The sequence below is a fragment of the Schistocerca nitens genome, chromosome 6 (genome assembly GCF_023898315.1).
Source record: "Schistocerca nitens isolate TAMUIC-IGC-003100 chromosome 6, iqSchNite1.1, whole genome shotgun sequence".
Lineage (NCBI taxonomy): Eukaryota > Metazoa > Arthropoda > Insecta > Orthoptera > Acrididae > Schistocerca > Schistocerca nitens.
The window spans coordinates 689,425,527-689,569,705 of NC_064619.1; the positions used below are offsets into that span (position 1 = coordinate 689,425,527).

Sequence of the window (144,179 nt, forward strand, 5' to 3'; positions counted from 1 at the left end):
TCGTTCAGTGGAATGTTACGGAGGGGAAATTTCCTGCAGTGCTAACATTTGCAGCTCAAGTCGATGGAAATGACACAAGCAAGTAACAAGGTTTCGTGAAAGTGCATTACAAACTATATTCATGTTCACATCTGGTACTTATTTGTAGCTATGAATGTGAAATGAAATTAAATTAATGCCACAGCTCAAGGTCAATGTAAATGCTAGTATAGTACAACTTAGTGTCAGCTTGTGTAGACTGACAACCAAGGTGGCAACCGTAACGAAAACTTTCGAATTGCATCGACGAATTCTGAACAGTACCAGAGGGTACTGCCTCAAGAAAAGTTGGACAAGCTACATAGTAGGGTAACATTATGCAAATGCAGTGTCCCCTAGAGTGCAGTGTAAGAAACTGCAATGTTACTTGACGCAAACATACATGTATGACGTGGGCCCATTGCTTGGTTCGCCGCTACAGGAGTCTGAAAGAAAAGGGAATGGTATGTTACACTACTGTCACTTAGATACGGAGGCAATTCGATAAAAAAAAAAAAAAAAACAGCTAGCAACATGTGGTCAGTAGTGAACAATCAGAATTTTTCGTACCCAAAAACTTCAAAATGGAGGTGTAAGTCATAGAAATATAACTCGTCACATTCCAATTACACTCTTCAGGCAAAGAAAAAATAATCTACTGAGTGCTATACTAACATCTGAAAAGTTAATAATGAAGTTATTGTAATGAATGAAAAATTGTGATGTGTTTTTTTTTTATCTTCTGGTGTATTATCACAGTCAGTCGGTGAAATTTTGAAATATTTCATTATATCTAATTTCTCATTTTTCAGATTATACATTAGAAAACCCATATTCTAGAAGTTCACCTTACTTACACTATTTTAAATATACGGTATTTATGATTATTTTAGCCATGTAATGCCACAAAATTTCAACAGCGAGCATTGCCTCCTTTTAGGAACTATCGTGGACCCAGTAACTCAAAAAAGACCTTCACAGCCATCAAATATATATTTTTTTCAAAGTAAAGTAGAAAACTGGAGTAACCCAATAAAGACTGAAAGAAAGTGGTGAAGATTTGTTAGGAATATAGGAAGCTGTATCTAGTTTCACTTCATGTTCTCGATCCAATGTAGCCCGTTTAGAAGATAGATGCGATTGTACTAACGTTTCTCCATTTCTAACACCAACTGTAAAAAAATGACATTCCTTTGTTTGTTGAAAGACGTATCTTTAGCCATGCTGGTGGATCTGCAATATTCAGCATTGTATGGGTAAGCATCGTGGGTAAGAACGCATTTGAAGTGGAGCCTTGCATAATCTGTAGTTTATAGGCGCTGAATGCTCGCGATTTACATCATCAAATTCTTCGCAATTTTTCTGTTACATTGCTTTCATTCAATTCTATCAGAATTTTAATAGATACAACTTGTGTTCCAATTCTAAATGTTGAAAAAGTTTATGAAGTTCAGCTGTTCATATTTTGGGATACTAATCTCTATGGCCATCTTTTAATTCAACAGAATTGACTATGAAAAATTGTCTGCGCCTCTGCTCATAATCTTACTTACATCGTTCAGAAATGGATTAAATGAAGAAACATAATGGGTTGACATTCCGTCTGCTGTAAACCACAACATTCTTCGACAGTGACATCGCCTGCCGTTAAATTCCGATATCTTGACGACTAGTGTGAACTGACCTTCAGACGTAATAGTACTGCGAAAGTACCCTGTGGTGTCCCGTCGTCAAGTAAATCACAAATGGAAATTTTAAGATCAATACAAATGGAAGTCATATTAGCCAAATGATACAAATATTAAACCGGCGATAGATGCCACTGTTTTAATTACCTGGGGAAAGGACAGAATGTGCTAGCTGCATGTCAAATAAAAAGGGGAAGAACAATTTTTTTTTTACATTTCTTCGAGGTTAGCCAAAGATATTGCTTTCTTTTTTGTTTGGTAAAAATAAATGTATGACTCTCAGTTTCCAGTTGTGTACGGTGTCGAGTCTGATAACTGTATTCAGTGAACATATAAGTCATTTATAGTTACAGAAGTAATCAGAAGAACGAGCTTGGTGTTTTATGATACGTTGCGGTTATATAGAGTTATCTTTGTGTTCTTTACTTCGTTGTGGCAGCAATGCTCGTGTAACTCAGTCATCTTTGATCCATTGTGTGGAAAGAGGGGATTGGTGATTGCGGGTGTACTGAAAGAAAAGGTTTCGTAAAGTCGTAACAGGAAACCGACACGAAATGGCTGACGGCAGAAAGTAAGATTGTTATATTTTGATTGTGGCAGCTTTATTTGAATTACTTCTTAATTGTTTTTGTGATTGTTTCCTTTAGTTTGTCTGTTTGGAGGAAGTTTCACAGTCAAAACTACGTTGTCATCATGTCGTGAGTCATTTGTTTTCTAAACTTCGACAATATTTGTAGATTTACTTGATTTGTCTCGGCTGATTGTTTTAATACGGGCACTGATCAGTTTTGATAATCATCCAGTAGTAGAAATTGAATTCAGTACGTCAATATTTGGTATAATGGAAGCTGTTGATGTAACGTCCACTTTAGCCATGAGAGTCACTTTTACTATTTTCGTTTATAATTGGGTCCGCTGCTGATGTAGGCTACTATCTGGTTTTTGTAATTATTTTCGCCGCAGATTTTTCTTTCAAAGGCCAATAACAGTTGGTATTTGCATACGGAGAAGATTTCACAATGGGTATTGATTTGCTACATCATTCGGACGTCATGTTAGCACCAGTTTCGTGTGGATGAAGAATGCACTAAATTTTTACTTCCACAAATAGTACTGTTGTGACAATTGAACAATATATGTTTTTTAAATTCTGGAGTAAAATCACGGTTGATGGAAAAAAAACAGCATGAATCATGGTTGCTTCGAAGAAGGCCTTTGATAATACTTTGATAGTCAGTGTTATTTAGCCTTCTATTTATTACATATGTTAAACGTAAAGAACGAATTAGAGACTGTTGTAAATGTTTTTTTACTGTTAGCAAAGGCTCAATTTTTCCCCTTAATGTTGTTCAGTGAAAATTAAAAAATAGGGCTTGGTTTGTGTGTGATATGGCGAGAACATAGTTTTCGCTTAGACTCTGTACCTTTTTTCTTTTGTTACCTTCATGTATTTTGGAGTTCTCACAGGGTTTGATAATGTGATTCTAGTGGTGTCATGGGGAAGTACGTAGTCAGCATTAATCATGGTGTTACCTCCGATGACCTGCTGCATCCAGCATAATTATACTTTGTGTTTTCTGGCAATTACTTATATTTATTAAGCTTTTTTTAATGTTGGCTTTGCATAGTCTTGGAAGTGGTTTTTAGTTGAACAAATTACAGTAGGGTGCTAGTTTGTAAAATGGTTTCATTTGTGCAGACGAGATGGTATACATTCTTGGGTCTTTCCTCCCCCCCCTCATATTAATGACCTTGACAGTGAAAAGGACATAGAGGACCTGAGCCATTAAACATTGTCACAAACTGAGATTTAAGGTTGTTTGCTGCTTTGGATAATTGGTGTTATTAAATAATTATTTCAGTTATTTTCTGCATGTTTGGGTTTGGCAAATTTCAACTGTTAAGTCGTTGTGGAGAGCAGATATATACATATTCACAACATTAACAGATTGTACGCTGCACTAACAAAGAACCAAACATAACACTCCATAAGCCCATTGGCAATTCAACATACTGTAAACCACACTAAATCATGCAGTAGCTATTAAGAGTAGGCATGTGTGCACTCACATTCATGGCATGGAGGTTTTGTGATGGTTATGTTTGTAGAGGTGCGCGTTGTTAAGGGTGCCCTCTGGTGGTGGATGTGGACATGATGAGTTTAACATGTGGTATTGGGTTTGTTTGAGTTTTGGTTGTAATTGTGCTAACATGGTTTTGAGTTTAGGTAGTTGGTGTGGTAATGTGGCTTTTGGAAATATTTTCCAGAGTTATTAACTTTTTTTTTTTTTTAAGGTAGGGTTAGTTTGGTGGCCACGGTTTGGAAATAAGTCTAATTTTTTATTGCTTTTTGTTAGGCATGGATGTGACAGTGAAGTTAAGTGTATCATTACATTCCCGGGGGGGGGGGGGGGGTGATTATATGATGTCTGACATACATTTTCTGCAGATGTTGTGAGTTATTGCTGAATGTTAGATGCATAGATGCAGCATTTGTGGCAACATGAGGTTGATGAGCGTTCTGGCAGCTCGGGCTGAGGACATGCATATGTGGCGTGTGTGCTTCTTGTTTGTGGAGGGAGGGGGTGGACAACCTAGGTGGTATTGTTGGAGGCATTTGTTGGTTAGCGGTTTTTGTTTTGGTTTTATTCTTGATACTCTGCTTGTTGTATTTTATGGTAGGTCTATTGTGCTTTAACTGATGTAGTGTATACGGGATATTTGTGTTTTTGAGTTGTCGAGGTTTTGGTTCCACTTTTTGGAGTTGTTGGTTCTGGTTTTGTGGTATAGATAGTTTCAGTTGGGCTATAAAGGTCAAAAGAAATATCATATTCAACTTTTCAGTTGTATAAGTTGGTTTTTTGGTATCAATATCTGCCGTGGTGATGGGTATAGCGGAATGTTGGGATTAATACTTTTATATTATTTGTTTTGCGATGGTGCGGTGTTTTTTATTATTGGGGCAATTCCATAGTTACGGGTGTTACATGTACACACCTTAAAATCAGGAAAAATAATGTAAGGAAAAATATTTATTGAATTTAATATTGAAAACTTTTAAGGCTTACATTATATTTCATATTAGAAATGTTGATACTGGAATTGTTTTATTGTTATTCTGGTTATTAATAAAAAAAGTAGTGTTACGGGTGTTGCCAAAAGTAGACCTGGCCCCTGTTAGGAGTTACGGAATTCTCTAATTTCTGCAAACTTGATGAAACTTTTATTCTTGTAGAACAACTGTTAATAGGTATTGCCCCAAATTTTATTTTGAAATATAATTTTTTTTTTTTTTTTTTTTTTTTTTTTACATCATAACTGAGTATATATATATTTTTTTTGCTGTTACGGGTGTTACATTAAATGTTACGGGTGTTACATAGATGCATCAGATTTGATTCTTGAAGGAATAAATCTACCTCTTACAATTGCATAAAAAGAAAAGAGGTATTGTAGTTTATTTGGAATAAAAGTATGAACTTAAGAAAACATATTTGAAGGATAAAGCTATTTATTACACAAAAAATTTTGTTACAATTTTATAGTACAACTAGGCCAAGGTGTCATTACTTACATTTACCTCATTTTGTAGGCCTAATACATTTATGACAAAAATGTTTTCTTATTATTGATAGGTTTAAAAACTTCATTTAATAATCTTTTTTCAGCAACATCCAACTCAAAATTGAACTCATAGTACAAACAGTTACCTTGTTGTTTGATTTCGGGTATTGTTACCTTAGATAGTACTTGACTGAATTTCACAAAACAAACATCAGTTTCATCTAGTTTAAAAAAAGTGTTTTACTTTTTCCTACTGACTTCAGAAACGTTATTTTCACATCTTCCTCTTTGTCAACCTCACCCTCGCAGATGTCCGCCCCCGGTAGCTGAGTGGTCAGCGCGACAGACTGTCAATCCAAAGGGCCCGGGTTCGATTCCCGGCTGGGTCGGAGATTTTCTCCACTCAGGGACTGGATGTTGTGTTGTCGTAATCATCATCATTTCATCCCCATCGACGCGCAAGTCGCCGAAGTGGCGTCAAATCGAAAGACTTGCACCACGCGAACGGTCTACGGGAGGCCCTCGTCACACGACATTTCATTTCATACCCTGGCAGATTCCCAAGTAACAGTATTGAATTTTGGATAGGGTTGGCTTCTTTTTGTCACTTGGAATGTCAACCAAGACAAATAACCCAAATTTTAAATCAGACTTTCCAATTTTATTAGTTAGGCTTAACTTACAAGCACTTCCAATATTGTCTTGTGATTCAGAGAGTGAAACAGTCTCCTGATCATAGAAGTTTATGCATCTTTTTGCGTATAATGTTTTAACTTTGGCCTCATCAGTAATAAATACTGACGCCCTTGTCATTAATGACTCTGCTGGTTTTGAAACCAGCAAATCAGTTTTGTTATAAGGCCAAAAGTGATGGCAGCCCTGGATTTGAGGAACCGCTTGTAAATTTTTCCACCCTTCATCCAAAATAGGAATGTTATGCTCTGCTGTTATCTTATCAACCCATAGTACCTTAATTTTAGAAAAATTCTTCAGAGTGTAGTCATAAAAGTCAATTGTGTTGTTAATAATAACTTTCCTATATCTAACAGCTGTCCACACGCTCCTCTTCAGTGCACCTCCAATGCCATCCATGGCTCCTTTACCATGTGGACTGGCAAAAAAATTCCACTCAACTGTCAATCCAAAGTCTCTCTCAAGATAACATAGTTTGGACAAAGTATATTTATTTTTGAACTGCCCAGCACAGTAAATTGTTGAACATAGGCTCTTATGAATGACTAGAATTTGCCTCGATAAGCAGTTTACTGGGCCTACATAAAATTTAAAACTGAGGTTAGCAATATTGTTGTTCTTGGAAAAGTTAGAATGGAAAACATAAACTATATGTAATCTAATGAATTTTGGGCTTAATTAACTTTTTAGGAGAACGTCAGTTGAGTCTGGTTAATGCTCTAACTTTTACAACGTAGGTGTAGTGCTTAAACAAATGTATGCAGAGGAATAAAAATTTTAGTTTTCATGCTTAAAACTGTTTTCATATGTAATAAACATAGTTAAAAACTTTTTTCATTCATAATAATACCCTTTGGTTATAATTTAAATGTAGGGCCTAGGCCTACTAAAGATGAAGGTGGCATTAAACCTTCCAATTCAAGTTACGGGTGTTACGCATGTGTTAAGTAACACCCGAAACAAAAATTAGTAACACCCGTAACAGCTCTAAGAGTGTTAAATAAGATTTCAAAATGCCATGTAATGGTATGATATTGTAAAACATGTGCATAACCTCACTTTTACAGAAAGTTATTGTACAGAACAAATTTACTAGATTACAAATTAAACTTTTGTATCTTTTTTGTTACGGTTGTTACAAGCTGCATATATATATTATAAAACTAACAAAATGAAGAAATGCAATTAGCTTACTTCAACAAAACGAATTATTATGAGCTATAACAAAGTTGACTTCAATATTCTTTGCAACAATAGAACAATCAGCCATAGATAACACAACTAATACTCATCTGGAAATAGCATAAAACATACCTCCGTGGTGCCATAGAGTAGTGCACTTTAAACACTTAGTGAAGCTAGAAATTTATTTTTTTCATATTCATGATTATTTTGCAATGGACAAATGTACTTTTAACTTTGCATTTTTAAGGTTATATTTGTAATATTGTCATTTTAATTTTTTTGTCACAAAGTCTCTTTAACGTGGAATGACCCATTGTAACTTAGCTTGTCCCCACCCTAAACCCCGTATTTTCTGCAGTTGTCCTGTTAGTTTCGTTTTATTTTTGGAGGGAGACGTTGTGTCATTTTTATTTTTCTTCGCCTTTGTTGCCGTGTGTATGTTGTGACATCATTGTTGTCGTTTTGTATACGCTGGAAATAGCCATTCCTGCCGTATTGATGACATCATGGGTCAAAGCAGACGAGTGGAATTGGACTCTACTGTAATGGCACTTGGTGTGTTGTTTTAGATTTGTATGTGCAATAATTGACGGAAGGTCACATTTGATTTGAGTACATATTTTGGTTTATTTCAGCTTGCCAGGAAGGAGATACATAGAAGTCAGCCAGTGTGTCCAATCACAAAATAGTCAAATAGTTTAATTCTTACTTCTGGCTAGGTGAAACTGCCTTCTACACTATTTTGTCACTTAAGCGAATGCCATTCTTTGTGATCAATAGCAGCTTGTAATGACCCATGTCATCTCAAGAAATTTCAAAACTTCTGTGGATCTTTGGGCTTAAATTCTTTTAGTAGTAGGGAATATGTACCACTGCCTTTGACCCTTGTTCCCACACAGGATTTGAACCCAACAACATCTGACATTTTGTCATCTTTGTCATGTCCAATCCTAAGATTTACTGACACTGCCAAGGCAATAGCACCAAAAACAACTGCATCCTCAATGTGCAAACGTCTGTATAAATGTCAATTTAGATCAACAGCTTCTTCTTCCACCAAGTTTCATAATATAAAACAAATAGTTCAGTCCAAAATTCAGAACAGTAATAAGATAATTCTGTGGTAGTAGTATAAGAGAATATTAATTAATAAATAACAATAACAGAAATAAAAACAATTACTCCATAAATAGATACCTTGAGCTATCCGAAATTTTTAATTTGAATGAACAGCTTTACAAGAAATCAATCCGATCAAGAGTTTCTTGCACCAGGACTACCCCGTGTGCTCTATGTAATTGGGCAGTTCCTGACATGTACGCTTGGTGCACTGTTGCATAGGTGTACACCTATTATTATATGAGTATTATGAGTATCAAAAGTCACTGGTACTGTCAGTTCAAGAGGCCCCCTTCTGTAGTGCGGTATCTGTTGAGTTACACCAACAACTTCCTAAAATGATTCTAACATTTACTGGTGGGTTGTCAAAAGTTTAAGGTTCCACGTGTTCTAACTTGACTCTCATTTCCTGTAAGCATCTCAGTTGAACCCAGTGGAGAGCATTTGGACACTCTGTTTGTGTGGTGGTCTTCTGGTTTGTTGTTTTTCCAGTTGGTAAGAGTAAATTATTGTGGAGAGTAATCGATTCATTTTTAGAAACTTGATGTATTGGTGGCCGATGTATCGTACATGTAGGTCTGACTGCCCATAATTGCATTCAAATTTAAGTCAGCTGTAGGAGGTTTTAAATGACAAATTATGGTCAGTGTGCTCGCCAGGTTAAGAAAAGGACACTATCCATTTCCTCGTATGGTTGTGTGGTCAACCAGTATGTGAAGCTTGTCGAGTGCACCTTTCAGTACTCTGGTACCCTGGTGTGTTAAGTTCGAAAACCCACCAGAATGCGTGGGCCTGGATGACAGCTGCTAGGTGGCACTCCTAATATTTGTGAGCGCTGCCTTAGTGCTAGGTGCAGGTCAAACTCCACGTCAACCTATAGGTTTTCTGGACTTGTCAGTTGGCCATTATATCTCCGTTGTTCATCCATTGCTGTATTCTTTCTGTGTTTAGCAGTGACACACTGTTGATGCCCTTGGCTGGTCGGCCAGTGCCTTCTGGCTGTATCTGATTCTGGTTACCATAATTGGCGATTAGGAAAAATGTGAACAGTATCTTATGAATGTGAAACTTGTGCGACAGCAACAGCTGTTCCTGCAGCAGCAGTTGCAGTTCCAACAGCAGTTGCATTAGCAAACTGACTTGTTTTGTCATAAAATTCAGTTTTTTTCTGAATGCTTGCAGGTTCAGTTTCATAATTTCTGGGTGTGTCAATGGTCTCTAAGCCTGTCACAGTGCACCATCGTTAGCAGCATGTACCCCCATCTTGTCCTGACTACTTCACGATGCACCAACCTGCAGACCTTCCAGATCACTGGGCACATTGCATCTTTTGTGGAAAGGGTGGGCATCTCCAAACTGCTTGCCTTCAAGCATTGGAACAGTCAAAACCCATTCCACTCTTGTCAAGGGACAGTGCATGAACTCAAGGCCATTGTTCCCCCAGGACAATCTCCTGCCACACTGTTGTTTATTGATCTCATGATTGTGCAACAGGATGTTCATTTCCCGGTAGACATTGGAGTGACGGTTTATATGGTGAACCTTCCAACATATGTGTGTCTGCGTTACTCAACATTGGCCCCCACCTTCCTGCAATTTGGTTGCATATGGTGACAGCACAATTCCAGCAGGAGATTAATTCACACAACAGCATAAGAAGATTGCATAGTCGATAATGCCGTTCATCAATAGTCACTTGGTTGGCAACATTTTTGGCCTGGATGCCTTCCGATGACCTTTGCGCCTCTTTCGCTTCTCTATTTGAACCTGGTCTGGGGTGCGCCATCAATTTTGAGACCGTATTTCTCTATATGCAGAAGCAGTGACTTGTTTCTTGGACACTTCTGCTTTCTGTCTCCTTTCGGATGGTGGTTAAGCTCAATCTTGATTGCCTTCACAACACTGGGATAATTGAACGTTTCAAAGTAGTGCGTGGGTCAAACCCCTGGTAGGGTTAAGAAACCAAATGCCTCCCTCCGGGTCCTTGGAGATTTCGGGTCAATAGTCAGTGCCCAGGCACAAGTGGAAATCTGCCCCATACCACAACTAGAGGACCTTCTCGAAAAGCATGTTGACAGGAAATATTTTTCTAAGACACATTGCAGACACTCATTTGCAGATCCCACTGGGTGAGGAACCGCAACATATTAAGGCCATAAATACAGCATTTGGCATATACAATTACAGACTTGTGCCATTTGGGATCACTTCTGTTCCAGGAATCGTCCAGAGACATTCTATGTTGCTTGATGCAGGGCTCAAGTGCCGCATACAGAAATGCTAGTATTTTAAGAGCAATTGGAATACCTTGCACACTCTCTCAACAAAGATGGGATTCATACTACTAACCGCAGCGCTGCACCTGTTGACTCTCCCCCTTGTCCCCAAAACATACACGAGCTACATGCCTTTTTGGGGTAAAGTGAATTAAGTTCTTCCCACAAGCAGCACACATTATGCACCCACTCAAACAGTTTGCAGAAGAGCACCCAGTTATGGTGGTTGGCTGTCTGTGAGATTGCTTTCACCCAACTGAAGCACATGTTATGCTCGGCACCCTGCCTTACATCCTTTTCTCCATCGTGTCCCCTTGTTTTAGCTGCTGAAACTTCCTCCTACATCGTTGGTGAAGTGTTGGCACACCGTAACAATGATGGTACTGAGGAACCATCACCTGTGCATCAAAGACCCACACCTGTTGTGAAAAGCTTCTCACAAATCGAGAAAGAGGCTTTGGCGATCATTTTTGCCATTAAGAAATACCATGTGTACCTCAGTGGGACTAGATTCACTCTCATTACTGACCATAATCAGTTTGTAGCATCCTTCTGGGCCACACCCTTGGCTTCCAAAGTGGATGGCTCAAAGACTCCAGCATTTGGATCTTTTCCTTAATTCTTACAATAACAGCATTATGTAAAAGCCCACTGAACAACACGCAGATGTGGATGTGCTCTCTCATCTGTCCTCAGGACCAGACTCACCATTTGACAAACAGGAGATATCCTGGTTCCACGTTGACACAGAATGAAATCATATCTTGGACGAGTTTCCCATTACTGGTACTCACATTATTACAGACGTGCACTGTGCCCTTGTCTTACAGCACGTCACACAGTATATGCTGCATGGCCAACTTTTCAAAATCTGCTGATCCAGAACTCAGGGTCGTGCTCATCTTGCTCATCGTTTCTCTCATCTGCAGTGTTCTGCTGCTGGATGCCGAGGCGGATGTCATTCTGAATACCATATGCCCTCATGTCTTGGAATTTCTCCATTGTGGACATTGAGGTATGTCACGGATGAAAGCCCATACTTGGTGTCATGTCTCCTGGCCAGGACTGAGCAAATACGTGGAGACCATGGTGTGCAGCTGTTCTACATGTGCCCAACGTCAGGCTGCTCTGCCACAGTTTTTTGCCCCTGACCCACTCTCCATTGCCCCAAGCACTGCATTCATCTGGACTTTTCTAGGCTCTATGTGGCTCATTGTTATTGGCATCTATGCCAACTACCCATATGTGGCTCATGGGGCCTTTGCGGTCGTCTTCCCACTTTCATCCGGGAATTTTTAACAGACTGAGTTTTCCGGGTACATGTGGGTTCCTCCTTATCCCACACCTTTTTACAGTAGAACGGGGTGCCTCAGGGCTCTGTACTGAGTGCCGTCCTCTTCGCCATGGCCATCAACCCAATTATGGACTGCCTTCCAGCTGGCATTTCCAGCTCTTTTCATTGACGACTTTGCTATTTATTGCAGCTCCCAGTGGACGTATCTCCTGCAATGCTGTCTTCAGCATTGTCTGGGCTGTCTCTATTTGTTAAGCGTCACAATTGGTTTCCTCTTTTCTGCTACCAAATCAGTTTGCGTCAACGTCTGGCAGTAAAAGGCATTTCTTCCACCGTCCTTATGACTGGGCCAAAATGCTCTCCTGTTCGTGGATGCAACAAAGTTCTTAGAGCATACGTTAGATAGGAAATTCAATTGGTCTCCCCACGTGTCCTACCTAGCTGCATGGTGCACCCATTCCCTCAATGTCCTTCGTGTATTGAGTTGTACCTCTTGGGGAGCTGACCGGACTGTCACCCTCTGCCTCTATCGATCTCTTGTCCACTCAAAGTTCGACTATGGACGCATTGTCTACTCCTCTTCACGGACATCTATCTTATGCCGTCTAAACACAGTCCACCATTTGGGGATCTGTCTCGCCACTGGTGCCTTCCGTACTAGCCCAGTTGAGGGTCTATACACAGAAGCTGGTGAACTACCACTTTCATACCGGTGCTACATTCTACTCAGTAGGTATGCGTGTCGGCTTTCTTCCATGCCAGGTCACCCAACCTTTGACCCCTTTTTTGATGACATTTTTGACTGCCAATACGAGATGTACGTTTCTTCTCTGTGGCCTTCCGCATCTGCTATTGTCACCTGCTTCAGCAGCTGCAGTTCACATTTCTTGCCACTTTCCGAATGGGCAAGAGCCCTTCACCACCTTAGCTTCAGGCACAGGTTTGTGTTGATTTTGACCTCAGCTTGCTACCGAAGGATTCAACTCCCGAGCTGACCTATTGCTGCAAATTTCTCAAACTTCACTCACAACTTGCCGATAGCATATTTTTGTACACCGATGGTTCCAAGTTCGCCCACGGTGTTGGCTGTGCTTTTGACGTCGGGGATGATAAATTTCAATACCGTCTTCTCGACCAGAACAGAGTTTCTACCACACAGATTTTTGCCCTCTATCGGGCTGTTAACTATGTTCGGGGGCACCAGCTCACTCGCTGTGTGATCTGCTCCCACTCCCTCAGTGCCCTTCAGTGTCTGGATGATCCAAATCCAGTCCACCCCATCGTTCGATGGATCCGGGACTGCCTCCCTTTGTTCCCGGATGGGGGAGCCCAAGTGATATTCATGTAGGTTCCTGGCCATGTTGGTGTGTCTGGGAATGAATGCTGCTGATGCTGCAGCCAAGGCTGCAGTCCATCTCAGTCGGCCCACCTCTTACTCTGTTCGTAATTTTCTCTATCGGTGTATTACGTCACTTTGGCATGACCATTGGTGCTCTCTTCTGCTCAGTTGCGAATAGAGCACTGCTGGTTATTCATTGCTACTTGCTGAGTGGTGACCCTGCACCCAGCTGTCCCTTATGTAGCCAGCCATTAACAGTCGGTCATTTCCTGATCCTCTGCCCCTATTTTAACCACTTGTCTGAGTCGGGATGCCGCCTGCCTTACCGGACATTTTAGCAGATGACAAGCGAGCTATTGCTCGCATTTTAAGTTTTTTAAAAATCAGTAATGTGACAAGAGATTTGATTTTTTACCTGGTGACTCCGGTGTCTTGTCATAGTCTTTTAGATACTCTTCCGTAACGTCTTGACGTTTTAGATTTGTTTTTTCTTCCTTTCTGTATTGGACCTCGGACAATGCCGAAGTGAAATGGATTGTGTGAACATTTACACTAAAAGTATTGAGAACAGTGAGCTCATCCACCACCACAGTGGCACTCTATGTTCCTGAGCAGTTAAAGGACCACCTCTGTCCATGACTGTAGCACAGCGGAGCTCTTCTGTGGGCAGCAGCCACATACTCTCCTCCATCTTCTCACACCACAGCCCTTAGAACACCAAATTTGTAACACTGGACGATACCCCTGCGCCAGGTTCAGTGGTATGGGCCTACTCATATTGAGCAAAAGCTTTGTGGATAACAGTTACAGATGAGCAGTGCATTATGATGGTTGATACTCCATGGTGTTTGGAATGTCGACACACCATCCAGTACCGTCTGTGTATCGCTTGGAGTTGGGGTACCCACCCTTGCAAAACCCTGAACCACCCAGGTAGAATTTGTGCCTCGGGGTACCATCAGTGGTTCCCGTGGATGCAGGTTTGTAGATTGAGACCTCCCTGCAACATCCCTCCCCCCAACAGTTGTATCCCACACCTCTGTTCTCTGATGCATCACTAGATGCCCCAAGTTCCTTTTCCCTGCTGGTGGGCTCCTCCACCAGGATACCAACTATGCCATTGGTTCATCTTCTGAAACATCATCCAGGGTGTTTCAGGCCCTACACGCCTTGTCCACCATCCTCACTGACAATGGCAACAGTGTAACACACAAAATCTTGTGAATGTGGGGTCTTAGACCTGCAGTTTTGGGGAAGAAGTGTCAGTAAGTTCTGAGCGGATGGTTGGGCCCCTATTGTTTTATTGAGCTGGCAGCTATACACAAATGACAGGCAGTCTTAGCCGGACAAACCACATATTTGAGTTGGCATATCTCAGTGCTTATCTGTGTTAACTGGCGTGTAATTGCTTTTGAGAACATAAAGCATTCAAACGTAGAGATGTATATTTTGAGATCCTGTAAGGCAGCGTCAGTGACCGTAATGGAGAATGCCCTAAATCAGACAACTACAACATCATAATCACAGTCATCAAGTGCGAACACATACAGGATTTTAACAGTAAACCACACCATCATGAACATACTCCTTTTGCAGCATCTACCACTAGAGTTGGATGCACATCTGTGATGCTTCCATGCTTAGTTAAATGAATCTGTGACAAAATGTGTTGTTCTTCTTAGGACCATTTCTATTTCTGTTTTGAGCTTATTTGCTACAAGTCCCTGACTGGCCAGCAAGGTGAAAAGTACCATGTGTTTACATGTTGAACAATACTACATCTACACTGTGGAAACCACTGAGAGGTGCAATACAGGGGGTATGTCCCATTGTACAAATTATTGGTGTTTTCTTCTTAGTCCATTCATGCATGGAGTGCGGGAAGAATGATTGAATGCTTATGTGTGTGCAGTAACTATTCTAATCCTATCCTTACAATCCCTATGTGAGCAATATGTAGGAGATTGTAGTATATTCCTAGAATCATCATTTATAGCTGGTTCTTGATGTTAATAGGCTTTCTAAGCATGGTTTACATCTATCTGCAAGAATCTTCCAGTTCAGTTCCTTCAGTATCTCTGTGACACTCTCCTGTGGACCAAACTAACCTGTGACCATTCATGCAGCCCTTCTCAGTATACATTTAATATCCCCTGCTAGTCCTATTTGTCATTGGTCCCACACACTTCAGCAATACTCTAGCAGCAGTCACATGAGTGATTGCACATCCCCAGTATTCTCCCAATAAACTGAAGTCTACCATCTGCTTTACCCACGAGTGAACCTAAGTTATCATTCCATTTCATGTCCCTACAAAGTGTTACCCCTAGGTTTTTTTATGAGTTGGTAGATTCCAACAGTGACCCCATTGATATTATAGTCTTAGGGTACATTTTTTCATTTTGTGAAGTGCACAATTTTACATTTATCAAAATTTAAAGCAAGTTGCCAATCTTTGCACCACTTTGAAATCGTGTCAAGATATGACTGAATATTTATGCAGCTTCTTTTAGACAGTACTTCATTATAGACGACTGCATCATCTGCAAAAGGCCTGATGTTACTGCAAGGTCATTAATACACAACCTGAACAGCAAGGGTCCGAACATACTTCCCTGGGGCACACCTGACATTATTTCATCTGATGACAACTCTCCATCCGAAATAACATGCTGTGTGCTCCTTACCAAATAGTCCTCAATCCAGTCACAAATTTTACTTGATGCCCCATATGATCATACTTTTGAAAATGAGCTACAGTGTGGTGCTGACTCAAATGCTTTTTGTAAATCAAGACATACTACTTCTTCCTGATCGCCTTCATCCAAAGATTTCGGTATGTCATGTGAGGAAAGTGAGTGTTGAGTTTCACATGGTCGATGTTTTCAGAATCCATGCTGGGTGGCATTGAGGAGTTGGTTCTGTTAGATACCTCATTATGTTTGAGCTCAGAATATGTTATAAGATTCTACAACAAATTGATGTCAAGGAAGGTGGATGCCATTTGCTGTGGGGAGAAAGGTTGCTGTGTAGTGTACAACAGACAGTGCTTCCATCTCCACAATAGTATTTTTTTCTGTGTCTGTGCAAAATATCTTGCACATGCATTTTACCTTGCAAACCACTCCTCTTATCTGTTGTTTGGTGCTTACAAGAAGGCTTTTCAGGCCTACATTGACCTCAGGAGCTAAAAGTTTTTTCTGCTACATGTGCTCATATAACCCTGACATATCAAGATGAAATATTGGAAGAGTTAGACTTTCATTTCCAGTGTAAGTGTCATATAAAGAAATGAATGGGTTATGTTCAAAGTTGCTCTTGTAAAGGGTCATTTCATCCAAGTGGTCTATAGAGGTTACTGCATGACCACATTGGATTTTGATAAAACTTTACTTGGGTGTTTGCACATGTTCCCAGTAAAATTGGTAAAGTAATGCAATTGCCTATTCAATACTTCCAAAGATGTAGTCATTGGTTTGACCCCATAGCACAGCTTTAAACAGTGCACCCATGAGTGTTCAACAACTTTGAGGCATAATAGTGCCAACAATATTATCTTCAAAGAAACAAAACTAGGCAGTCGTGGATAAATTGAAGCAAAGTTGGCTGAAAAAATACACTTGAAAAAATGTTAATTTCAGCTTTTTATATTGCTGGAAGTAATTGAGGGATAAACCTGAAACTTTGCCTGGAATAACCTGCCAACACAAGCTCTTAGAATATAAAATTTTGTTCTGCTAGTGCTTTCCAGTTGTTTACAAATTGAGGGAAAAGTTGACAATTTTTATAAAAATGACAGTAAATGGGATTTTTATCAAACTTTTATGAAATTCTTCTACATAGTCTTAAACAGTTTTCATGAGAAAGGCCAAATTCTAAACCACCTAAAAAAACTTTTTAGTTTTGCAGTGTGAGTACATATTCCACTGGTATTCAAATGTGACATCATACTGTGTTCTACAGTTGTTTAGAACTCTCCAGAGAAGGTAATACAGAAGTTGTGACAACTAGCAAATGAGATTGAGTCAGAACTCAAAAAATTCAGGAAAGGGGGTGTCATTTGTCATGACTTCTCAAGGTGTTTCAGCCTGGTTTTCTGCTATAACAACTACAGAATCAATCGGTTCACAAGCATCGAATTTCACTGGACATTGAGGTAGTAAAATTGTTGCATACAGTTGCACATTGAATAAATTGTCTTAAGTTTTACACCATTGCCATGTTGTGTAAATTTTGGCGAAGTTCATAGCAGTCTGCCCTATTATTTTGTTTTAGAAAGGATTTGTTAAAGAGAATTTTTAGTATGCACTTTCATTGTACAATACAATTGACAAGATAATTTAATTCTGGTTTAAAGTGTAACATATATTGTTTCGAATAATGAATGAATGCTAGACTGTGTTCCACCAGAAAGGAGGTCAGACAAAGAGCTAGATGAATGGACAATATTCTGGCTGACCTTGCCAAGAGGGGATCCATGGATGGAAGAAAAAAGTTGAGAACAGAGATATGGAGGAAGATTGTTTAGGAGGCAAAGGCCCACCAATGGCTGTAGTACTGAAGAAGATATATTGAGTTTGCCTAGTTTGCAGTTAATGTGGAACATTAGTGTACTGATGGAAAAATTCTGTAAATTTGTTGATATGGTCCATGCTGACTTGACCACGTCTGGTTTCTTTTCAAGTAAGAAATCGCGAGTACCCGTGCCCAATAGCTATGCAGTAACATCGTCCGGTGGGTTTCTTTACATAAGATCCCAAACATGATGATACACTTCTTTGTCAGAGGCCAAAGCTAGAAGTTCTCTTTTTCATTAATTTTTTGTAGACTGCCATGAAGAAAACTATATTGGGTGGTCAAACAGTGTCACTGTTGGTGCTGGAATAACTGCAGTAAAGTGCTCTTGTGGACCCCAGCACTTGTTGCTCCTTGATGCCAATAAAATGAATTTGCTAGGTGATCCGAGGACATAAGGCTCAGCGGAAGTCTCAAATATTTCCAATCCAACACACTTTTTCATAAACACATGCAGAGTATTTTCCTAGCTGTAGGTCCAATCTGCCACGCTGCTGCTCTGAGAGCATTAATGACATTACATTTGCTTTCATTAGCAAAGAAGAAATTGAACAAAATTTAAAGAAGAGACTCAAACATGGATATACTCTAACAGGAACTAGACAGTTATCATTTTAAGCCAACTGATCAATTAACAATTTAGCTCAACAGAGTTTCAAATGGTGCGTCATCTTTTGTGGCCAAAATTAATTATGGTAGTGAAGGAAACATGTTAATGCAGTACCTTCAGCCAGGACAATAAGCTGCATGCATTTATGAAGAAGAGTGGTGGATTGGAAATATTTGTGAAGTGTCTGCCAAGTAGAAAGATGCATTAATAAGCTTTATGTGCTTTATTAGCTATAGAGGAGTGACAAGTGCTGGATTCCAGAACAGAACATTATTGCAGTTATTCCAGTACTATCATGGGCAAGATCTAGCTGGCAATATAGTTTTCCTCATGACATTCTATAGCAAATTAATGAAATCTATAACAAAAATTCAATTAGTTTGAATTAAATATAAGCTAAGGATTCTAAAAGACCTTCTACCTTTGGCTTCTGACAGTTAAATAAGTGTATCATTATTCTTGGAATTCTATGGAAAGAAACCTTTATCAGGCTTGGGAAACTGTGGGAAAGAAACCCACTCGAGGCTGCTATTGCACTGCTATCGGGAGTGGTCACTATGTTCATGAGGTTGTTGGTTTTCTCATTTTAAAAGAAACAAGCAGTGGTTAAGCTGCCATGGAGCTTAGCAGCACTATTTTGTATCAGTACATTGTTCCACAAAATTGCTTAACTTAAGAACATAATTATTAACTAGTGCTTCAATAGCACTGTACAATAATGAACATACTCAAAATTCTCTAACATATGTTCTTTCCGGAAAAAAGAAAAAGAAAGTAAGTACTGTGAACTCCACCAAAATTTGCACAGCGGTGTAAAACTTGACTGTAATTTATACAATTTGTTGCGGCTGTCACGCAACAATTTTACGACCTTGTTATCCAGCACTTTCACAATGCACAGTTATTTTGAAGTTTATAACCTGTTTGATTCTATAGTTACTGTAGCAGGCTGAAATGTCAAGATGAGTCATGACAATTAAATCTCCCCTCCTCCCTCGCCCTGAAATTTCTTCTGACTCGATTGCACTTTATAGTCATAGTACTTTTGATAACACCTTCCCCAGAAAGTATTTATCAAATGGAGATCATAGTAAGTAAAAGAAATTAAATTTGAGTACCAGTGTTGTATTATTTGTATTTGCAGTGCACCTCCACCTTTTCATGGTTTTTTGGAGCCTTGTATGCTCGCATTGCAAAACTCAATACAGTGTTTTAGGTGGTTTAGAATGTGGTCTTTCTAATGGAAATGGTTTTGAGTTTGGTGTGCAGAAAACTTGTTTTTGATTGGCAAAGAATACCCATTTTTTGGCATTTTTACAAAAATTGTCAACTTTGCACTCAGTTTGTAAACTGTTGGAAAGCAGTAAAAGTGTGAAATTTTATATTCTTAGACCTTGTATTGGTAAGTTGTGTGGAACAATTCTGGTTTATGCTGCAATTATGTTGGGAGATATAAAAAGCTAAACCTCAGTTTTTTCAGTCATCTATGTTTTCATCCAATTTTGCTTCCAATTATCAACATGAAAATTACTGAAGGAATCTCTCTTAATTATTTTGCTTAAGAGAACACAAAAAATTGTAAAAGTTCTAGCTTGTTTTTATTTGTGTATTTTTCAAGAAAATGGGTGCACTGTTGATACTGTGCGTTGGGGTCAAACAAATGACTGTATATCTGCAAGTATTATATTGAGGAAAGTACAATCTTATCTGTGGTCACTGGGAACATGTGTGAATGTACATACATAATTTCAAAGAAATCTGTGATGTTCAGCTGAGATTAGACCACTTGTAAAGCAATGGTGCTAAGCTATGTCTGTAAATGCTGGGTGTCTGGGTTAAACATATAGTGATATTAAAGGTAATAACTTGATGTAATTGAGATATTGATGGTATGTGTCCACAATAGTAACTAAATGTTTGTATACACACCTAATACATATTGATTTGCAGACAACTAATCAGTATTTCACTTCTCTCGAAGTGTTTCGCAGGCATAATATGCTATTGCGCGAATGCGGTGGCTCGGATCTGGTAGATCGTACTGTGTGTGCCAAAAACAATGTTCTACCAGTGTAACAGATTTTAACTCTCTTAGAAAAAACACAACAGAACACCTGCTGCAGAGTCCCCATGGCTACTGACACACATTTACGTGAATAGAACAGTTCCATACATGAGGTATTAACTGCTGCAAGCAAGCACTGAAAACATTTTGAGTTACTGTACTTATAGAAGCAAACTACCAATAAATATCTCAATTACATCCTGAGTTATAAAATTTAATAGTATTTCATATTTAACCTAGGGATCCTTTATAGATGACATTGGAATATTTAATGATAACCATTGATAACTACTTACCTGTGTTATTGCTATTTTGTGTTTTAGTATGTTTGTGAGTGAAAACAATGATCTTACAGTGCATAAAAATTGTATTCTCAAGAGGTTGTCTTTTCATCCTTGTCTTGTCTGTAAACCATGGAAGAAATATGGTTAACACAAAATGTATCAGTGGGACAATGACCCATTTGTATTCCATACCTTCTCAAGAGTGATGATGGGTGCCTGTTGATGAAGCTTTTACTTGCAGACGCATATGCGTTTTATACTAAGAGATTACTGGGTTGTGTGTGGCTTGCCCAGCATCACAGCTAATAGAGCACAGATATTGACCTATAGCAATTGTGCATTTGGAGTCAGTCTTCTATGCAGATAGGCCTAATTCCCTTTATAAACATTGATTCTCAATATATGCACACACTTGAAGGGGGGAGAGATATGTATGTTAAGACAGGTTATTTTGCTTTGGGGGGGGGGGGGAGGGAGAGGTTTGACATCTTACATGGAAGATAAACTGTGTGTGGGGGAGGCATAAAAGTTGGTTTACGTGCTTTCTAATTGCAGGTAACATTATTGTGCTGTCCACAGTCAGTTCAGTTTTATTTGTTAATCATAATTACAATTTTGAAGTCAATTCTTCTACTTGGTGATGAGCTGCACGTGTGTTTGAGATATATATTTTTACATGTTGTATAAAAAAGGAAACAAAATTGTAATTGAGGAATATGATGTCATAAATATGTATGAAACCATTTATATATGTTCTTTATTTATTAAATCCCATCTCTTAATAGGCATGCAGTGGAGTATTGATATGCAAAATTACTCTTGTAGTTGTGTGTCGTTGAACTATGCTAAATTAAGAAATATGGCTATTGGAGAAAACTGAATAGGGATTCATTTTCTGGTGTCAGCATTCATCCTCATGAGTGCCATTCATTGTTCAAAATAAAATGTTTAGAAATATATTTTTATCTGATGTGAAAGAATTAGGGTGATTTAATGTGTTTCTTCTTTGTCACTTGTAAATCACATGGAAAATGCTCTTTAAGTGATAATTACTGTTTTATTGTGTCAAAACCCAATAAAAGTATTTTGTTTGCAGTCCTGATGACTTAGCCACTGCAATTCTTCGCAAAAAGGATCGTCCAAATAGGCTAATTGTTGAAGAAGCTGTGAGTGATGACAACTCTGTTGTTGCATTGTCACAGGTTAGTACATGTGTGCCTTGAAGGCATAATCTGAAACAATTTAGTCAATAGAAAATTTCAGTATTGCATATTTACCACTTTATCCAGGTTGGGAACATTGTTTCTGTGTCTTACATCCAAGTGTGTATGAATTTTTTGTTGTTGAGTGTGCCAGATTAAAGCGTGTGTGTGTGTGTGTTTTCATTTGTGCGGTATGTCAGAAGATTAATATATGCATTGAAAAAGCATCACCATCACTTAAACTTAACGCCTTGATCAGGATAGCTAACGCACACACTGTTCTGTATCACAGTGGGGAAGATACTCCATGATCAGGATGTGACTTGTATGAAACTTGTGCCATATTGTCTGCCACTTGAGTAAATAAAACCTGTGTGTGAGTGAACTTGTGTATGCTAAAGACAGAGTGGAAAAATTTTGCCATTTCCATGTATAATACATTATTAAGTGATGCTATTGCCTGTACATCCATGGCTAAAGCTACAGTCATAGATCGTACACAAATGAGCCATGTCCATTATCAACATACTTTGCTTGGTCAACCTGAAAATGTAATTACTGGATGATGTCCTCTATTGCAGTTCTGGCAATCGTTTTAAGATATGTAATAATTCAGATATTATGTGGAGAAGATATATTGGAAATTAACAGATAATGTTTATGGATATATTGGAAATTAACAGATAATGTTTATGGTTTGTTTTGCTCTTTCAGGCCAAAATGGATGAACTGCAACTGTTCAGGGGAGACTCTGTTCTTCTGAAAGGAAAACGGCGAAAAGAAACTGTATGCATTGTTCTGTCGGATGACAGCTGCCCAGATGAAAAAATACGGATGAACCGTGTTGTTAGGAATAATTTGAGAGTCCGATTATCAGATATTGTCTCAGTCCAGTCATGTCCTGATGTTAAATATGGCAAAAGGATACACGTTCTCCCAATTGATGACACTGTTGAAGGCTTAACTGGGTAAGAAAATGATAATTCAAGATTTTCATGTTTAATGACATTGTATCTTCTAAATTTTGTCAGCTTCTGAAGAAATACACACAGAAATCTGATTTGGTTCATAATGTTTTTGCTTTCAGGGGTCTATTTTTTTGTGTATACTATTGCATGAACTTTGTGCCTTTCAAATACAGTAATTTAGTTTTTCATATGTATATGACTATTTTAGGAATTTGTTTGAGGTATATCTCAAACCATATTTCCTTGAAGCGTACCGACCCATACACAAGGATGATACGTTCATTGTACGAGGCGGCATGAGGGCTGTGGAATTCAAAGTAGTTGAAACTGATCCTTCGCCATATTGCATTGTTGCTCCAGACACAGTCATTCATTGTGAGGGAGACCCAATAAAACGTGAGGTATCAAATTTGTACTATTGTTTAATTTCACCTAATAAGCAATACTTTTCTTTGCATATTTATACACCCAAACAATTGCAAATGTTTGTAAAACAATTTTTGTGTGCTTAGGAAGAAGAGGAGGCATTGAATGCTGTCGGCTATGATGATATAGGTGGTTGCAGGAAACAGCTTGCACAGATAAAAGAGATGGTTGAATTGCCGTTACGTCACCCGAGTCTCTTCAAAGCCATAGGTGTCAAACCACCTCGAGGCATACTGCTTTATGGGCCTCCTGGTACAGGAAAGACACTAATTGCTCGTGCAGTAGCCAATGAAACAGGAGCATTTTTCTTTCTCATAAATGGTTGGTGACATATTTTGAGCTTATTGCATTAATAAAAGTTACTATATAAATTTCACACTTTTTTCTGTTTTGCGGATATCAACTGCAAAGTATTGTTGGTACACCAATGTTTCATGTTTTTTTTGTATCAAGTGAAATTGTAACTACTACTGATACACACATTTTAAAAAAAAGCTGTCCCAGCTTTCTTAATTGTTAGTTTTTTCCTTGGGGAAGAGAAGAACGATAGATTAAGAAAGGGTGGAAAGAAGGGCAGGTTGCTTGGATCACAAATTCTGTGGGGTCTCTCTTAATGTTTGGTCTAACTATTTGGATCCTACAATTTGATCTCAGTAATTAACTTTCCAACACAGGTGGATAAAGACAGTAAGACACTGATTGATAATGTTTCTTTTGGTGAAGCTCAAAGCAAGAAAATAACTGTTTACCAAGTAACAAATGCTTTCTCTGATTATGATGCACAGTTAGTTATGATGAATAAGATACTGCCTTACAACACGAATACTCCTTAGTGGAAATCAGTTTAAATGATTGACTCCATGACAAATGTTTTTAAGAATAGTTTACAGGAGATGACCTAGGGTGAAATTTGTATCGAACCAAATGACAACTTAAAATTTAATCTGTTCAGTGACAAAATTGTCATTATTTTAAAATAGCTCTCCACATAAGCTTATCAGAAAGGACACTAAACAGCAATGTTAAACTGTGGGTCACTAGAGTGATTAAAGCATCTTGTGAAAGGAGAAGGGAAATGTCTTTTGGCTAAAAGAAGTAGGGATCCTGCAGTAGTTGCACACTACAAAAAGTACTCAAAATTGCTAAAGAGAGTTGTTAAAAATCAAGGAACATGCACATAATGTGAGAAATTGGTAATTTCAATAATAGACTTAATGCCTATATGTAATGTTGTGAAACAAGAGGAAGGACAACAAGCCTCATAAAGACATCACTATTGAACTGAGTAGAAGGGTTATAAATAATGAGTAATGGGTATCAAATGTACTTAATAACCAGTTCTTATATATTATAGAAAGTGTAGGGACAAACAGTTACAGAAAAATCACGTAAGTGTGTTGAAAAAATTAATTCTAATAAAATCCAATCAAATGAATGTATAACCAATTTCTTCTTCTTCTGAAATTAGGAAAATGTATGGTATCTGAAAAATAAAAGCTCATCTGGTTTTGATGGTGTTTCTAACAAGAGTACTAAAGATTTATTCCCATATAATAAGCCCGGCCTAATCTGAAATACATAATGCATCACTAACTCAAAGCATTTTTCCAGAGGTACTGCCATTCTTAGATCCCTCTAGAAAGATAACTAGTGACCTGTCTCACTGCTGACACCACTTTTCAAAATTTTTGAGATGATGATGATGATGTATTATGGAATATCTCATCTTATTAATAATATTATGAAAAGGAAAGTTGCCACTCACCATACAACTGAGATGCTGATTCGCAGATAGGCACAACAAAAAGACTGTCATTATTATTAACAGTAATATCCTCAGCAAGTCACAGTTTGTATTTCATTTACTAAGAATATCATTTACATGTTTATTCATCAGATATTAAGAGTGTTGGATAATAAAATAGTGTCAGTTGGTATTTTCTATGACCGATCTAAGGTTTTTTGTGTGAATCACAGTATTCTCAGAGATGAATTGAAGTTTTATGGAATTGTTGGTATAGCCAACCAATGAATAATGTTATATCTAACCAAAATATTGCAGAAAGTTGTACTTAGTAATTCGAGGAGTGTATGTGGGGAGACAATGCTGAGCACAAAGAAATCACATGTGGGGTCCCCAAAGCTCAGTCTAGTACCTCTTTTATTCTTCAGTGTAAACGATCTTCTGTCTACTGTACAGTTAGCAGAATTTTTTTTTTTTTTAAGGTGACTCTAGAGCATTTTAGTCAATCCAAGCATATATACAGAAACAGAAGGGGCAAACAAAGTTCATAAGTGCCATTGACTAGTTTTCTTGGAATGGTCTCGCCCTTAGTTAAAAAATTGCAACATATTCAATTCTGCACATTTAGTAGTACTACACTAATTATATTGTCAGTGTAACACATGGTAAGAAAATAATAAATAAGGTGGCAACTTCAAAATTTGTAGGTGTCCATATTTATGAGAATTTAAATTGGAAAAAGCACATTTTGGAACTCGTAAAGCAGCTTAGTTCAGCCACATTTGCATTTAGAATCATTGCAAATCTTGGGAATGAGTAAGTTGACATGTTTTCATTTAATGTCATAGAATAATTTTGTGAGGTAACTAATCTTTAAATAAGATAAGCAGCGCAGTAGATAGTGTAGAACTGGTCATGTGATTTTCCATGCCTTATGTAAGTCGAGTCATTTTGGTGCATACATACTAATTTGCTATATGGATTCAGTGCAGCGCAGTAAGGCACATTGGCATGATGATGTGACAAAATGGCAGAAAGGAGTTATCGTCTTTGGCTATGCCCTTGACCAGACCATGAGTAAAGCCAGTATTACGTTATCCACCTGTCATATAAAAGTCTGCATCAACACCCCAAGGACACAAGTCTAGAACTGCCAGCTTCTTTATGGTGGTTCTAGTACACAATGTACCTAACATGTATGTCTTCACCAGCACCCCAGGTACATATAGTCGTACCTGCAGGCTTGTTTATATAGTTGAATGTGTAATTTAATATTTTTATGAAGCTATTATTTACTCAATAGTGAAATTTTCTGTATGGTGTATTCATATTTATTAAGCAATTACTGTTGTGTTGTGCAGCTAGAAAGAAATTAAATTACGGTTATACAGAATTATGAACTAAAGTGTTAGTTCATGCCGTTCAGGTACAAGCAAATGATTTAGTCTACATTTCACAGCATTTGTATGTGGAGGACACAATTATCCATGCAGCACTTGCGTGACAGTAGCTGCTGTAGTCATTAGAAGGGTAGAATGACAGCTTAATGCCAGGAGTAGGGATAGATGGATAGAGCGTCTGCCATGTAAGCAGGAGATCCCGGGTTCCAATCCTGGTCGGGGCACACATTTTCAGCTGTCCACATCGAGGTATAACACCACCACCTGTCGGCAGCTGAGGTTATCAGTTAGTCATCATTTATGTAGGAATTAGGTTGGCTGGGAAGTGTGGGTGAAGGCAGAGACATATACTCCCTCTTAATGAAAGATCCACAGAAATTTAGGAACTTTGCCAGAATGGATTTGTCTTGGTTTGACAAGCTGGTATTGATTTACATGAGGGGTTCTTGCAACTGACACAGTAATGAGGGTACAGTCCTCGATATTAGTGGTCAGCACAACCGCTCCAACTCTTGTGGCTATCCTCACAGCATTTTGCTTCCTGGCATACTGAAATAACACAAAACATGCAATCAGAACCCACACATATTATAATATGTCCACACGTGGAATGTAAAATTATATGCACATTTGTGTAAATATATAAAGTCAACGTTAAACATTTGTTGCCATACCATACTATGGTACATTGTATCTTAAGGAATCAGACACCTTTCCTGGTTGTGTGCTTTAATAGTCAAGCTATCATTAGATATACAGCTTTTCTCAACGACAATACAAAAAAGAGAATTTTAGTTTGTTTTATTACTGTATTTATAAAAAAAATTACTCGCCGAAAAATGTGTAAAGTATCTTGTCTGCTGGCCACGGATGAAAACAGTAACAATCAGAAAGCCCGCCTGATATGCCGCATGTGCGTATGTGCATCTCCTTTACTGCGCATGCGTGGATCCATGACAGATAAAAGGGCTCCTATTTCTCCATGGCAGATAAACAGTTTGTTAAAATCATAGCTTCACCTTTTCTGCCATTAGGTGGTAGGCTGCCTACACACGGCTTGTTCACTTTAGATATGTTGTGTAACACTGGCCTACAAAGTTGCCTAATGTGGTGGTGTACGTCTGTTGTGTCATCCAGCTCTGATGAGTTGCGATGTTTCCTCTCTTCAAATGATACAGTTGTTGAGTGTACAGACAGCATGATGAAGCACTTAACCCTCAGTGCATGGAGGATGCAGCTCAGACTGAAGGTGGTTTTGTGGTTTTTTTCTTTACTAAGACTTCGACCAACTCATTCCAGTTACCGTGAATATAGACGAGGTCAATTGATTTCACAGTGTTACAGAAAAAGGTATGTTCATGATGAGTATGCTATTTGTACACTCCTGTCTTCAAAGATAACAGCATATTAAAAGTGCAGCCCATGGGTTTCTGGTTGGACAAACATTCAGGCACTCTGTAGCACCTCACCAGACCCACTAATTCATCCAACCTTAATTCAATAGAAATCGTCTGGTGCTATTTGGCACAGCAGGTGAAATATAATGATGGACATATGATGTTGTAACTCTGTGGAGGGTGTAATCATCAGTGAGCAGTTACTGTTGGATATGACACAATTGAAGCAGCTCTCTTTTTCTTGTCAAATTATGAATGAGGTCGTTATTGGTATGGTAGTGGTGTTGCACAGTACAAACAGTGTGATGTCTCCTGGGAATGAGGGACTTTTTTTTTTCTCTCTAATTTGGTCATAATAGTTGTACCCATGATAATTAGGGATCAGATTTTAATTTCTGAGGAAATTGGTTCTGAGTAACTTTAGTGTGAAAAGAAAAGTTATGACTTTGCCTTGGGTTGTTCTTTGGAGAAGCCTACGCAATAATAACTGTTGCAAACTGATATATGAATTAAGCTTGCTAATGAATAAAATCCTTGGCTGCAGTAATTTATTGCTGAATCAGTTATCAGAATTACCTTTTTGAAATTAAAACTTGTCTTGCTATGACATTTAAAGTTGTGTGTGGTTGAAGTGGCCAGTGTGGAATTGAGGATTTGTCAGAGGATTGCTGTAAATTTCTTCCATAATTATTTCAGATACGGTAGCAGGAGTTTTGGGATTCAATCCCAAGTTACTTATTGCTTCTTTCACCCGTGGCGATGACTTATGTATGTGAGAAATGTCAGTGCTTCATCATGGTTTGCAGTTCGTATTAAACCTTAACCATTGCTGCTCCTATGCTATCCCCCTCCAGAACTGACTGGGGAAGTCTGTTCAAAGGTCTGAGGAAGGCGAGGACAAATAATTTCAGTAGGACCATGCCTACTAGGAAAGCACTGACCTCTGGGTTGATTATTGTACTAAATGTGACAATGATGATCAGTTTGCTTATTTATGGCCAGACTAGTCATGTAATAGTGTATATGGAATACACTCTGTCAGACGTCCTCTTTTGACTACAGGCATTTGTTCAAAAATAACGAAAAAGGAGACTGCATATGACAAGTGATATAGCCACATCAGCTGCAGAATTCAACATAAGCATCTCGGCTACAACCTTGTCACGTATTTATGTTGGGTCTGCTGTGATACGCAGTTCATTGTCTAATGAGATTAACCTTTTGCTAAGGCATTTGGATTGATAGAGTAGTCCATAGCTGGCTAACAAGCATACTTCCCTCTGATGACTTCTGTGTTCCTAGTTCTTCTAACACTTTTAATGCTGAGTGTCATGGATTTGCATTGTATCACTTTGTCGCTAGTAAATAGAAGTTACCTGTTTCTGTGTGCCAGTGCTTGTGGTAGGTGCAGATTATAGATGAGGCTAACAACGCTTCTGACACGTACAGCCACACCTGGACTTCAGACTTGAAAATGTTTTGCTGTGTCCTATCCCACAACTTATATATTAGAAATTGTTTTGTTACTGGTACAAGCTTTGAAGAATATTTGTCGTTTTGCCACTCCTGATGCCAAACCTGTACTCTAGTAGTAAGTAAAAGCCTTAGGTGCAAGATAATGTCAAGTGTGCTCCAATCACCTTTGTTTTAGTCATGTCGTGATCACATATTTTTGCATGGACACAGCCACATATGAAGGAACCAGTCATGCAATATGGTCGTATAACTACATCTGTCTGAATGGACTTTGTCATATTGTGGTTTTTGGCAAGCCCAGTTGTAGAAAATTCTGTTTGGGAGATTTTGATAAAGAGTTGCATTATGTCTTATGTCCAAAGGGTCATTTTAATCCCCTCCGTATTCTAATTTCTTTGTATTTTGTATATCTGAATAGTTCTTAAAATATAACCATTAGTTCCACAACCATGTGCTAGCAATCTCCAGTATTCCTTTTCCTCTACCTCCCTATGTGATTTTATGACAGAACTTGTTGAAATTGGGAAAAAACTTGACAGAAAAAACTATAACTATACAAGAAGCTGTGAAAGGTGAAAAACTGAATGCTAGCAAGACCACCAGGAATCTATATTACTAAGCATCTACCCCAGAACCCAGTTCCAGGTTGCCTATCTGACTGCTTTCAGAGGCAACAAAAATTTGATTTTCAATATTTCATGTAATTATTGACTGAATTTAAAATGCTGTCATAATCTCCACATGAGGTACACTATGTGATCAAAAGTATCTGGACACCTGGCTGAAAATAACTTGAAAGTTTGTGGTGCCCTCCATCGGTAATACTGGTATTTAGTGTGGTGTTGGTCTACCCTTTGCCTTGATGACAGCTTCTACTCTCACAGGCATACATTCAATCAGATACTGCAGGGTTTCTTGGGGAATGGCAGCCCATTCTTCACAGAGTGCTGAAGAGAGGTATGGATGTTTTTCGGTGAGGCCTGGCACGAAGTCGACATTCTAAAACATCCCACAGGTATTCTAGAGGATTCATGTCAGGACTCTGTGCAGGCCAATCCATTGCAGGGATGTTATTGTTGTGTAACCACTCCACCACAAGCCATGCATTATGAACAGGTGTTAGATCGTGTTGAAAGGTGCAGTCGCCATCCCCGAATTGATCTTCAACCGTGGGAAGCAAGGTGGTTCTTAAAACATCAGTGTAGGCCTGCGCTGTGATAGTGCCATGCAAAACAGGGGATGCAATCCCCCTCCGTGAAAGACACGAGCACACCATAACACCACCGCCTCCGAATTTTACTGTTGGTACTACACATGCTGGTAGATGACGTTCACCGGGCATTTGCCGTACCCACACCCTGCCATTGGATCACCACATTGTGTACTGTGATTCATCACTCCACACAAAGTTTTCCCAACATTTGTGCTCCTTACACCAGGCAAGATGTTGTTTGGCATTTACCGGTGTGATGTGTGGCTTATGAGCAGCCACATGACCATGAAATCCAAGTTTTCTCACCTCCTGCTTATCTGTCATAATACTTGCAGTGGATCCTGATGCAGTTTGGAATTCCTGTCTGATGGTCTGTATAGATGTCTGCCTGTTACACGTTATGACCCTCTTCAACTGTCCGCGGTCTCAGTCAACAGACGAGGTTGGCTTGTACACTTTTGTGCTGTACGTGTCCCTTCACGTTTCCACTTCACTATCTCATCGGAAACAGTGGACCTAGGGATGTTTAGGAGTGTGGAAATCTAGCGTACAGACGTATGACACAAGTGACACCCAGTCACCTGACCGCTTTCGAAGTATGTAAGTTCTGTGGAGCGCCCCACTCTGCTCTCACAATGTCTACTTTGGTCACTGATATGGAGTACCTGGCAGCACACTGCACCTAACATGAACAACATATGTTTTGGCGGTGTCTGGATACTTTTGATTGCATAGTATAACTAGACTTTTTCATCCTGTATTTGGAATGAGAGCACTTGGTGACCTGCAGCAAATTTTACATACACTTTGACCTTTATGAAACTTTTTCTTGTGGACATGCCCACAAAATAATGATAAGAGAAAAGTTTATTGCTTGTGACATTCTTACTGTTTGTGTACTAAAACTTAAGCATCAGATATGATTATTTTAATATATTACTTCTTTACTACCAACTCTACTCTCACCATGGTTTGCAAGGTGTATGTAAATGCAAAAAGAATACCGTACAACACATAGTTCAGGAGATATAATATCAAAGATTTAGATTTGTGAATAATAAGCTTCTGCTTAAAAGCCACACAGTAAAACTTGAGTATCAGGGCATGGCATTTTAATTTATTTCTTTACTACTAAGTATTCATAACATGCTTGCAGTCTCTTTAATATATCACTGAATGTACCTGCAGAATTATGTCATTGTGTGACACGTAGTTCAGAATATATGATACCATAAACATTGAGGTACATGAAAACCATAATTTCACTGAAAGTGGAATGCAAATTGGGTGGACTATATAGAGTCAATGTCTCCTAATGAGAGCACGTAGCAACTTCCAGCAAAACTTTAAGCATAATTTGAAACATAACTTTTTCTTGTTTACATGCTTAACATCAGATATTTAACACATAACTTATTTGTAAAGTAATCAGATGTCTGATGCTATTTTATAAGTGGTAATTATGTTATTTACAAAATCAGGACATTACGAATATAAGTTCGAAAAACTGAAGAGAGATATGAAAACTAAAATACTTTGTGGTGGTGGTTGCTACAGAAAAATAATTCAATGAAAATTTATACAGAGATAGAAATAAGCCTGTCATAAGCTGTTGAATATATTTTCAGCAAAATTTTTGTTCCATTTAATGTGAAATGGATTACTGTACCATGAAACTGTTTACAGGGCCTGAGATTATGAGCAAACTTGCTGGGGAATCTGAAAGCAACCTGCGAAAGGCTTTTGAGGAAGCTGACAAGAATGCTCCTGCGATTATCTTTATTGATGAACTTGATGCAATTGCTCCAAAAAGAGAAAAGGTGCGTTAGAATCAGCACATGCTTTTGTGGTTGCTTATAATGTTATGTGTCTGAATTCTTTTTACCTTCTTCTACTAGTGGAACTGTTACGAGGAAAACAATGTTAATGTCATAACAAAGATATATCTTTGGAAAAAAGACACTCTATGGAAAAAGTGATTTCATGGGTATATTGCACATTTTTACCTACTCCATACATTATCACAGAGCACATTGTAAATTGTGACTGGATTTGACCATGTGACAATGCTTGTTGTAGATATGTTGATTTACATATGCCCCCCCCCCCCCCCCCAGTGTTGATTCATTTGTAGGAGCTGATGGTTTCTTGTAAGTTAATATCAGTGTTACTTAATGCTTTATTTTTAATGTAGCATCCTTCCTTCCCTGCAATCTCACATGCCTCAGACATTGTCACTTCTGTTGAACATTACTGCATTTCCTTTCGGCTGCATTTATTCCATATTATGTCTGCTCTCCTTTCTTCTTCTTCTTCTTCTTCTTCTTTTCAAAAGTGTTTTATGAAAAAATTATTGAAAATATAAATAATAAATGTTAACAATATTTGTGACAAAATAAAAAGCCCAGTTGTAAAAGCTCCAGAAATGGAAACTTGGAACAGGGCAGGCAGACACATTTAAAAACAAGCCTCTGAAAATTAGGTACTAAGTCTTTGTATGTAAAGAGTAAATAATTAAACCCTTCTTGTTTTCCTTAGACACACGGAGAAGTTGAGCGCCGCATAGTTTCACAGCTCCTGACCCTCATGGATGGCTTAAAACAGAGTTCACATGTTATTGTAATGGCTGCTACAAACCGACCAAATTCCATAGATGGTGCCCTGAGGCGCTTTGGTCGTTTTGATCGGGAAATAGATATTGGTATTCCTGATGCAACTGGTCGTCTTGAAATATTACGTATTCATACAAAGAATATGAAGCTTGCAGATGATGTAGATTTGGAACAGGTAAGTCAGATTCTTGGTCCTCTTTTTTTCCTTCCTTTTATAAACATACTGCGTGACTCATATTTTTTATTTCCAGATTGCAGCAGAAACACACGGTCATGTTGGTGCTGATTTAGCTTCTCTGTGTTCAGAGGCAGCTTTGCAACAGATTAGGGAGAAAATGGATCTTATCGATCTAGAGGATGATCAGATAGATGCTGAAGTGTTGAGCTCTCTGGCAGTTACTATGGAGGATTTTAGGGTAAATATGTCACTTTTTTTGTAGTTGGTACTTTGTTACTACAGTCTTCTCATGTGTTAATATTTCTTACATTCGCATCTGTAATGAATTTTAAGATATCTTAAATATTTTAATATGCATATCTTTTACTTGTCGTATTCCAGTATGCCATGAGTAAGAGTAGCCCAAGTGCTCTAAGGGAAACAGTTGTTGAGGTGCCGAATGTCACTTGGGAAGACATAGGTGGTTTAGAAAACGTGAAGAGAGAGCTGCAAGAGCTTGTACAGGTTAGTTTTTGAAGACAAAACATTGTTTTTATTTTTATTATAATAATAAAATTACTGAATGCAGCTGGGTGATAGCTGTTACATTGAAAATTGAAGTTTGTTTCCTCTTGTGTAGTATCCTGTAGAACACCCAGACAAGTTCTTGAAATTTGGTATGCAACCATCAAGAGGGGTGCTTTTCTATGGGCCACCAGGTTGTGGAAAGACACTACTTGCAAAAGCCATAGCGAATGAATGTCAAGCTAATTTTATTTCTGTGAAGGGACCTGAATTGCTAACAATGTGGTTTGGAGAGTCTGAAGCCAATGTTAGAGATGTCTTTGATAAGGTATGTGTTCAGACAGTTAGTAAAATATGTGCTTATTGGGTCTTATTGTTATTGCTAACTTCTGATTTTTGTCTCTTTGTATAGGCAAGAGCTGCAGCACCATGTGTGTTGTTTTTTGATGAACTTGATTCAATTGCAAAATCCAGAGGTGGTAATGTCGGTGATGCTGGTGGAGCTGCTGATAGAGTAATAAATCAGATATTGACTGAAATGGATGGAATGGGTGCAAAGAAAAATGTATTTATAATTGGTGCCACAAATCGTCCTGACATTATTGATCCTGCTATACTAAGGCCTGGTAGGCTTGACCAGCTCATTTACATTCCTTTGCCAGATGAAAAATCGAGGGAAGCTATTTTCAGAGCCAACTTACGCAAGTCGCCTGTTGCAAAGGTATGTATTGTAGAAGTGAACAGGCTTGTGAAATTTTTCGGTGTAAATGTCGTAGTGTAGATATACAGTGTGAATAATTTTGTTATACAGTGTGAATAATTTTGTTTCAGGATGTCGATCTGACGTACATAGCTAAGGTCACTCACGGATATTCAGGTGCAGACTTAACTGAGATATGTCAGCGAGCCTGTAAATTGGCAATTCGACAAAGTATCGAAGCTGAAGTGAGAAGAGAAAGAGAGCGAGCTAACAATCCAAATCTTGCAATGGATGTAAGTACATAATTTTGGTATATTCTTCAGTGTGCATACAAAAACTCTTCTTTACATTTGTGAGTTTTGTATGCATGTACAGAAACTGTTGTCAGTACAATCAGGATAGAACTCTGTTTTGTGGGCAGAAATGTACATCAGTCACACTACAAAATTATGACTGAAAAGGCGTGCATTTTTTAAGGTTACACAAAAGTTCATACAATGGAGCCTGGTGAATTGGCTGTCTAATCAATATCAGGATCCTAACAGGGGAACCTCCCCATCGCACCCCCCTCAGATTTTGTTATGAGTTGGCACAGAGGATAGGCCTTAGAAAAACTGAACACAGATCAATCGAGAAAACAGGAAGAAGTTGTGTGGAACTATGAAAAAAATAAGCAAAATATACAAACTGAGTAATCCATGTGCAAGATAGGCAACATCAAGGGCAGTGTGAAGTCAGGAGTGCCATGGTTAGCTGAGCAGCTGCGGAATGACAGGTCCTTGGTTCAAGTCTTCCGTGGAGTGAAAAGTTTACTTTCTTTATTTTCGCAAATTTATTATCTGTCTGTTCGTTCATTGACGTCTCTGTTCACTGTAATAAGTTTAGTGTCTGTGTCTTGCGACCGCACCGCAAAACCGTGCGATTAGTAAACAAAAAGACGTGCCTCTCCAATGGGAACCGAAAACATTTGATCGCAAGGTCATAGGTCAACCGATTCTTCCACAGGAAAACACGTCCGATATATTCTATACGACACTGGTGACGGCATGTGCGTCACACGACAGGAATATGTCGTCGACCCACCTAACTTGTACACTTGGCGAATGGGTAAAAAGATTCTTCTACCTTGCCCAATTTAGGTTTTCTTGTGGATGTGATAGTCACTCCCAAAGAAGTGTTTAGGTCTAGCGTCCCCATACTACGGCGCAGTTACCTCGCATCGGACGGACGGACAGGTAATAATTGTCTGAAAATAAAAAATTAAACTTCTTCACTCGAGGGAAGACTTGAACCAAGGACCTTTCGTTCCGCAGCTGCTTGTGCTAACCACGGGACCAAGGCACTCCTGAGCTCACACTGTCCTTGATGTTGCATATCTTGCACGTGAACTACTCAGTTTTTATATTTTGCTTATTTTTTTCGTAGCCTCACACAACTTCTTCCTGTTTTCTTGATTGATCTGTGTTCAGTTTTTCAAGGCCTATCCACTGTGTCAACTTATAACTAAATCTGAGGGGGTGCAATGGGGAGGTTCCCTTGTAAGCAAATTCTTATGTATGAACTTTTCTATGTATCTTTACCACATCAACCATGGGGAAGGTATACAGGAATTTGTGGATTACCATTTTCAACATTGTTGTTGTTGTTGTTGTTGTTGTTGTTGTTGTCTTCAGACCTGAGACTGGTTTGATGCAGCTCTCCATGCTACTCTATCCTGCGCAAGCTTCATCTCCCAGTACCTACTGCAACCTACATCCTTCTGAATCTGCTTGGTGTATTCATCTTTTGGTCTCCCTCTACGATTTTTACCCTCCACGCTGCCCTCCAATACTAAATTGGTGATCCCTTGATGCCTCAGAACATGTCCTACCAGCCTATCCCTTCTTCTAGTCAAGTTGTGCCACAAACTTCTCTTCTCCCCAACTCTATTCAATACCTCCTCATTAGTTACGTGATCTACCCACCTTATCTTCAGCATTCTTCTGTAGCACCACATTTCGAAAGCTTCTACTCTCTTCTTGTCCAAACTATTTATCGCCCATGTTTCACTTCCACACATGGCTACACTCCATACAAATACTTTCAGAAACGACTTCCTGACACTTAAATCTATACTCAACGTTAACAAATTTCTCTTCTTCAGAAACGCTTTCCTTGCCATTGCCAGCCTACATTTTATATCCTCTCTACATGACCATCATCAGTTATTTTGCTCCCCAAATAGCAAAACTCCTTTTCCACTTCAAGTGTCTCATTTCCTAATCTAATACCCTCAATATCACCCGACTTCATTCGACTACATTCTATTATCCTCGTTTTGCTTTTGTTGATGTTCATCTAATATCCTCCTTTCAAGACACTGTCCATTCCGTTCAACTGCTCTTCCAAGTCCTTTGCTGTCTCTGACAGAATTACAATGTCATCGGTGAACCTCAAAGTTTTTATTACTTCTCCATGAATTTTAATACCTACTCCGAATTTTTCTTTTGTTTCCTTTACTGCATGCTCAATATACAGATTGAATAACATCAGGGAGAGGCTACAACCCTGTTTCACTCCCTTCCCAACCACTGCATCCCTTTCATGTCCCTTGACTCTTATAACTGCCATCTGGTTTCTGTACAAATTGTCAATAGCCTTTCGCTCCCTGTATTTTACCCCTACCACCTTCATAATTTGAAAGAGAGTATTCCACTCAACATTGTCAAAAGCTTTCTCTAAGTCTACAAATGCTAGAAACGTAGGTTTGCTTTTCCTTAATCTATCTTCTAAGATAAGTCGTAGGATCAGTATTGCCTCACGTGTTCCTATATTTCTATGGAATCCAAACTGATCTTCCCCGAGGTCGGCTTCTACCAGTTTTTCCATTTGTCTGTAAAGAATTCGCATTAGTATTTTGCAGCTGTGACTTATTAAACTGATAGTTGGTAATTTTCACATCTGTCAACACCTGCTTTCTTTGGGATTGGAATTATTATATTCTTCTTGAAGTCTGAGGGTATTTTGCCTGTGTCATCATCTTGCTTACCAGATGGTAGAGTTTTGTCAGGACTGGCTCTCCCAAGGCCGTCAGTAGTTCTAATGGAATGTTGTCTACTCCCGGGGCTTTGTTTCGACTCAGGTCTTTCAGTGCTCTGTCAAACTCTTCACGCAGTATTGTATATCCCATTTCATCTTCATCTACATCCTCTTCCATTTCCATAATATTGTCCGCAAGTACATCGCCCTTGTATAAACCCTCTATAACTCCTTCCACCTTTCTGCTTTCCCCTCTTTGCTTAGAACTGGGTTTCCATCCAAGCTCTTGATATTCATACAAGTGGCTCTCTTTTCTCCAAAGGTCTCTTTTAATTTTCCTGTAGGCAGTATCTATCTTGCCCCTAGTGACATAAGCCTCTACATCCTTACATTTATCCTCTAGCCATCCCTGCATAGCTATTTTGCACTTCCTGTCGATCTCATTTTTGAGACGTTTGTATTCCTTTTTGCCTGATTCACTTACTGCATTTTTGTATTTTATCCTTTAATCAATTAAATTCAGTATCTCTTTTGTTACCCAAGGATTTCTACTAGCCCTCGTCTTTTTACCTGCTTGATCCTCTGCTGCCTTCACTACTTCATCCCTCAGAGCTACCCATTCTTCTTCTTCTTCTTCTTCTGTATTTCTTTCCCCCATTCCTATCAATTGTTCCCTTATGCTCTCCCTGAAACTCTGTACAGCCTCTGGTTTAGTCAGTTTATCCAGGTTCCATCTCCCATTTTCAACATTATCTTTCTCTTAAATGAAAATTTTCATAATTCATTATCAAAGTTAAGCTGTATGATTGGGATCACTTACCACACACTCTTAAACATTCCACTTATGAATAATGTTTTTTCTATGTGTTTGTTTCTCTCTTTGAAATAAAAAAGTCATTCTGACGTGAAAGTTTTTGGAGCAGTCAGTAATGCAATTGTTACATGGCCCAGAGTAGTACCTTGACTCTGTCGTTGCTGCCTTTCTGCCAGTTTTCCCTTGTTTCCAACAGTTCTAGGATCTTCAAGCAGGGTTTATGGTCTTTGTTGGTTGCAGTTTTTCTGGAAAATGGGATGCTGAGTGCTCTGCATTAGCAGTGCCAAAAGCTGGAAATGCCTTCATTCATTACCACTATGTTTTCAACCATTTGCATTACTAAGATACAAATATAAAATCTTCAGACGACTTTATTGAATTTAATTTTCAACAGTCATTTGGCAGATAATGGTTGTTGTCCCATATTAAGTCTTTCAGTGGAAGGGATAACAGCAAGTAAAACAAAAATTACAGACGTTTTTAAAATAACATTTGAAATATGGCTTTTCACAGTTCCTATGTATAAACATTGTAAATCTGATGGTAGCAGCTTACTAATATTGTTAATTCATACTAATCTATTGTTGAGAATATGTCTAGATTTTCCCTCAAGTCTGGGGAGGATTCTTCATTTCCCATGTGAAGAACTGTTATCCTAGATGTGACAAAAGATCAGTGGGAGGGGTTGGTGGGCTTTGTCCCTAAATAGAAAGATCATACTACTGTGAAAAACTCTTATCTAATTGTGATGGTAATGAGGAACTGACATACATTTTGTCACTTTGGAGGTGGACAAATGTTAAGACCCTTTGAATATAAATGCAGACGCTAGTCAAGCCTGCAGGTTGTGCTGTGGTGTTTGACCACGAATGGTGCCTGTGCAATATCCGCAATACATGTAATTAAATAGTACATGACAGTGCGTATCCTTCTCTTCATCCAGTTCTCGTGGGAAGTATGCACCTCTAGTCAAACTATCAGTCTTTGATTCACTTAGTAGTAGTACATGCAGATGTGAAAATTTTGAAGTGTGCAGTTGCTGCCAACTACAGGGCATGAGAATTCTCAGTTGATTATTATATGCTCATGGATAAATCAGTGGTATGTTGGGATAATGAAACAGCAGAGTTTATGGGATGGAAACATACATGTGCAGAGTGACGAGCTGAAGGGAAATACATGGAAGCATGCTAATGTGGCAATGAAACAGCAGTCTGTGATTAATAGTGGTCTTGAAGTGGTAAAGAAAAAGAAAAATAGTGAATTTCATTCTTGAATGTTTCAATTTTGAAAGCAAACATTCCACTCCACAAACTAAGATATCGATAGTGGATATGTGAATTAATTGAAAGTGAGCTATAGCTTCCAACGAGACTGACAACTGTTATAACAAAGATCCATGAAAATCTGGCAGTGTTAGTCCTAGGTTCTTGTTTCAGCTGTAGGATGATGGTGATGTCATCAGTCCTGAGATTGCAGAAGTTCTGTCATGTGTATCTTGAAATGCAGGCCTCAGCAGTGTAAATGCATTGCCTGACTGAAAAAAGTAAAGTACACAGAAGACATGGTAGGATGTCAGTGTATCTTCGTACAAACAATTGGCTGATACATAGATGATTGGAGTTGCAATTAACTGTGACAATCCAGATTCGTGGGACATTCGGACATGACAGTGGCTCGATGTTGGACTGCGTGATAATGTTAGGGCAAGCATACTTGTCTCCAAGGTTCTAGTTGAACATGTCTGAGCACCAAAAGGGACGACTGCTGTATTGTGCACCAGGTCACTGTAACCCTGTCACATCTGTTTCTGCCATCTAAGAAAAAGTTAGACTCCCTGCAGTGTTCTGTTGTCCCACACCTTTGATCAGAGACTAACAGCAGCTGGACTAAGGGATTACCGTCACACGCATAGGCTGCCATTAACATAACACAGATGGCTGCACTTGGGAGTGGTGCCATGACTGCTACCATATTTCAACAGGAAAGTTCTTGTCTACACATGGCAGTTTTGTCCATGAACTGTGTGTCATGGTGCATTCCCGCTAACAGTGAGATCCCTGGATCTGTCACCCATAGAACATGTAACGGACCAACTCGGATATAAACTCTTGTCCTGGTACCAGTACCTAGGATATTAGGATATCAAGGTCCATTTGCAACAGTTTTGGGAGGTTGCCTCAGTAGAGGATACAACACCTTTGATATCCTTCCCAACTGAACCAGTGGATGCATCCAGGCAAGGGTTAGGGGGGTTAGTAATGTCACAGTGGTAAGTGGGCTCATACTGCCAAATTCTTTGTAAATTTGACTTGACTTTGTAATCATTGCAGTAACATTACATACTCTCTCAAATTCTGAAGTTTTATTTTGTGCCATCTTCCCCATCTGGGTGTTTTGCTTTTTTTTTGCCAGGCAGTGTATTATGAAGGGTTGCAGATCCTCCTTGAATTATTGAAAAAGAAACTTTCATGCCCGAAGGAAACGTAGACAGACATTATCAGATGCTCACAGGCACTGAAACATTAGCATCCACAGTTTGCTGATGTCATGCTGAAGCAGTTTGGTTTCTCTGGTCCAGTATAGGCTCAGAGTGGCTATTCTCGCACTACAGTGAAGTGTGGAGAAAACTCGCAAATTATAGCAATAGCTTTTTTACTTATTAGTGTGCGGTTTATTTTGTGTAATTGAGTGGATTTAATTAATTGGCATAAAGGTTTCTTTTTGTTTCCAAATTCAGGAACAATTAACAGGAGCTGTTACTCCTGTAACCAATGGAGATCCATCTGGATATAATAATTTAATAGAAAAGGCTGATATTGCTTCTGCTGGGTACAGTATTAGACTCCATGATACAAATTTTCAGCCAAGTCTTCATGTAGGCATAAATCCTACATATGCTTTAAGTACTAGTAGTTTAAATAGTGATGTTACAAAATATACAGATACACAAATGTTGTTTGAAGTTATAGCTGAATGTTCTATATATTCATATGGTTTAGAAACTCATTATCCTCGAGCAAATGTACCAAATATATGTGATGTATAATGTCCAATAAATACAATATAATTTAGAGATATATTTTTATTGTTGACATAAAACAACAAATAGGAACACATTTATCATAAATGAATGCACCAATTTTTGTGTCATTATTTATAGTGCACTGCCAACTTACAGAAATATGTTAGAGAAGGAAACAGCTTTTGGAGCAGAAAATAATACGAAAATCAGTCATAAAATAACAATTTTTTTTTTGTGTCCCAAATATTACATTGTTAACTGGCTTGTGTGTCAACACCTGTTTCAGTCTACACTGTCTAATACATCATCTGGGTTTACTATTTCATTACATCTCTGCCTGGATTTCATACTAGCATATGAGACAGTTGCATTAAGCCACATTATCACATGTATATCACTCCTGGCTTTGCTTTTCAGACAGAGAACGTGTCTTTTGTGCAAAAATGACATTTCTTTTTTCATTAGTTACCGATTCACTAGGTCAAAACATAAAGTAGGACAGGATTAGGTAAAGATAAGACAGGAAGGTGACCATGGCCTAATCATAGGAACTGTCTTAGCATTCACCTTAACAACTTAGGAAAACTCCAGTCAGGATGGCTAGAGAGGTATATTGCACTGCATCCCGAACAGAGAAAACTGAAAACTAACAGCAAAAACATTATTTTGCAGAGGCAAACACTGCATAGATTGCACATCAGTTAGCAAATTAGCAAGTACTCAACAATAAATCGGGGACTGGTAACCCTATATGCTAACATATTCACTTACATTTTAGAAATACTTCTCAACGAGAAATGACTTTAACTCTTCCCCAAAAGCCATTTCCTTGTCGAACATATTTGCATGTTGGCAGTGCATTAAAATGAATGACACAAAAGTGGCCCTGTTGTTTTTGAGTAAGAGTTGTTCCTGTTTGTTCCACATCATAGCCTGCTGGTTGTTGAAGTATCCATGAGGTGGTTATGGTTACATGCAGCATCCTGAATGTGACAAATCTCTCAGTGCGTCAAGTGAAAAGCACATAACGATGCAAGTGCAGGAGTGTTCTCAATCCCCTCCTTTATTTCCGTAATGAATTAGGTTTGATTTTATTTTTTTTTCTGCCTAAGTTCTGGAAAAGTGTCATAGCACATCTGTTTTTCTGATTTTATTTTTAAGGAAGTTCTTGGATCAAAAAACTTGGAGAGAGAGTAATCTATTAACAGGATCCTGAATTCCATTCGTTTCATCAAAGTACTCAGTGTGTGTATTGAAATAACTGTTACAAAGGACAAGTTACTGAATTGAAAGATAAACCTGAACATTTGAAACTTGTAAAATTATGTTCTTGATGATCATTTCAGCCTTCTTTAGCTGCAACTTAGTTTCCACCTTCCAACTCACATTTGTGTAATCAAGTTCTGAAAATTCATTCCCCCTACCCCCACCCCCATCCCCGAAAGGTGATCTAGTTCCAAACTATTATTCAAAAATTTCACTATTATTCAAAAATTTCATCATTTTTTAAAAATTGATAATTGATTTCTGTGAACCACACTGCGCGGATTGTACTGTTTATATGATTTAACACACTTCATCAGAGACACTTCAACCTGGGTGTGAAACAAATGCTTTGAATAAAAATTTGCTGTTTTCCCAACCTATGAACATTGTAATTACTACAGGCTATCAATAAGAACATGTCACTTGTTCTTAGGATTCAATGTTAAAATGTAACCCACACATCTAGTACATCCTTCACTGCCGGTGTGTTAAACAGTCTCCATTGTTTATGGATTCTCCTGTGAAAGTGATGGTATTCTAATTCTAATGTGATTGCTTCACCCAAAAAATTCTTTAGAAAGGTAGTTTAAAATGTTTGAGATGAAAAGAATTATTCCTGCCAGAGAAATTCAGAAATCAATCAAAAATTGCCTATGTGAGTATATTTTATATTGGACTGATTCAGTAGTCTTGCACTAAAGTTTATTTAGTACATTTGTTCTTTAATTGTATTAACTTTGAAATTCCTCTGTATCTTCATCTTTAAATGTCTTATGGTTTACTTGTTAAATAGAATGTTACATATATAATTGACTTGTGGTATTTACAACTTTAAATAGAAATATATTAGCAAGAGGATGCAGGCTGAACTGAAATGAAGAGAGTAAAACAATCTGCACATAATTGTATACATAACTGAGCAATTTATTGCCAAAGCTATCCAGTCATTTCTCATATTACATTCATGTTATGCAAATGTTTGTTGCTGCAGATGGATGAAGAAGATCCAGTTCCTGAAATTACACGTGCTCATTTTGAAGAAGCCATGAGATTTGCAAGAAGATCTGTATCAGACAATGATATCCGCAAGTATGAAATGTTTGCACAGACCTTGCAACAGTCCAGAGGATTTGGAACGAATTTCAGGTACGTAAAATATTTCCTGAGCTGCTCATACTTGTGTAACAATATACACAATCACTAGTACTTTGGATCTACATGGGACAATTAAAGTTCTGGAGAAAACGATAAACTAACCAAAATATTTGTAAGCAAGTGAAATCTGAAACTTGTCTGTGTCTCTCCTTCTGAAATCTTCGTTATTGGAACTTAGGAAGACTGAACTTATGTGACTGAACTTATGTCTGTCCAAATTTTGCATTGTTTGCAAAAGTTGTTCGATCTCTAGCAATATCTCATCATTGGTAAAAGGATACTAAATTTGTGTGTAGTTTCTCCTTCCATCAAGGGGAAATTCATAAAGATACTATTTTCTAGTGAAAATAGTATTAGTGAATTTACATTTGTTTAGTTCAAATCTCTGTCCATCTGCCCAGACTTAGCTTTCTAGGGTTTTCATAAATCATTTAAGACAATTATTGTCAGATGGTTCCTTTCGAAAAGGACCGTAGGCTGTGTTACATACAGATTAATAACAGAGGACAAAAAAGATCCTAACCAACAGGGTGCAGAGACGGACAGGTGTGTCATTTCTCATTGATGACAATCTGTCTCAAACCTGGCAGGAATTTCTGTTGTCAGTGCATGCAGGTCCATGTCCTCAAATTCCAAATGAACATTGTAAAGGACATTGCGTACTGTGAATATTTCAGTCGGGTACCTTGCAATAGGCCATTGCTCTCAGCACCACATAAAGCTACACACCTTCAGTAGACCAAAAATTACAGAAACTGGACAGCTGCTCTCTGGAGAGGATTTGTGATTTTTGCCATTTTCCAAATTATACAAGGCATTGAGTGCACTGATGTCCCAGTGTGGTGTTAACCGATAGTGCAGTGTCATTCATGCCGGAGGTGGGTCAGTGATGTTCAGAGGTGTTTTTTGTGTGATGTCTTTTGGCTCTGCAGTGAGGTTACCATGAACATAACTGGGATATTTGTGTGAATATTCTCCGTGACAGGGTTGCCCTTTCTCTACATCTTCATGGTGGGTATGCTGTGGACATTCTGATACTTGTAGACAATATCTGTGTTCACAGGTGTGCACAAATGCTCATTTTATGAACATACTGGTACCTTGTCGCAACCGGACAGGCTCACTGAATCGCCTATCTTAATCCCATAGAAAGTGACTATAGAAAGTGACTGGTGAAACATATCAGTCAACATGGCTGCAACTTCTAGATCTTTGTAATGGAATCATCAATAAGTGGCTTCAGCTAGGTAGACATACAGTATAACCCCCCTTTCACATTCCTGGAATTAACGTTTTCCCACCATTTACGACATTTTTTCGCTCCCATCAAATTTCTCATGTCCACAATCTTAACTCGCACCTAAATTTGCGTTAACATATTTATAATTTTCCTGCAGTTTATGCTTTATGAAAAAATGTTCATGGAGAAAAAACTTGACTTAAAATGACGTTGGCATGAAGTCGGCCATCAAGTGGTGCTTACAAACATTACGTGGTTAAGTTTCTTTACACCAGGGCGCTCCGCTGCTCGGACTTGGAGTGGAGAATGTGTAAAAGTTGGAGCAATTCGTGCAGTATCTCTTGCCGCTGCCAAGCTCCACTCGGCGTGGTGGCTGATGGGAGTAACTAGCTCACCGTTTACGTGGTGCTCCCATAATCGGATTTCAGAGTTCCCAATACCAGTTCTGGGTGGTAAAGATTCATTGGAATAAATATATCCTCACCAATCACAACCATTTCCAAACCATCTCTACTCCACATATGCAAATTCGTAACTGTTCTGATCATCGCTACACCTTTGTTGAATTATATTTAGCGTGTTTTGTTGTTTAGCCACTAGTAGCACAAGTTTACATCTTTCTGGTTTAAACACAGCACCAATTATGTACTTTATCATGCAGGACAAAATGTGTGTTTAGAGAAATTATTCTTGTTGTCAGATGCAGTATTTACATATGTATTTTTTGTGGTGTTACTTAAACAATGTATGTGATTTTGTGTGTGTATATGTGTGTGTGTGTGTGTGTGTGTGTGTGTGTGTGTGTGTGATTTATCTGCATAACTGAGGAGGCACAGTACCTGATAAACTCAAAAAGACGAATACAGTGCAAGAGATGCAGAACAACATACATGCAAATGCCACAAAAATACTTAATGTAAATATTTCCATTTAACAAGGAGAAAAAATTCTCGAAACACATTGAGCTTAGTGTGAAAAAATACATAACTCGTGCAGTGTTTCATTATTTAATGAATAAATGGCAGCTGCAAGCTTGCCAAAAGCATAGATTATGACTTACGAAATTGAGTCAGACATTTCTACTTCCCAGACAGTTATCAGCTCCCATTACATCAGCAGTTTTCATTAGATAATAAACTTTTGTCCGATAATAAAGTCCTTGACAAGTATTTTGATGCCTATTGTGCACATACAGTGCAAAAATGCAAGGGGGAATCCTATACGAAACTTCTATGGCTTAAAACGTTATTTCCCACATTTTACATTTCCCACATTTTACACAATTTTTTTGAAGTCCCTTGAAAATTGTAAAAATGAGGTTTCACTCTACCTGAAGAAAGTTATGGAATTTCTTTTGCATCAAATTGACTCTTATAGGCAGAGTTACAAAATACTAGTGTGATGTATCCTGGGTAAGAATTTTTGGTCCAGTGTGATCATGTAGAAGAGTACATGACCTTTCTGCTGCCTTTTCCACTTGTTGCTTGTGGTCAACAGTGTAAGAAATAAGTCAGTTCAGTTCAGTTCAGTGCAGAAAGGAGCGCTCCAGTAGTTTTCCCTCCACTTACCACGCTATGGGAAGAAAGTAAATGTAATAGAAATGTCAAGAAATACTTCTATCAACACCTAGCTAGCACCCGAGTTGGTGGTGAGCCTTTTTGAGTAAAAAGATTGTTCCTTGTTGAACATATTTAAGAAAAATTCTGGGAAGTAGCACTCATTAGCAAAATACTCAACGACTGAGTTCCTATTATAACAGCAGTACCTGCTCAGTCACAGATATTGCTCTCCTGCAAGAAGCTCGGTGACATCTGTCACCGTCACCAACCAAACAGTCCCAACATGATCCAGGGCATTATTTTTCATTGAGATTTCACATATGCAGATGAAAAACAAAATGGTTTGTTTTCCATGTCTAGTGGAGGCAAAAGAATAAAAGTGGGCACTGCAGCCTTCACTTAGGCTTTCAAAGGGATGGATTACCTGAAAAGATCAAAGTAATGGTCTACTTTGTGATTTAAATCCTTACTTTCCACCACCCAAGCAGTGTTTCAAATGTTTTTTGGCACATCAGCACACAACACCAGTACCTCTATATGTGGAGGACCTTGTTCCTGTTCTGAGTTGAAGAAAGAATATGTATGCCTCCATCCAATTCAAATGACCACAGACTTCGCAAACATGGTTACTGATCCTCCATCTATGATAAAGGAGAAGTCATCTGCTTTTTCCTCAATGTAAGACCCAGATGGATGTGCGTGTGAGGTGATCGAGGACTCCCTGTACCTCTGTTCCCACTATGCCAACATGTAGAAAAAGTCTTGCTCATCTGGCATCCATGCCCAGCAGAGGGTTACCGTCCTCTGAACCTTCCCAACAGATCAATGTTGCCCTTTGGCTCGACATGGGCTCTTTGGAGGCAAGAGTTACGGGCTGCAGGATAGCTTCTTGATACACGACCAAATAATCCCCAACCAGAGTTAAAACTGTGCAAAAACATATACCTCTTAATTGTCATGCCTGTTTCAAAAATAAGGGTTGCTCTGCAATGGCATTAGCTAGTGTATGATAATATATGGCTGTTTGGGTGTGGCATCTGTGGGTTTTATTCAGTGGAATGCTGCTCTCTGTCCAGACAGAGTGCTGACTTCATCCATCAGCTACCTTTCCCTATTTCTTGGGCGATTTCAAAATGCACAGCACATTGTGGTGGTGTTACAACAACTAACATAGGTACTCTGACGAAACAAGTAATCACAAAAACTCAGTTTAGAGTGGCACTTAAAAAGTATACAGCCGCCAATCCCTCGATTGTAGCCCCAGCTTTCTCCCATAATTCCAGTGGACGGTACATGACTGCTCTCTTTGAGAGCAGTCATTCCCCGATTGTCATGACCCTCCCACAGTTACCCAACTGAGCACTCTAGACAACAGGGCCAATTGGCATTCTTTCAACACATGAGAGACAACTACTTCAGTACTAAAAGCAGCAGTATTGGCAAGTCCCCTTTCTTCAGCGACATATTGTCAGAAACCAGGCTCGTTTTGGTCATAGGAAATCGCTAAGACAGTTAAAGATAGCCTGTGGATGCTCCAACAATATAAACTTTGCCTCTTTAGTGGAAAACCTCATTGCCTGTAAAAGGCTCTCAACCTGCCCACACTACTTTATAAAACACCAGAAGAAAGAACATAGGGAAACGTGTTCCTACTGTAGGAACCCATACCTCTTGTTCACAATTATTGGCCAAGTTTCATTTTATCTGTAGTCACTGACCAGCAATCAGTATTTCTGCTGTATCCTCGAATTTAGCAATATTGATTCGGAATGTACTATTACCACAGAAAGCTTTGTGGTGTACATTGCTCAAGCATCTGCATCCAGTGACTACTACTCAGCTTTCTATCTAGGGTAGAAGATAAGAACCTGTTTTTCACTGCTCAATGTCTGGAACCATATAATGCTACTTTCAGTGAATGGGAGCTCCTCAGTGATTTGGTCCTTGGTTACAATGGGGTGCTTTATCCTGGTGGAATCTGTGGATTACTGACACCACATACTTGAGACTTCAGTCATATCTGATGTATGGGTGTGTTTCCATCCTAGTGGAGGAAAAGCACGATTGTCCCAGTTTTGAAACTGTGTTTGTGAAATGGATGGCCATAGACCCAGCAACCTCATTAATTTTCTGTGTTAAGTTGCTTGATGTGTGGTGCACTGACAGTTATGTGTGACTCTTGAGATTAGGGGTTCTTTGTACAACATTCAGTGTAGATTTAGAGGGGCCAACTGACTTAAAGAAGTTGACCGGAGTCTGCTTAAGGACAGCCTATGCATGTTGCCAACATCTCACTTACTGTTTTCTTGAGTTAAGGAAGTACTGTGTAATTTCGTGGCTTTACCTCACTGTGTGAGTGAAATTTTAAAGTCCCCTCCCCTCCAGATTATTTTTTTAGTTTTTCCTATCTCTCTGCGTGGTTCTAGCCAGCTTTGTAATGCTCTTTAGCACTCTCCATATACAGGAGAATGGAGACCCGCTGAGCCCATACTGCGTGTGGCCCTTTTTCTGATTGTAATTAATGGCTTGCAGAGCCTGTGGGGCCTATGGTCTCACTGTCCCTATACGTAGACAACTTTTGTATTTACTAAAATTCTTCATCCATGAATGTTGTTGAAAGCCAGCTGCAAAGTGCCATCAGGAAAGCACAGTCCTGGGCTGTCATCGGTTTCAGTTTTCCACTACAAAGATGTGGTATGCACTTCCGTTCACACACAACTGTTCATCTACATCCAGAATTTCACCTTTGTAATGGATGGCTCATTTTGGTAAGAGTCTGATTATTATTATTATTATTATTATTATTATTATTATTTTACTGCTTAGTTGACATGGTTACCACATATTTGACATATTAAAAAGAATTACCAGTTGAAACTGAATGCATTCTGCTTCCTCAGTCTTTTCTCCAGGAATGCAGAAAACATTGACCCTCTCTAAGAAGCACTTGTCCTATCCAGACTGCATTACAGGTGTCTTGCTTATGGATCAGTGACCACTTCAGTGTTAAAACTACTGGATCCTATTCACTACAGTGGGATCCATGTTGCAACTGGTGCCTTTGCCCCCTTCCAGGTTTACTTCACGCCCCTCCATCCCCATGGTTCAAAACATCAGCCAAATACCTGGTCACACCTTTCTATTGGATCAAAGGAAATTTTAGACATCTCAGCATTTTGGATTTTGTTTCTTTTGGCACTGAGCAGATTTTATGGTTCCAGTTATCTGTTCTGCCAGTTTTGAAGGTATAAAATGACATTGGTGGCTGTGTCTTCTCACCTTCTGCAGCCCCTGGGTAGCTCATAGTCCATTTAAAATTACTCAATAGTCACTTGGTGCTGCAGTGTTGTCACGTCAGCTGCCGTTCTGTTAAAGATGACATGTAAAGACGGCAGATCACTTAACAAGTGCTGAAATGCTGTTCATGTTATGTGTAGTGATGTTGGAAGCTGCTGCTGTCAGATATGGCGTGAATGCGAGATGCTCTGTCTGCAGCTGATTTAAAACAAGCAATGACTGAACTGCTGCAGGCAATGCATTTTGTAGCCTTGAATTTACGCCCGTGTCCTAACGTAACCTCTTCATGTGCAGTGTATCAGAGAAAAGCTTGGACAGCAATCTTCAGCAGAACTGTTAATCGTGCTCACTTTCCTTACAGCGACTACTCAGAAAAAATTCAGTTTCAGCACTAAAAATCTTTCTTGTGCTGTGCAAGCTGACATGATACCGATTGATGAGCAGTTCTGGTTGGAATTCATTTACAAGTTATGTGTGACACAAGCATATTCCAAATGTAAAAAGAATGATAGGAAGAAAAATAAGAGTAAATAAAATATTAAAAATGAAACTACATTGGAACCAATTAATTGAAAATAATAAGAAGTCATTTTGATAAAGATTTAAAAATCAAAAAATTCATCACTCGCCAGGATTCGAACCCACGACCTTAGATTTCTCAAACTTAAAGGCTTAGCACTGTTCTATGGAAGATCAAAAGTTACTAATGTTAAATTTATTGATCTGTACGAACAGTTGCAATGATCATTTGCTGGCTTCAGAAGTTTGGTTTCCCATCAGGTTGTACGAAGTTTACCTTCTGCAAGCCAAGCTCTGTGATGATAATATTTGAATATGTCAAGTCGAATCATATTTTGTACAAAAGAATCCAGTAGTCTGTTTAGTGGTGTGTACGAAATGTGTGTGATTTCGTTGCCATTGTTTTGTGTGTGGTGTTCTGAGTGTGTTTATCATGTGTGATGAAATGCCAAATAAGAGCTGGATCCAGTATTTGGAATTCAAGCCCAAGAAGAAAAACTGCCAGACAAGGAATTGTAAGTGAACTGACAGTCTGTTGTGGCAGTTTTGCAATGGCAAACAGTTCGGGCACAGCATTGAGTGCTCTGTTTGGAGGAACACCTCCAACAAATGAAGTGTCAGTTGTCAAGTAATTTAATCAGACGATACACTCTGGTTGTAGTTCATTTTTCAGCAGAATTAGTTGCTATAAGGCCTCCATTATACTTGCACTTGCATTCCTGAACATTTTCAAATCTGGAATGATACTCTAAGCAGCCAGTGTGAAGCTGATGCTCTCCACAGAATTAAGTTTTGACCATAAGCACTCCTTGTTTCTCATCTCCATGATAATTGGATTTTAATTGGATACCTTTGGACACAAGTCATGTAGTGATTCTTGGGAATGATCTTGTAGACCAGTAAGTAAAGGAAGCTATGTTGATGGAAACTCAGAAGATAAGGATACCAGATTCCTACTTACGGTCAACCCTACAGTTTCAGCTTCTGGAGGCTTGGAACAAGGAATGGCTCACTGTGGCCAATCTGAACCACCTACATACGTCAGCCGCACTTACTGTGCAGTATCGTACGTGAGCATGACAAGTACCAAACTTTCTGTTTTCAACTGCAGAGTGTGCTGTCCACTTGTTATAAGCCGAGCGGTTCTAGGCGCTTCAGTCTGGAACCGCGCGACCGTTACGGTCGCAGGTTCGCATCCTGCCTTGGGCATGGAGGTGTGTGATGTCCTTAGGTTAGTTAGGTTTAAGTAGTTCTAAGTTCTAGGGGTCTGATGACTCAGATGTTAAGTCCCATAGTGCTCAGAGCCATTTGAACTTGTTATAAATGCAGCACACCATGCCACAAATTACTTCAACAGCTACTTTAGTATGAATGTCATTTGGATACTCCCTTCTAGCACAAGTTTCTCTGAACTACAGAAGGGGAATTGAGTCCCCAGCATATACTGTACATTTGCAAACCCTCTGCCCTAAACCTCTGCTAACCTATTTCCCACTGCCTCCTGCCCCGAACAGATCGTCTACTGCCTTATCACAACTCTCTTCCTTCCCAGATTTTAATTCTTCTTATTCTTTTACATCTGTCATTGGCCGGCAGACACATTGCCATTGTTCTCTTCCCTGATATTTTTCTTTTGGTGTATCTGATTGCATAACGTGTCCTGGGGGCCTCCAGCTGCTTTGTGGATGGGGCAGTTCTCCTTCCTTTACCATTTACCCCTCTCTCATGTCTACCTCTTCTGTCTTTGTTTTCCTGATTCTTAGAAACAATAGAATCCATTGGGATTTGTCTTTTGTCCCTCCTCTCTGGGGGCTATTTCTGTATTGACACACAAAGGTTCAAGGGATCAGTGATCTCATAGTTTTGTCTGTTTCACTCCGTCTGTCCCTTCGTTGCTACTTCCCCCACACATCCCTTCATCCATATCTCTCTCTCTCTCTCTCTCTCTCTCTCTCTCTCTCTCTCTCTCTACACACACACACACACACACACACACACACACACACACACCTCCCTCGTCTTAAATCTCTCTTTGCAACATGTGCTTCACACTATCTTGCTTCCCCATCCTTTGTGAATGGGTACACTCCTGACAGATGATCTGGAGCTCAAAAGCCAGTTAGTACTGTCTTACATTACATGTCTGTATGCCATGTATCAGTCTGCCAAAGCTGAGGGCTTGCTTTTCCTATATATTACGTATTATTCCATCCAGGAATTTCCATTATTGTCCTACTTACAATAAAGGTGTCCAGGACTGCATGGTGATCTTCCCTTAACCCTTCTCTAAGGGAATCTAATATCCTTTGCCATCTATGTATCAGCCATACATGTTTGGTATGGTCGTATCTTCAGGTGTAAGGAATGCTCTGCTGTCATCATGATAGCTCTGTTAGTGGCTTACATCCTTTTGGTGTCCCAACTTCGCTTATTTGTGGTAAACACTGAAGCAGAGAGTGGTTCGTATATTTTCATGTGAAGCTCATTACCATGGTATTTACAATCTTTCAGTGCTTTTACCTTCCCCCCCCCCTCCCACCCCCTCCCTCTCCCTACACCAGTATGTTACCTTTTTCACCTATTGTGGCTGAAACATCAAGCCTGTTTTCTATACTGACTGCTAGTCCGGTGTAGAAACTGACCACCCTTCGCAGTCTAGACTCAAGAGGAGATGGACTCAGATTGCTTCAGACTAGCATACCTCTTCTACCTTGTAACATTTCATTACCTTTAGAGGTTTTTTCCTTATCTCTGTTTTTTCCTCTTTCTCTGTCTGAGATGATGCCACAAAGATAAATTTGGCAGTCCGTCATTTATCTTGTCCTGGAAGGATGCAAGTCTTTGATTATTAAATGGACAAAAGGGATCATGATTCAAATGTTAAGTCCCTTTCAACCCACTCCAAAATTCCTGTGTGTGTTCTGTCTCTGATGAACTCATTGAGGGGACATTAAATGTGCCATATTTTTTGTTTCTGCATTCACAGTTAATACAAGTAATATAGGCTATACACAGCTTGTGCAATTGTAAGAACAGTCTTACTTAGGTCTCAATAAGACTTTCATTACATATTCAAAAGATGGTATATAACTTGTATTAAACTATAATCTTTCCTTTAGTTTGATTAACATAACTTTTCATCACTATTCTCCCATGCCTTAAACAAGACTTTGACACATTTTAATAGCAGAGATTGTGGAATGCAGCATATAACACACTCTTCAGTAGTTAGTGCCAATTCAGCTTCAGTATGTTACTACATTGGTGTCAGAACAGATACATGTGTTGTCATTGTATGTGAAACTTGAAAAACAAAACAAGAAAAAGCATTTTATTAGCAGATAATGTAAATCCTCTCAAGGGTGTACATTTTACCAGCAAACGTATGGGAACAGGCACTAGAATGAAGAGATTTTTACACTTACAAGGTGTACAACTTTGCTTCCGCCATTTGCCAATAGGTGGCAACAACGGTAAGTAGCAGTCAAAAGAAACAGATCACAGACGTCGGGCAGTTAGTTGGACATCGGTCAACATAACCTCATCAAAACATTAGTCGATTTGTGTCTGCATCATAAAGTTGTTCTTGGTTGAAAATGTCAGTTTATGACCCTAATTCTCGTCATTTGCGGGAGGTGTTACTGTTTTGTTTCAGTATGAAGAAAACAGCAGCTGCATCTCATCAAATGCTCAAAAGTGCGTATGGTAAGGACACTATTAGTGAAGGAACGTGTCGTGAGTGGTTCCAATGCTTAAAGAACGGTGATTTTAACGTCGTAGACCAGCATAGTGGTGGAAGAGATAATGTTTTCGAAGATGCAGAATTGGAGAGATTGCCGAGTGAAGACTCGCATCAAACTCAAGAAGAATTGGCACGATTAATGGGAGCGACACAGCAAGCCATTTCAAAATATCTCAAGGCTATGGGCATGATTCAGAAAGAAGGAACTTAGTCCCGTGTGAGCTGAAACCAAGACACATTGAACAGTGTATGTGTGTTAGTGAGCAGTTGCTTCAGAGGCAAGAACAGAAGGGATTTCTGCATCACATTGTGACCGGGGATGAAAAATGGGTTCTTTACGATAACCCTAAACGCAGAAAATCATGGGGATATCCCAGTCATGCTTCCACGTCGACGGCCAAACCGGATATTCGCGGCTCCAAGATTATGCTCTGCATTTGGTGGGACCAGCTCGGTGTCATGTACTATGAGGTGTTAAAGCCAAGTGAAACAATCACAGGTGTTCATTATCAGACGCAATTAATGCATTTGAGCAGAGCATTAAAAGACAAACGGCTGCAATACAGTGAGAGGCATGATAAAGTGATTTTCCAGCACGACAGTGCTCAACCCCACATTACAAAACGTATTTGGAAACATTAAAATGGGAAGCCCTACCCCACCCGCCATATTCTCCAGACGTTGCTCCTTCTATCACCTGTTTAGATCAATGGCGCATGGCCTGGCTGGCCAACACTTCCAATCTCATGAAGAAATCACAAATTGGATCAATTTGTGAATTTCTTTAAAAGATGAACAATTTTTCGGCACGGAATTCGTACACTGCCCGAAAGATGGGAGAAAATAGTGGCCGGTGATGGAAAAATACTTTGAATGATACATGTGTGACCAATTTGTTTCATTAAAGCCTCAAATGTTGGGGGAAAAACGGCAGAAGCAAAGTTGTACACCTTGTATAAATATTGTTAAATTTGTCCTCAACCTGTTTTATGATGCATTTTTAATATTAAAAAATTGCCGTTATTGTGAAGGGTACAAAAAAGATACTGAGAAGTATCAGTACAAAAGGATGGCAATGAGTTATGTACCACACAAAAGCTTCAAACACTGTCAACCATAAGTGAAATAAATGTATTTGTGTTTTTAGGAACAAAAACTCTCTGTTGAACGCAAAGAAAAAAGGATTGGATGAAATCTGGAATATGAGACTGATTTCTTGCACAGACCTCACATACATATCGAGTAAAGATACCTAATAGTTTAGGCACTAGACTGTCATGCTGGCTATCCTCATTTAGGTTTCCTGTGGCTGTGTTCTGTCCTTTAGGTCTATGTTAAAGTGAGATGTCACAAAGCTTAACAAGATCAGAGAGAGAGAGAGAGAGAGAGAGAGAGAGAGAGAGAGAGTGAGTGGCTGGCCAGTGGGAATGTCGTGGTATTTATGAGGATGTGACAGTGGTTAGGAGGGCAATGAAAGGCTGCATAGGTGGTGTGGGGAAGATATCATTAGAGAGAATCTTGAGTGCTTCACTAGAGAAATTCATAGCTTTGGCAGAGCAAAGTATTGAGGATGACAGCCAGGTGGAATGTTTGAAATAGTGTGACAACTTGACTTGAAGTTCTGGCTGCTAATTCAAGAAGATAGCAAACGTATTGACACATTTGTGGCTGGGTGGCGAGGGATGCTTCTGAATTTGAATTTTTTGGAAATGGGAGCAGTAGTAGTCTAGGGTGTAGGGAAGGGAATGTTTGCTATGGAAGGGGGGAGGGGGGTAGCTGTAATAGCTTAATTTAATGTTAAAGGTGTAGTGTTGCTGTCTGGGATTATATTGCAGTTGAAATACTATTATTTTTTTCCACAAAACTCCAACTCATCCTTACTGCTCCTTTCTCCATAGTTATTCAAATTGAACACGCACCAGAGATAAGAAATTATTTGCTTGTTTGTGTGTTTAGTTGTAGGTATTGTTAATATATGCATGGTAGGTAAATGGCAGAGAAAGATAAAATTACCAACGGGATGTGAAGTATGCTACTGCCAGTCAATCTGTGTTGGAGTTAGTTTTTGCATTACATTGGGTTTGTGGCAGTATTAGTGTTCAGTTCTAAACAGGTGTTTTCCTTTGTTTGGTTATTAACAATAGCCAATAGTGTCTTTATGTGGTGTTACCTATTAAGTTGTTACCTGTTACAACTAGATTTTGTGTGTTTGTCAAACCTTTTTGAAAACGTGCTACTGTCATATGAGTAACAAGCATGTTAAATAGGAAGCACTTTAATTGTATTGTTGCGTAATTTTATGTGGAATTGCAGTAGTCGGGTATTTACAGGGGAGACGGTTTTACACAAGATGTTTGAAGTGTTGGGCTGACTTAGTGATTTGGTACATGAAATGATTCTAAAGATAGAGATACCTCTGTGAACTGTTTTGAAAAGCCATTTTGTTTTTCAGATTCCCAAGTTCTAACCCAGGTAATCCATCACAAGGAGGGAATAGTGGAAGCCAGCCAGGAACTTTCCAAGAAGATGGTGATGATGACCTGTACAGTTAAATGAAGACTGAATAAAAGCAATGAAGTTCAGTTATAATTGTGAAGAAAAATCGATACACAATGTCTGATTGTTCAGTAATAAGGCCAGTTTTCACAGCATACTGTGAAAACGTGTGATATCTGGAAATGTTTGCATTTGTGTACATTGCTTGAGATCATTGTGGTTGCTTCCATAAACTCATGGTTTTAAAACTGTGTGTATGTGTAAGATTCTGTGTATGGAAATGCGAATTGTGCCTAATGTGAATGATAAAATTAAATGCAGAACAACAACAGGTTTCACATTTATTCTTGCAGCATTCTCTGAACTTGGTTTGACACTATCAAACATCTTATATTGCATTAGTGGTTAATGAAGAAGCAGATGTTAATGTAATGCACTATTTTCGAAATTCATGCAAAATATTGATACTACTGATTTTGCTTTGTGGCTGTAATTGTCCTTTTGTAAACTAGTATTTTGAATGTCAAGTGTTTTTCATCATGCCAGTACAATGACTGGTGGTTGTTGTAAATATGTGATGGAAACACTAAAATAATTTATTATTTCTGTGATTTTTCCCAGTTTTCGTATTTTAAAATTCATTGCATACTTTTAATTAAGAGTATTCTGTAAGTTTGGAGAATGAATAAACAATGTCACTGTGGTATAGAACTTAGCCAACTGGAACCATTAGCCTTTGTGTTTTCAGTACTTTTTTTTACTTTTCTAGCAGGGTAATGTCTGTCTGTAGACTGGAACTTTTTAAGTAATTCAGAATAAAGTGTTAAATTCATGAAATCAGTTTTAGTTAAAAACTTGTCGTATTGTTCTTTAGTAGGCTATGTTTACTTTCCCTCTCAGATGAAATTACGTGTATTCGATATAATTTCTCGCTTTAAATATTTTTCTGCATTAGAATTTGTCCTTTTCCCAGCCTTGGTTAAGTGAGAACACATGCATTGTGATTGCTAGGAACATTATCAGCTTTTGTACTCCCGTTTGCCATTTATTTGATGTCATTCTTGACACTGTGGCTATGTTTATAAAATACTGCAAGCGTTTTTCATCTTAAATTATTTGTTTTAGTTCCGTACTTTCTGGAAAGTGTTAGAGAAACATGTTCTGGATGAAATAAAGTGTGTTTGTGAAACAGGCTTCCAGTTACTCAGTATACTGCACGTTTCTTTTGCCAATTTTGTAATTATGTGTTCATGCCATGTATCATGATCTTGTTTTAATTTGTGAACAGTCATTTGATCTTTGAAATGCTGTTGTGAAGAGTCAAAGTAAGTCAACTATGAAAAAAATCACTTTGCATCAAATACTTGTTCACTTTTTGAATGTTATTTGTGGTATACTGGGATTTCATGCGAATGACAATTTTTTGTGGTAATATTTGTTGACGAAAAGAATTGCATTGACAGTTAACAGAAGTGGTGGTGAAAATTCTCTTTTGATGTTACAGTTTTGGGATCAAAGTGGTACTATCGTAAAATGCCAGTAGCTGCAAAAAGATTCCTGATGTTATAAAAGACTCATAAATAGTGCTGATATACATGTTGTTGCCGCCGCCACCACCACCACCACCACCACCACCTCCAGCACCCCAACCCTCCCACCCCCACCCTTGATTTTTATTCCTCCACTTGAAAGACGACACTACATCCACTTTGAAGATGCTAAGACAAAATCAGTTATAATTTGAAAAAATCTTTCGGCTGTACCTGCAACATAAAAAAAGATGTTTCCCAGTTACGCTGTTATGTGAAAGCAGATACTGATGATTCAAGGCAGATTTAAAAAACCATAGTTTGGTATATGTGGAAGCTCTATTGGATGGTATTATGGAGATTAATTTGAAGTTAAAAACCAAAATTTATATAGGCTGTTGTTTACAAAGTGTTCTACAATTAAACAAAACAAGTAGCACTTGATTCCCAGTAAATTCATGCCAGTAACTATAGAGAGAAAGGAGGAAGACTTAAATAGTCTGTCCATACTACGCATGTGTGGAGACATTGCCCCCTTCAGAGAAAGTAAGGAATAAAGGTAACAATTCGCCAAATAATTCAGGTACCAAGTCATCAGTATGAACATGAAAAAGACTAAGAACATTGTTAGCTTTCATACCAATCTTCATTCAGAGCTGTGAGTACATAAACTATTTGTTCACTCCTTGAAGACACGGGCCACTGTGGGTGATTGGTGCTAGCTAATGCAATAAAGTTCAAAGGTTTTTAACCAGCTTTCCTTCATTATGAAACTAGTCCAATTTTGTTAGCAGGTGGCACTGAGATTGGCAATCTGATCATGTATACAAAAAGTGAGAATCACAATTGAAGTAAACTAAGCACAATTGCCACAACAATGCTAGTGCAATTGCACTGTCTGCTGGGCTATGGTTGGTTGGCAGTCTGAAAAATGAGTACTAATCCAAAACCGCACACCACCCTGTGGCATTTCTTGTTTCTATCTCGCACCATGCTGAGTGTGTTCTTCAAGAACACAAATGGCAAAAATAAACACACACTAGTTACCCAGCCCTGCTTCACACAAGTAGCATTAAGTCGAGCACAATAAAGAGTGTGAAATGCAAGGTAAACAAAGGGCACAGGCCTTTGATTATGTATCCTATGTTCTTCTATAGTATCTCCTACAGATGCAAAGTTACAGAAAAACCAGTCCTTAAACTATTCTGATGCCGTACCTGCATTTGAAATAGCTCCATAAATTGCAGGAAAATTTAAAATGCCTTTAAACGTTCTTGGGTTTTTGTACTTAACATGTGATAACCTGAAGCACTGGAACAATAAAACTGTCAACCAACACCCTCCCCCCCCCCCCCCCCTTTCTTTGCCAAAGTAGAACTATGCAAACAATAAAGTAGACCATGACCTGTTTCATCGGCATTGTAGATCTGACTAGGTATGGTATTTTAACTAAATTGAAAAAAGTTTGTGTTTTTCAGCTGTATTTTTATCTGATGATTAAACTCCCCATGTACACCAAGCTTCCGAATTCCACGAAGAGTTTTGAATCTGCAGAGCTAACTGCAAGAAAAACACACATTTAGTTTCTGGTAAGCCCAAACAATCGTGGAACTGTTTACATTTTTCCATTATCATAGGCCCAGTTGAAGATTTTCCTTCAGAACTTTTGGCACAGAACTGCTTGAACAAAATTTTATGCAACTGTTCTAGTTTGGGCTTTTTCAAAGTTTCTCATGATTCAGTGTCTTTTAATGTGATTGTCTGTGAGGCAGACTTTTGAAATTAGCCTTTATTTCTTTTTAATGTTATAGATTGTTGAAGAACCTTCATATTGTTTCATAATCTTAATCTATTCTCACAGAGTTACTGATGCCAGGCTTTTGTCATATTGTGAGTGTAATGTGTGCACATTTGACTTTCCCTTTCTTTTGAGAAGTGCTTGGTTGAGAAGACTCCCACAGTACACAGCACTATTGTAATTGTAATATGGAACAGCACTAATCGTTCTTCCACTGGAAAACACCATTTTTTAATTATTAGACAACTGATGCATTATACGAGGTGCGGCTAGAAAAAAACCGGACTGATGCTGGAAAAAACATTTATTTACAATTATTTACAATTTCATGTTATCTCCTTCAATGTACTCTCCTCCTCGGTCTCTACACCGCTCCATACGAATTTTCCACTGTTCATAGCAATGCTGCAGATCATTTTCGGTAAGTCCATACATTACTTCCGTCGCTTTTTCTTTTACTGCTTCAGCAGTCTCAAATCTAGTTCCTTTCAAAGCTGACTTGACTTTAGGGAAAAGAAAAAAGTCACAGGGGGCCAAATCAGGTGAGTAGGGTGGATGATCTAAGATGGGAATGTTGTGTTTTGCCAAAAACGTCTTCACTGACAACACACTGTGAGCTGGGGCATTGTCTTGGTGAAGGATCCACGACTTTTTTTCTCCACAAATCGTTCCGTTTTCTCCGTACTCGCTCACGTAGGGTAGCCAGGACGCTAATGTAGTAATGCTGATTCACTGTTTGTCCCTCTGGTACCCAATCAACGTGCACAATCCCTTTGATGTCAAAAAAAAAAACATCATTGCCTTGAATTTCGATTTTGACATTCATGCTTTTTTTGTTGTGGAGAACCAGTTTTCCAATGCATCGATTGGCATTTAGTTTCGGGATCGTAAGTAAAAAACCACGATTCATCGCAAGTAATAACATTTTGTAAGAAGGTGGGATCACTTTCAATGTTTTCCAGGATGTCAGAACAAATCATTCTTCGGCATTCCTTCTGTTCAATTGTGAGACACTTTGGAACCATTTTTGAACACACTTTGATCATGTTGAAACTTTCATGAAGAATCTGCCTAACACTTTCCTTGTCAACTCATGTTAACTCAGACACTGCTCTGATTGTTAAACGGCGATCTTGTTGAACAAGTTTACCGATTTTTTCAATGTTTGCATCAGTTTTTGCTGACAATGGTCTGCCTGTGTGAGTGTCATCACTGGTGTCTTCGCGGCCATCTTTAAATCGTTTAAACCACTCAAACACTTGTGTTCGCGATAAACAATCATCGCCGTACACTTGTTGTAACATTACAAACGTTTCACTTGCAGATTTTCCTAGTTTGAAACAAAATTTGATGTTAACACGCTGTTCTTTCTGTACACTCAACATTTTCCGACGCACAGACAAAACGTCAACTACTTAAAACAGACGCCACGGGCATCTGAGTGCAGGAGGCAGATGAAACTCGAGCAGTAGGCGGAGCGAGAGTCACGTGACAGGCCACGCGACTTTCAGCCTTATTGCATTCGTTTTGTTGTTTCACCAGTACTAGTCCGGTTTTTTTTCTAGCCACACCTCGTAGAAGCTGTCTGACAGGTGACTGAAACGACGTTTGGCACTACAAGACTCAAATTGTTGACTACTGCCAAGCATGAATGTGTTCTGTCAAATGCTTCTGAACTACTCAATAGATATGAAGTGATGCTGGATTATGAGGCTTTTACTGTGTACTGGATTTACGTTTCTTTTTAACTTTGCAGTTGTTTTAAAACAATGACAGGGAAAAATATTAGGTTATTTCAAATTGTCTTACATCACAGCCTGATGTGATAGTTGTCTTTTTGTTGCTAGTCATATGTATTCAACTCACTGCTGCCCATTCGAAGAATTTGCAGTGAATTAAGAGTGCTGATCGGAAGGAGGCAGAAATTGGCAGTGTGAAGATTTGTTTGATCCCCTCCCCCAAATCAACCAACCGAAAAAAGAATGAAACAGGTGTTAAGGTATTAGCTGCCGCACGCTTAGTGATTGCTTTCTCCCTGGTGGGCACACTGTGTCCGGCATGAATGAGGCTCTGATGTGGCCACCAGTGGGGATACGGCATGAGGCTTCATTGCGGCCTTGTGGCAGTCAGTGTGTTAAAGAGGTGGGAATTTCAAGCAACTGATATCAACGAAATTATTTGCTGGACACACAGATATAAGAAAAGACAATGAAGACCTACTGGAAGGTAAGTAGACGACATCAAAAAACCTAGCTCTTCATGTCTGAAGATTGTTGTTGTTGTTGTTGTTGTCTTCAGTCCTGAGACTGGTTTGATGCAGCTCTCCATGCTACTCTATTCTGTGCAAGCTTCTTCATCTCCCAGTACCTACTACAACCTACATCATTCTGAATCTGCCTAGTGTATTCATCTCTTGGTCTCCCTCTACGATTTTTACCCTCCACGCTGCCCTCCAATGCTAAATTTGTGATCCCTTGATGCCTCAGGACATGTCCTACCAACCGATCCCTTCTTCTAGTCAAGTTGTGCCACAAACTTCTCTTCTCCCCAATCCTCTTCAATACCTCCTCATTAGTTATGTGATCTACCCATCTAATCTTCAGCATTCTTCTGTAGCACCATATTTCGAAAGCTTCTATTCTCTTCTTGTCCAAACTATTTATCGTCCATGTTTCACTTCCGTACATGGCTACACTCCATACAAATACTTTCAGAAACGACTTCCTGACACTTAAATCTATACTCGATGTTAACAAATTTCTCTTCTTCAGAAACGATTTCCTTGCCATTGCCAGTCTACATTTTATATCCTCTCTACTTCGACCATCATCAGTTATTTTACTTCCTAAATAGCAAAACTCCTTTACTACTTGTAAGTGTCTCATTTCCTAATCTAATCCCCTCAGCGTCACCCGATTTAATTTGACTACATTCCAATATCCTCGTTTTGCTTTTGTTGATGTTCATCTTATATCCTCCTTTCAAGACACTGTCCATTCCTTTCAACTGCTCTTCCAAGTCCTTTGCTGTCTCTGACAGAATTACAATGTCATCGGCGAACCTCAAAGTTTTTACTTCTTCTCCATGAATTTTAGTACCTACTCCGAATTTTTCTTTTGTTTCCTTTACTGTTTGCTCAATATACAGATTGAATAACATCGGGGAGAGGCTACAACCCTGTCTCACTCCTTTCCCAACCACTGCTTCCCTTTCATGCCCCTCGACTCTTATAACTGCCATCTGGTTTCTGTACAAATTGTCAATAGCCTTTTGCTCCTTGTATTTTACCCCTGCCACCTTCAGAATTTGAAAAAGAGTATTCCAGTTAATGTTGTCAAAAGCTTTCTCTAAGTCTACAAGTGCTAGAAACGTAGGTTTGCCTTTTCTTAATCTTTCTTCTAAGATAAGCCGTAAGGTTAGTATTGCCTCACGTGTTCCAACATTTCTACGGAATCCAAACTGATCTTCCCCGAGGTCCCCTTCTACCAGTTTTTCCATTCGTCTGTAAAGAATTCGCGTTAGTATTTTGCAGCTGTGACTTATTAAACTGATAGTTCGGTAATTTTCACATCTGTCAACACCTGCTTTCTTTGGTATTGGAATTATTATATTCTTCTTGAAGTCTGTGGGTATTTCGCCTGTCTCATACATCTTCCTCACCAGATGGTAGAGTTTGGTCATGACTGGCTCTTCCAAGGCCATCAGTAGTTCTAATGGAATGTTGTCTACTCCCGGGGCCTTGTTTCGACTCAGGTCTTTCAGTGCTCTGTCAAACTCTTCACGCAGTATCTTATCTCCCATTTCATCTACATCCTCTTCCATTTCCATAATATTGTCCTCAAGTACATCGCCCTTGTATAAACCCTCTATATACTCCTTCCACCTTTCTGCCTTCCCTTCTTTGCTTCGAACTGGGTTGCCATCTGAGCTCTTGATATTCATACAAGTGGTTCTCTTCTCTCCAAAGGTCTCTTTAATTTTCCTGTAGGCAGTATCTATCTTACCCCTAGTGAGACAAGCCTCTACATCCTTACATTTGTCCTCTAGCCATCCCTGCTTAGTCATTTTGCACTTCCTGTCGATCTCATTTTTGAGACGTTTGTATTCCTTTTTGCCTGTTTCATTTACTGCATTTTTATATTTTCTCCTTTCATCAATTTAATTCAATATTTCTTCTGTTACCCAAGGATTTCTATTAGCCCTCGTCTTTTTACCTACTTGATCCTCTGCTGCCTTCACTACTTCATCCCTCAGAGCTACCCATTCTTCTTCTACTTTATTTCTTTCCCCCATTCCTGTCAATTGTTCCCTTATGCTCTCCCTGAAACTCTCTACAACCTCTGGTTCTTTCAGTTTATCCAGGTCTCATCTCCTCAAATCCCCACCTTTTTGCAGTTTCTTCAGTTTCAATCTGCAGTTCATAACCAATAGATTGTGGTAAGAATCCACATCTGCCCCTGGAAATGTCTTACAATTTAAAACCTGGTTCCTAAATCTCTGTCTTACCATTATATAATCTATCTGATACCTTTTAGTATCTCCAGGGTTCTTCCAGGTATACAACCTTCTTTTATGATTCTTGAACCAAGTGTTAGCTATGATTAAGTTATGCTCTGTGCAAAATTCTACAAGGCGGCTTCCTCTTTCATTTCTTCCCCCCAATCCATATTCACCTACTATGTTTCCTTCTCTCCCTTTTCCTACTGACGAATTCCAGTCACCCATGACTATTAAATTTTCGTCTCCCTTCACTACCTGAATAATTTCTTTTATCTCGTCATACATTTCATCAATTTCTTCATCATCTGCAGAGCTAGTTGGCATATAAACTTGTACTACTGTAGTAGGCATGGGCTTTGTGTCTATCTTGGCCACAATAATGCGTTCACAATGCTGTTTGTAGTAGCTAACCCGCACTTCTCAATCACTGAGTGTCAAATTTCTAATTTTATTATTCCACTAATATCGCCAGGTTGTTCAGAAATTAGCAGTATTATGAAGAATTGGTTTACTGGAATACATAGTTGAATCATCTGCAGAATGAGTGCTGCTGCATTTTGGAATGCTGTTTATGTCAATATAGAAGATTGGTCCAAGTACCATGGTATGGAAGATGACATTTCAAGAATATTCTTGGTATTGTTGCTTTGTCAAAGATAATTATTAGAAAAAGCTGAATGTTTTATTTCAATTTGAATTATTATAATAATAAGAAACATTTTTATAGACTACATTAGTTCTATCTAAACTAACAAATGTTACTTAGTAATGAAGCTGTTGCTCTAATTCATGCATCCTCAATTGATCTTCATGCTCTAGATTTATGTTCTGTCACTTGGGTTCTAATGTTTTTGAAATTTCTGCGGAATGGATATAATTTATTTCAGAATTTTGCCAAGAAAACTTCAAGTTGAGATGTGTGTATATGTTTGGAGAAAGTGTAATTTCTATTAAGTTGAAGGAGAGTGTTTCTATTCCACAAAAATGGTGTGTGTGTGTGTGTGTGTGTGTGTGTGTGTGTGTGTGTGTGTGTGTTTAAACAAGCATTGTAGGAGCAAACTAAGAGTGTAGAGGATAACTGAGGGAGGGAAATTTTTAAACTCCAGGGGTTTCATGTCATTAGGATGAGAAATAAATCACCAAGAGGTCTGACAAATCTTTGTAGGAAATTTGGAAGCTTCTACAAGCAAAGAAATGCTTCAGAAAATCTTAGTCGGATTGCATTCCGGCAGAGAGGAGAAATGGCAGCATAACTGAATTCACTAGTGCATGCTGGTTGCAAAATGTGTCCTGAATTTGGATATATTAGTACAGTGACTATATTTGAAAACTTCCAAAAGAAGTAGGGACCGATAAAGCACTTGACCAGAGAAACAACTGCTTATAATGTTCTTGTTTGTAGTGTTGACATCTGACTATACACGTGGGAATCTCATTCATTGCTGAGACACACAAGAGTTAACATCCCAGCAAGCTTAAGATGTGGCAGTACACTTTTACTGTTGTATCAATAGTGTATTTAGGTTCATCTGTTTCTTTCTTGTTCTTACTTGCAGCTAACAAATTGCTCATAACAAGTGGTAAAGTTGCTGGGAGATTGTTCTCAGTGACTATAGTTGAAATGGAAACTAGGGGTCATCTGTGGCATTGCATCATGGCCATACTATCAAGCCAGTTGTGACTAAGATCTTCATCAACAGTGCAGATTACAGCCCAGTGTAAGGTGATACTGTTGAAATGTGCTTTGAAGATCACTGTCCACAGAATTGTCAGAGGAAGTAGAACATCATTCATCGCATACCATTGTATGATCTCCAATACACAACAACCAGCAACAAAACTCGAGATGCAGATCACCGTCATCACAACAGGTTGATGATGATGATTGTGTGGCATTGATAGCCGGAAGTCCTCACCTGGCAAAGTTCAGCCGCCAAGTTTCAAGTCTTTCACTCTGCGCCACATTGGGCAATTCGCATGTCGGTGGTGGTGGTGGTGGTGGTGGTGGTGGTGGTGGTGGTGATAACGCAACACCCAGTGGGCAGCATACTCCAACAGCTGGATCGTAAGCAACTCTTAAGGAAAGTAACGTGTTCCTTAGCAACAGGAAATATGCTAGCAGGGATAATACACAGCAGTTAAGACATGGGTCCATATGTTGTATTTGTAGAGGAAGAAAGTTATAAAGTGGAAAAGTTATATCCCTGGGAAGAAGGTTGTTTTTTGAAAGTATCAATTTACAACATGAAATTCTTAATATCTCAACTGTTGACAGAAGCAGGTACAAAATTGAAACTAAAACTGGGCACTAGGCAAATAAGTTGCAGTTGCTTGGTACCTTTGTGCAGAAGAGTGTGAAGGCTTGCATTGCTAATTATCTCATATAGAGGTGGGGGGGGGGGGGGTGTTTGAGATGTCGATAATGGGACATTCTCGCCAAAATGTTGTTGTGGTCTTCAGTCCTCAGACTGGTTTGATGCAGCTCTCCATGCTAACCTATCCTGTGCAAGCTCCTTCATCTCCCAGTACCTACTGCAACCAACATCCTTCTGAATCTGCTTAGTGTATTCATCTCTTGGTCTCCCTCTATGATTTTTACCCTCCACGCTGCCCTCCAATGCTAAATTTGTGATCCCTTGATGCCTCAGGACATGTCCTACCAGCCGACCCCTTCTTCTAGTCAAGTTGTGCCACAAACTTCTCTTCTCCCCAATCCTACTCAATACCTCCTCATTAGTTACGTGATCTACCAACCTTATCTTCAGCATTCTTCTGTAGCACCACATTTCGAAAGCTTCTATTCTCTTCTTGTCCAAACTATTTATTGTCCATGTTTCACTTCCATACATGGCTACACTCCGTACAAATACTTTCAGAAACGACTTCTTGACACTTAAATCTATACTCGATGTTAACAAATTTCTCTTCTTCAGAAACGATTTCCTTGCCATTGCCAGTCTACATTTTATATCCTCTCTACTTGGACCATCATCAGTTATTTTACTCCCTAAATAGCAAAACTCCTTTACTACTTTAAGTGTCTCGTTTCCTAATCTAATTCCCTCAGCATCACCCGACTTAATTCGACTACATTCCATTATCCTCGTTTTGCTTTTGTTGATGTTCATCTTATATCCTCCTTTCAAGACAATGTCCATTCCATTCAACTGCTCTTTGAAGTCCTTTGCTGTCTCTGACAGAATCACAATGTCATCGGTGAACCTCAAAGTTTTTATTTCTTCTCCCTGGATTTTAATACCTACTCCAAATTTTTCTTTTGTTTCCTTTACTGTTTGCTCAATATACAGATTGAATAACATCGGGAAGAGGCTACAACCCTGTCTCACTCCCTTCCCAACCACTGCTTCCCTTTCATGCCCCTCGACTCTTATAACTGCCATCTGGTTTCTGTACAAATTGTATATAGCCTTTCGCTCCCTGTATTTTACCCCTGCCACCTTTAGAATTTGAAAGAGAGTATTCCAGTCAACATTGTCAGAAGCTTTCTCTAAGTCTACAAATGCTAGAAACGTAGGTTTGCCTTTCCTTAATCTTTCTTCTAAGATAACTCTTAAGGTCAGTATTGCCTCACGTGTTCCAATATTTCTACGGAATCCAAACTGATCTTCTCCGAGGTCGGCTTCTATCAGTTTTTCCATTCTTCTGTAAATAATTCGTGTTAGTATTTTGCAGCTGTGACTTATTAAACTGATAGTTCGGTAATTTTCACATCTGTCGGCACCTGCTTTCTTTGGGATTTGAATTATTATATTCTTCTTGAAGTCTAAGGGTATTTCGCCTGTCTCGTACATCTTGCTCACCAGATGGAAGAGTGTTGTCAGGACTGGCTCTCCCAAGGCTGTCAGTAGTTCTAATGGAATGTTGTCTACTCCCGGGGCCTTGTTTCGACTCAGGTCTTTCAGTGCTCTGTTAAACTCTTCACGCAGTATTGTATATCCCATTTCATCTTCATCTACATCCTCTTCCATTTCCATAATATTTTCCGCAAGTACATCGCCCTTGTATAGACCCTCTATATACTCCTTCCACCTTTCTGCTTTCCCCTCTTTGCTTAGAACTGGGTTTCCGTCCAAGCTCTTGATATTCATACAAGTGGCTCTCTTTTCTCCAAAGGTCTCTTTAATTTTCCTGTAGGCAGTATCTATCTTACCCCTAGTCAGATAAGCCTCCACATCCTTACATTTGTCCTCTAGCCCTGCCTGCTTAGCCATTTTGCACTTTCTGTCGATCTCATTTTTGAGACGTTTGTATTCCTTTTTGCCTGCTTCATTTACTGCATTTTTATATTTTCTCCTTTCATCAATTAAATTCAATATTTCTTCTGTTACCCAAGGATTTCTACTAGCCCTCGTCTTTTTACCTACTTGATCCTCTGCTGCCTTCACTACTTCATCCCTCAGAGCTACCCATTCTTCTTCTACTTCATTTCTTTCCCCCATTCCTGTCAATTGTTCCCTGATGCTCTCCCTGAAACTCTGTACAACCTCTGGTTTAGTCAGTTTATCCAGGTCTCATCTCCTTAAATTCCCACCTTTTTTCAATTTCTTCAGTTTTAATCTAAAGTTCATAACCAATAGATTGTGGTCAGAGTTCACATCTGCCCCTGGAAATGTCCTACAATTTAAAACCTGGTTCCTTAATCTCTGTCTTACCATTATATAATCTATTTGATACCTTTTAGTATCTCCAGGATTCTTCCATGTATACAACCTTCTTTTATGATTCCTGAACCAAGTGTTAGCTATGATTAAGTTGTGCTCTGTGCAAAATTCTACCAGACGGCTTCCTCTTTCATTTCTTAGCCCCAATCCATATTCACCTACTATGTTTCCTTCTATCCCTTTTCCTACTGTCGAATTCCAGTCACCCATGACTATTAAATTTTCGTCTCCCTTCACTACCTGAATAATTTCTTTTATCTTGCCAAAATAAAGTGTGAATTTTTAGGTACCAAAGTGAGATGATTCCCAAAGAAAGTGATTTGAAGACAGACAGATGAAATACATTTTCACACCTAAACACATTGTAACATTGAAATTTCAACCACTTCCCCAATAAATGTGTGTTTGTGCGTGCAATATACGTTGTCCAGTTGCACTATATGTTCAATCAGTTTTGCAATGCCATAATGGCCTTACATATTTCCATTTTAGTATACAATGTCATAGTGGTGCCCACTGTGCCAAGTGCACAGGAGCCTATGAAACTTGAGTGCTCATGTAGTAGAGCAGTCAGGTGTTTGCATTGCAGTGAAACCCTACTCCCACCAACCCCTGTTTCCCTCTTTATTAGCAGTACATGGAAGCCATGTACAGTGAATTTTACAGCACTTCTTACCCATTTGATGTTCCATCCCAGTGTCCATCATTTGTGCAGGTTACTGCCAATGTTCCTACAACTCGAATGCTCTCTCTAGTGACTGGCCTTCAGTATGTGAGAAACCAGGTGGTGTGAATACAATGGAAAAAAAGGCTACTGCAGGGGTGTTAGCAAGCAGTTATGTCAATTCCAGCTTCCATGTCTTACAAATATAAACATCACTCGTATTTCATACCAGCATGGCTGTTCTGACATGTTAGATGAATTCCAGTGTCCACTGATTCCCATACGAAACTATCCATATCTTCCCATCCCTCTGGCCAAATTTCAGCCAGACTGAGAAGCTGTTATTAACAGCTTTTGTGCTTTTAATGCTGCATATCTTTATTTCATTAAAAAACGAAACAGATATGGTATCATCACAGGCTCGTAAACATAATGCTGTTGAACACTTCTGCAAATCTGACAGGGGCTTTTAAAGTCCTCCACTGGAATGTACAATTGGCTATCTCAGACAGAGAAAGTTTTTATAGGGAACTTAGTAGCAACCGCATATCCATATCTTGTATTTGTGGAACTTGATTTAAGCCATCCCATTGAATAAAATTCAAATGTTATGCACTGCTAAGATGTGACTGAGAGGATGGAAAAGGAAGCGTAGCCATTTTAATTAGGGACACAGTTCACTTTAAAAAATATGATGCCAATCTTAGGACAACAGACTGCCAAGCAGTGGCCACTGTAATTTACCATTATTACCATTTACAAACCTCATTAGTGAAAATTCAGAAACATTGCTCTGGATCAGATTATTGGCCAGCTTGAAACTTTATTTCTCCTTTGTGCAGACTTCCAATGCATACCACTCTGTATAGGGTTGTGAGACAGACAACATAGATGACAGTGATGAGTACACCACTCTTTTAATGTGCTGGGCTCACTGGGGGATGACTGAGATGGTGACAGGTCCAGGGCAAACACTGTTAACAGTTACAAAGAACCTTATTGATTTTGGTACATGTAATAGTGAGATAGGCAAGCTCCCTCGCTGACCCTAGATAGGGCTGATGGAGGGGCAGCAGCTTCTACCTGGTGCTGGTGAGCTGGAGTGACCAGATGTCCCAGTTTTGCCAGGACAGTCCCAGTTTTCACATAAAATATCCATGTGTCCCGAGAAAATCATTGGACATATAATTGTCCTGATTTTTAATCTAGAAACAAAATATGTGCAATAATATTTCTCATTTAATTAAATATTTGTGAGAAACAAATATCGTAGAAATAGACTGTATAGAAATATGTATTTCCACAATACCTTCCAAAAGTCTACCGCATTTGGTCTAACTTGTCTTGTGCCTTAAGAAAGAGTTAGAGCTGTATCCCAGCCTACAGTTTGCCAACTTTCCACTTTATGGCCCTTGAGACAAGTGAAATCAAAACCATAGTTTCTAAAGGAACATCACTTAGCCTATTTCTTCTAATAGGACTGCAACCATATGGAAGTTAACTGTGTGAAGAATATGAGCAGTGCGATGTGTGTGGGCAGTGCTCGTAAAATATTATTTAGCATGTATGCACACTTGCCCTAACAGTATGCAACCGAACAAAATATTAAATTTTAGTGTGAAATTTATAATTTATATGTGATCAGTAATATTACAAAGATTTTAGGATTAACAAATTTTAGCCAAGTACCTAGTAAGTAACTAAAAATTGTAGAAAATAATCCAGGCTATTAGAGTAAAAAAGGTATATAATAGTCTTTTTATATATGGAGAAAATAGTTTTATTTGTTTGTATGTTCCTACATGTTCCTTTCCAGTTCACAAAATGAAGTTACATTCTTGCTGTGGCATTTTGAGCTGCTGCATCGTCATAGGCCTGTTATTGATCTCAAAAGTATCAGAATAATTGTCAAGAAAGGTAAGTGAAAGTGTAGTAATGTAGTTAGGTATAAAGTATAAACACAAGTTTCCCAGGTTTTACTCTTTGAAACCTGGTCAACCCATGCTGAACTGGCACCTCATGGTGTAGAGGCCAGCAGCCTCTGTATGCTATGGGTGCTAACGTCAGTGTCATGTTTTCTGGTGCTGTGATGATGCCACATTCAGGAGATGGCTCCACATGTGGCCATGTTGGCAGCATGTGGAATCTGCTCTGTGCTACTTCTCTCAGTATCATGTAGGGCCGGCAGCTCCTCATCCCACTTGGGTTGTCGCAATGGAACGTGAAGACACTTGTGTGTGGGGTACAAGTCTCTGTCCTCGGGGGCAGTAGTCAGCCGGTGTTGTGGCACTGAGTCCCACTAGGAACTCAGTGTCAGAGCCGGTAGATCAACAGGGTTGACATATCAAGTCCAGTGAGTGCAGACAACAGGCACAGCCCAGTCATGGCTGCAGATAGCGGAGTCCAGTCATCTCACTGCATGGCATTGTGGTGGTGTTGCTGGCTTTTGGCAATGACAAGTGATCCCTACCTTAAATCCAGACTTGTTTCTGTGCCTCTGGTACCTATATGTTTCAGTAAAGCCTGGTGTCCAGTCACATTGCTAAAACAAGACTTGTCCCATTGTGGTGACACCATCCTACTTGCTACACAGTTAGAGCTGTACAACACTGTTTACCATTGGGCTCAGCTATCCTCATTGCGCAATCCACTGGTATGTCTGTTGTTGTAACTCACATGTTGTCACCCAAGTGGCTACTGATCTGCAGCTGTTAAAGCAACATTCTGTGGCAGTTCCATGCTACTTTTCCTTATTTTTGTTAAAGACAATTAAATTTCCAACCAGATATTGGGTCACAACACTACACTGTCCTCTGCTGTTGAGACCCAGTCCCTCTGGTCTTACCCTGGACCAGAACTTAATTTTAAGTACTTCTACTCTTAATCTCTAAAACAAGTACCTAACGCTAAACAAGCTATTCTTAACTACTATGCAAATTAGTGTGTTCATTCCTGACTCCATAAATCTATCTTTCATCTCCCGCTTGTGGTATCCAGTTTACAGAAACCTGTGTTGGTCTTCTGCACGGTTCTTTGTTTCAAATACATGAGAGCTGGACAGAATAAATTCAGAGGCGCCACAGCCCTTGGAATTTCAACACTAAAAGTCACAGTTTCTCGACAGCTACCATTCCCATACTGTTGCACATGCTGCAACAATTGCTCCGCAGTGATCTGCTCCTTCTGGGCTGCTATAATTCGGCTTAGTGAATGCTCTAGACTAGGTTCCCAGGTGTTGTTAAGGAAGGTAAGGTTTTGTTTGCACTGCATCTCTAAGGGTTTGTGTAGCCAGTACAGCTAAATGTGTCACATTTAGTAGAGTAATCCCTATCATAGTGGCTGGCAAATGAAACCTGAGTCCCAAAACATCAAACATAGTGCTGTTGATCTGTAATCCAGTGCCTCATAATTCCACATGTCTCGTTCCCATTAATTTCCCTTGTTCATAACAACTGTCACTACATCATCGTAAACCAAGTTCTCCAATGCAAACTTGTTTCCGAAAATATGGTTCCATTTTAATCACACCTTTAAGGCAAGGACATTCCTCTGTTTTACCCCTGAAGAGTTGAATGATACCTGTACTCCTGCTTGTCACAATTTCACACATCAGGCATATGGTGACTACCCCGCTCTGGCATTGCTGGAGTTCCCCTCAGTCATTACCATGTGTTGATCCCCTTCTTCCGCTCAAAGCAGCACCCCTTCCTCTCTTACTTGCATGAATTTCCCACATTCCACTGACTTCATTGGATAAGTGTGTACTGTGTAACCTGTGAACACCATGTGCTAGCACACTACCAGTACCTTCACCAATAAGGGCAATCGCACCATGGTGGTAAAATGGAAAATTCTGGCTGCCCAGCTCTACCACTAGCCATAAGTTCAGTGGCAATTCTCCATACACCTTCCTCAATCCTTTCAAATACTGTTCAGGTGACTGCAAAACAGGACTTAACTGCCCACTTGATGGATTGTTTCCTGCAGACTCATTAATTCCACTCTGGCGTCCCTGACACTACCCCCAGGGATTGCAGTAGTCCTATTAATGTTGGTCTTGCATCCAGTACCCACAGTCAAGCTTGTACTGCTTCCAAATCTGGGTTAAGAGTGCTATTTGAGGCCCTGGCATGGTCCGCAACTTCCTTAGTTTATGGCAGAATATGTGTGTGTTGTTAAGTATGCAACTCTCTTGAGTTTGTGATGTGCATAGAGTGCCACTCCACAGTTACTTTATTTGCCTCTGCTAATCTCCTTGCGGTCTCTGCTGTTTCGCTCAACTTGCTTATGTCACTTGCATCTGCCATCCTGAAGATGGTCTTTAATATTCTATTCCCAGCATCTATCTGTCCCACTTTTAGGCTGCTGGATTTGTGCAGAACCACTCCAATCACCACCTGCACCTGCTCCTTTTATCATCCATATGTCTCAAATTCCCTTGCTCCTTCGATAGCTCTCACAGCCTCCCACTGCTGACCAATAAACACTTCTTTCAACCTCCAAATTTCATTCTGCAACTCCCGCACATTAAACACTAAACCTAATGACTGCTGTGGCTGTATAACACTGTGTCTGGTTACCTGGAAAATGTAGCTCTGCCCAGGTGATGATACTGCAGTGTGCTCACTCAACCTCAAGCCAAGAGGTACAGCACTTCCAAAACTAGCATCCTTGTCCTTCACTCTATCACCTGTACGGCAAACTGCGGACAGGGCCTAGTATCATCTCTGCTCACCCAGAAGCCTGATGTCTCTGAACAGCAAGTCTCATTATACTTATTATAAAACCGACCGTACACAAACGTATAATGTTATCCAAAACAACAGTAATAAACTAGCTATACTAAAGAAAAATGTTCAGTAATTGCAAAAGTCACACCCCATATCAGTTAATTTCTTGGCCTTAAGGCAAATGAGCCTGATGTTTCTGGACCTCTCCTGTCACTCACCCTTGTACTGCTGCTTTTTGATTTCTCTCCCCGCCTTCATTAATGCCTCTCGTGAAATTGCCTACCACGCACATTTGAATGGTCATAGGCACCCAACATGCACAGTTGTTGTCCTTGTTGGCAGCTGCAGCTTCACATTTACTGGTGATGTAGATTCAGTTTCTTGGTATGGGCTCTTGTACCGGATTACAAATTTCTTCATCTTTCCCTTCAGGGTATATAGGCTCGACAACTTTATATTGAAGTAATGTTCCCACCCATTTCACTGCCTTTTCCTCTTTCTCCAATGCCTTACTATTTGCTCAGTGGACTTATCTCCATACTTCCCTTCCTGTTGCAGCAAACTCGCATACTGCCTCTCCTTTCATGCCACCTTCTTCCCATAAATCACTTCAAATGCTGACAACCCTGTACTAGTGTGTACTTCGGAGTTGTATGCACTCATCAAGTATAATAGATGCATATCTCAGTCCAAATGGTGAGTGTTCACGTAATAACTAAGCATCTTTCCAACTGTTCAGTGAACTCTTTCAGTTCTCCCATTAGCTTGTGGGTGAAGTGGACTGTTTCCAGGTTTTTCACCTTTAGTAACTGACACATCTCTTACATCAGGTCTGACAAGAAGTTTGCCCCTGGTTCGTAATTATCATCTCTGGCATCTTGAACTTCAATAGCCACGTATTTACCAACGCTTGTGCACCGTGACTGCCTGTTGGTCCAGTATCAACATCATCTCAATGTAACAAGAAAAATGGTCTGGATGGTCAGCTTAAAACAATTAACTGCTGGTGTTCGGTTGAATTAAACTGAATAGTTTCATTGCTTCTGGCAGCCTCTGTAACACTACCTGCTTGAGATTCAAATCTGCTCACTGTGCACAGTCCACGCAATTCCTGAAATATCAGTCAAACTCATCTTTCCTTCCCTTCTGCCAATATTTTATCAGTTCATCGCCCTGCATCTCCATGGCCCGATAAAATGTGACCATGCATCTCACACGCCATTTCTAGCTTGGCCACCACCACCACTTGTGGTCCCAGTTTTCTCTCTACATAATAAGCCAAAAGTTCATGCTAAACCACTGTTGCTTACCATACTGCTTACATTCTTCGTCTGCACTTAGTGCCACTTGCCATTCCGCAAGGCCCCCCAGGGGGGCCACAGTCCTTTTGTGGGTACGTGTGTGGCGCACACGGGGCCCCGAGCTATTGCAGTCTCCTTTCCTTTCCAAGCTGCATTACCATCCCTGTTCCTCTCCCTCCCTATCCTTACTCCTTTATCCCTGCCCCCTCTTTTCCCTCCTAGTGGACTTCTTTATGTCGGCCTGGCTATCGTCCTGGCTTTTTTTTTTTTTGTCTGTGCTATTGTTTAGATTGTTGTTCCCATCCCCTTTTCAGCGTTTTTGGTCCCCTTGGGGTTTGACCTCCATTCCCGAAATTTTCCGTTCAGTGTAAGCCATTTGGGAATGAACTCCCTACCTAGCTTCCATGGTGCAGGTTCCTCTACCCCCCCCCCCCCCCCTCCTGTTTCCCTTTGCACCCTGGCCCCCCTCCTGCTAGTTGGGCTGTTAAGTACCCACTTGGCTGAGCTACCGGAAACCACAGGGATCACACTGCTAGTACCTGAGCTGTTAATGCCTCGTGTATGCCCAGGAGTTGATGCTCATCACTTTGGGGCACCAGAACTCCCGGCAATGGCCGCCATGCCAGACGGCCCTTGCTGTGGCTGGGTGGCGGCCACGGGGTGAGCCCCTGATTGGAGTGGGTAGTACTAGGGTGGACGCCTTGCGCATGAAGCGACAAAAGCTTCACCATCCTGGCCATTCTGTGGCCGTCTCTAAGAGTGGCAGCAGACGTGACACTCCTTCTGATCCTTTGGCCTTCCCCTCCCTGGCCACCCTCTGGGAGGAGGGTCAAGCTTGCCGGCTTGGGTTGAAACCTTTCCCTCAGTACCTGGTTTGTACCAGGATGGATGATGGAAGTTTTGCCACGACCAAGCCTTTGTTTTTTGTGGAGACGATTGAAGATAAGTATGGCGAAGTGGAATCAATGAGTAAAACGTGGTCCGTTGCTTTGCTCATAAAGACACATTCTGCTGCCCAATCTGACACCCTGCATGCTTGTGACCGTCTCGGTGACGTCCCAGTCTCTCACACCCCACCAATCTTTGAACTCAGTACAAGGCATTATTTTCCACCAAGATCGTCTTCTCCAAACTGACGAGGAGCTCCATCCTCTGAATGAAGGTCAAGGTAATGGTGTATCGGTTTGATGTAAAACCTTATATTCCACCACCGATGAGATGCTTTAAATGCTTACGGTTTGGACACGTCTTCCGGTTGCAGCACTGATGCCATCTGTGGCGATTGTGGGCGCCCCCGCCATGAGGGGAGTGCCTGTGCTCCCCCACCAGTGTGTGTAAATTGTCATGGACAGCATTGTCCACACTCGCCAGTATGCTCAGTGTTTGTGAAAGAAAGAAGGATTCAAGAGTACAAAACCTTAAATCGGCTCACCTACACTGAGGCTCGACAAAAGTATGACCTGCTCCATGCCATGTCTGTGTCTTCTACTTTTGCTTCTGTTACGTCCATTCCCCCTCCTACCCCCACCTCTTCCCAGCCCCACCCCATTCACCCCATGCCTTCATCCTCCTCCTCCCACTCCCCCTCCCTGTCAGTACCCATACCCACCCCTTCGGGTGCTGCTCCCCCTCCCCTGCTGGAGAAGTGCTCCCCTCCTTCGGCGGCCGCCGGTACTGGAGCTCCCTCTGGGGATTCCTCTTCCCGGCACCGCCCTGAAAGGCGATCTACGGCTCCACATAGGCAGCACGATCCGCGGCCGGCTGGTGCCAAGATTGCCCGGTGTAATTCCGTGCCCGCCCTTGCTGAAATCTGCCCTTCTGTTCCTTCCCAAGAGAAGAAGTAGAAACACAAGAACAAGGGTGAGGCCCCTCCGGTACCCCCTGAGGTGCAGCCTTCCCCTCCTCCAGTCAATGAACCAACAGAGTCTGACCCCACCTATATGGATATTACCCCATCCTTATCGGTGATGGATGACAACTCGGCAGCGTGACCAACTCCGGTCCCTTCGCTTCCCCTTTGGACTCCAGCCTGAGAATCCTCCAGTGGAGTAGTAATGGCTATTTGTGTCACGTCCTGGAGTTGCAGCCCCTTCTTTCCTTCTACTCTGCCGCTTGTATTGCGCTCCAAGAGACCCATTTTGTCAATTCTTACTCAACCGCCCTTCGTGCGTTCCACGCTTTCTGTCAGAACTGAATTGGCACTTTGCGGGCTTCTGGTGGTGTTTGCACATTGACCTGCAAGGACATTGTTAGTAAAAGGGTTCCCCTCCATACCACTCTGGAAGCCATTGCTGTCAGGGTCCATCTGGCCACTCCACTCACAATCTGTAATCTCTACCTCCCACCTGACAGGCCGCCCACATCCCATGCCCTCACCACCCTTCTTCAACAACTCCCTTCCTGTTATTAGGGGACTTTAATGCCCACAACCCTCTTTGGGGTTGACTACTGGCCTGGGCAGGACAGTTGAAGCTGTTCTGGCAGGGCTTGACCTCTGTTTTCTAAACACAGGCACTCCCACACATTTCAGTGTGGCACACGGCACATTCTCTACCATTGACCTCACCATCTGCAGTCCTAGCCTTCTTCCCTCCATTCAGTGGGGAGTCCATGATGACTTATGTGACAACGACCATTATCTGATTGTTTTGACCTTCCTTCAGTGTCTCTCACTCCATCCCCACCCATGTGGGCCATATCTAAGGCAGATTGGGGTGCCTTCTCCTCTGCTCCCATCCCCCCTGTATTGCCACATGAGAGTGTTGATGAATCTACTCAGACTTTGACTGCTGCCATCCTTTCAGCAGCTGTTTTAGCAATCCCTTCTTCTTCAGGTTTCCCACGCCAGAAGATGGTCCCTTGGTGGACTCTGGAAATTGCTGCATCCATAAAAGACCGCCGCCATGCTCTTCAACACTTCATGTGGCACCCTTCTACTGCTGTTCTTGTGTCTTTAAATGACTCCGCGCCCGGGCCCACTACCTAATCAAATTTCAGAAACGGATTTGCTGGGTATATGCAGCTGCCATAGGACCACACACACCCCCTCTTCACAAGTCTGGATGAAAGTCAGGCGAATTTTTGGCCACTGTCCTCCCACCAGGGTTGTAGGAATTTCCATGGATAGTGTTGTACTTACCAATCCGGACTTTGTAACAGAAAATTTCGCTCAGAACTTTGCTCAAGCTTTGGCATCGGCTCAGTATCCACCCACGTTCCTCCTCCTGAAAGAGCACTCAGAACGACTGCCTTTGTCTTTTGTTTCTCGCTGCTTGGAGCCAAATAATGCTCCATTCAACGAGTGCGAATTTGCCAGCACCCTAGACCCCATCCACCACTGTGGGGTCCGACTTGTGACTGGTACCTTCCAGACTAGCCCCGTACTTAGCCTTCTCGCAGAGGTAGGGATTGCACCACTGCGAGTTTTGTGCCATTAACAGCTGATATCTTATGTGCTCTGCATTCACTGCACCCCAAAGCACCCTAATTATGGTCTCCTTTATCCAGACATGGAGATCACCCTGCCGCAGCAGTGGCCACTATGTGGGCTTACCATGGCTGTCCACATTCAGTCTCTCTTTTCTGCACTCCAGCAATTCCCTTTACCACCTCTCTTCTCTGCACACGCACATACCCCTCCTTGGTGCGTCTCTCGGCCCAGCTCTGTCTTGATCTCTCAATCGATTCAAAGGATTCTGTCCCTCCAATGGCTCTTTGACACCAATTCTACTGTCTTCTCAGTACATTCCAGGGTTCAGAAGTGATTTATACAGATGGCTCCATGGTTTCTGGACACACTGGTTTTGCTTACACCTATGCACGACGCACAGAACTTCGTTCCTTGCCAGATGGCTGTAGTGTTTTTACTGCAGAATTGGTAAACATCTTGCGTGCACTGGACAATATCTGCTCCTGCTCAGGACCATCCTTCACTATCTGCAGTGACTCATTGAGCAGTTTGCACGCTATCAGCCAGTGCTTCCCTCGCCACCCGTTGGTCATTGCTATTCAGGACTCCATTTCTCTCCTTGCTCATCGTGGATGCTCGTTGGTTTTCATTTGGACCCCAGGCCATGTTGGGATTCCTAGCAATGAACTTGCTGATCGACTGGCTAAGTTACCGTATTTACTCGAATGTAAGCCGCACTCGAATCTAAGCCGCACCTAAAAAATAAGACTCTGAATCAAGGAAAAAAAATTTACCCGAATCTAAGCCGCTCCTGAAATTTGAGACTCGAAATTCAAGGTGAGAGAAAAGTTTTAGACCGCCCCTCCAAATCGAAACAAAGTTGGTCCATTGTAACGTGAAACACAATTGAGGTCGAATGGATGAAGATACAGCTATAGTAGTTTGGTTCGAGTCGTAAGCTCAACAGTTAAGCTTTACCAAGTAGCCATTGCTGTGTGTCAGGCGCTTCGTCCGTATTTATACGGGTACCCTTCCTTTTTCACGTGCTTCGTCTGGTTTGAATCGATTGCTTATTTTGCTTTGATCTGATAAGTGCCGTTCTCTTTGTTATAGTTGTTTACGTCACTCTAAGATGAAAATGCATTATTGTACTGTGTCGTGCATTGTTTGTCGCATTCTGATAACGAGTGTTTACGGCCTGTCGCCACTCGTGGCGTGGCTTGCTTAGTGCGCACTACCGCTGCTTACAATAAAAAAAAGAGAGAAATTATCTCATTAGTGAAACAATGGCAAGAGACTGCTTTTTGTTGTTACTTACACTGCTGATTTCTTTGAAAATGATCAACAAGAACCAAATAATAGGTGTGTATGATAGAAGATGTTCTGAACGAGAGTTTAGCGAAAATTTTTCTCCGTTAGAAAATCTTTGCAGACGCCTCTTTAGTACATTACAGTCTGCACAGAAATTAGAGTCATCTTAGATTTAAAAATTTAGGCAGTTGCCGTGCTTCATTTCTGACTGTATCACTATACAGCATAAGAATAATACGAATATAAACATGACACGATATGTATATTCTTCCGCGTCTTCTCGGTCTAGTTTCGTAGTTTATTAGGCAGACAGGATTTAAATGAGGTAGCAGCAAACACGAAAGAATACCTGGCATAATGTTTACATTCTTCTACCTGTTCTTTTAATTTATTTACTGACGCAGAGGTTTTGGCGCCAGTATTTATCTTTGTGCCTGCAAAGCATACCTGTGTTGCGCTACATATATTTGACGGCAGAAGTTAGTTGTGGCGACACCTACTAACATTTTTCAGAACGTCCGCTTACTTTGCACTCGATTCTAAGCCGCAGGTGGTTTTTTGGATTACAAAAACCGGAAAAAAAGTGCGGCTTAGGTTCGAGTAAATACGGTAGCTACTACCAGGCCATCTCTTGCTACTGGCATTCCAGAAATAGACCTCCGCTCGGCATTACGTGGTCAGGTTTTGGGCCTTTGGGATGCAGTATGGCACACTCTTTCTTTGCCGAACAATCTCAGGGCGATTAAGGATTCTACAACTCCGTGGCAGTCCTCCTCCTGTGCCTCTCGTAAGGCCTCTGTTGTCCAATGCCGACTCCGCATCGGCCATACTTGGCTGGCTCATGGTTATCTCCTCCGTCGTGAGGACCCCCCTCTCTGTCGTTGTGGATCGATGTTGACTGTGGCTCACATCTTACTGGACTGCCCCAACTTAGCCACCCTGTGACGGACTTTTAGCTTTCCAGACTTGCTACCCCTGGTGTTGGCTGACAATGCCTCAATGGTAGATCTCGTTTATGTTTTATTCTTGATTGAGGTTTCTATCACTTTATTTAAGGGAGGGACCTTCCACCTTATCGGTGAGTGGAAGGGATGGCAGGCCCTCTTGCTCCCCCCTTCGCCACGACTGAATTGGCTTCAACTGGGCTTGGTGGTTCACCCCGACCCTCTTCCTTCCCACTCCTTTCCTTATGGGGTCTGTTATGTCTTGAGCATCTCTCTTGTCTCCTGTGATTCTTCCTTCACGTCCCTTTCTTTCCCTCACCTCTTCTTTTGTCCTTTTCCTTTCTTTCCTGTCAATAGTTTATCATTTTGCGGATATTGTAGTTCCCTCTTTTTAATGTGGGATTTTATCAGTTTTAGTTAATCTAACGTCGGAGGGACTGATGACTGCTTAGTTTGGTCCCTTCTCCAACCAACCAACCAACCAACCATTCCCCAAGGTTGTGACCTTGTGCCTGTATAACAGCTGTTTTTGTGCTTAGCACATCTGTTTCTTTTCTGGTTTGTGGATTACTTTGTACTCAAATTGACTGAGTTTTAATGCCCACCTTGTCAATCCACTGGATGGGTTCTCCAGACCAAGTGACTACTTCACGCTGGCATGGTCTGTCACTACTTTGAATTCCTTCCATATGGGTAACTCTGGAAGTACTTATACATCTACATCTACATGGCTACTCTGCAAATCACACCTAAGTGCCTGCCAGAGGGTTCATTGAACCACCTTCACAATAATTCTTTATTATTCCACTCTCTAACAGTGCACAGAAATAACAAACACTTGTGTCTTTCTGTGTGTGCTCTGATTTTCCTTATTTTATTATGATGATAATTTCTCCCTGTGCAGGTCAGCATCAACAAAACATTTTCGCATTTGGAGGAGACAGTTGCTGACTGAAATTTCGTGAGATCCCGCTGAAATGAAAAACGCTTTTGTTTTAATGATTTCCACCGCAAATCCTGTATAATGCCTATTACACTCACTCTCCTATTTGTCAATAATACAAAACGTGCTGCCCTTCTTTGAACTTTCTCAGTGTACTCTGTTAATCCTCCATGGTAATTATCCTACGCTGTGCAGCAGTACTCCAAAAGAGGATGGACAAGTGTATGTAGGCTATCTCTTTACTAGATCTGCAGCATCTTGTAAGTGTTCTGCCAATAAAACACGATCTTTGGTTCATCTTTCCCTACAACATTTTCTTTGTGTTCTTTCCAATTTAAGTATTTAGTTGAATTTGTGGCCTTTAGATTTGACATATTTATTGTGTAATTATTTTTAGCACTCATTATTTAGGGTCAGTTGCCAGTTTTCACACCATACAGATATCTTATGTGAATCATTTTGCAATTGGTTTTGATCTTCAGTTGACATTAGTAGACAATAAATGACAGTATCATCTGCAAACAGCTTAAGACAGCTGCTAAGATTTTCTCCTAAATCATATAGAAAAGGAACAGCAGACAGCCTATAACACTGCCTTGGGGAACTCCAGAAATCACTTCTGTTTTACTTGATGACTTTCTATCAGTTACTATGAACTGTGACCTCTCTGACAGGAAATCATGAATCTAGGTGCATAACTGAGATGATATTGCATAAGCACCCAATTTGATTTCAAGCTGCTTGTGAGGTATGGTGTCAACAGCCTTCTGGAAATCTAGAAGTATCAAGCCAATTTGAAATCTCTTGTCGATAGCCCTGAACACTTCATGTGAGTAAAGAGCTAGTTGTGTTTCACAAGAACAGTGTTTTCTAAATCTGTGTTGACTATGTCAATGGACCATTCTCTTTTAGGTAGTTCATAATGTTCAAACACACTATATGTTCCAGAATCATGTTCCATATCAACATTAATGACATGAGCCTGTAATTTTGTGGATTACGCCTATTGCCTTTCTTAAATAGTGAAATTAAAACATCAAGTTTTATTGAAATGTGTGTTAGAAACTGTAAAAACTGAGTCTTACTGTGATTTAGTGTTGTTTTATTTTCTACAAGCCATGAACTTGGTCTAGAACTGCACTATTTGAAACCAAGCCATTGCTGCACAGAACATCCTTTACTACCAACGTAGTGTCATGAGCAATCAAATGTTTTAGAGTTATCCATAATACTAGAGGGCATATCATTTATATAAATAAGGAACAGGAGTGGCCCCAACACTGATCCCTGGGGCAACCCCCCCCCCCCCCTCCCAAATACTCTCTTCAACTCGACAAATGCTTCCCCTTCTTTAGAAACTGTGTAAGCAGTCTGGGAATATCAGCAAAGCCCTTCATGAATTTTCTATAATAATTTGAGAGACCGATAAAAGATTTTAATGCCCTGATTGTTTGTGGTATTAGAAACTCTTGTACTTTGTTAAACTGAGATCAGTCCTTACACTGTCCCTACTAATGATATGGCCCATATAGTTGACCTCGTCCAGCACAAAGTTACATCTTTCTGTGCTGAGTGTCAGGTGGGCTGTTCATAATCTTTTGAAACACTTCCCTCAGACATTGTCTGTGCTCTTGCATATCCCTTGAAAAGACGATTTCAATCCCTTCAGGAGTCTGTCCAGCAACTGTGCATTCTTCATCCCATAAGACATCCACATATTTTGATGCTGAAAATGCCGTTTTCAGTCGGTCTCCAGCAGCAACTTCCAACTGATGATAACCATCCCGTAAGTCCATTGCCAAGAAGTACTGGCTTGGCATTAGGTTATTTATCATATCTGTATTGTTTGAAAATGGGTAAGCATCTGTCATAGTCATACTACTCAAACAGCAGTAATCGCAACAAAACTGAGATTTATTTGAGATATCCGTAGCACCATCACAACTCCTACCCCACAGGGTCTCTTCCATAATTCATCCAAAACTGCTTGCAGTGATCATGGGATTCTGTAGGGCTTCCAATACAGTTGTACTTCAGTTCCTGTCAGAATCCTGTGTTGTGTTACTGGTGTAGCAGGCAATGACCCTTGAGGGAAAAACAAATTTTGAAATTCTAGCAACAGGTCATCCATCTGTGTCCTATCTTTTTCCCTTAAATGCTTCAATTTCTCTTGAAATGCAATCCTAGCAGCATCCTGTGCCTCAATGCCCCGTTTGGCAATCATCCACATCTGATTGGATGGTTGATTTGGGGGAAGGGACCAAACAGCGAGGTCATTGGTCCTGTCAAGTTAGGGAAGGAAGTCAGCCATGCCCTTTCAACGGAACGATCCCAGCATTTTCCTGAAGTGCTTTAGGGAAACCATGGAAAACCTAAATCAGGATGGCCAGATGTGGATTTGAACTGTTGTTCCCCCAAATGCAAGTCCAATATGCTAACCATTGCGCCACCTTCCTTGGTCCCACATCTGGAATCTCTAATGTACCCAGTAATATTCTCTTTAACAACTTCTTCGCCACCAAAATTATCCACATTGACTGGTACTACTTTGCCTCTGTCCCTCTCTTGTACATGCACAATAATACCTCTCACCGAACAACATGCTGAATCCAATATTTCATTACCCTCTAGTGGTTCTATTACACATAACATATCAACTGATAATCCACACTCCACATTCAACTATAGTGACTTCCTGGTGCCTCCTGACACACAATCATACAAATCGAGCGTTAATGTCATTGCTCACAGTTTAACTGGATTCTTTTGTACCTTAGACATTCCTTGTGGCAGATCAACACTGACAACAGTTTCTCCTAGTCGGAATATCTTTCCACCAAGTTCTACTACACACTGTTGAAGGTTAATTATGGCATGATATTGATGCAGAAACTCCAACCCCAGGATCATGCTGTAGCCCTCACTTACATGAGACACGACTTCTACAAATTGCTTAAAACTCATCACTTTGACTCCAATGGTCGTATATCACTATCTGCTACCCCACATAAATTATAATGTGGGGGGTTTGAGCACCTTCTTACCAGCAGCTCTCTTGGAATGGGTCACCCTCTGGGTCTGCCAAGTGCTGTTGGCAAGCAGGGTGCACTTAGCCCTTGTGAGACCCATTGAGGAGCTGTGACATGGGTCGCGAAAACTGACAACGACCAGGCAAGAAGTGTGCTGACCATATGCCCCTACGTATTTGCATCCAGTGATGCCTAAGGGTTGAGGATGATGTGGTGGCTGGTCAGTACTGTTGGGACTTCAAGGCCTGTTCAGATGGTGTTTGTTTGTATCACTCCCATGTGGCACATTTTGCCTCTGCATTTGTTTTCACTGCATTTATTTTTACTGGGAACTCCTGCCAGTGGCCGAGCGGTTTTAGGCACTACAGTCTGGAACTGCTACACTCGCAGGTTCGAATCCTGCTTCGGGCATGGATGTATGTGATGTCCTTAGGTTAGTTAGGTTTAAGTAGTTCTAAGTTCTAGGGGATTGATGACCTCAGAAGTTAAGTCCCATAGTGCTTAGAGCCATTGGAACCATTTTGAACTCCTGCCAGTGGCCATAGGGTTCCCTCCTAAGTTTAACGGACCCTTTTTTTCCATCTGGACCAGTTGTATTACCACCACCATATTCTTTTTCATGACATACACCTCCCCTACTACCATTCCCATGGTATTATTGGCCACCTCTATTAGATTCATCTCTCCTTGATTATTGTTAGCACTGTCTCTGCATATGACCTGTTTGTCCCCAACTAAAACAGTTTACATTCAATGCAAATGGATGTCCTTGATTTCTCACCCCCTTTCGATCTATCAGTTTCCTTTTATTCCAGCACTAAGCTAATCCCAGCATGAAGCTCTTTAGGTGCCCCCATATGTGCCCTCCAAGACATCTCTGGTACCAAATCCTTCAGAAAAGCATTGGGTGTTCACTGCTCAGCATCCTGCAGCACCACTTTGTTCACTTCATCACTGTAAAATACCTCGTAGGTGCGGACACAACTTCCTAAGCCTGTCCATGAAATCATCCACTGCCTCATTATCCCTTCTGGACACAGTACCCAACAGATTTTTTTTTAATTTTATTTTTTTAGGAAAAAAAAACAACTGCACACTATTCTGATTCCTGTACCATTGACCCAACCCTTTTCTCAGTTGATCAAAAGTCCCTGCATCACACGCTGCTTCTGTGCACCTTATGAACAACCTCACTAACCCCCCCCCCCCCCCCTCGGCCTCACCATAAACTCGCAGTCCAATAACTGCTTATCCAATTTACCCTGAAAGTTAGACGATGACTTGAGATCTTCCACAAATCCTATCACATCCTCTGACACCCCGCCAGAGAAGGGAGGAACAATTCTATTTTATGATCCATCTCTGACAATACATTATTTACAACCACATTATCTGCTCTCAACTGAGCTACCTTATTCACTAATGATTGCAAAGCCTCCTAACTGGCAACACCTTCTTTATGTCTTTGACTTGGCCTCTGCCTCAACCATACTTATTTTTGTTACTCTGACAAATACAGAGGAATAACAAAACTAATGTAAACAGAAGAGGTAGTCGCAGAGTATTCTGTCAGCCTGCTTCTTCTGTCTACATGGACTCCCTACTGTCAATTTTTGTGCCCAAAATGATTATGTGCAACGCAGTTGCTTACTGGAAACTGAAATGTTGAAAGTGTCAGGAAAAAAAAAATTTCGGCACATAAAAAAATTGATTTGAACTGTAACTATGAATTTTAAAATTCTGATAAAGTGTTAGCAGTACATAATATAGTGCAATGTTAAAAAGTATAGTTTTTTACATACATATATACACATAACTTGACATTCTATGGGAAAAGCTGAAAGTGCCATCTGTCGTTTTTTTAGGAATGTTGTAAGTGCCATGTCAGTGTGATTAAATAGCAGGATGTCCAACTTTGTTACCCAAAAATGATGAATGTTCATAGTAGTTTGCAAAGTTTATTAATTTTTTTTTATTAGTTTGATTTTTATAAAAGACTTCTCAATAAAATTTATCCAACTTTACATGTTGGTTTGTGAGCTTTTTGTTATAACATCAAGTTGAACACATATATTTCAAAACGACACAACACATGTAAGTCACTGAGCAAGTTGACAAAGCAAGACATGTGAGCACGGTAACATTCAAATGAGCACTGAGTCAAAGTCTAGCGGCCGCTGGCTGGCTAGCCGCGTAGGTGACACAGCTGCTGCATGGCTGGCAGACAGCGCCGCATGTAGAGGACGAGCGTAATTGCGCGGCGGCACTTTGATGACCGGCGAGTCACAACACTTTTCCTCCCTTTGAAATTTTTGCACTGGTCTTGATAGAGGTGGCCTGTAGATGGCTAATGTCCATAGGTGTTGTTTGACTGGCCGTAAAGTCTCGAGGAGGAGGTTTCCCGTACAGACGGAAGTGTCCCCGATGATAACAGGTCGAGATGACAGGAGACGTAGGAGTCGAAGCTGCTGGTGCCCCGTGCACCAATTTGCCTGTTGCGGCAAGTCCGGTGGATATAACAGGAGACATGGGCGATGTGTTGGCGTCTGTAGGAGAAGTAGGCGAGTAGAGTTGCTCCGACAGATGATGGTCATCCGGTTCCTGAATGGGCACGTCTCCTGGTGGCGTCCGTTCTTGGAATGGCACCAAGATGACGGTGAGAGGGCTGTGTTGTGAGTAGTGAGAGATGCCAAGATTCCGAGCGTCAGGTAGAGCCGAAGGTGGTGTAGCAGCATTTGAAACAGGCGTTGCTGGCACACGAGGCCGAAGCTGGTCGAATGACTCACTGCAACACCCGTGTCTGTCTGGATTTCATACAGGCATCGGCCACAGTGTCATAAGATGCGGCCCGGACTCCATTTTGGCTGCCTGCCATATCCCCGTACCGATACAAGGTCATCGGCCGTGAACCGGCCAAGCGAAGCCACCCGCGGCCGTGAGGTGGAAGGCCGCAGAAGTTGAAGTAGCGTGCAGGGCTGTCGGCCATGTAAGAGCTCAGCTGGGCTGTGATTGCCCATCGGGGTGAAATGGTATGAAGCCAGAAATTGGAGAAGCACATCATCAGCAGCAGAAGAAGTCAGGAGTTTCCTCATCTGAGCCTTAAATGTGCGGACCAGTTGTTCAGCCTCACCGTTTGATTGTGCATGGAACAGAGGGGCCGTGACATGCATGCCGCCGTGACGAGCACAAAAATCCTCAAATTCGGTAGAGGCAAATTGCGGACCATTATCAGTAACAAGAGTAGAGGGAATATCTTCCAAAGAAAAAATGTGGGCAAGAGCATTTGTGGTTGCCGCGGTGTTAGGCGACGTGCAACGGACAATGAAAGGAAAGTTAGAGTAGGTGTCAATTACAAGTAGCCAATAAGTACCTAAAAAAGGTCCCGCGAAGTCAGCATGAATGTGCTCCCAGGGCGTCTCAGGCGAAGGCCACGGTGACAAAGATGACTTCGGGGCGGCGGCCTGTGACGCACAAGGGCCGCAGGCAGCGACCATGTGTGATGTTTCAGAGTCGATGCCAGGCCAGTACACATGACGGCGTGCCAGAGATTTTGTGCGAGAGACACCCCAGTGCCCTTGGTGAAGGAGGCACAAGACCGAAGCACGCAAAGACGCAGGTACCACAACACGCGGCGAAGCATTGTCGGTGGAAAGAAGGAAAACACTGTCCCTAGCTGTGAGGCAGAGCGCAAAGCGTAGTAGTTCCGCAGCAGATCAGAAGTCTTAGTGGGCAGACGATCTGGCCAACCCTTCTGAATACAGCGTAAAACCCGGGAGAGGGTAGGGTCAGAACCCGTAGCAGCTGCCAGCCGGTCCCTGGTGATGGGGAATCCGTCCACAACCCGCTGCTCGGCAACATCCAGGTGGAAACACATAAGTTCGTCCCTATCGAATGCCAGATCAGGACCCATGGGAAGGCAAGACAGTGCATCAGCATTCGCACGTTGAGCCGTTGGCCAGAAATGAATCTCATAATTGAAACGAGACAAGTAAAGAGCCCAACGCTGGAGGAGGTGTGCAGCCTTGTCGGAAAGTGACGTTGATGGATGAAACAAGGAAACAAGTGGTTTGTGATCCGTAACAAGATGAAATTTGGATCCATAGAGAAAAACACCAAACTTATGAAGAGCATAAATAATGACCAAAGCTTGTTTTTCAATTTGAGAATACTTTTGTTGGGCAAAATACGGGCAGTTTTCACCTATGTCGTACCTTCCAGAGAATTGGGCATGTTATAATGAAATTTATACTGATGACTCAAAAATGGATGCGGAATCTTATTAAGGGACGCATTTTCTTTTGCCCACAAGCTGTGGAAGAATGAAAGTTTTAGCTACCAGATGCTGATTCCATATTCCTCACTGAAAAATTCGCTGTTCTGCAGGTGGTACAAAGCCTAAGCTCTCTCCAAATTTCCATAGCAGTAATAATCACTGACTCGCAAAGCTTTCTGAAATCTATTAGCTACCAGAATCAGAACAAAGGAACTTGTAAATACATCCTCAACCCAGTAGATCACTACTCTCAAATGAAAAAGTCTGGTCACATTATATAATTAGTTCGGATAAAATCACATTCTAGCATTGAATATAATGACAAAGCAGATCAACTAGTGAGAGAAGAGATTACAGTAGCAGTGGAAGGTCTGTGGTCATAAGACTCCCATACTCAGGCTACCTTTTGCATGTAAAACAAGTGGTACTTTTGTGGCACCAAGAATGGATTGACAGTCATAAAATAAGGGGTAAAAACTACGCAGGTATACAGTCCATCATACCAAGAAAGCTGTGGTCTGTACAGTCCAAATACTCAAGGAAAATAATATTGTTTGTTGTGCGAATGCGCCTCAATCATGGGTCTTTTCCTGCCGACATACATCAAATCGGCACATAAGAGACAACGTACTGTCCATGAGGTGATGTCACAATTTGTGATATCAGTCATGTTCTGTTTCAGTGCAAGTATTATTAAACTGACAATGGCAAATTTTTACTGGAGGTTATGAGACTTGCTCACTGCCAACTCCTCTGAACATCCCGAGTTCTTGACGATACAACCAGAATGACATGTGATGCTGTAGCCCAGTTTATAGCTCAAGAAGATAAACAAATCTAAAAGGAATGATGACTGTTGGTCTTACTACAAAAACTGAATTACCTGCTTCCATGCAAAAAGGTGGTTTGCTGTGAACTGTATCTAGTACTCTCATTGACTACATGTCACCATTATGGAAATTGGTAGAGGTGATGTCCATGTACAAACAAACAAATGATTACAGTTTCAGAAAAATTGGATGATTTATACAAGAGAAAGAACTTCACAGATTGAACAAGTCAATAATGCATTGGTCCACCTCTGGTTTTTATGCAAGCAGTTATTCAGTTCAGCATTAATTGATAGTATCCCTGAAGGATTCTGTGCCAATTTCTGAGTAACTGGCACAATAGATCAAAAAGTCTCAAGCTGGCTGGAGGCCCTGCCCATAATGCTCCAAATGTTCTCAGTTGGGGAGAGATCCAGTGAACTAGCTGGCCAAGGTAGGGTTTGGCAAGTAAGAAGACAGCAGTAGAAACTCTCACCATGTGTGGGCAGGCATTTTCTAGCTGGAACGTAAGCCCAGGATGGCTTGTCATGAAGGGTAACAAAAGGTGCATAGAATATTGTCCACATACCACTGTGCTCTAAGGGTGCCAAAAATGACAACCAAAGGGGTCCTACTATAAAAAGCCTGATTGTTGGGCTGTATGGCATTTGACAGTCAGGTGTGTATCTCGCCACTGTCTGGGGAGTCTCCAGACATGTCTTTGGCCTGGAATCACATTGATTGGAGTAGAACTGTCTTCAGTGATGAGTCCCGATTTGAATTATGCCCTGATGACCAGCAAAGATATCTCTTGAGATGCACTTCACAGCAGTGGGACACCAACTTGACTGTCACACACTACATGCCCCAGCTACCAAGAGTGATGGTCTGGTGTGCCAGTTCTTTTCATAGGACGACCCATTTGGTTCTCATCTGTGGCACCTTTACACCACAGCAGTATGTCAATGATATTCTATGGCCCATTTTGTTGCCCTTCATGGCAAGCCATTCTGGGCTTATTTTCACAATATAATGCGTGCCCACACATGGAGAGAGTTTCTACTGCTTTTCTTCATGCTTGCCAAATCCTACCTTGGCCAGCAAGATTGCTTGATATCTCCCCAACTGAGAATGTTAGGAGTATTATGTGCAGAGCCCTCCAACTATCTCAGGATGGTGAAAATCTAATACACCAATTGCCATCATATCCTCCAGGAGGACACAACAACTCTACCAATCAGCTGACTAACTGTTTGCATCTCTGGAATTTCCTGTAAACTGTTATCAGTCAGCCTGCTCCTCAAAACTCGTAAAGTTAATCCTCATATCATTATGACCCCTTAACTTTGATCCCATTACTATCACCACACAACATCAAAAGTAATCTCTCTAATCCTAATGATGACACTGGGGGCCATAGCTTGGATGATGCACTGTCCCCCTCCACTGCTAATTAAGACAATGTCAGCCCTCCTGACATCACTGAAGAGTGGCACCACACAATAGTGTGCTGGGAACACTGGGGGATGGGTGATTGTTGATGACAGGATGTGGGACCCAGGGCAAATGCTGTTAACAACTACAAAGAACTGTATTTAACTTGGCACATGATATAGAGAGGCAGGCATGGTTCTCCTTGCTGACTCTGGCTGGGGCTGATGGAAGGGCAGCAGCTTCTGCCTGGTGTTGCTGGGCTGGCACATGCTGCTGAAGCCATTATCCTCTGCAGGCCCTAGACATCGATGTGTCATGTGATGCTGCAATGACACCTGACTTAGAGATGGCCCCTCAGCTCTGGACATGGCCATGGGGCAGCATGTGAGTCTGCCCTGTGCTACTTCCCTCAGTGTTGTGTATGCCTGGCTGCCCCACCACCCATTGCATCTCCATCATGGAACTTAAAGGAGACTGTGCATGGGGTATATCTCATTGCCCTTGGGCTGTAATCAGTTTCACTAGGAGCTCAGAGTTGGAGTCAGCAGGCATGGACAGGAGATCAGCTGGGCTGAGACACCAATTAACTTGAAAGACTTAGATGGTAGGTACAGCCTGGTCTTGAATTCATGGCTGCAGCTGGCGAAGCACAGTTCTCTCACTGTCCGGTGTCGCTTTGGTGTCATGGTGCTACCTCTGTCATTCATGGTGGACCAACATGTAATTAAACTGCTCAATTTGTGAAGCTCTTTCTCTTGAATAAATCATCCTACTTTTCTGAAACTGTAATCATGTGTTTGTCTGCACATGTGCATCTCGTCTACCAATTTCCATCCCATTTGGATAATTCCTTCATGGTGTTTCCTTGTCTTTGAATGTATTTCTAATCAAGATTAAATGTTACCTTTCTATAACTGTCATTTTTTAAAGTAATGGAGGCTAAATAGTGTGATGCTAGAAGCCAAAACAAAAAAATTATTTAAAAAAAATGAGAATGTTGTAAGATGCACTCCCTTGCTGGATGTGGTCCATGTCCTGCTACTACTATAGGATCGATTATAGGTTGACTTGGATCACCAGAGCAGTTGCAAAGGAGCTGGAGGGGAAGATTATATGTCTGTTCAAAAAAATTGTGGAACATTCATAATTTTGCATCAATGGTGTGTTGGAGCCAAATGCGGTTGGCATGAAGAATGAGAGCAATGGTGTTAAACATTAAAGCATCTATGTGAAGTTACAAAAATTTGTTAAAATACCATGGGCAAATATAAAGGCACTGGGTCTGATCTAAAAAATAGTGATAGGAACACGAAACACATCCAGAGAAACAGCACTATGTTAACTAGATTATCACTACTCTTAATTAAAATGTGTATGTGTAAGACTTGAGGATTATTCTAGTTGTATTGTTTTGCTGAGTGGTCTATATTGTTTAGTGCATGTGTAAATCAGCAAATAATTTTAAGAGAGCTTTGTTACTAATGTAAAGACCTGTATCCACAAGCAGTAGTAGAAACTTGCACATGCATCCTCCCCCCCTCCCTCCCCCCCCCCCCCCTCTCCTGCACAACCAGCACTACCCTGACAATCAACTGGCCTGTGAAACACCCTACTGGCTCACTGTCATGCCATTTGGGCTGACAGTCAGAGAATTTGAAGGCCTTCTGCACTACAATTCAAAAGCTTCAGTGCTTTCATTCACAGAACAGCATATGTCTTCAATTGTTTGTGTGCATGAATAGCAAGCATATGTGCAAAAATGGGCCTTGCCCTCAACTAACTAAATAAATGCTTTGCAAAGTAGCAAAGTATTCTTAAACCTTGTGATAGGAATCTCATTCTAGCCACCACAAATTCCATAAAATCACTTATTACAATAATGTATCACAACAATGTTATGAAAAAGGGTAGACTGTTACTCACTGTAAAGGTGACACATTGAATTTCAGACAGGCACAATGAAAATACTGTTACATGTTGAGTTTGCAGCCAAAGATTTATTCTAAAAGGAGAACACATGCACACACATTCACACAAACAAGCACACCTCATGCACGCATGACTGCTGTCTCCAGCCGGAATGCAACTGTGTGTGTGGCATCAACAGAATCAGTAATTCAGAGTGGAGCTGGGAAGGGGGAGGGATGATAGTGTACGAGTGAGAAGGGGGGTGGGGGCGGAGGGAATCAGGGCTTTGATTATCTGTCATCATGGCCTGATGGCCTGAAATGTGGTACATCCTACCCAAGATCCTTCCCACTCCACCTAAAGTGGTGATCTGTTGCCCACCTAACCTCCACAATGTTGTAGTCAATGCTTATGCCACTTCCAATCCCATCCCTTGACACACGGATCATATCCCTGAGAGTCACCCAGGTGTGAGATCTGTACAATCCACCCACCCAGTATTTCCCATTTTTTCCTGTCACATGCTTATCCTACCACATTAGAAGCCACGCTACCTGTGAAAGCAGCCATGTCATGTACTAGCTCTGCTGCAATCACTATACAGCTCTTTATACTGGTATGACTGCCAAACTGTGGTCAAGAGCAGAGTGGACCACCCTGTGGCACAACATGCAGTTGAACATAACATCCTTGGTTTCAGTGGCTGCTTCACATCCCCAGGCCATATGGATCCTCCCCTCCATCACCAGCTTTTCTGAACTGCGCAGTTGGGAATTATCCTTACAACACATCCTCTGCTCCCGAAATCATTCTGGCCCCAACTTATGGTCTACTGTCCCCACCCCTCTGTCCCATTAACTCCTCTCAGTTCACATCCCCTCACCCTCATTGTGTGCCACTCTCTGCCAATACACCCACCAATCTTTTCCCCTTCTATGCTCCTCTCCTTTTCCACTCTTCATTCCCCTCCTGATAATGTGCTTGGTAACCTCATCTTGTGACAATCTAGTCCCTTAGCCCTGTATGCTCCACTAGGCTGCTCTGGCTTCTCTCCCGCCGACTGTACCGTTTTATCCCTACCACTTCCCAGCCCCACTCTGGATTGCTGCTTCTGTTGATTGCACACATTTGCTTTCTGGTCAGAGGTAATGGACATGTGTGCATGAGGAGTGCTTGCTTGTATGGGTGTGCTCCTGTCAGCAGAAGGCTTTAGCCAAAAGCTCATTGTAACAGTCTTTTTGTTGTGCCTGTCTGTAACTCAATGAGTTATCTCTACAATGAGTAGCAATCTATCCTTTTTGTAATATTTCTGATATTCCAACCTGGGCTCTCCATTGTTTGAATAAAGTAACACAACCTTATTTTAATTGATGCAGTTTATTCGAAAAGTATTGAACCTAAGCATGGACATGCTAAGGTTCATATTTCTGGTGAACAGGCAATATTATAAAGATGTTTCAGTATAATAAAGATAACTTTTTGCTTTAATCATTAAGCATAAACATTGTGAGGAACTACAAACAGAAAATTTATTTGTGCATTCAGATATGTGAATCTACTCATGGCCTACTTAAAATTTGATATATATACAATAGTTTAATAAAATATACTTACCTCAAATCTGTTTTTTATATGTTTTTGTTAAACTATTATTTACAGTGCTTTAAAAATACTGAACAGTCAAGTACACATAATTCTAAGTAGTGTTTAAAGTGGCTAACACTTAATTTTACTGAGAAAAAATAGGCTGTCTGGTGTGGGACTCATGATGCCACAGGTCCTATAGCATCTGCTATGTGTATAAACTGCCTCTGAATGCCAGTAGACGTTAGGCATGAAATTCCCCAATAATCAAAAACAAAATAATAACTCATTAGGCACTCATTCCCCAATTTTCAGAATGTTTGGACTCGGGGATGTAAATTTCACATAACTCTAATGTTTGTATTGAACAGAAAGTGTTAGTTTAAGGGGAGCTGATAGTGGTCTGTGTATAGTAAATGCTTTGTTTGAAGTATTAGATAAAAACAGCAACTAAGTCATATAAGAGAGGAAGTGATGGCTATTTATACATATAAAGTAATCTAGAGCTGCCATAATTATCAGCATGAGTGGAATAAAACTAGTCATTATTTATGGTTATTATACTTTACAGAAGAAGCTTTGTGTGACTTTTCCTTCCTTTTAAGGTACCACATCACGTAATGCCCTCCTTCATGATGAGATTTACGGAACACAGTGTGTAAGTGGGTCAGAAATTAGACTTACATGTTCTGTGGATATGTTCATTGGAGCTGTTTATTTTCAATGTATTATAATGACAAATCATGTATCGGACTGAAATTATCCCTGGATGAAGGAATGAATGAATAAATAAATAAATAAATAGTCTATGTGCAGCATCTTGAGAAGTCTTTCCAAATTAAATGCATCCATGACATCTATCTTTCATTCACTTTTTTGCTTTTCTACTTTTCATGCTGTTTCTGATTTGCCTTTATTGTTTTTTTTTTTTAATTTGAGCTTTTCCTCATTACAGAGGCTTATCTCCAACATAATAATTTACTTGGAAATTACAATACAAACAATAAATGTTCTTAAACTATATGTTCAAAATATTCCTCCAGGTGTTTCGATCTTGTGTGTCCTCTTCCTCTGCGCCCATTCTCCTCATTGTGTGCTGTACATTTTGGAGCCAGGTGGTCATAGGTCGTCCTCTTCTTCTTCTTCTCCCCTCTGGTTCCCACTCCAGTATCAATTTTGGTATTCTGGTTTTCTCCATTCGCCGTACATGCCCGTACCACTGTAATTTCTTCCTATCCATTACGTCACATATTCTTTCTTTTATTTCCATTCTCCTTATTATTTTGGGGTTCCTTATCTTTTCTTTCCTGGAGATTCTTGCCGATCTTCTCAAAAAGTCCATCTCTAGAGCTTGTAATTTTTTAATGTGCTTCATGTTAATTGTCCAGGTCTCCGTTCCATACAGAACCACACTCTCTAATATGGATTTGTATATAAATTTTTTAGTTCTGCTCATTACATTCCTGCTCCATAAGACTGAGTTAAGTATCCCAATGACCCTCCGTCCGCTACTAAATCTTTTATTGATTTCTGACTCTGATTTTCCTTCGATTTCTTTTAGAAATCCCAAATAACAGAAAGTGTTTACCTTTTTGATTTTCTTTCCTTCAATGTATAGCTCATCTGAATCATTAGTCAAATATTCTGTTTTTTGGTAATTAATCTTCAAACCCCAAGTTTTGTATGCTACTGATAGTTGATTGCACATATAGTTAGCATCCTCCCCATCTTGTGCTACAACTACTTGATCATCAGCAAATAATAAATGATGTAGGTAAACTCCATCTCTTATTTATAATCCCATACTATTACATTTACGAGACTGTGTTCTAAGGCTAATATCTATATAGATTTTAAATAATGATGGTGACATGGGGCAGCCCTGTAAAAGGCCTTTGCTTGTTCTAAATTTCTGTGAAAGTTTATTACCAACTTTCACTTGGCAAATGTTATCTTTATACATCTGTTGTATTATTTTAATCAAGGAAGGGTTTATGTTTGCCATATGTAGTGCTCTCCAAAGTAATTTTCTTGGAACAGTATCATACACTTTTTCTAGATATATGAAAATTAATCATATATGTTTTGATTTTTCCCTATGTTTCTCCAAAATCTGTCGTAACTTGAAAATATGGTCTACACATGATCTCCCAGCTGTGAATCCACATTGTCCTTCTTGGGTTCTAAAATTTTTTCCAGTTTGTTTTTAATTACTTTCGCAAAAATTCTCATTAATGTGTTTGTAACACAAATTCCTCGATAGTTTGAACAAATTTTGCGATCCCCTTTCTTAAATATTGTATTAATGTAACCTAGCTTCATCTCATTGGGTATTGAATCTCCATGTATCATTTTGTTGAAGAGCTGTGTTATCAGTTTCACAATTTTGTCACCACCATATTTCAGACACTCCAGATTGATATTGCCTGGTCCTGTTGATTTACCATTCTTTCCTGTTCTCAACGCCTGAAGTACTTCACTTTCTAAAATCTGGATCTCAACATCTTCATGTCCTTTTTCTTCCATTGTTCCTTCTTCTAGATATTCTTCTCTCTCCTCATTTAATAATTTTTGGAAATACTCTTCCCATTCCTTTTGTGTTATCATTTGGAGATTAGTTTTGCTTTTTGTATCATGTCGAAGCCCTTTCAATACTGACCATGCTTCTTTTGCTCTACCAAATCCTAATTTGCTATTCACCTTGGCACATGTTCTTTCCCATGCTTCATTTTTTGCCATCCTTAGTTTTTTCATCACTTCATTCTTCTTTTCCTTGTACATTGATCTTGTTTCTTCCGATTTATCATACAACCACTGAAGGAACACATTTCGTTTTTCTCTAACGAGAATCTCTAGTTCCTCTGACCATCACTCTGCTGCATGGTTGTGGTTGCTATCTTTTTTACCCAACACCTCTGTTGCTATGATTTTCACATTAGCTTTTATATAGTCATATATTTCCTCTGTACTTCCTTCAAATGATTCAACCAGTTTCCTTTCCATCCTGGCCGCAAAGAGTGTTCTGATACTTTCGTCTTGTAGGCTGTCAGTATTAAAAGGTAAATTTTCATCTTTCTCAGTCTGGTTTGTTTTATTTATGTTACTTGTATCACTCCTTGCATTCTTCCATGGCCAGAAAGACTTCATTTTAACTAGATAGTGGTCTGATCCACACTGGGCTCCTCTATAAGATCTGACATCTACTGCTTTGAAACTACTTGTTTGCCTAATGATAATATAATCTATTATAGAACGAAGTTCTTTAGTGTTCTGTTGCAAAGTATATTTATGAATGTCCTTATGTTTGAAAAATGTGTTGGTAATTTTTAGATAAAATTGTTCACAAATTGCAATCAATCATTCCCCATTGTCATTATATTCGTCCTCTCCATGTTTTCCTATTATTCTATAAGATTCTCTAATTCCTACCCTTCCATTCAGATCTCCCATGATTATCAGTTCCTTTCTACTTGGGATTTTTTCAATAGTCTCCCTGAGGGTGACCCAGAATGTATCTTTCTCCTTATCTTTTGTGTCGTTCGTGGGTGCATATACGCCAATAATTACAACTTCCCTAGCAAATAATGTCATTTCAACAGTTATAATATGTTGATTGATGAATGTCCAATTTGTGATTCTTTCTTTCCATGATTTTTTTATCATAATGGAGACTCCTGCTTTGGCTCTTACTGCTTTTGATACCCCACTCCAGATATGTACATAATTATCCAGTTCTTCTTCTCCTTGGCCTTTCTTCTTTGTTTCAGAGAGTACGACAACATCCATGTTGAACATGTCAAGTTCTGCAGGTAGTAAATTTATTTTAGTGGGAATACCTTGCACATTCCAGCATCCAAACATAATTTCCGTTTCTCATCGCCAGTTCGTCGTCCAAAGTTCCAATTTTTCCGAGGCATATTATTAGGTTTTTAGCATTTTTATGTTTTTATGTGAGTGAGGAGCTGGCCCACTGCACAACCCCCAACCTAGAGGACCAGATAATTTTTACTCAAGGTTTTCTTCCTTTAGCCTTTGATAAGCCAATATCATACTACAAGGCAGCAGTTGATAGTTTTGGTCCACCCCGGGTATTTTATTTCCCCGGTACCCACCATATCTGGTGAGCATTCCCCTATCCACCACCTGGGGAGGCACCCGATGGGAGACCAGCAAACTCCACACAGGTGCCTTTATTGTTCTATTCACTTTAAATGTACTCACATTTTTGTTATTTATTTATTAATTCCAGTATCTCACCTATTTTATGTATTCTTCAATACTACAGTGGAACTTTGATTTTATGTTCTCTGATTTTATGTTTTTCGAGATTCTACACCATAAATTCGTAGCCCTTGTGAAAACTCATAAGATCAATGCAAAAAATTCCCTGATTTTACATTTCTTCCTAGCAAAATTTACCTTGATTCTAAGTCCTTATTCGATGTCCCATTTTCTTCCTATGGAAATCTGATGTGACTGAACAAATTATAAGTGCCACAAAAGGCAGATGGTTTGCATCATGAGTGATGGTGAAGCCACCACGAGTGGTGGTGAAGCTAAGGGAATATTTTAGCCATTATGGGGAAAGGAAATGTGAGAGAGGAAATGCTTACATAATCCATGATCGGTGTTGCCAGCACAACTTGCAACATTTAGCTTTTTAGCTTCACCATGCAGTTATGATACAACTACTGCTAGGTTGCAGTGATAATGGAAAAACAAGACAGATGACATTAAGTGTTCCAGACCGAGCCAATACATGATGAAGGGGCCCAGCTACAACCTTTTCTTGTGTCCCTTGTAACTCAATCTCATCTTGTTGCATGTATTTCCGATGTACTGTATTCAGCAACAATATCAATCATCAACCTTTTAAATTCAGACACTGAGTCTTGAAGAATATGCTCACTCATAATCGAGGGAATGTTGCCCATTTTCGGCAAGTGAACTCATATTGGCTGGTGACTTGTTAAGTTACCCAATAGCCAGTGCAGCCACCACATCACACTGTTGTTGTTGTTGTTGTGGTCTTCAGTCCTGAGACTGGTTTGATGCAGCTCTCCATGCTACTCTATCCTGTGCAAGCTTCTTCATCTCCCAGTACCTACTGCAACCTACATCCTTCTGAATCTGCTTAGTGTATTCATCTCTTGGTCTCCCTCTACGATTTTTACCCTCCACGCTGCCCTCCAATGCTAATTTGTGATCCCTTGATGCCTCAAAACATGTCCTACCAACCGATCCCTTCTTCTAGTCAAGTTGTGCCACAAACTTCTCTTCTCCCCAATCCTATTCAATACCTCCTCATTAGTTACGTGATCTACCCACCTTATCTTCAGCATTCTTCTGTAGCACCACATTTCAAAAGCTTCTATTCTCTTTTTGTCCAAGCTCGTTATCGTCCATGTTTCACTTCCATACATGGCTACACTCCATACAAATACTTTCAGAAACGACTTCCTGACACTTAAATCTATACTCGATGTTAACAAATTTCTCTTCTTCAGAAACGATTTCCTTGCCATTGCCAGTCTACATTTTATATCCTCTCTACTTCGACCATCATCAGTTATTTTACTCCCTAAATAGCAAAACTCCTTTACTACTTTAAGTGTCTCATTTCCTAATCTAATCCCCTCAGCATCACCCGATTTAATTTGACTACATTCCATTATCCTCATTTTGCTTTTGTTGATGTTCATCTTATATCCTCCTTTCAAGACACCGTCCATTCCGTTCAACTGCTCTTCCAAGTCCTTTGCTGTCTCTGACAGAATTACAATGTCATCGGCGAACCTCAAAGTTTTTACTTCTTCTCCATGAATTTTAATACCTACTCCAAATTTTTCTTTTGTTTCCTTTACTGCTTGCTCAATATACAGATTGAATAACATCGGGGAGAGGCTACAACCCTGTCTCACTCCTTTCCCAACCACTGCTTCCCTTTCATGCCCCTCGACTCTTATAACTGCCATCTGGTTTCTGTACAAATTGTAAATTGCCTTTCGCTCCCTGTATTTTACCCCTGCCACATTCAGAATTTGAAAGAGAGTATTCCAGTTAACGTTGTCAAAAGCTTTCTCTAAGTCTACAAATGCTAGAAACGTAGGTTTGCCTTTTCTTAATCTTTCTTCTAAGATAAGTCGTAAGGTTAGTATTGCCTCACGTGTTCCAACATTTCTACGGAATCCAAACTGATCTTCCCCGAGGTCCCCTTCTACCAGTTTTTCCATTCGTCTGTAAAGAATTTGCGTTAGTATTTTGCAGCTGTGACTTATTAAACTGATAGTTCGGTAATTTTCACATCTGTCAACACCTGCTTTCTTTGGTAATGGAATTATTATATTCTTCTTGAAGTCTGTGGGTATTTCGCCTGTCTCATACATCTTCCTCACCAGATGGTAGAGTTTTGTCATGACTGGCTCTCCCAAGGCCATCAGTAGTTCTAATGGAATGTTGTCTACTCCCGGGGCCTTGTTTCGACTCAGGTCTTTCAGTGCTCTGTCAAACTCTTCACGCAGTATCTTATCTCCCATTTCATCTTCATCTACATCCTCTTCCATTTCCATAATATTGTCCTCAAGTACATCGCCCTTGTATAAACCCTCTATATACTCCTTCCACCTTTCTGCCTTCCCTTCTTTGCTTAGAACTGGGTTGCCATCTGAGCTCTTGATATTCATACAAGTGGTTCTCTTCTCTCCAAAAATCTCTTTAATTTTCCTGTAGGCAGTATCTATCTTACCCCTAGTGAGACAAGCCTCTACATCCTTACATTTGCCCTCTAGCCATCCCTGCTTAGCCATTTTGCACTTTCTGTCGATCTCATTTTTGAGACGTTTGTATTCCCTTTTGCCTACTTCATTTACTGCATTTTTATATTTTCTCCTTTCATCAATTAAATTCAATATTTCTTCTGTTACCCAAGGATTTCTATTAGCCCTCGTCTTTTTACCTACATGATCCTCTGCTGCCTTCACTACTTCATCCCTCAGAGCTACCCATTCTTCTTCTACTGTATTTCTTTCCCCCATTCCTGTCAATTGTTCCCTTATGCTCTCCCTGAAACTCTCTACAACCTCTGGTTCTTTGAGTTTATCCAGGTCCCATCTCCTCAAATTCCCACCTTTTTGCAGTTTCTTCAGTTTCAATCTACAGTTCATAACCAATAGATTGTGGTCAGAATCCACATCTGCCCCTGGAAATGTCTTACAATTTAAAACCTGGTTCCTAAATCTCTGTCTTACCATTATATAATCTATCTGATACCTATTAGTATCTCCAGGATTCTTCCAGGTATACAACCTTCTTTTATGATTCTTGAACCAAGTGTTAGCTATGATTAAGTTATGCTCTGTGCAAAATTCTACAAGGCGGCTTCCTCTTTCATTTCTTCCCCCCCAATCCATATTCACCTACTATGTTTCCTTCTCTCCCTTTTCCTACTGACGAATTCCAGTCACCCATGACTATTAAATTTTCGTCTCCCTTCACTACCTGAATAATTTCTTTTATCTCGTCATACATTTCATCAATTTCTTCATCATCTGCAGAGCTAGTTGGCATATAAACTTGTACTACTGTAGGAGGCATGGGCTTTGTGTCTATCTTGGCCACAATAATGCGTTCACTATGCTGTTTGTAGTAGCTAACCCGCACTCCTATTTTTTTATTCATTATTAAACCTACTCCTGCATTACCCCTATTTGATTTTGTATTTATAACCCTGTAATCACCTGACCAAAAGTCTTGTTCCTCCTGCCACCGAACTTCACTAATTCCCACTATATCTAACTTTAACCTATCCATTTCCCTTTTTAAATTTTCTAACCTACCTGCCCGATTAAGGGATCTGACATTCCACGCTCCGATCCGTAGAATGCCAGTTTTCTTTCTCCTGATAACGACGTCCTCTTGAGTAACCCCCGCCTGGAGATCCGAATGGGGGACTATTTTACCTCCAGAATATTATACCCAAGAGGACGCCATCATCATTTAATCATACAGTAAAGCTGCATGTCCTCGGGAAAAATTACGGCTGTAGTTTCCCCTTGCTTTCAGCCGTTCGCAGTACCAGCACAGCAAGGCCGTTTTGGTTAATGTTACAAGGCCAGATCAGTCAATCATCCAGACTGTTGCCCCTGCAACTACTGAAAAGGCTGCTGCCCCTCTTCAGGAACCACATGTTTGTCTGGCCTCTCAACAGATACCCCTCCGTTGTGGTTGCACCTACGGTACGGCCATCTGTATCGCTGAGGCACGCAAGCCTCCCCACCAACGGCAAGGTCCATGGTTCATGGGGGAAGCACACACATGTAAAATGTTTGGGGAAGGGGAGTGGCCCCTTGCAGTACAAAATTAAACTATATCAAATTTCCTACAAAAAAGACCCTATTCATTTTTTCCCTAGAATTAATTGTTCGTGTGCAGACAGCATGAGAATGTTGAAAAACTTGCTCTACGCTGTAGCTTACATAATTTTTGTAGGCCAATTTGAGGTAGCTTCCTGACTTGATAGACCACAAGTGTCCCATATCAAACTGTTTGTCTCAACTTGCTACCTCAATATGCTACCTCAAATTGGCCTACAAAAACTACGTAAGCTACTACGCATGCATGTAGAGTGAGTTTTTCAACATCCTCACGCTCTTTTACATCTACATCTACATCCATACTCCGCAGGCCACCTGACGGTGTGCGGCGGAGGGTACCTTGAGTACCTCTATCGGTTCTCCCTTCTATTCCAGTCTCGTATTGTTTGTGGAAAGAAGGATTGTCGGTATGCTTCTGTGTGGGCTCTAATCTCTCTGATTTTATCCTCATGGTCTCTTCGCGAGATATACGTAGGGGGGAGCAATATACTGCTTGACTCTTCGGTGAAGGTATGTTCTCAAAACTTTAACAAAAGCCCGTACCGAGCTACTGAGCGTCTCTCCTGCAGAGTCTTCCACTGGAGTTTATCTATCATCTCTGTAACGCTTTCGTGATTACTAAATGATCCTGTAATGAAGCGCGCTGCTCTCTGCTGGATCTTCTCTCTCTCTTCTATCAACCCTATTTGGTACGGATCCCACACTGCTAAGCAGTATTCAAGCAGTGGGCGAACAAGTGTACTGTAACCTACTTCCTTTGTTTTCGGATTGCATTTCCTTAGGATTCTTCCAATGAATCTCAGTCTGGCATCTGCTTTACCGACGATCAACTTTATATGATCATTCCATTTTAAATCACTCGTAATGCGTACTCCCAGATGATTTATGGAATTAACTGCTTCCAGTTGCTGACCTGCTATTTTGTAGCTAAATGATAAGGGATCTTTCTTTCTGTGTATTCGCAGCACTTTACACTTGTCTACATTGAGACTGAATTGCCATTCCCTGCGCCATGCATCAATTCGCTGCAGATCCTCCTGCATTTCAGTACAATTTTTTATTGTTACAACCTCTCGATACACCACAGCATCATCTGCAAAAAGCCTCAGTGAACTTCCGATGTCATCCACAAGGTCATTTATGTATATTGTGAATAGCAACGGTCCTATGACACTCCCCTGCGGCACACTTGAAATCACTCTTTACTTCAGAAGACTTTTCTCCATTGAGAATGACATGCTGCGTTCTGTTATCTAGGAACTCTTCAATCCAATCACACAATTGGTCTGATAGTCCATATGCCCTTACTTTGTTCATTAAATGACTGTGGGGAACTGTATCGAACGCCTTGCGGAAGTCAAGAAACACCGCATCTACCTGTGAACCCGTGTCTATGGCCCTCTGAGTCTCGTGGACGAATAGCGCGAGCTGGGTTTCACACGACTGTCTTTTTTGAAACCCATGCTGATTCCTACAGAGTAGATTTCTAGTCTCCAGGAAAGTCATTATACTCGAACATAATACGTGTTCCACCTACAACTGATCAACGTTAGAGATATAGGTCTATAGTTCTGCACATCTGTTCGACGTCCCTTATTGAAAATGGGGATGACCTGTGCCCTTTTCCAATCCTTTGGAATGCTACGCTCTTCTAGAGACCTACGGTACACCACTGCAAGAAGGGGGGCAAGTTCCTTCGCGTACTCTGTGTAAAATCGAACTGGTATCCCATCAGGTCCAGTGGCCTTTTCTCTTTTGAGCGATTTTAATTGTTTCTCTATCCCTCTGTCGTCTATTTCGATATCTACCATTTTGTCATCTGCGCGACAAACCATTAGTTCTAGAGAAAAAAATGAATAGGACCTTTTTTGTAGGAAATAATATAGTTTGTACTGCAACATGTTTTTGCTGAAGGGTGCAGTTTTTGAGTTATTCAAGAAAAGTATACAAAAGTGGTATTAAATGTGTTCTATTTCAGAATCGATTTGGGATATGACATACTTCCATATGAAGATTTTTGTTCAGAATCACTAATACTATCACCCCTCAAAGCATGTACCTTTCCTCCTGACTCACCTTGTATATCTGCCAAAGAGACTGATGTACTGTGTGACATTTGTATATGTAAGGACAGTGTACTTTGCTTTTTTCAGTCTGTTTTATTTTTTTTATTTTTTTATTTTTATTTATTGATTTATTTAACCTGGCAAGATTAGGGCCATCAGGCCCTCTCTTACATCTAACCAGGCATTCTACTTATTTTACATTCATATGTTTTAGTAGGCATGTTAAGCTACATCTAGTATAAAAAGTGAAATAAACAATTTGAAAGGTACACCTGGAAAAATACATACATATAGAGTTTATATTCTTAGATCACAAGTACTGTTATAATTAGACATTATTGAAGAGACAGATTTTAGATAGGAGTGCTGGCAGCAGGGAGTATGAGGGAGACTGATGGTGAAGGGAGGATAAGAATAGAGAGACATGATGAAACATAATTAAGAAAATACAAAGGAAAAGAAGATTGCGTGGCTAATAGAGATAGATGAAGAGGAAGGCATCTCAGGAGCAAGATAGGAGACGCTAGCTTTGCTATTTGACGGATGAGGGGATTGGCCTTGTACATCCGTTTTGTGGAGAACTTTATCAGGATGATAGTAGGAAATGCTTCAGCTTCTTCTTAAATGCAGCAGGAGATTGAATTTTGCGGAAGGTAAGGGGCAGTTTGTTCCAGAGGCAGACAGCGGCAACTGAGAAGGAGTTTGCAAAAGTTTTTGTTTTGTGAGTGGGCACAGTTAGGATACCAAATAAGAGTGACCTCGTGTTTCGATTATGATGACATGACAGGTTTTTAATCTCTGAAGCAAGGTACTGGGGTGCTTGCGCGACGAGGAGTCGGTGGAGTAGACATAGAGTGTGGTAGTCGCGCAATTTGTCTGGCCGCAGCCACCCTAGCTCAGTGTATGAAGCACTAAGATGATCATATCGGCAAATGTTGCAGGTGTAACGCACACAGGCATTCATGGTTAGCTCTAGCCGTCTTTTGTTTTCACTACTCATGCCTTGTTGAATCACATCACAATAGTGGAGGTTCGGTAGAACGAGTGCTTGCACGAGCTGGTGTTTCAAGTCCTGTGGAAATATGTTCCGAAACTTTTTGAGAGCATAGAGACAAGCAGACGTCTTTCGGCACACTGCGACTGTATTCTCCGCCCAGTTGAGATGCTCATCCAAAGTTACACCCAAGTTCTTCACTGTTTTCTGATATGGTATTGGAGTACCGTCGAGCAGAATAGGAGGTAGCCGTTCGCGGAAATCTGAACTTATTAATTTCTGATGGGCTATTAAGATTACTTGCGTCTTTTTTGCATTTAGTTTAAGCCCCAGGTTTTTCGCCCATGCCAGTACTGAAGACAGATCATCATTCATCTGAGCGATTGCAGTGTTTACATCTTCAGGTCTGACGCTTAGGTATAGCTGGAGGTCGTCGGCATAGAAATGATATTTACAGGAGGACAGAACTGACGAAATATTGTTGACATATAAAGAAAACAAAAGTGGTCCTAAGACTGATCCTTGGGGCACTCCCGAGGAAACATGTTTCCAGGAAGATTTTTCATTTACGCAGACAACACATTGCTGTCTGTCTTTTAAGTAGCTTTCAAACCATCTCATTGCACTATCAGAGAAATTAAGCTGTTGCATTTTTCTGAGCAATATGTCAAAGCTAACAGTGTCAAAAGCTTTGCTGAAGTCCAGTAGCGTCAAAATTGTTGCCTTTCGATTGTCGATGGCATATTTCAGGTCATCAGTTACTTTAATTAGAGCAGTGTTTGTGCTGTGATGTTTACGGAAACCGGATTGAAATTTGTCTTATAGGCTGAATTCATGCAAGTGTTCAGTGATTTGGTCATGAACAATATATTCAAGTGCTTTGGAAACAGCAGGCAGTATGCTAATTGGTCGGTAATCACTAGGCAGTTGCGGGTTTTCGATCTTAGGGATGGGTCGAATTAGGCTTCTTTTCCATGCAGTGGGATATATTCCGTTCACGAGGGAAAAATTAAATATGTCAGTTAAGACAGGTACTAAGATATCGGCAACATTCTTAATCATGGTTATACCGATACTGTCGTTGCCTATTGCATCAGAAGAGATTCTCATTATTGCTTTTCTTGCCGTATTTGTTGTTACATGTTTTAGATGGAAGGTATCGTTGTTAGTTATCCTGTTTGGGGATTCTTGTGGACGGTAATTATCAGCTGTGCTGGTATTCAGAGGTGCAGAGAAGAATTCATTTAATTCGTTAGCTGACACATGAAAAGTAGTTTCCGATTTTGCCTTTCCAACCCCCAAGCTACGGAGATTCTTCCATAGAGTCGTGGGCGTCAGATCGCTGCATACAAGGGAGCGAGCGTGCCTGATTTTAGCATTGCGAATGCATTGTTTCACTCTGTTCTGTAGCTTTCTATATTCTTCGAAACGCTCGGGTTTCGGATCTGCCTTGAAACGCCTGTGGACAGCATCCCTATTAGTCATCATTTGACGTAATTCAGCTGTCAGCCATGGAGCAGGAGATTTTCTTACACGGATTGTGTGCACAGGTGCATGTTTATCATAGAGGGCAGTGAGTTTATCACCAAGTTCATTAATTTTGCCGTCGATTGTGGGTTTTCTGATTATTTGATGCCATGAGATTTCTGAGCAATCGGCTGTTAGAGCGTCAAGGTCAATACGTTTCATGTTCCTACAAGTTATGTAACGCGATTTGATCCTTGGGGGCTGCACAGAGTAGGCCAGGAATATTACATCATGTGCTGAGAGGCCAGGGGCCGATGTTTGACCAACATCTCTTACTTGGTCAGTCTGTTTCGTTGCGATTACGTCTATAAGAGTATGACTGTGTGCCGTATGGTGTGTAGGTTGTAATGGAAGAATGTTCATGCTATTGCAACCAAACAGTCTTCTTAGGTTTATTGCGGAGGGAGTGTCTCTTAGCAGGTCTATGTTCAAGTCACCCATTACGATGACATGTTCGTATTGACACTGAAGTGAATGTAATTCCGACTGGAAGGAACTCACTGAGCTTATTTTTGGCGGCTTGTACACGACGCCAGTCAAGAATTTCCAACTTTGTATATTTATTTCAATGAACATGAATTCAGCCTCTTTTTCTTCAGCAGGATTTGACGTACATAAGACTTTCGCTTTGAGATCTGTTCGTATATACGCGCCGACCCCGCCACCTCGCTTTTTTGATCTGTCTGCCCTAAGAAATGTGTACCTTGGGAGATGAAAAGATGCAGAGGATATGTGTGGTTTCAACCATATTTCGGATAAGAGGATTACGTGGTAGTTTAGTTGGTTGAAGAGGAGGCTAAGTTCTTCGTAATGTGCAGGTAAAGACTGGATGTTGCAGTGAGCTGCTAAACGCTCTGACGCGTTCCGCGGAGCAGCCTGGAGTAGGGTGGCAGACTGGTTTGTCCCTTTGTTAGGCACTACCTGCCGCGAGGGGCACTGGCCGCTGCTTCCGCCAAGTGACATAACACAGGGGTGTCCGAGATTTTGCGCGCCCTGTTTGTCACACCGCGAGTGCCAAAAGAAAGGCGACTGCTAGAGATTTCCTGAGGTTGCGGGAGTATAGAAAATGGATTAGTGGTATTCGGTGCAAGGAGAATATGACCAAAATAGTGACGGCTGTGTGTCACTGTGTATCCTCTGTCGTAAGAGGAGAAATGTAATTAGCGTATTTGAAACAGCTTAGGGTGGAAATAAGGGAAAAGGGAGTGATTTAAGAGGCCGATGCTGCCAGCAGAGAGAAGTAAGCTTAATAATTAATAGATTATCGTAGGAAGCTAGAATTAAATTGAAATTTACTAAAGTGATACTGGTAGTGATTATCGTAGGAAGCTACAATTAGATTAAAATTTGCTAAAGTGATACTGATAGTGATTTTTGTTATGAACAATTTAAACCGAAGAAATGGGTGATTAATGAATTAAAGGAGAGACTAATAATTGCAATAGAACTATTTCAGAACGGAAGAGAATAAACTGAGAAAATGAAAAAAGTATTAGCAGTAACTAAAATTAAGTAATGGTTAGAGCTACAGACACAAAAAAGTGAAAAGTTAATACAGTTACAAAAACAATTAGTTGAAGGTACAAATATGGGTATAATTAAAAAATTAATAAAATTACAAGACTATATCTGAGTATACGGCTGTTACAATTTGCAAATGATGTTAAGTTTGCACTTTTGGCTCGAGTAGCTTCACTTAATACTATTCAGTTCTGTCATGTTTGTGACTGTCTTCTTTCCAGCTGCTGTCTTAATGATTACTCTGCCATCTGGAGTCCACACATTCTGAAGACCGAAATGGGATATGGCACTGTTTAAAATCTTTAGCCGTTCGTGTGTCAGATCTTCCCTTATTGTAAGCCCTGTCCTTGCTAACTTCTTCTTCTGGGTAAAGATCTCTGCCCTTTTTCGGTACAAGACAAATTTAATTATTATTGGACGAGGTTTGGTGGCACCTGGTAGTTTTCGTCCCACCCGATGGCTCCTGTCAATGTCTGCCTTGGTCACTTCAACGCCAAATTTTTCACGCGCAACCTGTATAAGCAGGTTGTCCGTGTCTTCTTCCTTATTTTCTACTACTCCAAACAGTCGTAGACTATTTCGCCTTTGGTACTGTTCTAGTTCGTCAGTTGCGGCAGATAGTTTCACTTCCAACTCCCGTGCCTTTTTCTCGTATTCAGACACAGACTTTTTTAGTGCTGTAATTTCGGCAGTACTGGCCTCAACAGTTTCACGCATTTTGGCCAATACTGCTGCCATTACAGTATCTGATATAGTGCCTCCTATCAGATCGAGATTGTTTTTATCGCGAAGCGCAGCGTTTACCTCAGAGCGGACCAGCTCCGCTATACCGGGAGCCGCGGCCGCACCTTCTGCCAAGAGCGGGCCTGCCGCACCTGCTGCTTCCCCGCTGCTGGACGCACTGCTGTTGACTCTTCTGTTTACCATTTCCTCGAAGATATTGGCGGAGCACAGAAAAAAAAATAGCACTACTGCACAGAACACTGTTGTTTACACGATTTCCACTTGTACTAGACAACACCACCTGCGAGAACACCTTCAAATTCAACTAAATTCCGCGAGCTGAACTCAACACGTGTTACACTGTAGCCGCCATGACACTAAGGTATGGTTTAACATTCTAGGAAAACAGCAAAAAAATAAGTGAAATTCTGGTGACCCAGAAGAAAGCAATAAGAGTAATGGCAAAAGGCAGATAGTAGCACACATTGTAAACCATTGCTCATTAAATACAGAATATTAACAGTTATTAATCTATATATTATTGATACTGTTAACTATATACTTGCTGAACTTCCAATTTAGGTGTAACGAATCAATGGCACGACTACAATACAAGAATCTGTACTTTTCTGTTCTTGCCACAAAATAAATTAGCAAGAACTAACAATAGTCATAAGACGCAGTGATTAAAATATGTAACAAATTGTCTAAACATGCCTCAACATGCCAGTCAGATTATTTAAGGGAAAGTTACACAACGTCTTGTTAACTAACCCTTTATATTTATTAGAAGAATTTTTAGACATACCCAATATCAACTTAAATATGTAAAAAGATGATGTGACTTACCAAATGAAAGTGCTGGCAGGTCGACAGACACACAAACGAACACAAACATACACACAAAATTCAAGCTTTCGCAACAAACTGTTGCCTCATCAGGAAAGAGGGAAGGAGAGGGAAAGACGAAAGGATGTGGGTTTTAAGGGAGAAGGTAAGGAGTCATTCCAATCCCGGGAGCGGAAAGACCTACCTTAGGGGGAAAAAGGACGGGTATACACTCGCACACACACACATATCCATCCACACATATACAGACACAAGCAGACATCTCACAAGCAGACATATTTAAAACGTGGAATGTTTCCCTCTATTATAAATATGTAAAAATGTATTTTATAAATTAATAGATTCCCATGAACCATACAGGACTGGAACAGGAAAAGTGGGAAGTATAGTGGTGCACAAAGTACCCTCTGCCACCCACCATAAGGTGACTGGTGGAGTACAGATGTAAATGTAGATGTAGACAGTGTATGTCAGTCAGCAAGCAGTTATGGCACACTATGATGTTCTTCTTTATAATATGGTCCCAAGACAACATTTGGATGCCTGCACATGGGGAAGAATCATGGGGAAACTGGAAGAAGGACAAACTGACTGAAGGAAAGGAGGTGGTCAGTCATGGTCAACTACAGCAGTAGATGAGCACTACATTGTGCAGCAGGTCAAATGAGACCCACATCAAAGAGCAGCTGCAATTGCAAAACACATTTAACAGGACTGCAAGACATGTAATCTCACACTCCACAGTAGCACAGTGATGACCATATGTTGTGTTCCATTGATACCCGCAGCAACCAGTTCAATGGCATCAAGAGCAGAGGGATTGGACGAGCAAGAAGTAGTATCACATGCTCTTCCCAGATGAAACCAGATTCAGATTTAGTGGTAATTCTCGATATACCCTTACATGGTGAGAGGTGGGAACACACAGTGCACTCAGGAACATTGCCAAATGTGATGGTTTTGGTGGTACATGTGATATGGTGTTGGGAGGCATAATGTTGCACACAGTACATTCACTGGTCGATGTTACTGTGACACTTGACTTCTTCCCATGTGGATATTTTCTGGATGCTTTCATTTTCATAGATGATAATGCATGAATGCATCAAAGAATGCAGGTGAAAGAGTCACTGGAATGAGAGGATATTCAGTGAATGGACTGGCCAGCCCATTCCATTGATTTAAATCCCATTGAGCACATGCGGGATGCATTGTTGAGACATACTGCTACACATCCACACACACCAGTGACCATCCAACAGCTGTCAACTGCACTGGTGGAGGAATGGGACTCCCTACCACACAAACTCCTCACCAAACTTGGGGCCAGCATGGGAACATGTTGCAGAGCATGCAGTGCTGTTTGCGTTGATCATATATACTATTAAGAATCATATCCCTTCATTTGTAATATCCAGGGGACCATCCTAAATCATGTTGATTTAAGAGTAATAATTGTCTTTCAACAAAAGTGCCATTCTTGTTTGTCACATGTCATGCTGGCATTTCTTTCAGCTACCTTTTCTACTATACTGTCAGAGTTCTTTCTATGTATGTTCCAAGTTTCATCAAGCTATTTTACTTGGTAATGACACATCATATGAAAGTTACTCTGTCCTTCAGCTTTGTGCACTAACTCATTTCAAGAACCTTAGATAAATGATAAATACTAAATAACAAATAATCACTGATGGTTGGGTTTGAAATGGCAACCCACAGTATGTCAGCCACCGACACTGACCACTATGCCACCATGTACGAACCACAAGTTGCAGCGTTTCCCCCTCTCGATGAGAAACAGCAACCTGCTGTTTTAGTGTTTCAGCATATTGGAATGGATCTTGTCAATGGTCCTATGTATGGCAGTGCTGGCGCATCCTACCATTCTGTTTATGTTGTTACATCCTCTTCAGTATAATGAACTACATGAAGGTAGGTTCTCCTGTTGATGCTTCACAATCATTGAATGGATCTTCAGTTTCCTTGAACCTCTCATCAGTAATCAGTGATTCTGAATTGTAGTAGAGCTTCATACAGAGGACATGGACAATGTCTCTGTACTTTTGTCTTCTTGATGAAGGGTTGGTTGGTTGTGTTGGGGAAGGAGACCAGACAGCGAGGTCATCGGTCTCATCGGATTAGGGAAGGACAGGGAAGGAAGTCGGCCGTGCCCTTTGAAAGGAACCATCCCGACTCTTGATGAAGGGGTATAATCCTCATTTTCATATGTGAAGTATGACTGTTATGTACAGCTTTGTACACAATGGTAAGGAGAGGTGGGCTACAGAATGGTATGACAACTGTCATCATAGGAAATTTGGACAGAAGCCAAAATGAATAGTGAACAAATTAACATAATAAACAGAAGATTTGCTTAACTTGTATTTCTCCAAATGTACAAAGACTCATTACACCTTATGCAACAGGAAATAGGGTCCAGCTATCAAAATGTCCACAAGGAAAAGTCTTTCTGTGCTAAAGCACAAATGATAAAGACAGAACTGCGACCAGGCAATGTTTGCATAACAGCATGTTGCAAAGCTGCTCCAAGCATATGTGGGCCATGTTGCTGCCACCGGCTGCCCTATATTGTGGTGGCAGAGGGTGCTAGAAGTACAGAGCCACTGTTGGTGTGGCTCAGTAGGCATGCAACATTGGGTCTGTCAGATCCCGGGCAACTGCTGTCAGTGTGTCATGGAAACATGCAATTCCATTGCTATGATGCCCATGGGGTGGTATAAATATGTGATACCACACTGACAAGCAACAAAGAATGTGATACAGCCCAAAATAGCACCTTAATAACTTTTCCTATAGTCCCGCTCTCTGCACAGATATAAAAATTCATAGCAAGTCTCCCAGGTGTATCTCACTCACCACTGCCTTGCATTATAGCGCTCTCAGTCTTTCTCTTGGGTGTCCAGGGTCCATATGTAAGCCAGTTGCCTTACTTCTTTAGTGATGAAGTGTTTCACAGTCATTCTGAATATCATCTGCTTAAAATGGCAACAGTGCATCCATTGCCATACTGGGCTCATAACTGTGGAGCAGAAAGAACGATGTGAAGCTTGTAGTGTTCTGCTTTGCTGTGTTGTATGAAAATGTCACAATGGGCAGTACTGTATCCCATTTTCTCTGTTTGACATCGGTGTACACACGAACATACCTATCAATGTCTGTGGATGGTAGACAGTTGTCATCCTGTGGGTGAAGTCAGTGTGAAATTATCTCTGATACTAGTTGCATCTGAAAAAATTTTCCACAATCATAGATCATCACACAGGATGCTCCATGCTTCAAAATGACTTCTTCTACAAGGGACTATACTGTTTCCAGAGCTTCAGCAGTTAGTATAGCTTTAGTGACAACATAGTGTGTGAGGTAGTCAGTGCAGATTATTATCCATTGATTCCACTTATTAACTTTGGGAACCTCCTCAAGTGGTCAATTTCAATTCAGTGGAACGGTGCTGTTGCAAGCAGAATTGGTACCAGGTGCCCCTTAGATAATCATGGCATGTGCTTCTGTTGTTGGCATTCCTTACCATGGCTAAAATAACTTTAAAGTGACCAGACATCCCGATTTGGCCGGGACAGTTCTGGTTTTTGGAGTTCTGTCCCCCTGTCCTGACTGGGTTCAGCTGGGTCACCTAGATGTTCCAGTTTTTACAAATCAAGTCCAAGTCTCAGACATGAGACGTTTCAACATGTAACTTCTCACACTTTTAGCATTGTAAAAGTGTTTTACACTTTATTTCCATATCATATCCCAAGCCTAACACACCACATTATAGAATGTGTTTATGCAACCTGTCTGCTGACGCGTTCAAGTTCAAGACCTTCAATAACACTTGCACTGAAGTTGGTATTACTGAGCTGGATTTCCCTAGTGGTAGCCATTTCGTGATTGTTTTGTTGGTGTGAGTATTGTAGCATGTACAGATTGTAACCAGCTTCACAATGCCCAAACAACTCTGCGTCTTCATTTCTGAACTTCACAAGAGGTAAGTAACATATTAATAATTCAGTGTCATAAACAGTGTGGTAACTCTGCTTTTAATGACTATGAATTAACTACTATGGATCGCCTCTCAGAGTGCAAAAATTTTTTTCTGTTTGGATATAGGACACACCCACACAAATGGAAGTAGGCTCTTCCTATTGGATGTGATGCATGGATGTTAGAACTTTAGAATATTACAGCACTTTTTTCCTTCTTAACTGGTGACACGAACAGAGGGGTGTTACATGTTTAAAGTGTGTTTGCCTGTGTATGTCAGTGGCATCATAACTTCCAAACAAAATGTCTGATTTTAATGCAGTTTTTTGATTTGACATCTGGTTTAATTAAAATGGATCTTAGCTATGCTCCATAAAAGTTTGTACAGCAGTTCAAATTTCACGAGCTAAATTTTAAGTAAAAAAGTTTTATGCTAGCTCCCCTGACAATACACTATATAATATGATTCATAAGAACTACATCAAGTTACGTAGTGCCAGATTGTAGAGCTTAACATGTTGCCTACAAACTGTGAGTTATCTCGTACGAACAAACTGGCCACTGGCGCCAACTGCGAGTTAACTCATAGGAAACAAGTTTCTGCATAAAGCCAGATACGAAAACATTAATAGCAAATATGTGTGAGTTACAGGTTTTGGGTATCAGGAACAGGTATAGTAAGTCATCTGATGTGGTGAAACAGAATTTTTATTTTCACACTTGAAATAAATTGTTAATATGTCTTAAAGCATAGGTTCCCAATTTTTTTGGCATGGCCCTTTTTTTTTGCCTTCCATTTCCGAACCAATGAAATTTTTTTTTTACTATACAGCAGAACATTTGAAAGAGCTACTGCCCCCACTGCTAGTTCTTCTCCTGCCTTTCCACACTGATGCCAACACTTGCGAGAGTACAATCTTTGCCACAGAGGAGATACATTACTGAAGTGCGTAAGCCTTGCATGAGTAAATGTGTCAGCTCTACTGCATTGCCCCTTCTCCCTCACAGCCTGTGCAGGTGAACTTTTAAAAAAAAGTGATTTGGCATTTCAGAGACTGTTATTTTCATATACAGTACTGGTAACAAGCAAAGAATATGAAATTAAATTCAACCTGTTATTGTAACAACACTTTGCCATGCAGCTGTACTGCAAAAATTGTTAGAGCTAATCATGTTGGCAACAATGAGAAAATGAGCACAGCTGACATGATTAATATTTCTAATTATGCCACCCAGACCCCAGCAGCACTTCTGGAGGCAAAAAGCTCAAATTCTCGTGTGGCTGATAGTGAACCAAATTAAAATTCTTTCTGAAGTCTACACAGTATACAATGTATTGCAAGCATCAACTATTAACAATAAAATGATGATTACAGTTTCACAGTTTACTTTAGCTGTCCTCTATTAGTGAGAAGTATGTAGCTCTTTATTTTTAACTATGAATTCCAAATTAGGTTCAAAAGACACTATCTGTATTCTTAGGACTGGTTCAACTTCCAGTCTTTTTATATAAGTCTATTTATTTTTTCAGGGACACCAGTGTTGAAAATCCTGATGTATCGAATCCAGAGACATTAGAAATTTTATTGCTTGTTCTGCTAAAGCGGGATCTCTTGACACAAGATATCGAAAAATCTGTCACATGACAGCACAGTTAATGAGTCAGCATTTGAATCTGACAAATTACAGGATTCCAAATTGACTGAAAATAGGTTCCTTGTCCATGTCCGGTTACTGTTGATTGAAGTAAAATATTATTTCAGAAAAGTGTCCACTATCCAGTCCCAGCAAATGCTCCTTGATAGGAGTTAATGTATCATGCAGGAATAAACCTATGTTGTACTCTCTTTGAAATTCTCTTAGCTTTGTGAGCCTCAGTGTCAGGCCAAATGCAGGACGATTCATCAGTGAACCAATATCTTGATGACGCGGAATTTCATTATTTACTAGAATGAGTACAACATCTGTGTAAAGTAGAACTTTCATATGATTCCCTTCAGAAAATAATTTTTTTAACTGACCTACTATTACTAAAATGCAGTTATTTGATAACATATGCAATTGTAAACTGTCAATTATAACAAGGAGATTTTAGTGCGACCTGGTATTTTATTTTCACGTAGGAACATTTAATAAGTACACAGACATATACAGCTCATCTGGAAAATGTGTTTTCTCCTTCTGCTCCATTTCTTTAAGGTGTAAGATGATATTATCGTGCATCTAAGCTGAACTTTCCACTCTTTACACCAACTATGAGATAATTCACAGGCTCTATTTTCTCACCAATAATTCTTTTTAAAAAAATTTTGGAGACAGATGGACTACAACTGAGATGATGAATCAGACTTTATGAACAGTTTAACATGGATTCTGGGAGCAGTTCACTCATTTTGGCCATGGCTGTCAACGTGTTAAAAAGATCTAAATTAAAGTCTTCAAGAATGTATGTCTTTCTTATATGCCTAACCAATGAGGATAATTTCTGTCATTTGAAGTTGCTTGTTCCAGCACTTACAATGCAGAGGGGGGGGGGGGGGGGGGAAACCAGGAAATCATAAACATGTATATTCACCTGAACAATTGTTTTACATAAAAAAAAAGGAAGTCTGTTGGACCCCTATGTAGTAATTGCGTTCCTGTAGACATCCATAGATAGTAGATGGGTTAAATCAAATTTAAGCAAACAAACCATCGTACACTGCCATTTATTTACTTTTCACCCAAGTATCCATTCATAATAAAAAGAGGGAGAACAGACCATGATATCCATTGCACAAAATGTGGAGGAGAGTTTTCTGTTTCTCATGGAGGGAAGTATGATGTAGAGTGTCACTTGAAAATAGCCAAGTAACCATGAACTTAAACTAGCTGCAGTGGAAGGCACACAGGCCTTCTATATAGTACAAGAGAACCATAGCTTTCGTTCAAGTGATTGTATGTGTAAACTGGTCCAGAAGTGCTTCAAGTCTAAGTATACTTGTGGCCATACAAAATGCAAAGCCATTGTTATTAACATGCTTGCTCTACATTGTTGTGATGAGTTGCAGCGAGAAATGTGCCAAGCAAATTGTGTTACTATTCTTTCTGATGCATCTAATCACGCAATCACAAAGTACTTCCCTGTACTTGTTTGATACTTCTTGCCTCTTGAAGGCATATATGTGAAAATTCTCCAGTTTAAAGAGCACTGTGGTGAAACAGCAGATATTGTTGGAAACTATCTATGTGATAACCATCACAGAATAAGATTTGAATGATAAGGTTGTAGCTTTCTGAAAGGGCAATGCCAACATAAACTTCAGTGGATGGTCTCGAAGAGGGACAAACAATATTTTCCACAAGTTAAAGGGTTAGCTTTGTCGTGACATCATCAGTGTAGGATGTGCAGCAAACATAGTGCATAATACTATAACAGGTTGTTTACCAGTCAATCTAGAGTGTGTCATTCACAAGATTCATTATTACTTCAATATATATTCTGAGAGTGTAGAAAGCCTAAAAATATTTTTTACATTTTTAGACACAGAGTACAAACAATTACTTGGATACAGCAGTACCAGATGGCTGGCCTTGATGCCAGCCATTGAGAGAGTTTTACAGCTCTGTGGACCACTAAAATCATATTTTTTGAGTGAAGAAAAATGCCCAACAATACTAAGGAAATTTTTTGAAAACCTATGCTCTGAAGTCCTCCTTATGTTTTTACATAATGAAGTGTCAACTTTTCATGCAGCAGTTTGAAGATGGAAGGCCAGCATGTTACATATGCAGAGGTTGGAGAAGCACTTCATGATTTAAAAGTGAATATGACAGAAAAACAAAAAACCATATTCGTGTCACACGTTATAAGAAGTGCTTTAAGCAAACTTGAATCTGTGGGGGAATTAAAAATTATAAATTTACCACAACCATCTCTAAATTTTATGATAGCAGTGCACAATACATTGAGCAGTCGACGATCATTTTAATGTCTTTCTGAACCTCAAATGGGTTCTTTTAAATGATGCACCTACATGGGCTAAGGTCCAAAAATGCCACAACTCTCTCATAAACACAGTGCCAAAGTGTAACATCAATGACAATGAGTTATTTCAAGCGTGCCTTAATATGGAGCAGTTTGTTACCCCTCAGAAGATAGACAAATGTAACGTAGAAAAAATTGACACTAATAAGTGTTGGGTACAGTTGTTTCAGCACTTCACATCAAAACAAATTCCTTAAGAGAATATTTTAAGGAATGTGGAATTTGCATTGCTTCTTCCAAGTACAGATGCAGCAGTTGAGTGTGTCTTTTCTTTGATGAATAAGATATGGAGCATCTAAGAAAACTCAAATGAAAATCAATTTTGACGGTTAAAATTAATCTGAAGTGCAGTTGTTAAGAATTCTGTGAATTTCTTAACTTAAAAGAAAGCAAACACTTTTTAAATAAAATTCATTCATCAGAGAAATACGCGGGCATGAGCAACTGAATTTGTAAAAGTTGTCTATAGTTGTCTAGCAAATGTTTTATTAACGTTTAATATTTTGGTGCATCATTATTGTACAGTAACTGTGAATGTGTCTTATGTGTTATATTACATTTGTTATATTGTCATTTGATGCCTGTTACTTATTTCAGTGTAACTTTAATAAAGTATAACAATTATAGAACACTGTTGTATTCTGAGTAGTGAGTAATTACTGTATAAAATTGGTCCCCAATCTACTGTTGTCACTGATAGCACACGTTGTTGACATACCTACCTTACCTCTGAGCAACTGGACTCACCCGTCCCAAGTCACCAGTGTGTGCACAGTCAAGGGAAAAACAGTCAGTTGTGAGTGAGCGGTCTAATGTAACAGTGTCACTATGATTTCGAAACAGGAACAACACAGTTGGATCAAGACTGAATGTGCCAGAGGTCGTACAGCATGACAGTGTCATCAAGGTCTTCAAGAGGCATGCGGGGAATCGGCATTGCCATACAGAACAGTGGCATGTTGGGTAAAAGCCTTCGACAAAGATGGGCAAACTGTGGCAGACACACATTGGGCAGGTCGTCCTAGCATCTCTGAAGAAGAAGTGCATGCTGTTGCCACGTCAGTGGACAGTGATTGATGCCATATGATTCGTGAGCTCATCCATGAAACCGGATTAGAGCATACGACTGTGCTTTGCATCCTGAAGGAATGCCTAGGCATGCAAAAAATTGCATCACGATGGGTTCCGCATGACTTGACGGAAATGCAGAAATGTATGTGTTACGACGCTGCTCAGATGCATTTGGAGCACTATGAGCACAAAGGAGAGGCTTTCTTATGCCATATTGTAACACTGGATGAGACTTGGGCCACATCGTATGAGCCAAAACTGAAACGCCAATCCAAACAATTGGCATCATTATGGGTTGCCGCGAAAGTTGAAAGTGTGTCAGAGCCCCAGTACGGTGAAAGTTATGGTGATTCTCATGTACGACTGTGATGGTGTTATCCTAATTCACTACGTTCCTCCACAGCAGACCATCAATGCACAGTATTACTGTTCATTTTTGGAGCATCACCTGCACCCAGCTCTGCGAAAGAAGCGGCGACACTTTCTGCACAACCCACACATCATTTTGCATGACAATGCACAGGCACATACAGCACAAGCTGTGGCTGCTCTGTGTGGTCAATGGGCCTGGAAGTACTGTACCATCCACCATACTCCCTGGAGTTAAGTCCTTGTGACTTTGATTTGATGCCAAAGATGAAGGAACCACTTCATGGCATTCGCTTCAGAACTGTTCCAGATATTCGACAGGCAGTAGACCACTCCATTCGCACCAGAAGAGGCTCTGCTATCAGTATACTACACCTTCCACATCGCTGGCAATGGGTTCTACACAACACTGATGACTACTTTGAAGGACAGTAACAGGTGCAAACATGTAACTCTATTGTATTGGTTGTTAATAAATAGTTGCCATTATTTAATTTACAACCCTCATACAAAACCAACTTTTTAATGAATTTCTTGAACTAAATTCATGTGACTACATCATATTTTTTCCTTTCCCTGGAATATGGGGGAGAGGGGGGGGGGGTGGATGGGGCTTGTCCTCCCTTGCTCCCCTGTATGGGCACCCATATTAGTCCCAGCTTCGGTTTCCAAAAATATGGTCACCTTAACATTGTATTTAATGGATATGTAGATAGAGACATGGACAGTAGTACATGCATCTGATCCTGTCTAGAGACATGAATTTCACGTGACCAGATGTTGGAGCCTCATGGAAATACTTCAGACAGTTAATAAAATTTTCTTGGGCTGCCAGCCATGTCAGGTGGTTAAAATCCCATGAGCTTTCGACCGAGCTCTCCCCAGTCATTGTCAAGTGGTAAGACTGACTGCTGTGTCGCCATGGCTGCGTCGTTATATAGCCACACTGCTGGCTGTGACATCACTGGTGCTCTCTTCCTCGCCATATATGGTAATGTTTTCATCCTGCATCAATCGCGCCCATTTTAACATCGTGATAGCCGGGTCCCAGGCTGCGCTGAGCTGCAAACTGCTGTCCTTGTTGATGGTGTTTTCAGAGGTTTTTATTTCAATAGCTTCTTTTATGACACTATTCCAAAATCCCTTCGTCTTCCTAATGACAGATGTTTCGTCGAATAGAATTTGGTGTCCATTTTCTAAGTCGTGTTATGCCATGGCTGATTTTTCTGGATAGGGCAGGCGTAAGCACCTCTCGTGTTCTGTCTGGCGTTGCTCCACAGTGTGTAGTGTTTGGCCGACGTAGTAACAGCCACACTGACATGGTATCTTGTACACTCCAGGAGTTCTAAGCCCTAGATCGTCCTTCACAGGCCTCATGAGGTGACGAATATTTGCTGGGGCCTTGAACACCAATGAAATGTTATATCTCTTCAGGACTCGGCTAATCTTTCCCGACACTGTACCACAGAAAGGCAAAAACACAAGTTTCTTGCTTTCTTCTTTGGTGGTGTTCTCTTCTCTGTTGGTGTTTTTCTTGCACGTCACACAAGATATAGCCTGTGACACCTGTCCGTGGCTGTATCTGTTTTCCTGGAAGACTTTATGGAGGTGGCTTAGTTCTAGTGGCAGACTTTCTGCGTGTGAGACGACTTTAGCATGATCGACAGGGGTATTAGGAACGCCATGTTTTTGTGTCGGATGGTGGTGACTGAGAGCGTGCAGATACCGATCTGTGTGTGTCAGTTTCCTGTAGACACTGTGGCCTAGGTGCCCATTGGTTTTCCATCAAACGAGGAAATCAAGGAAGGGCAATGCACCATCTGTCTTGACTTTCATCATAAACTTGATGTAGCCATGAATGCTGTTCAGATGTTCTAAAAATTCTCCAAGTTTTTCACGACCATGGGGCCAGATGATAAAGGTGTCATCGACGTAACGATAAAAGCAACTTGGCTTAGCCGGAGCTGAGTCCGAGGCAATGTCTTCAAATTTTTCCATAAAAAGGTTGGCTATGGATGGAACTAATGGGCTTCCCATAGCCACGCCGTCCAACTGGTCGAAATACTGGCAGCCATGTAGGAAGTACGATGATGTCAACATGTGCTTAAACAGTCCCACAATTGTGCTATCAAATAACTGGGAGAGGAGATTTATACAGTCTTTGCCTAGAACATGTGTAAACAGGGAGACCACAACAAGACTAACCATTATATCCCATTGACTATGATGCAGTTGTTTAATTGTGTTGATAAAGTCGTCGGTGTTCTTGATGTGATGCACACAACGACCCACATGTGATGCAAGGAGGCTGGTCAGGTGTTTTGCCAATCTATAAGTGGTGACGCAATGGTGTTCACAATGGGACAAAGAGGAGAATCCGGTTTGTGGATTTTTGGCACTCCATAAAGCGTAGGGGGTTTTTGGCACCTGAGGGAGGAGATTCTTAATAACACCCTCTTCCAGTGTTGACTGTTTTAGAAGCTCTGATGTCTTCCTCATTATTCTTGATGTTGGGTCCCGCGGCAGTTTCCGGTATGTATCCTCTTCAAGAATCAACTGAACATTGGCTTCATAGTCAGCTTTATTCAGAATGACGGCTGCATTGCCCTTGTCAGCTGGCAGAACCACGATGAGGGGGTCATTGCAGGGTGCGTGAAGACCATTTATTTATTTTTTATGTATTTATATACTTGTTCCATAGATCTGTACATGTGAGCAAGTCACTCAGATGTGGAACGTGTCAATGTACATAATAAAATACATAGAATAAAGACATTGTTATAGTATTAATAACAGTGCACAAAAGTCATACTTATTAGCTTAAAAACTAGTCAACATAAATGTGAAGATAGCAGTTTCATATTTAGGGCATTATTGCATCTATTTTAACCTTGAACAGTAATCAAAACTTCCCACTTTGGGTTTAAAAGTGACCCAAAATGGAAATGAGAAAAACAGGAATTTTTACATTAGGGCATTATTACATTAGTTTAACAGTAAACAGTGTCAAAAAATTTAAAAACATCTTTCCAATCTGGGTTTTACTTATTTATCTGAAAGAATTCCTCTAGTGAATAAAGTGAGGTCTCAAGTAAATAATTTTTCAAGCTACGTTTAAATACTGATGTACTACTCCTTATACTTTTGATGCTGTTGGGTAGGGAATTGAAAATTTTCGTTCCAGCGTACTTTACCCCTTTCTGAATAAGTGTCAAGTTCTTTAACTCACAGTGGAAATCCTCTTTTCTTCTGGTGTTATGTTCATGATGTAGGCAATTCGTTTCATACAGAGTGGGGTTATTTATTATGAAGCACATCAGTGAATATATGTACTGAGATGTTGCTGTCAGTATTTCAAGTCGTTTAAAAAGATTTCGACATGAGGTTCGTGGGGGTACACCACAAATGATTCTTATTGCTCTTTTTTGTGCTGTGAGGATTTTCTTTGCGGCAGGTGTATTGCCCCAGAAGATGATGCCATAACACATGACTGAATGAAAATAGCCAAAGTAAGCTTACTTTGAGATGGTAATGTCATTGAAGCGTGACAAAATTCATAAAGCAAATGTTGCCGTCAGCCGTTTTAGTGTTTGTAGAACGTGATGTTCCCAGTTCAGCTTACTGTCCATGTATGCGCCTAGGAATTTTGATAAGTACACTTGCTTTATCATCTGATCATGTGTGATAACTATTTCTTTTGGGTTTTTGTGGGTTGTCTGGAACTGGATAAAATTGGTTTTTTTCAGGTTTATTGGAAGGGAGTTAATACTAAACCAACCCAGAACTTCTTTAAGGATATCATTGACCTCGGATTCTAAGTCAGTAGTTGACACATTATGCACCAAAATGCTCATATCATCAGCGAACATTGTAAATTTACACTGCTTATTGATGGATAAAGGCAGGTCATTAACATATATGAGGAACAGCAAGGGCCCAAGCACTGATCCCTGTGGCACTCCATGCTGCACAATTCCCCACTCTGAGTCCACTATATATTGTGATACACTATCTGAAACATCTAGAATAATCTTCTGCTTCCTATTTTCGAGGTATGATTTTAAACAGTTCCCTACAGGTCCTGTAATTCCATAATGACAGGCCTTCTTGAAGAGTATCTGGTGATCTATACAGTCGATCGCCTTTGATAGGTCGCATAAGACACCAATTGGCAGCCTCTTGCTGTTTATAGACTCTAGAACATCATTTGTGAATGAGAAAATTGCGTTATCTATTGAAACTCCCTTTTGAAAACCAAACTGCTGACTGTTAATGATGTTCAGGTCACCAAGGTGCGCCACAATCCTGTTGTACAGAGCTTTTTCTAGGACTTTTGAAAATGTTGTTAATAGAGAGATAGGGTGATAGTTTGACACATTTGTAGCATCCCCTGCTTTGTACAGGGGCCTGACAACAGAGTATTTCATTCTGTCTGGAAACACTCCTTGTTGCATGGATGTGTTGCAGATGTGAGACAAAACTTCGGTCACTTCACTACAGCAAGTCTTCAACAGCTTGCTTGAAATATCATCAATACCAGCAGAATGTTTATTTTTCAAAGACTGTATGATTTTTTTGATTTCATTGGCAGTAATGGGAAGCACACTTATTTGACTGAAATGTTCTGGAAAATTATTTTTCATTATACAGGCAGCTTTATCTACAGAACCATGGCAACCTATCTGTGTTGGGACAGTTAAAAAATGTTGGTTAAAGATTTCAGCAATTTACTCACTATTAGTTATCTCTGAGTTGTCAACAGTTAAAACAATATTTTTGTCTTTGGTGTAGTTTACAGTCCCTGTTTCTCTCTTTATCACATTCCAGATTGTTTTAATTTTATTTTCAGAATTAGTAATTTCAAATGCTATACACATACTTTTAGAGTTTTTAATTACTTTGGCAAGAATTTTACAGTAAAGTTTATAATGTTTTAGCTGAGCAGGGTTGTTAGAAGTCTTTGATGCTATGTAGAGTTGTCTTTTTCTCTGACAGGAAGCTATGATGCCCTTAGTGAGCCATGGTTTTTTTGCAGACCTAGCAGGTTGGACTCTGTATGACTTTTTTGGAAATACACTTTCAAAGGTACCTGCTATCTCATTTGTGAATAAATTGTATTTTGAATTAGCAGTTTCTTCTAGATAAACAGGTGTCCAGTCAGTATGCTCAAGACGTGATCTGAACGTTTGAATAGCTTCCTCACTTATTTTCCATCTAAGTGAGGTGTCACTCAGAGGAATTCCCAAGCTGTTGAAAGTAACTTGTTGTCCGTCATGGTCAGACAGACCATTTATAACCTTTTCAATATTAATATGGTTGACTTTACTCTGATCAACAAAAACATTATCAATGAGAGTACTGGAAGAGGTTGTGGTTCTGGTGGGCGAGCTAACCACGGGAACAAGGTTGTACGTGCACATGAGATTTTCAAACTCCACCTTGCAGGGAGAATTAACCAAGAAATCTATGTTAAAATCCCCAACAACTACCATGCCCCTATTTTTTCTACTTAAGTACAACAAAAGAGTATCTAATTGTTTAACAAACACTTTAAAATTACCAGATGGTGCCCTGTAAACTGCCACAACTGTTAATCTGGAGACAGTGTCTGGCACCTCTATAGCACATACTTCAAAATGTAGCTCAAAGCAGAATCTTTGTACATCTATTGCCGTGAACAAGACATTGTTTTTTACATATGCAGCTACTCCTCCTTTGTCCATATAGTTCCTGCAATAAGACGTTGCCAAAACATAGTTAGGAATAGGGACCACTTCAATACCAGCAGTGATGTGGTGTTCTGTTAGACACAGAATGTGGGCACTGTTTATACCTTTTGTGTCTTCTATATTTGCTGTGAACTGATCCAGCTTGCTCAGCCAAAGTCAAGTTAGACCTCGATGGATTAGATTTTGAAATGATGTGTCACGTTTGGCGACAAATTTCGTCAGCACTCTCAATAGGCATCTTACGGATTGCTTGTTCACCCCCACATAATATCACAGATAGGGATGCTCCAAGGTGCTGGTGCGAAGTTAAGACCTTTCTTAAGGGCCGAAATGGCACCAGCATCGATCTCTTTTTCCGTCATGTTGATGACCGTTCGTTGTGTTGATCTCTGTTCTGCACCGTGCTGTTGTTGATATAGCCGCATTAACTTCCCTTTCTGTTTCTCTGTGGTCTTCTTTTGCGATGACACCTGTTGTGCTGTGGTGGCTGCATCAATCCACTCCCAATCTACTTGCGAGTGTACCTCTGTTAATTGCAGATGGATAGTCAGCAGCTCGTGACCATTTAAATGCAGCTGCCTCCTAGTGAAGTGTATCCTTTCCCGCAACAGGGTAGAGCTGCACGATGGTAGATTCTTCTGGCTGCTGAGGTGTTGATGTGATGGCTCACCATGGCAAATCGAGGAATCGTGTTCTCATCTCGGCTGTGTAGCAGGAAGGATAGAGAGCTTAACAGGTTAGTCTTCTTAACACGTACCTCTATGGGGAGGAAACGTGGTGCAGCATTAAATGCCTAGGGAACCTGCATGTTAAGAAGGCTAACCTGTTAAGCTCTCTATCCTTCCTGCTACACTGCCGAGATGAGAACACGATTCCTCGATTTGCCGTGGCAGGAGGAACAAGACATTTGGTCAGGTGATTACAGGGTTATAAATACAAAATCAAATAGGGGTAATGCTGGAGTCGGTTTAATAATGGATAAAAAAATACGAGTGCAGGTAAGCTACTACAAACAGCATAGTGAATGCCTTATTGTGGCCAAGATAGACACAAAGCCCATTCCTACTACAGTAGTACAAGTTTATATGTCAACTAGCTCTGCAGAAGATGAAGAAATTGAAGAAATGTATGATGAAATAAAAGAAATTATTCAGATAGTGAAGGGAGATGAAAATTTAATAGTCATGGGTGACTGGAATTCGGTAGTAGGAAAAGGGAGAGAAGGAAACGTAGTAGGTGAATATGGATTGGTAGAATTTTGCATAGAACACAACTTAATCATAGCTAACACTTGGTTCAAGAATCATAAAAGAAGTTTGTATACATGGAAGAAGTTTGGAGATACTGGCAGGTTTCACATAGGTTATATAATGGTAAGACAGAGATTTAGGAACCAGGTTTTAAATTGTAATACATTTCCAGGGGCAGATGTGGACTCTGACCACAATCTATTGGTTATGAACTGTAGATTAAAACTGAAGAAACTGCAAAAAGGTGGGAATTTAAGGAGATGAGACCTGGATAAACTGACTAAACCAGAGGTTGTACAGAGTTTCAGGGAGAGCAGAATGGAACAATTGACAGGAATGGGGGAAAGAAATACAGTAGAAGAAGAATGGGTAGCTTTGAGGGATGAAGTAGTGAAGGCAGCAGAGGATCAAGTAGGTAAAAAGACGAGGGCTAGTAGAAATCCTTGAGTAACAGAAGAAATATTGAATTTAACTGATGAAAGGAGAAAATATAAAAATGCAGTAAATGAAGCATGCAAAAAGGAATACAGACATCTCAAAAATGAGATAGACAGGAAGTGCAAAATGGCTAAGCAGGGATGGCTAGAGGACAAATGTAAGGATTTAGAGGCTTATCTCACTAGGGGTAAGATAGATACTGCCTACAGAAAAATTAAAGAGACCTTTGGAGAAAAGAGAACCTCTTGTATGAATATCAAGAGCTCAGATGGGAACCCAGTACTAAGCAAAGAAGGGAAAGCAGAAAGGTGGAAGGAGTATATAGAGGGTCTATACAAGGGCGATGTACGAGCGCGGTTCAGAAAGTAACCTCCGATTGGTCACAGTGCGGGTTGTGGGGGGAGTAGCGACGCCATCTGTGCGTTCACGCACTCAACAGGTCAGTCGGCATCAAGCCGTGGTCGAGTGAACGTCGTACCTGCGCTAGTTTAGTTTTTGTGGCAGTTTGAAATGTGTGCTGCAATAGAAAACCCCGCCAAATGTGAAGTGCGTGCTGTCATAAGGTTTTTTTACAGCCAAAGGATATTCTGCAGCAGCTATTCATCGTGAGCTTTGTGCCGTGTACGGACCAAGAGTTATGAGTGAAGGAGTTGTCCGTGAATGGGTACGTTTATTTAAAAGTGGACGAGAAAACATTCATGATGAAGAGAGGAGTGGTAGACCATCATTGGTGACTGACGAACTCATTCAGACAATTGATGCAAAAGTTCGTGAAAATCGACGTTTCTCAATGTCGGAGTTGTCTACTGGTTTTCCACAGATTTCTAAGACTCTCTTGTCCGAGATAGTGACAGCAAGATTGGGTTACCGTAAGTTCTGTGCACGATGGGTGCCCAAAATTCTTACCGACCACCACAAAACTCAAAGAATGGCCTCTGCATTAGACTTTCTGTCACGTTATGAGGACGAAGGAGAACCATTGTTAAACAGAATCGTGACCGGTGACGAAACCTGGATTAAGTACGTGAACCCTGAGACAAAAGAACAATCAAAGCTGTGGGCACATTCAAATTCGCCTACCAAACCAAGAAAAGCCTCACAAGATTTTTCTGCCAGAAAACTGATGGCAACGGTGTTTTGGGATGCCAAAGGGGTGTTGTTGGTTGAATTCATGGAACGTGGTGCAACCATTAATCAAGACGTGTACTGTGAAACAATAAAAAAGTTACGATGGGCTATACAGAACAAACGCCGTGGTATGCTGACTTCTGGTATCGTTTTTTTGCACGATAACGCCCGTCCTCACTCTGCTCGCAGAACAACGGCCCTTCTTGAGTCCTTCAAGTGGGACGTTATCAACCATCCACCTTACAGCCCAGACCTGGCGCCAAGTGATTATCACCTCTTCATGCATTTGAAGAAATGGCTCGGGTCACAGCGGTTTGATGACGACGAAGAGCTCAAAGATGCGGTCACAGGCTGGCTCCAGGCACAAGCGGGTGATTTTTATGCAGAAGGAATTTCAAAGCTTGTGAAGAGATACGATAAGTGCCTCAATCGCTATGGAGACTATGTAGAAAAATAGTGCAAAGATGTAGTTGTAAGATGTGTATATTAAAATATTTTTATTTAACTTGGTGTATTTTTTTAAATCAACCGGAGGTTACTTTCTGAACGGCCCTCGTATTTGCGGACATTATTATGGAAATGGAAGAGGATGTAGATGAAGTTGAAATGGGAGATATGACACTGCATGAAGAGTTTTGCAGAGCACTGAAAGACCTGAGTCGAAACAAGGCCCCAGGAGTAGACAACATTCCATTAGAACTACTGACAGCCTTAGGAGAGCCAGTCCTGACAAAACTCTACCATCTGGAGTGCAAGATGTATGAGACAGGCGAAATACCCTCAGACTTCAAGAAGAATATAATAATACCAATCCCAAAGAAAGCAGGTGCTGACAGATGTGAAAATTACCAAACAATCAGTTTAATAAGTCACGGATGCAAAATACTGACGCGAATTCTTTACAGAAGAATGGAAAAACTGGTAGAAGCTGACCTCGGGGAAGATCAGTTTGGATTCCGTAGAAATATTGGAACACGTGAGGCAATACTGACCCTACGACTTATCTTAGAAGCTGGATTAAGGAAAGGCAAACCTACGTTTCTAGCATTTGTAGACTTAGAGAAAGCTTTTGACAATGTTGACTGGAATACCCTCTTTCAAATTCTAAAGATGACAGGGGTAAAATACAGGGAGCGAAAGGCTATTTACAATTTGTACAGAAACCAGATGGCAGTTATAAGAGTCGAGGGGCATGAAAGGGAAGCAGCGGTTGGGAAGGGAGTGGGATAGGGTTGTAGCCTAATACACTAAGCAGATTCAGAATGATGTAGGTTGCAGTAGGTACTGGGAGGTGAAGCAGCTTGCACAGGATAGAGTAGCATGGAGAGCTGCATCAAACCAGTCTCACGACTGAAGACCACAACAACAACAACAGATCATAGCTCCTCATAAAACATTCTATTTATTAACTGGAATTCATATTTGGCCAGTTTCTCCATCTTCAAGTCTTCTGTGATTTTCAGCAATGCTGGATCTTCCCTCTGTTAAGCAACAATGTCATCTAATGCAGGAATGACTGAGATTTCATCTACACTGCTGGTTTCCACCAAAGGATTCCTTGCGAGGCAGTCAACATCCTTGTGTTTACGCCCAATTTTGTATTCCACTGTGATGTTGTACTCCTGAAACCTCAGCACCCATCTCACTAGTCAACTCAACAGATCCTTCATGCAAATCACCCAGCAAAGAAAATGATGGTCCATCACAATGTCGAATGGTTACTAAGTACATATGGCCATAACTTCCTGAAGTCCCAAACAATTGCAAGGCATTATTTCTCGGTTGTAGAGTAATTTGTCTTGGACTTCTAGAGTACTCTGGAAGCATAATCTATCACATTTTCAGCACCTTCCTGAATTTACACTAGAACTACACCAAGTATAGTTCTAGTCATGGGTAACTAGAACTATACCTGTCCCATAAATTCTAGTGTCAATTTAAAGTTCTGTCTCAGCTTTCTCATCATACACTACTAGACCTGGAGAGAATATGTTATTCTCTCCTTCAAATCAAAGAGAAATCTTTCTTCCATTTCTTTCCAGAAAAATTTGACATCTCTCTGCAGTAGTTCTTGCAAAGGAAATGTCTTGGTACAGAAGTCCTTAATGCCAGTAGAATGAGCACATTTGAAGAAAATTTTTCACATCAAGAACGAGCCGAGGAGCAGAAAATCTGTGACTGCTCTTATTTTCTCTGGTTCAGGATGGACTCTATTGCCATTCACTAAATGCCCCAAGATTTTTATTTCTGTGGCTGTGAAGAGGCACTTTTCCAGATTCAGGCAGAGGTCTGTAATCTGAATACACTTCAACACAGTTGCCAGGCGGTTTCAGGAAACAAAGACATAGTGTCCCCATAAGATCTTGAAGCAGGTTATCTATCATGCATTCAAAGATGGCTGGAGCATTCCATGGTCCAAACGGCATAACTTTAAATCCACAAAATCTGCCATGAGTTATGAAGGAGTGTCTCCCCCATCAGCTTCATCAACTGTGATTTGCCCATAGCTTGTCTGCTTGTCAATTGTTGAGAAAAACTTTGCTCCTTTTAAGAAGTCTATAGTATCATCAGTGTGTCACAATGGATAGATATTTTACTTCATGGGTTTGTTAAACTGCCAGTAGTCAATGCAGACTTGCCATGTGCCATGCTTTACCTCACAAGGACCACAGGAGAGAACAAAGGATTTTTGAAGGTTCAATGACATCATTTTGCAGCATATTTTACACTTCTTCTTAGTTTACTTGTTGTTTATCCAGTGAAACTCTAAATGATTTTGGCTCATTGATGGGTGATACCCATTGTTGGTCTGTCTTTCTCCACTCCAATTTTAAAAAATCTAAAAACTTTTCCTCAGTCAAGCCGGATCCTATTGGCTGTTTGATAACAGGTTTCTCTCCTGCGTTGTCTGTTGTGTTAGTGGAGCGCAGTTGCTTGTTGATGACACTAAGCTGCCCTTCCTGGACTGATTCAGCTTCCCAACACACACATCTTTAGGGGTGAGTTGTTGCTGCTGGTGACCGTTAGTGATCCAGATTTCTCCTTGACCACATATAAGGTTTATGATCATCACTGGCATGTAGATTTCTTTTGTGAGCCTGAATAGCTTTTTGCACTCTACAAAAGGTTTACAATTTAACTGAGTATCCTGATTGATGACTGGAACTTGTCTCACTGGTGATGTCTTCAGTGGAAAACAGCCAGCCAAAATAATCTTTATTATGTGTGCTTCTTGGAATAGCTTTATCAATTTGGAGTTCTGATCTTCCACAGTCTATTATTGATTATGATCCCTGCTAGAAGTCCCACCTGAGAATAAAATGACCTCATCTTCTGCGAAAGTGATAAATTTGAAGGGCTGTGTCCTGCCATTGTTGCAGTAAATGTTCTTATCAGCTGGACATATTTCCCATTCGTGACCATGTGTCATGGGTATCTGCAATGGAAAAATACCACCATGTTTTCCTCTTCTTCTACGAGACATTATACTTAGCAAAGGAGTTGGTTGTATCTGCATTGGTTGAGTGCTGGGTTGTAATTTGACAGCTGCACTCTATGTCAAAGTTAGCCAAGCCCATTCTTCCTGACACATTCACCTGATGGCAGAGATTGGTGCTAAATATTGATACACCTCTTCTTCATAATTCTCTTTTACCTTCTGATGCGATGGGCTGCTATATTTCACTTACTCAGTAAGACAGTTCTGGCCCCATAATGGTGGTCTCTGTTCTTCAATTATTCTCTATTAAGCACATTTGCTGTTGATTGTCACCAAATGGTTTCTACCATTTGGTATGGAATTTATCCTGGCTATTGAGCTTCTCTTCTTCTCTCTCAAACCACTGCTGGGTTGTGCAAGCCTAGTAAAGGATACATTTGCTAAACATGTCACCATGTTTATGGATGAAACAGTTTTTGTGTTACCTGATTGTATCCCTAGTGATGTACAATATGTACTTGGAAGGTAAGTGGCATCTCCATCAAACAATGTCACATTACAATAACATGGAAGTCCAAACCTGAAAGCAAGGTCGTCAATGAAATACTGCACTTAGCGCAGTGAAAGCATTTATTATGAACACTCATGTACGGCACACACATAACTGACCTCCTGGAAGGGAATGCAGCTATTTATACAAACAACAAACATTCCAAAATATGCATAAATGATAAATACTAAATAATAAATAATTGCTGTTGATCAGGTTTGAACTGGTAATTTGTTCGCACCATCTCATGACACTAACCATCACACCACACTGCATGCAACGCAGTTTACTGCACTATGATTAAATTCTCATCTCTGATGACATGTCTGCAAATGTAGTTGACATGTATACTAGTTGGAGTACAAAATTTATTGGATATCATTCGGTGTTATCATCAGTATTGTTTCCATCAGTTTCAGCTAACCTTTACTTCAAGGCCAATTTCCCTATACATTATTCTTCTTGCCCAGCTTTGTCCAGAAACCTGAAAACTGATTATCCATTGTTATTAAACAGATAATTCACAAAATCTACTGAAATTTCCATATTTATGCTGCCTGTGTTGAGAAACTGAAATCATTTTGTGAATTTACTGAAACAAGAGTGTGAGAGATAACTATATCATAGTAAAACCAGGTTGTTATATCTTTTACCAGCAATTGAAAGAATCATTGCTGATTTTCAAGCTTCAGATTCTTATTTTCAGTCCCTTCATGAATGCTCTCTCAGTCTGAAGATTTTTAAAAAATTGCCTCTGTTCTTCATCATCCTCGAGCTCCTTATTGTTCACTCAAATAGTGTCTTCACCAACATTCTCAGTATAGAAGAAGTGAGTGCAACTTCAACTAAAGTCATTTATTACCACTGAACAAATCAGAAGCCAAAAAATATGAAAAACTTTTAACAACTACAGTAACAGCAATTACAAAAATTGGAAAGTGAGTGAATTGTGAGACTGAATCAATTCAAAATTATTGTTAGAAATATCTATCATGTTTACAAGTATGTTCTTGAAAGATATGAACTATTTCGGGAACCTCTTCAATCAATGACATAGAACACCCTAGACAAAAAAAATATAGTTTACAAGTTTAGCCTCAAACTTTACTGTAGATAGCCAAAACTAGGTACTGGTATCTAAATATTGTGAAGATAAACTTTTGGATTTGAATAGCAATCAGGAATTATTATTAGCAAATATGATATGACATTTCTGCTCACTTTCACAATGAACTTTCTGGGCAAAATTGAGTAGTTGTGATGGGTGTGCATCATGTGCCTGCTGGTACATGAGCTACCAGCCATGCCATAAGGGGTCAGTGACAGCAATGATCAATTGATTGCAAAGTTCTAAAATCCATAGTGTGACACAGACTGTGCATGCCCAAAAACAGAGGACTACAGATTCATCAGCTGTAGTGGCTTGCATGTCAAGCCTTGTTTACTATGGGGCAAATGGAAGTGGATGAGCATTCACAGACAATTCTCCAGTGTTCACTACTGTTGGCTTGTAACTGTAAACAAGCTTTTACACTGGAGAGAATGGAAGCAAACATGAAAGAACAAGCATAATGTGCTGCATTATTATTTTTTGGGCACTACTCAGGTTTCACTTGATAAATACTAGTTATAACCGTGATTTGAAGCTATTATATTCAGAGAAGATTATTTGACATGGTGAGAATACTATTTCTGACACAGCATGCAAACTGACACAGGAAAAGAAGGACGTTGTAGGAGTCTGAATTTGTATGCAAGTATAATACTAAATTGTTGCCCCAGACTTTCTTTTTTATTTTAAAGCTTTCCACATATTTTGGTGGATGCTTTTGACTGTCTTTTCAGTACAACTGAAGGTGAAATTCAAAAGTAGAATAATAATAATTACTGACTATGAACATTACCTGAAAATGGGCTGGCATTTAACTCTGGTTATTTTTGTTTATTTACCCATTGTCATTACTGTGCTTGTTATTGATGACATCCATATTTGTACACAGTAAGATATACCATCATGATGTGCACACTAATGTCAATGCACATTTGCATGACAAGACATCCATGTTATCGACATATTAATGTAAATAAGCTACATGTAATAAAAGTGCATAAAACAGCACACTGCTAGACAAAACCACATTAGTGACCAATTGGTACAGTGTAGTACTAGAAAATCAACACAATGAATTCATATCAATAACAATAATTGGAGACATATACTGATGAGTCAAAACATTATGATCACCTGCTTAATAGTGTGTTGGTCCACTTTCAAAATACAATACAGCAGCAATTTTGTGTGATCTGGCTTCAACAACTCCTTGGTAGGTTTCCAGAGGTATGTGGTAGTCTGCACAGAAATCATACAATTAGTGTAGAGTATCCCAGGTGAGTTCCACAGGGTTCAGATTAGTCAAATTTTATGGCAAAGACACCAGCACAGGTTGACTAATATGCTCCTCAAACCACTGCAGCATGATTCTGGGTTTGTGACACAACCATTTATCATGCTGGAAGATGCCATCATGGTCAGGAGAGACATCAAGCATGGAGGGATGCAAGTTCTTCACAGTAATGTTAACGCAGTCCATAGCTGTCATGATGCCTTCAGTTACTACCGCAGGTCCCATGGACGCCCGATGACTGTCACCCATACCATAATACTGTCCTCAATGCCTTGCATCTGTGATGTTGTACATATTTCCAGCAACCAGTCATCTGACTGACAGTGTATGTGGACATAACCATTGACCCGATGTAGCATGAAATATGTCATCTTACCAGACAACATACTTCCATTGATCACCTTGATGATGCCTAACCTAGTGATGTCATTAGGTCAACTTGCGAACACATGGGGGGTACTGTGGAGCCTCGTGGTCACCATTGTGTGATGAATAGTGTGCTCTGAAGTGCTTGTGGCTACATGATTATTGTACTCTTATGATCAAATGTGCCACAGAACATTGCCTATCCTATGTCGTAGAGTGGGTCAGCCTCTGACTTCCACATTCCGAGATGACACATTGGCATCCAATACCTTGCCGACTACTTGTGGTTTCACAATCTTTCAATCACTTTCCATAATTTCTGTAACACCAGTGTTGAGCAGGCTACTACCATGGCATGCAGAAAAGCATCGTCACTCAATGACTGTCTGCTGTTGCTGCCATCAACATCAGTCAGATTCAGTCAATGGGAGTACTTTCCTTGCAGACTGAGGATCAAACCAGTACCCTACAAGTCACTGCCAACTCAGTGAATGCCATTGCTGGACACCACCACGTAGATGTCGATCCAGTATTTGATAGATCAAATGGCTCAGATGCATGCAAGTAATATTGAGTTAGGCAAGCAATTAAGTGTGTTAAAGAAAGAAAGATCAGAGCAATCCACACCCACTGTTTCTTTGCCCATCCTAGATGCCAGAACTACAACCCTAGTGGCTTCTTTTTCTGGTAAGTTGGGAGAGGACATTCTGGTATTTGAGACAGCCTGCACAGCCACAAAGCTGGGGGCTGTTTTGAGAAGAAAACACTCCAGATTTCCCATGTAAGGTTACAGTTGATGCTAAGGATTATCTCATGTATCACGAAAAGCTGAGGAATGACAAGATATTTGAGAACCTAAGCAAAGGTATATTGGAATGTTACTGCAAAAATAATACTTGTAGATACTGTAGGGAACATATGATATATGAGAGGCAAAGGGAGTCAATAGAGAGTTACGTTGACAGAAATAGGAAGTTCAGTGCTAACACTGATGAGCTCATGGATAATGATTATGGTAATAAGGACCTCTTACATTAGGTAGAGCAAAGGGCATTAAAGTTGTTCCACAGGGACTGCCAATATCAGCATCCAGGAAAGTAAGAAATGAGTTTCCAAAGATAATATCTGAAGCTAGAGCAACCATAGTAGCATTACAAAAAACTTGATGTGGTAACTGTGGTATCATAGTGCAGTAACAAAGTCAGCAACTTACATTAATACCACAGAAGATAGCAATGTCTCACTGCATACTGCAACAAGAACTGGGAGACACTGACAAAGCCACATCCTCTCTCCCAGCTCCACAATACCACCACACAGAGGTCGATGATATGTGGGCGAGCAGATGAAGCCGCAGCTTAGCTCCTGACCTCCAACCAAGCAGATGACATCATCTAGTTAGGACACATGTGTTACTCATGTTTTAGATTAAACTATCATTATGAACTTTGTACTTCAAGGGAAGTGTTTTGTAAAGATGTGCATGAAGTGATGCTTTAATATTTAGCACTTTCCTGCAACAATGGATTGTATAAAGCAAACTAATTTATTTTATCATTCTTTAATGAAGTGAACTAGTATTTTACGTGTTCTAGTTTCCACCCATTCTCCTCTCAGAACAAGTAAAGAACTCATAATTGTACTGATGACGACTGCATTTTCATCAGATACAACAGTAACTCAGCCAAGGGAATAGAAGGGTTTTTCACATGAAAACCACTTGCAATTGGGGTGGTTGACTGTGCCATATACAGTGGTAATGCAGGGAACCAACTGATGACCTCAAAAGTTAAGTCCCATAGTGCTCAGAGCCAATGCAGGGAACCACAGCACGAGAAATTTGGCAGGATAGGGTTTTTGGAATGAATCACCAAGGATCTATGAGAGAATGAAGTAGGTGGCTATGAGATGGTAATGACACACTGCCAACAAGCAGCAATGGGAGGTCTGCAGCCATTGCACGGCACTCTCTTAAACATTAGTATGATTAAACCAACTGTGACAACAATGGTGGAAATTAACTTAATTGGACTGGTCAGGGAAAGAAAGCACAAATTTTTATTAGACATGTGATTACAGATGTCCATGGTTAGGGTGGGCATTAAGGAAGCTACAAAGTTGAATCCACCATATTGCAGGTTGAGAGTGTGTAATGTAATTAACTGTCAGAGATAAACTTTACCTCATGCGAAAAGTACGATGCCCACAGTAGAGAGTTAAGGTAACTTCATTATGTTGCCATACAATGTGTTTAATTTATTTATTTATGAATATTTTCTTTTATGATAAATAATGGATTTGTTTGAGATGATAAATGTTGTATATTTATATGTATTTATTTATATGTGTCTTTGGAGTGTATTAAGGTCAGAAGACCAAAGAATCTGGAATGCAGGAATGTCTGCAACTTCCGGGCACATGTTGGCTTGCCCGCCACTTCTTTGTCGATATTGGAGGGAGATGGACGTGTTTACGTGACCTGTACAGTATAATGCATTTTTTAGGATATCAATGTTCGAAGTGAAAATATTGTAGTTACTATACAGAGTACGAATAAATATTATTTTTAGCCGAAAGTAATTCGAATCCGGTAGTGTTTATTTCAAACAAGAAGAAAACCCAGGCCATGCTTGTTAGAGTAATGTTTTGCAGACAAAACCCCTAGACAAATGAGATCTGCAGTGTGTAATCTTTCAGCAGCTACTAATAAATAAGCCTTGCTGAAATTGTGCTGGAACTACTCGCATTATTATCAATTACAAACACGTGGTGCGAATGTGGTCCTACCACAATATACCGCGTAAGATTCCACTTCATTCAGTTATCAAGAAACGAGATAGGTAACAACCAGTACAATATGGTGGCGTCGTCCGGGATTATTGAAAATGTTACCGAAATAAACTACCACCGAGATTGCGAAAGAAACGACAGAATTCGTACATCCTGGATGAAAATGTTCAAGGAAGTCGTATGCTGATACCTTCAAGACAAAGGAAATCGTATGCTGGTACCTTCAAGACATCGGAATGCAGTTACTGGAGCAAGAATAACGGCGCAATAAGTCAACAAAGAAGAAAAAAGTGTAAAGTGTTGTGCAACAAAAAAAAAAGCAATATTCATATACGTGTAGTGTTTCAGTGTTGTGAATTCCATCACGCACCAATCAACAAAGAAGACGTTATAAGATAAGAAAACCAGTAAACTGTGAGTAAGATAGTTTAGTATCCTTTAGAAAAGATAAATTTGTTGTGTTTTGTTTATTCCTGTGTAAAAAGATGACTATTGTAAAAGAGGAAGGTATTGACGACGGTGTCGCCAACGCTAGTACAGATGTAAATTTATCATACGAAAGTGAATGCAATAGTAATAGTCCGAATCCTGTAGACAAAGTTGAAACTCATACGGAAAGACAGAATGAAGTTAAAGACATGCTATCAAAAATAATGAATTATATGGAGGGAAAATTTAAGGCAATTGATGACACTAATAGACAAAACGGACAGTGGTTAGGAAATATTAAAGACAGACTCGATGCTAATGAGATTCGTTTGGATCAAATGGAGCAAAACAACGCTGCTCAGTTAGACCAGACTCTTAAGCTCATGAGTGATAAATTTGAAAAACAGTTCAAAGAATATGAAAAGAAAAATGACGATCACTTTCAAAAAGTAGAAGCAAAAATTTCCAGTTTGAGTCGTAATATGGTTAAGATCACGGGTAAGGTCAATTATGTCGGGAGAAAAGTTAAAAATGTAGATGCAAAAGTAAAAAATCTGAAAGCTGAAGTTAGTACAGGTAGAGAGAAAATCCATAATGCGTTTAAAGTTGTGCATTCAGATATCAAACATGTAGAAGAAACAGTATCTGATCGTATTTCTCTTGTAGACGATAAAATTGTTAAAGTAGAAAGCAAATTTGAACAAAAGATAGGAATTATTACTGAAAAAATAGATGTAAATAATCAGATAAACAAAAATGAAGTCAAGAGTTTAGAAAGTAGTATTAATGACATCACTAAGAAACTTGAAAGTGTTAGTAGCAATATGGTCACCAATAGTTTGCCGAACAATATTGGCACTTTGTGGTACAATATTCCAGTAAAAAACTTTTCAGATGAGAGCAGTATGCATCCGGTAGATTTCCTGCAGCATTGCAAAGATAACTTTTTTCCAAATATGAATGATAATTTGAAAATTAAATTTGTGAAAAGATTTCTAGAAGGTGAAGCATTGTCATGGACTAATCATTATTGTACAGAGGGAATATCTTTTGCAGAGTTCGAGGAGAGGTTCTTAAGTAAATTCTGGTCAGAGACAGAACAAGCAAGAATAAAAAGCGAATTCTTGAATGGACTTGTTTATAAACATGAATTTGGTAGCATGAAGCAATTTTGCAGAAATCAGTTAAGGAAACTCACTCACCTAAGCAAACCTTTTGATGAACTCACTCAAATTGATGCACTTAAAAGGAGGCTACCATGTGAACTACAGTGGGAGTTAGCTTATGGTCCAGATGACACAATAGATCAGTTTTTGAAATATGTTGACAAACTAGACAGAATTATTGAGAAAACGGGTAAACCACCACACCATAGTCAAAACCATTTTCAAAAGACAGGGCATACAAATTGGGGAAACATACAAAATGATAAAAAGGAAACACACAATTTTGGAAGTAGTGATTCTCATCAGAGAAATCACCAGTACAACTTCAAGGGATCACAAGGACACAATTTCCATTACAGAGGTCAGTATGGAAATAATCATAATCAATTTGGTAACAGACACTTTGGAAATAAACCAAAGGAGTGGAATAGTCATAATGGTATGGGGAGAACTGAACAGGAGTCAAAAAACTGATTGAGGCTCCATTGGCGGTCCGCAAGGTAGGAGCTACTTATACGCAAATGGAAAGGGCCAACCCAAAATGTCTAACTAAACAGAAAGATACCTGTGACATAATGAGTAATTATTTTAAAGAGAAGTGTTATCCCATTAATGTAGTATCTGTTACAAATAATATATGTCATACAAATAAACCAGAAACAAAAGGTAAGTTATTTAAAGACACTGATTGCTTAGAAAACTGTGAAGAATTAAACTTAGATTCATTCTATGAGTGGGCTGAGAGGAGCACCTTGCTGGAAAATAGTTGTTCAAATGATCAAAGTGTATTAGGAATTAGAGAACTTATGGAAGAGTCTGGTGGGCTAGGAATGAAAAGAGCACCTAGTAAGGATGATTTAAATGTGTATCTGCATACTGAAGGTAAGAGTGCAGAGGATAAAGATGATAATTTTTGTGATGTTGATTGGGAAGAAAAGGAGATTGAGGATAGTAGTGAAGATAGATGTTTTATTGGTGTAAGTGAGGAGTTGGAAGCTTTAGGGATTACTAATATAAAAGAGGATAGTAATGAAATTAGTGAGGTACACATGAACACAGTTGACAATTTCAATGATAAGGATGCCAGAATTTCAGCCAATGAGTTATTTGATCTTAATACATGGAAGAAAAATGAGAAGGAATTGACAGCAGGTAATCTTAACAGCATTAGGGGAGTAGGTGATGAAATGTCAGATAGTGAGCAATTTTTGTTTAACTTATGGATTAACAGTAGTGCCATTAAGGATGATGAAAATTTCAGAAAGGTAACACTTGATATATGTGAAACTTTGTATCCAGACTGGTGGCATAGAATTAAGTATCACATTGCACAAATGTTAAGAGAGAAATATAAAGGAGACACACACAATAGCACAAATGAATGTAGTTGGATTAATGAAATATTCAGGAATAGTAATCAGGCCAAAGAAAATGCAATTAGGGTAATAACAGCATATAACTCTGGTGGTAACGATACAGGTAAGGATACTGGAAAGGGATATGGATTCAGTGAAATTGAAGATGACTTATTACATGAGAATATTAACAAAAAAATTGACTTTGATGTAAGCAGTCCGTTTATTGATGTGCAGATAGGATCATGGAAAGGAAAGTGTTTAGTGGACACAGGAAGTCAAGTATCTGGGATATCAGAATCATTAAGTAAAAAACTGAAAACTAATAAGGATTATGTCGAGTTACCTGTGGTAGGAATTAAAATAAGAGGTGCTACCGGGAAGCACAGTAAATCAATAAGGAGTCAGGCTTTTATTACTTTTGAAATTGAAGGAGTAACATGGTCACATGGGTGTCTTGTCATTCCTGACCTCACAGAGGATTTTATCCTAGGCATGTCTTGGATAACAAAAGTAAGTGCAGCATTTGATTGGGCAGGGCAGAAATTAATGATGACTCTACCAAGTGGTGAAGTCATCACTACGAAACTTCTTCAATCAAATGTGCTTTGTATGAATAAGACTGTGAACAGTATTGAATTTACAAAAGAAGGTAAGTACATTGAAAGCCATGTCACAGATTTCGATACAGATGAGATAGAGTTTGAAAAGTTAGTAAATGAAAAAGTAGTCGAGGCTAGAGAACTAACTGAGAACCAAAAACAAGATTTGAAATTATTTTTATGGGAATATAGTGATGTATTTAGCAATATACCAGGTAAAGTAGTTGGATACCAATGTACTTTACAGTTGAAGCCACATGAACCTTTCTTTACAAAACCATACAGTATTCCAATCTCGAAAAGGGTAGCAGTGGAGAAAGAATTGCAAAAGATGGAAGTGTGTGAAATCATTGAGAGGAGTATAAGCCCTTATAATAATCCCTTAGTCACTGTAAATAAACCTAATGGACAAGTCAGACTAGTACTAGATTCCAGACAGTTAAACAAATGTTTATACAGAGAAACTGACCACCCAGAGAACATTGATGAGTTGTTATATAAATTTAAAAATATCCAAATTATGTCAAGCCTTGACCTAACTTCAGGTTTTCATCAAGTACCTCTTGCAATTAGTTCTAGAAAGTACACTGCTTTCTTATACAATGGGAGATGTTACCAGTATTGTGTAGTGCCTTTCGGGTTAAACTCATCAGTCGCCGAATTTATAAGGGCACTAGACTATGTACTTGGCCAAGAAGTTGTGTCAGAATTAACAATCTATGTAGACGATATATTAGTTTCAAATCAAAGTTGGGGGGATCATTTGAAGTTATTGAAAAAGGTGTGTGAGAAACTCAGAAGAGGTGGTATGACATTAAAACTGGAAAAATGTAAATTTGGTGTGTCAGAACTCAAATTTTTAGGTCATGTCATTACTAAGGAAGGGATAAGTGCAGATCCGGAGAAAATAAAATCTATCGTAAACTTTCCATCACCTAGAAACCGGAAACAATTAAAGTCTTTCTACGGACTCTGTGGATTCTATCGAAAATATGTAAATGGACAATGCCTTAATGTAACATGTTTAAGCAACTTACTTAGAAAAAATACTCCATGGAATTGGTCTGAAGAGTGCCAGAAAGCATTCGATAAAATTAAGAATGAACTTTGTAAGAACAGTCTTTTACACAGACCGGATTTTAGTTTGCCATTTTGTCTTCACACTGACAGTAGTGATTATGGACTAGGAGCAGAACTATTTCAGGAGAAAGTTGTGAATGAAAAAAATCTCCATTGTACCATTGCATTTGCCAGCAGAATGTTACTTAAACATGAGAGAACATACACTGTCACAGAAAAAGAATTACTCGCAGTACACTGGGCGTTTACAAAATTTAAAACATACCTGTTGGGACACAAGATAAAAGTCTATTCAGACCACAAAGCTTTAAGTTACTTGCAGGAGTGTAGACTATATCACAGTAGATTAACCAGGTGGGCAATGTTCATGCAACAGTTTGATTACGAAATTGTGTATATTAAGGGATCAGAAAATGTAGTAGCTG

General features: G+C 40.1%; 1 protein-coding gene across 1 annotated transcript; it reads left to right on the forward strand.

Moving 5' to 3' along the window:
• Positions 1-2,121: 2,121 nt before the first annotated feature.
• LOC126262244 (transitional endoplasmic reticulum ATPase TER94) lies at positions 2,122-57,850 on the forward strand. The gene is made up of 14 exons (XM_049958724.1): positions 2,122-2,277; positions 21,807-21,912; positions 22,627-22,880; positions 23,089-23,281; positions 23,393-23,627; positions 32,223-32,356; positions 33,075-33,323; positions 33,400-33,564; positions 33,708-33,830; positions 33,946-34,158; positions 34,243-34,551; positions 34,662-34,823; positions 43,645-43,799; positions 56,618-57,850. The coding sequence occupies exons 1-14, from the start codon at positions 2,261-2,263 to the stop codon at positions 56,715-56,717; spliced, it is 2,415 nt and encodes an 804-aa protein (XP_049814681.1). The 5' UTR covers positions 2,122-2,260; the 3' UTR covers positions 56,718-57,850.
• Positions 57,851-144,179: the final 86,329 nt, after the last annotated feature.

Excerpts from the sequence above, each read along its gene's own strand:
- LOC126262244 (XM_049958724.1), top strand. Across the intron at positions 23,282-23,392 it reads GAGACCCAATAAAACGTGAG|GAAGAAGAGGAGGCATTGAA; the intron begins GTATCAAATTTG and ends TTGTGTGCTTAG. Across the intron at positions 43,800-56,617 it reads GGATTTGGAACGAATTTCAG|ATTCCCAAGTTCTAACCCAG; the intron begins GTACGTAAAATA and ends TTTGTTTTTCAG.